The 144,179-nt window shown below is 45.1% G+C and overlaps 5 protein-coding genes across 9 annotated transcripts; 3 read left to right on the top strand and 2 right to left on the bottom strand.

Annotated features, from left to right (window-relative positions):
- Positions 1-6,244: 6,244 nt before the first annotated feature.
- On the bottom strand, positions 6,245-8,897 carry LOC115197924 (arg8-vasotocin receptor-like). 2 transcript variants are annotated; one of them, XM_029759604.1, is made up of 2 exons: positions 8,005-8,897; positions 6,245-6,996 (listed from the first exon to the last, which is right to left on the bottom strand). In XM_029759604.1, the coding sequence occupies exons 1-2, from the start codon at positions 8,882-8,884 to the stop codon at positions 6,692-6,694; spliced, it is 1,185 nt and encodes a 394-aa protein (XP_029615464.1). In that variant the 5' UTR covers positions 8,885-8,897; the 3' UTR covers positions 6,245-6,691. The 2 variants fall into 2 exon arrangements, with proteins under 2 accessions (XP_029615464.1, XP_029615465.1); XM_029759605.1 differs by having other exon boundaries at positions 6,850-6,996; positions 8,009-8,897.
- A 71,210-nt stretch (positions 8,898-80,107) lies between these two features.
- LOC115198692 (SLIT-ROBO Rho GTPase-activating protein 1-like) lies at positions 80,108-110,022 on the top strand. Its single transcript, XM_029760850.1, has 23 exons — positions 80,108-80,723; positions 98,281-98,476; positions 98,634-98,688; positions 98,817-98,924; positions 100,266-100,328; positions 101,021-101,212; positions 101,372-101,500; positions 101,631-101,852; positions 101,986-102,087; positions 102,666-102,863; positions 102,976-103,060; positions 103,379-103,406; positions 103,537-103,570; positions 103,660-103,720; positions 103,867-103,944; positions 104,028-104,162; positions 104,748-104,853; positions 105,458-105,682; positions 105,909-105,982; positions 106,367-106,547; positions 106,942-107,055; positions 107,428-107,749; positions 107,893-110,022. The coding sequence occupies exons 1-23, from the start codon at positions 80,657-80,659 to the stop codon at positions 108,313-108,315; spliced, it is 3,198 nt and encodes a 1,065-aa protein (XP_029616710.1). The 5' UTR covers positions 80,108-80,656; the 3' UTR covers positions 108,316-110,022.
- A 174-nt stretch (positions 110,023-110,196) lies between these two features.
- Positions 110,197-117,261, bottom strand: LOC115198693 (KICSTOR complex protein C12orf66 homolog). The gene is made up of 5 exons (XM_029760851.1): positions 117,193-117,261; positions 116,948-117,075; positions 116,468-116,720; positions 112,366-112,654; positions 110,197-111,699 (listed from the first exon to the last, which is right to left on the bottom strand). Exons 3-5 carry the CDS (start codon positions 116,706-116,708, stop codon positions 110,880-110,882), a joined length of 1,350 nt encoding a protein of 449 aa, XP_029616711.1. The 5' UTR covers positions 116,709-116,720; positions 116,948-117,075; positions 117,193-117,261; the 3' UTR covers positions 110,197-110,879.
- A 514-nt stretch (positions 117,262-117,775) lies between these two features.
- Positions 117,776-124,940, top strand: LOC115198694 (protein mono-ADP-ribosyltransferase PARP12). Its single transcript, XM_029760852.1, has 8 exons — positions 117,776-118,198; positions 118,557-118,692; positions 119,830-120,094; positions 120,221-120,316; positions 122,046-122,172; positions 123,405-123,573; positions 123,937-124,057; positions 124,280-124,940. Exons 1-8 carry the CDS (start codon positions 117,870-117,872, stop codon positions 124,378-124,380), a joined length of 1,344 nt encoding a protein of 447 aa, XP_029616712.1. The 5' UTR covers positions 117,776-117,869; the 3' UTR covers positions 124,381-124,940.
- Positions 124,941-125,267: 327 nt separating this feature from the next.
- On the top strand, positions 125,268-142,580 carry LOC115198691 (UPF0606 protein KIAA1549-like). 4 transcript variants are annotated; one of them, XM_029760847.1, is made up of 21 exons: positions 125,268-125,719; positions 129,805-131,172; positions 131,438-131,523; positions 131,762-131,930; positions 132,829-132,959; positions 133,105-133,291; positions 133,655-133,714; positions 133,863-134,017; positions 134,165-134,342; positions 134,571-134,755; positions 135,019-135,224; positions 135,309-135,439; positions 136,015-136,029; positions 136,194-136,390; positions 136,501-136,745; positions 137,040-137,187; positions 137,364-137,666; positions 137,900-137,952; positions 138,041-138,168; positions 138,306-138,460; positions 139,264-142,580. In XM_029760847.1, exons 1-21 carry the CDS (start codon positions 125,653-125,655, stop codon positions 139,489-139,491), a joined length of 4,395 nt encoding a protein of 1,464 aa, XP_029616707.1. In that variant the 5' UTR covers positions 125,268-125,652; the 3' UTR covers positions 139,492-142,580. The 4 variants fall into 4 exon arrangements, with proteins under 4 accessions (XP_029616707.1, XP_029616706.1, XP_029616709.1 ...); XM_029760846.1 differs by lacking the exon at positions 125,268-125,719 and adding an exon at positions 127,756-127,895 and having other exon boundaries at positions 135,025-135,224; XM_029760849.1 differs by lacking the exon at positions 125,268-125,719 and adding an exon at positions 127,756-127,895 and having other exon boundaries at positions 137,364-137,564.
- Positions 142,581-144,179: the final 1,599 nt, after the last annotated feature.

The following is a 144,179-nucleotide window of genomic DNA, read 5'->3' as shown; positions in this document are numbered from 1 at the left end:
GTGTGAATTGGAAATGTGTTGTTTGGATATCCCAACTCCCCCTGAGACACCGTCTGAGAGTGGGGTCACGGCCAGGGTCTGGCATTATCAACAGCAACCCTGGAGCAATTAGGGTTACGTGCCTTGGTCAAGGGCACATCGACAGATTTTTCACCTTGTCGATTCGGGAATTCAGAAAGCAACCTTTCGATTCCTGGCTCAATGCTCTAACTGCTAGGCTACCTGCCGCCCTGCGTTGTGTGTGTGTGTCTGTGTATTTCTTTTAGGAAACACAGACACAGCAGCACATTTTGGGAATGTGAACTTGACCGTAGAAAGAGAGTAGGCAGACACACACAGTCTTACACACACAAACACACACCTGAGGGCACAGGGCAACATAAGGACAGGGAGAACTCAGTGAACCTTAGTGAATCACTGGCCAAACTAATCAGATCACCCCAGGGGAAATGAGAGCCCCCTCTGCATCCTTGCCCCCAACCTACCATACCCCTGTGGGGCACACAAGGGGTCGGCAGAGGGTCCCTCCCAAAAAAAGATACCCATAGATTTTGTTGTAATGTTTGAGTCAATCAAATATCACATGAATACTGTAACGGTTGTCGTCGGATATAGACCGAAATGCAGCGGGTAAATGTGCACTCATCTTCTTTATTATATTCGGACAAGAAGGAGAACCAAAATAAACACGTACAAAAAGAAACCACAACGACTTATTCACATGCTGGTCAAGCACAAGGCTATACACAGAACAATCTCCCACAAAGCACTCAACAAACACATACCTATATATAGGACTCTCAATCAGAGGCAACTAGAAAACACCTGCTCCAATTGACAGTCCAACCCCAATTAACAAAACATAGAAATACAAAAGACTAGACCGAACATAGAAATACACTAACATAGAACAGTGCCCAAAAACCCCCGGAATACATAAATCAAATACCCTACTAAACAAACCACCACCCCGAACCACATAAAACAAATACCCTCTGCCACGTCCTGACCAAACTACAATAACAAATAACCCCTATTACTGGTCAGGACGTGACAAATACACAAGAAAATTTGCTTTAAAACCGCAAAATATTCTCTGCACCCCAAGACAAAACGTGTAGAGTTGCAGGAAATAGGCATTAAACCTGCATAACCTTAAATCAAACAAGAGGGGTGTCAACTGTTTGTGTAATGAACAGTGCTTGTGCTCATAGAAATACTGTAGACGTGGCTTGCACCAGGGCGGAATGTTCCCCCCGATGAAAAAGTTTGGGAACCCCTGCATAGAGTACTGTGTGTGTGTGTGTGTGTGTGTGTGTGTGTGTGTGTGTGTGTGTGTGTGTGTGTGTGTGTGTGTGTGTGTGTGTGTGTGTGTGTGTGTTTGTGGTCTTCACCTTGGCCTTTTAGAACTTTTAGAGCTCCACTCTCAGCACTGATAGGCTATGCTATATGCCTGTACCCCTAGTCCCGCCTCCCCTGCCTAGCTTATCCGTTATGTTAGGCTGTGATTACGGTTTGATCCAAACTCTCATTTCAGCCAGATCAGGATGAGCTTGTGGAAATCTTTCACTCCTCACCAGAAATGAGAGGGATGGCATCCCAAACCCAGCATACTGCATCCAGATGGGAGGGATCCTGTGGGGGAGCCTTGTGCCCACTGAGCCCCAGCTGACCTGTTTTCCATACCGCAAGAGAGAAGGGTACAGAGTACAGTGCACTCTGATTATAGTGATTACATCTGAGCAGGACAACTTCCTCTGTCACACCCTGATCTGTTTCACCTGTCTTTGTGCTTGTCTCCACCCGCCCCTCTAGGTGTCGCCCATCTTCTTCATTATCCCCAGTGTATTTATACTTGTGTTCTCTGTTTGTCTGTTGCCAGTTTGTCTTGTCAGGTCTTACCAGTGTGTTTTCCCATCTCCCTGATTTCTCAAGTTCTGTTTCCTAGTTTCCCCGGTTCTGACCATTCTGCCTGTCCTGACCCCGAGCCTGCCTGTTGTTCTGTACCTTATTTACTCTGCCCTGGATTACAGACCTCTGCCTGCCATTGACCTGTCTTTTCCCTGCCCCATGTTTGGGTCAATAAACATCTGTGACTCTAGCTGTCTGCATCTGGGTCTTATCCTGAGTTCTGATATGATAACTATCACTATAACTGATTTCACTATAAGCTGAGTGCACTGTATGTGATATCAATACATAGTCAGCCTGGTTCTGTAACATGGCTGTGTATGGTTTGTATCTGCTCTTCATGTCACACACGCATACACACACACGCACACACACACACACACTCTCTCTCTCGCTCCCTCTCTGTTGAATATGTACTTGATATGGTATATGTAAAGTCTAATAAAATAAACATCTGTTATGAATGAACTATGTCTGTGTATGTACATGTTTAGAATAACTGGTATAAGCCTAGGTTTAGGTGTGGAGCTCTTATGACATATGAAAACATACAGTCCCATGCCGGATCGCATTATATATTCCATATATTTTTTTTTAACTAGGCAAGTCAGTTAAGAACAAACTCTTATTTACAATGATGGCCTACCGGGCAACAGTGGGTTAACTGCCTTATTCAGGGGTAGAACGGCAGATTTTTACCTTGTCAGTTCGGGGATTCAATCTAGCAACCTTTTGGTTACGGGCCCAACACTCTAACCACTAGGCTACCTGCCATCCTTTAGAGCATAATGTCCTACAATCTCAAACACAATATGTACAGGTGAAAGCGGTCACATTGAGATGGAGCCATAAAATACCTAAAGTACAAAGGAAATAGTGATATTTGTTTGGTATACACTGTGCATTTCAAATAAGTCACATATGTTTACAACAACATCAAACATCAATGCATGGCTCTTATCTAAATTATTTTTGAATGGAATGTATTTCAAATGGAATGGAAACCAGGGCCCAGTATCACGCCTCGACACTCCCCACAGAATACTCAACAACGAACTGACCAATTTCAAGCTTATTAACTCTCACAGACTGAAAACCCCTGAGGGATGATGGAGAGTCAATGAAAGAAACAACACCATACTTCACAAAGATGGAGTGAAGGGCTTGATGGGGAGAGGGGAAAAGAGCGGTCCATTGGGGGAGATGAAGAGAGAGAGAGAGAGAGAGTGGTGTGTACCAGTATCTTATTGTTTTTTATTAAACCTTTTTATAAACATTTTATAACCATTTAATTGGACAATGTACTGTAAACCTAAACATAACCAAACAATCACAGTCAACCTGTCAAAAAGTGCAATTACCATACACTACCTTCAAAAGTTTGGGGTCACTTAGAAATGTCCTTGTTTTTGAAAGAAAAGCACATTTTTTGTCCATTAAAATAACATCAAATTGATTAGAAATACAGCGTTGTCACGTCCTGACCAGCAGGTGGAGTAGGTGTTAAGTGTTGGTCAGGGCGTGGCAGAAGAAGTTGGGTTTTCTTTGTTCTGTCTGGGTTGGGTGTTTCTATGTAGAGGTAATTGGGGTGGACTTCCAATTGGAGGCAGCTGTGTGGTGTTGCCTTTGATTGGAAGTCCTATATTAGTTGGGTGTGTTTGTCTGTGTGTTTGTGGGGAATTGTTGTGAGCACTGCTTTGTTTTGTTTAGCCTGCCACACGTCACATTGTTTGTTGTTTTGTTTTTTCTCTTCTCAAGTGGATACTTTACATGTTTTTATCAGTAATAAACATGAGTGTCCACAATCCCGCTGCGCCTTGGTCCTCCTTTGACGACAAGCGTGACAGAATTCCCCACCAACACAGGACCAAGCAGCGGAAGAAGGCTGGCAAGGACTGGGAGACCGAGAGGCACCCCCAATAATTTTTTAGGGGGTGGCACAAGTGCTGTGTGACGGAGCTGCCCGCCAGTCAACAGTCGTCGGAGCTGCCCGCCAGTCAACAGTCGTCGGAGCTGCCCGCCAGTCAACAGTCGTCAGAGCTGCCCGCCAGTCAACAGTCGTCAGAGCTGCCCGCCAGTCAACAGTCGTCAGAGCTGCCCGCCAGTCAACAGTCGTCAGAGCTGCCCGCCAGTCAACAGTCGTCAGAGCTGCCCGCCAGTCAACAGTCGTCAGAGCTGCCCGCCAGTCAACAGTCGCCAGAGAGGTCAGACTGCGCTGAACTGCCGGAGTGGCCAGACTGCGCTGAACTGCCGGAGTGGCCAGACTGCGCTGAACTGCCGGAGTGGCCAGACTGCGCTGAACTGCCGGAGTGGCCAGACTGCCCTGAACTGCCGGAGTGGCCAGACTGCCCTGAACTGCCGGAGTGGCCAGACTGCCCTGAACTGCCGGAGTGGCCAGACTGCCCAGACTGTCCCGAGTGGCCAGACTGCCCAGACTGTCCCGAGTGGCCAGACTGCCCAGACTGTCCCGAGTGGCCAGACTGCCCAGACTGTCCCGAGTGGCCAGACTGTCCCGAGTTGCCAGACTGTCCCGAGTTGCCAGACTGTCCCGAGTTGCCAGACTGCCCCGAGTTGCCAGACTGCCCAGACTGTCCCGAGCTGCCAGACTGTCCCGAGTTGCCGGACTGCCCCGAGCCGCCGGACTGCCCAGACTGCCTGGAACGGCCAGAACCTGAGCCGCCTCCAACATAGGTGGGTTGGGGAGGGGGGGTGTAGCACAGAGCCGTCGTTGACGGCAGCCACCCTCCCTTCCCTCCCTGTAGTTAGGGGGAAATTTTCGGGTTGTTTTGGGTGTTTTGTGTTTTTTCTTTTGAAGGTGCATTCGGGGTCTGCACCTTTAGGGGGGGGTAATGTCACGTCCTGACCAGCAGGTGGAGTAGGTGTTAAGTGTTGGTCAGGGCGTGGCAGAAGAAGTTGGGTTTTCTTTGTTCTGTCTAGGTTGGGTGTTTCTATGTAGAGGTAATTGGAGTGGACTTCCAATTGGAGGCAGCTGTGTGGTGTTGCCTTTGATTGGAAGTCCTATATTAGTTGGGTGTGTTTGTCTGTGTGTTTGTGGGGAATTGTTGTGAGCACTGCTTTGTTTTGTTTAGCCTGCCACACGTCACATTGTTTGTTGTTTTGTTTTTTCTCTTCTCAAGTGGATACTTTACATGTTTTTATCAGTAATAAACATGAGTGTCCACAATCCCGCTGCGCCTTGGTCCTCCTTTGACGACAAGCGTGACAAGCGTAGACATTGTTAATGTTGTAAATGACTATTGGAGCTGGAAATTGCTGATTTTTAATGGAATATCTACATAGGCGTACAGAGGTCCATTATCAGCAACCATCAATCCTGAGGACAAGTGCATTAGTGTCTAACTTGAGAAAGACACGTCATAAGTCCTCAAATGGCAGCTTCATTAAATAGTATGCGCAAAACATCAGTCTCAACATCAACAGTGAAGAAGCGACTCCGGGATGCTGGCCTTTTAGGCAGAGTAGCAAAGAAAAAGACCTATCTCAGACTGGCCAATAAAAATAGAAGATTAAGATGGGCAAAAAAACACAGACACTGGACAGAGATATGGCTTTTTGTTTGCAACTCTGCCTAGAAGGCCAGCATCCCGGAGTTGCCTCTTCACTGTTGACGTTGAGACTGGTGTTTTGCGCATACTATTTAATGAAGCTGCCAGTTGAGGACTTGTGACGCATCTGTTTCTCAAACTAGACACTCTAATGTACTTGTCCTCTTGCTCAGTTGTGCACCGGGGCCTCCCACTCCTCTTTTAATTCTGGTTAGAGACAGTTTGCGCTGTTCTGTGAAGGAAGTAGTACACAGCGTTATACGAGATCTTCAGTTTCTTGGCAATTTCTCGCATGGAATAGCATTCATTTCTCAGAACAAGAATAGACTGATGAGTTTCAGAAGAAAGTTCTTTGTTTCTGGCCATTATGATCCTGTAATCGAACCCACAAATGCTGATGCTCCAGATACTCAACTAGTCTAAAGAAGGACAGATTTCTTGCTTCTTTAATCAGGACAACAGTTTTCAGCTGTGCTAACATAATTGCAAAAGGGTTTTCTAATGATCAATTAGCCTTTTAAAATGATAAACTTGGATTAGTTAACACAACGTGCCATTGAAACACAGGAGTGATGGTTGCTGATAAAGGGTCTCTGTACGCCTACATAAATATTCCATAAACAATCTGCCGTTTCCAGCTACAATAGTCATTTACAACATTAACAATGTCTACACTGTAGTTCTGATCAATTTGATATTATTTTAATGAACAGAAAATGTGATTTTCTTTCAAAAACAAGGACATTTCTAAATGACCCCAAACCTTTTAACGGTTGTGTATATTAGGCATATGATGAGTTATTGAACAACGCATACTGACAGACCTCTCGGGTTCATTTGGAATGACCGGTTAACGGCAACGATTCTGATCGCTGCATGAGTGTGGGCCCATAAGAGCTTGTAAGAGCAGAAATATTAGCACTGTCTGGGTTTTAAAGATGCCTCCTGACAGTCAGTTCACATTTAGCAAGAAGGGACAGGATAACCTAGTTATAGCCTAGGTATTCCTATAGCCTACCACATTTCCACTTACGGATTGATGTGTGTTGAATACCTCTCTGAGCAGAAACACAAGCTCCGGGAGAGATGGATGCACTGACTCTGTTCACATTGTTTCCATTAAGCCTCCCCCTAAACTTATGATAGCCTTCATCACTGTGGTGTTGCGCAGGAACCACATGCACGATATGTATATAGACAGTGTGAGCACCCGGTCAACACTCCACCGGGATTGATTGACAGTTCCTGTGGGAGTTGTGGATGCAATCTTTGCAAGAGCTTTTCTCTGCGCTCCGATGGGGTAGGGCCGGGGGCGGTACCCGGGTCAGGAGTGTGGTGCGGCGGATGCTGCTGTTCGAGTCTTGATGGCCGAATTTGTGGAGCAGCCCCCGGCAGCACGGCAGACAGCGCACCATGTCAGAGAGGAGGTGGCCGCTGAAGATCATGTAGATCCACGGGTTACAGCAGCTATTCAGACTGGCCAGCAGAGCCGAGAGGGTGACCGCGGTGTTCTCGGAGTCTGGAGAGAGAGAAACGGGGAAGAGGGCGTGTCGGCCAGTCAGGGAAGAAGAAAAACATTCAAGCGTGTTCTGTTTTTCTACTAGCAGTGGCACACTCTATTTATGCCAGGGCTGTCCAACCCTGTTCCTGGAGAGCTACCCTCCTGTAGGTTTTCACTCCAACCCCTGTTGTAACCAACCTGATTCAGCTTTTCAAGCAGCTAATTATTAGAATCAGGTGCGCAAAATGAGGGTTGGAGTGAAAACCTACAGGATGGTATCTCTCCAGGAACAGGGCATGACAGCCCTGATTTATGCGTATTCTCGATGGAGTCTCGGCAAGCCACTGGGTCTGACGCGCCAGCAAAATATTTTATCAACTTTTGGAGACCGATGGTCGTTTTCATAACTATCTGTCACACCTGCACAACGGTTGCGTTATATGGCACGTGTTTAACACTTATGTATGCCCTTTAGGTGATTCTGCTGTTTTTCTATATTGCGCACTTTCCGATCATTCATGCTACAGCAGAAGGAATAACATCTGCTACATTCACACCTCATCAAGGCAATGAATTATGAGTTAACTCACATGCACAGAACAGATAATCAACTTACTTCCACTAAGATTTTGTTCGCGGTTATTCCATTGTGGTCACAATAATGTACACCGGGTCTCCAGTTTGCACAGCCTATAGCCTAAGTAATACGTCTTGACTGTCTGTATAGCCTATTTGTTTCAGTTTGGTCTCTGTATCTGAAGAGGAGTTATACAGTTGTTGTCTCACTATGTCCGTGGTAAACTGAAGAACATTTTGGAGAGCAGTGAATCAGCTTTTAGGGAAGCCCCTAGGGTAATGCATAAAATATGTGCTGAAGCTGTGCACTATTACCAACTTATTGAGTAAATAGGCCTAAGCAATAATGTAATGTTTTAAAACACTTAACGTGTCACACAATGAACGGAGACATGGCACCAGCGCGCGCTGCCAATGACTCACCGCTTAGAGGCCAAATATAACACTTACCTACCCACGAGAAGCTCTCATCCCACACCGACCACATCTGCACGGTGAAAAACGGAGCCCAGCACACCACGTACGCCAGCACGATCACGAAAGTCATTTTCACTGTGCGCAGCTTGGCGCGCGAGATGGTGGTGACGCTGCTGACTGAACTCGTCCCGATCAGCCCATTCCTGGTCGCAAGTGCCATCACGCTAGTACCCTTCTTGGTCTTGTGCTTTATGTTCCGCCAGATGGATCGGCAGATGAAGCCGTAGCAGAGCATGAGCACGGCCACCGGCACGAGGAAGATGCCCACAGTGATCCAGGTGATGTAGGCGCGCACGCCCCACGGCTGGATGAAGTGTCCCCAGCAGTCATACACGGCCGAGCCCGGGTGGACCTCGCTCAGGGAGAAAATAAAATACTGGGGCATGCTCAGGGCAAGACTACACACCCAGGTGGCCCCGATCATCATATAGGCGCGATGCGTGGGCTGGTGAAGGGTCTGCATCGGGTGACAGATGGCGATGTAGCGGTCCAGCGTCATCATCACCATCATGTAGGTGGACGCGAACATCCCTAGCACCTGCAGGTGCTTGACGATGCGGCACAGGAAGTCAGGTCCGTAGAAGCGGAAGGTGATCTCCCAACAGAGCTGCGGTAGCACCTGGAAAAAGGCCACTACCAAGTCCGCGAGGCTCAGATGCTTCATGAACAGGTGCATGCGCGAGGGCTTCCGTCGGCTCATGTACATGGCCAGCAGCACGCTCAGGTTCCCCACCACAGCCACAACGAATGTCACGCTAAGCACCGTGATCTCAATCTTGGCGACCTCCTCGTTCCGGCCAAACGGGTCGCTGGAGTTCCCAAGAGCGCCAGTGTCGTTCCCTTGATCCTCCATCAACACCGGCTTGCTCGTGGGGTCGAAGCCTATCTTCAAATTGTCATTCATGAGGTTGAGTGAGCTCTGTGAAGGGAAAAGTGCGCCTCCAGAGATGTTCCTGGCTGTTCTGAACACATCCGCGCGCACGATCACCCGCTGCCACCTGCCTGCATTGAGAACGTGTGGGTTTGTTTTAAATGTAAGCAGTTTCTTAGAGTCTATCGTCTACGTAAACTCGCTCATTGCTCACAGACCGACAGATGTGTTGGCTTGGCAAAGACGTGAAGCACATGGTGTGAAACTGTTTCTGTGCGCAGTCGCCACCAACCCTTTTTAAATCATTTTATACCAATGAGACCACCCCCACATCTCCAACCTCCGCTAAACAGCCTTGGACACAAAAACAACAGCAGAGAGAAACAGCATGTATGGAAAACAATAGTTTGCATGGGTGGAATTTCTCTGAAAGACTCGTTACCACTCACAAGTAAATAGGGAAAACACTGAGGTTTCCCCATGTAAATGTCTCCAGATGCTGTACTGCAATAACTAATGGTGCAATTAGTGCGTAAATATTCACAATGCGCGCTACTGGTCAGTATTCCATATCCATTTACTTATCATGTCTCTAGGAATCGTTTTTGAAAAGGTATCAAGAAAAATGTTTAAAACTTGTAAGGTGACCCATTTTTTGTCTTTCAAATCAAATCAAATTTATTTATATAGCCCTTCGTACATCAGCTGAAATCTCAAAGTGCTGTACAGAAACCCAGCCTAAAACCCCAAACAGCAAGCAATGCATGTGAAAGAAGCACGGTGGCTAGGAAAAACTCCCTAGGAAAAACTCCTTAGAAAGGCAAAAAACCTAGGAAGAAACCTAGAGAGGAACCAGGCTATGAGGGGTGGCCAGTCCTCTTCTGGCTGTGCCAGGTGGATATTATAACAGAACATGAGATGATCTTGATGATGAAGATGCTCAAATCAAATCAAATGTTATTTGTCACATACACATGGTTAGCAGATGTTAATGCGAGTGTAGCGAAAGTCATATAATGTTGTATATTACATTCTGACATATGACATCATTTTTTCATGTTCTATGCACAGTAGATTCAGAGCACTCTTTCTCTTTCTCTGCCTCCCTCTCTGTCTCTCTGTATGTGAGCATGCGTGTATGCAAAGCCTATGTTAGCATATTCTCCTGCATGGTGAACTCTATGGACTGTGTGAAGTTTATGGAATACCACACTACTGCTCTCATCTCCCCTGGGACCCTGGGGAATGTATGAGAAACCCAGGCTGATTGCCCGAGCACCAGGTGTCCACAACACAATGCAGGAATACCTTGTGTGTCACACATGTGAGTAGGCTAGTATGCATAGGTCAAATTGGGAGTATAGATAAATTCGCTAGCTACAGTAACATCGTTAGCTCCGATGTTCCCGGATCTAAATATTGCTGACCCCACGCAAATCTGCCCCCCCCCCTCCACCCAAGGGTCCTAATTTATACTTATTGTGATCTATTTCTGGAGATGACACACTGTGTGTGTGTGTTGGTGTGTGTATGTGTTTGCGCATGTGTGGGGGTCTGCAGATGTGGAGGGAAGCAGGCTGTGTTTGTGAGGGGATTTGTTGGAGGTGGTGTTTCTGAAGGGTTGATGGTGAGGAAGATGTTCTCTGATGATAACCTGTAGCTCTGTTATTGCTCAGATCTCATCACTGTGACCCGCCGATAGAGATTACTTACAACTGTAATAGAGGGCTTAGAAATGTGTAAAAACGGACTAGCTCAGGGTTTTAGACCTCTCCTCCAGTACCCCATTCAGTTCAACGTATTTGTTCTATTCTAGTAAGCACACCTGATTCAACAGATCTACTAATCACCAAGTTCATGATTAGTTGAAAAGGTTGTGAGAATACTGGAATAGATCCAGTATTTGAGAAGTTTGGAAAGACTGTTCAAATCATTTTGTGAACTAACACTCGCACTTGACTCTTTCCCCCCTTACTAGCTCAGACTTTGCTGATACCTACTTTATTGAGGAAAAATGGACTTACTAGGACTGTGATATGACGTTGTCCCACCTAGCTATCTTAAAGCAGCAATCAGGAGTTGAAACAATAACAAAGCATATTCCCCACCAATGTTTCGGTAAAAAGCTGGGGGGAAGGGGCTGGAGAAATGTAACAAATGTCAAATTCAAAGACAGAGCTATGGATGCAAGGACATGATATCAAACCTATACAGTGCCTTCGGAAAATATTCAGACCCCTTGACTTTATCCACATTTTGTTACGTTACATACAGCCTTATTCTAAAATAGATTGTTCCCCCCCCATCAATCTACACACGATACCCCATAATGACAAAGCAAAAACAGGTTTTTAGAAATATTTGTTAATTTATGAAAAATAAAAACTGAAATATCCCATTTACATAAGTATTCAGACCCTTAAGCTAGTACTTTGTTGAAGCACCTTTAGCATCAAGTCTTCTTGGGTATGATGCTACAAGCTTGGCACACCTGTATTTGGGGAGTTTCTCCATTATTCTCTGCAGATCTTCTCAAGCTCTGTCAGGTTGGATGGGGAGTGTTACTGCACAGCTATTTTCAAGTCTCTCCAGAAATGTTTGATCAGGTTCAAGTCCAGGCTCTGGCTGCGCCGCTCAAGGACATTCAGAGACTTGCCCCGAAGCCACTCCTGCGTTGTCTTGGCTGTGTGCTTAGGGTTGTTGTCCTGTTTGAAGGGGAACCTTCACCCCAGTCTGAGGTCCTGAGCGCTCTGGAGTGGGTTTTCATCAAAGATCTCTCTGTACTTTGCCCTGTTCATCTTTCCCTCAATCCTGACTAGTCTCCTAGTCCCTGCTGCTGAAAAACATCCCCACAGCATGATGCTGCCACCACCATGCTTCACCGTAGGGATGGTGCCAGGTTTCCTCCAGACGTGACGCTTGGCATTCAGGCCAAAGAGTCCAATCTTGGTTTCATCAGACCAGAGAATCTTGTTTCTCATAGTCTGAGAGTCTTTAGGTGCTTTTTGGCAGACTCCAAGTGGGCTGTCATGTGGCTTTTACCGAGGAGTGGCTTCCATCTGGCCACTCTACCATAAAAGCCTGATTGGTGGAGTGCTGCAGATTTGGTTGTCCTTCTGGAAGGTTCTCCCATCTCCACAGAGGAACTCTAGAGCTTTGTCAGAGTGACCATCGAGTTTTTGGTCTATTTGGCCGGGCGGCCAGCTCTAGGAAGAGTCTTGGTGGTTCCAAACTTATTCAATTTAAGAATGATGGAGGCCACTGTGTTCTTGGGGACATTCAATGCTGCAGACATTTTTTGGTACCCTTCCCCAGAACTGTGCCTCGACACAATCCTGTCTCGGAGCTCTATGGACAATTCCTTCGACCTGATGGCTTGGTTTTTTCTCTGACATGCACTGTCAACTGTGGGACCTTATATAGACAGGTGTGTGCCTTTCCAAATCATTTCCAATCAATTGAATTTACCACATTTGGACTCCAATAAAGATGTAGAAACATCTCAAGGATGAGCATTGGAAACAGCATGCACCTGAGCTAAACATCGAGTCTCATAGCAAAGGGTCTAAATACTTACGTAAATAAGGTATTTCAGTTTTTCGTTTTTAATACATTTGCAAAGATTTCTAAAAACCTGTTTCCTCTTTGCCGTTATGGGGTATTGTTTGTAGATTGCTGAGGAAAAACATTTATTTAATCAATTTTAGAATAGCGTGACAAAATGTGGAAAAAGTCAAGTTCTGAATACTTTCTAAACACACTGTAGTTTTAACCATGTTTTTAGGCTATAAAGTGTTTACATTTACTGTGTTTACCAACATTGGGGAAAAAAACCCTATATTTTGGGTGCTGAAGTGGAACGGCAGTTGAGTTATGTTTTTCAAGAATCAATGGGTACACCTTCTTCATTAGGGTTAGGTTAGTCCAAAAATGGGTTTAGCAATTGCTGATTGCCTTTTTTAGATGAATGCACTAAACTGTAAGTTGCTCTGGATAAGAGCGTCTGCTAAATGACTAAAATGTAAATCTAATTCATCCAATTTTGTGGAGCAAAAGAAGAGCATTGTTTCCACATTACAGTAGAGACACACAAGGCAAGGAGATTGTGTCATCTTATCTCCTCTCAAATATTTTTGTATTTATTTTATTTCACCTTTATTTAACCAGGTAGGCTAGTTGAGAACAAGTTCTCATTTGCAACTGCGACCTGGCCAAGATAAAGCATAGCAATTCGACACATATAACAACACAAAGTTACATATGGAATAAACAAAAACATAAAGTCAATAATACAGTAGAACAAAGAAAACAAAAAGTCTATATATAGTGAGTGCAAATTAGGTAAGTTAAGGCAATAAATAGGCCATGGTGGCGAAGTAATTACAATATAGCAATTAAACACTGGAATGGTAGATGCGCAGAAGATGAATGTGCAAGTAGAGATACTGGGGTGCAAAGGAGCAAGATAAATAAATAAATACAGTATGGGGATGAGGTAGATAGATGGGCTGTTTACAGATGGGCTATGTACAGGTGCAGTGATCTGTGAGCTGCTCTGACAGCTGGTGCTTAAAGCTAGTGAGGGATATATGAGTCTCCAGCTTCAGAGATTTTTGCAGTTCGTTCCAGTCATTGGCAGCAGAGAACTGGAAGGAAAGACGACCAAAGGAGGAATTGGCTTTGGGGGTGACCAGTGAGATATACCTGCTGGAGCGCGTGCTACGAGTGGGTGCTGCTATGGTGACCAGTGAGCTGAGATAAGGCGGGGCTTTACCTAGCAGAGACTTGTAGATAGCCTGTAGACAGTGGGTTTGGCGACGAGTATGAAGCGAGAGCCAACCAAAGAGTGCGTACAGGTCGCAATGGTGGGTAGTGTATGGGGATTTGGTGACAAAATGGATGGTACTGTGATAGACTGCATCCAGTTTGTTGAGTAGAGTGTTGGAGGCTATTTTATAGATGACATCACCGAAGTCGAGGATTGGTAGGATGGTCAGTTTTACGAGGGTATGTTTGGCAGCATGAGTGAAAGATGCTTTGTTGCGATATAGGAAGCCGATTCTAGATTTAATTTTGGATTGGAGATGCTTAATGTGAGTCTGGAAGGAGAGTTTACAGTCTAACCAGACACCTAGGTATTTGTAGTTGTCCACGTATTCTAAGTCAGAGCCGTCCAGAGTAGTGATGCTGGACGGGCGAGCAGGTGCGGGCAGTATTGAATAGCATGCATTTAGTTTTACTTGCGTTTAAGAGCAGTTGGAGGCCACGGGAAGAGAGTTGTATGGCATTGAAGCTCGTCTGGAGGTTAGTTAACACAGTGTCCAAAGAGGGGCCAGAAGTATACAGAATGGTGTCGTCTGCGTAGAGGCGGATCAGAGAATCACCAGCAGCAAGAGCGACATCGTTGATGTCTATCTTTCTACCTTCCCACCCCCATGGTACTGCCTCCCTCTGACTGCTGAAAATGATCCCTGGTCAGGTCGTCCACCTCTCTTGTCTTCTAACGTAAGATACAACATGTGCGGATTGTGTGAAATAATCTTTTCTTTACATAGCTCTTCTCATCTGAATTACAACACTGTCCCTGTAGCCTTACAAGGTCCTTCCAACAATTCTAATGTTTAATCTATATGCAGAGAGTGAAAACCAGCAGAGAGGGATGCGATGCGGCTCTCGCGGAAGAACATGTTTCTCATGTCAAAGCGTCGGAGCCTGAGAGAGCAGGCCAGATTGCAGATGGTGAGTTACGTAACGTGTTGTTAGATTACAAACAATGGAGAGTAATGGGAATGTCAGAGTATATGGATTTATGAAGCTGGCCATTCATTAGGCGTGTCAGACTCTCACCGCAAGCAGTGAATAAATCATTAAAATCAAATCAAATGTTATTTTCGCATACACATATTAAGCAGATGTTATTGTGAATGTAGTGAAATGCTTGTGTTCCTAGCTCCAACAGTGCAGTAATATCTAACAATGCACACATCTAAAAGTAAAAGAATGGAATTAAGAAATATAGAAATATTAGGACAAGCAATGTCAGAGTCCAGAGTATAAATATTTACCGAACAAAAATATAAATGCAACATGAAACAACTTCAACGATTTTACTGAGTTCAAATCAGATCAAATCCATATCTATTTGTCACATAAGCCGATATAACAGGTGTAGTGAAATGCTTACTTACAAGCCCTTAACCAAAAAAGTAAGAAATAAGAATAACAAATAATTAAAGAGCAGCAGTGAATAACAATAGCGGGGCTAAATACAGGGGTTACCTGTACAGAGACAATGTCAATGTGCGGGGCCCCGTTGTTGAGGTAATTGAGGTAATATGTACATGTAGGTAAAGTTATTAAAGTGACTATGAATAGATAATAACAGAGTAGCAGCAGCGTTCGGGGGGGGGGGGAGTCAATGCAAATAGTCTGGACGCGCCATTTAATTAGCTGTTCAAGAGTCTTATGGCTTGGGGGTAGAAGCTATTTAGGAGCCTCTTGTACCGAGACTTGGCGCTCCGGTACCACTTGCCATGCGGTAGCATAGAGAACAGTCTATGACTAGGGTGGCTGGAGTCTTTGACAATTTCTAGGGCCTTCCTCTGACACCGACTGGTATAGAGGTCCTGGATGGCAGGATCTTGGCCCCAGTAATGTACTGGGCCGTACGCACTGCCCTCTGTAGTGCCTTGCAGTCGGAGGCCGAGTAGTTGCCATACCAGGCAGTGATGCAACCCATCAGGATGCTCTCGATGGTGCAGCTGTATAACCTTTTGAGGATCTGAGGACCAATGCCAAATCTTTTCAGTCTCCTGAGGAGAATAGGTTTTGTCGTGCCCTTTCACGACTGTCTTGGTGCGCTTGGACCATGTTAGTTTGTTGGTGATGTGGACAGCAAGGAACTTGAAACTCTCAACCTGCTCCACTACAGCCCCATCGATAAGAATAGGGGTGTGCTCGTTCCTCCTTTTCCCGTAGTCCACAATCATCTCCTTTGTCTTGATCACGTTGAGGGAGAGGTTGTTGTCCTTGCACCACACGGTCAGGTCTCTGACCACCTCCCTATAGGCTGTCTCATCGTTGTCGGTGATCAGGCCTACCACTGTTGTGTCATCAGCAAACTTAATGATGGTGTTGCAGTCGTGCTTGGCCGTGCAGTCATGAGTCAACAGGGAGTACAGGAGGGGGCTGAGCACGCACCCGAGGGTCCCCGTGTTAAGGATCAGCATGGCAGATGTGTTGTTACCTACCCTTACCACCTGGGGGTGGCCCATCAAGAAGTCCAGGATCCAGTTGCAGAGGGAGGTGTTTAGTCCCAGGGTCCATAGCTTATTGATGAGCTTTGAGGGTACGCTGGTGTTGAACGCTGAGCTGTAGTCAATTAATAGCATTTTCACATAGGTGTTCTTTATGTCCAGGTGTGTAAGGGCAGTGTGGAGTGTAATAGAGATTGCATCATCTGTGGATCTGTTGGTGTGGTATGCAAATTGGACTGGGTCTAAGGTTTCTGGGACAATGGTGTAGATGTGAGCCATGACCAGCCTTTCAAAGCACTTCATGGCTACAGATGTGAGTACTACGAGTCAGTAGTCATTTAGGCAGGTTACCTTAGTGTTCTTGGGCACAGGGACTATAGTGGTCTGCTTGATAACATGTTGGTATTACAGACTCAGACAGGAAAAGGTTGAAAATGTCAGTGAAGACACTTGCTAGTTGGTCGGCGCATGCACGGAGTACACGTCCTGGTAATCCGTCTGGCCCTGCGGCCTTGTGAATGTTGACCTGTTTGAAAGTCTTACTCACATCGGCTGCGGAGAGTGTGAACACACAGTGTTCCGGAACAGCTGATGCTGTCATGCATGTTTCAGTGTTACTTGCCTCGAAGCTAGCATAGAAGTTATTTAGCTTGTCTGGTTGGCTCGTGCCACTGGGCAGCTCTCGGCTGTGCTTCCCTTATGTTGTCTGTAATAGTCTGCAAGCCTTGCCACATCCAACGAGCATCTGAGCCGGTGTAGTACGATTAGATCTCAGTCCTATATTGACGCTTTGCCTGTTTGATGGTTCGTCGGAGTGCATAGCGGGATTTCTTATAAGCTTCAGTGTTAGAGTCCTGCACCTTGAAAGCGGCAGTGCTACCCTTTAGCTTAGAGCGAATGTTGCCTGTAAGCCATGGCTTCTGGTTGGGGTATTTACGTACAGTCACTGTGAGGACTACATCCTCAATACACTTGTTGATAAAGCCAGTGACTGATGTGATGTACTCCTCAATGCCATCGGAAGAATCCCGGAACATATTCCAGTTTGTGCTAGCAAAGTAGTCCTGTAGTTTAGCCCTGCTTCATCTGACCACTTTTTTTATAGACTGAGTCACTGGTGCTTCCTGATTTAATTTTTGCTTGTACACAGGAATCAGGAGGATATCATTATGGTCAGATTTGCCAAATGGGGGGTGAGGGAGAGCTTTGTGAGTTACAGTTCATATAACAAAATCCGTCAATTTAAATAAATAAATGAAGCCCTAATCTATCGATTTCACATGACTGTGCAGGGGCGCAGGCCCACCCACTTTGGAGCAAGGCCCACCAACTGGGGAGCCAATCAGAATGAGTCTTTCCCCACAAAAGGGCTTTATTACAGATAGAAATACTCCAGTTTCATCAGCTGTAAGGGTGGCTGGTCTCAGACGATCCTGCAGTTGAATAAGCTGGATGTGGAGGTCCTGGGCTGGCGTGGTTACACATGGTCTGCAGTTGTGAGGCTGGTTGGACGAACTGCCAAATTCTCTAAAACGGTTTTGGAGGCAGCTTATGGTAACAAAAAAAATGAATATTCAATTCTCTGGCGGACAATCCTGTACGCAGACCAATTGCATGCTCCCTCAACTTGAGATATGTGGCATTGTGTTGTGACAAATCTGCACAGTTCAGTTTAGAGTGGCCTTTTGTCTCCAGCACAAGGTGCACCTGTGTAATGATCATGCTGATTGATCAGTTTCTTGATATGCCACCCCTGTCAGGTGAATGGATTATCTTGGCAAAGCAGAAATGCTCACTGACATGGATGTAAACAAATTTGTGTGGAACAAATATGTTTGTGCGTATGGAACATTTCTGGGAGCTTTTATTTCACCTCATTAAACAAGCGAAGACATCAAAACTATGAAATAACACATATGGAATCATGTAGTAACCAAAAACAGTGTAAAAAAAAAATATATATATATATATATTTGATATTTTTCAAAGTAGCCACCCTTTGCCTTCATGACAGCTTTGTACACTCTTGGCATTCTCTCAACCAGCTCTTCCAACAGTCTTGAAGGAGTTCTCTGCACCTGTGTCCAAACTCACCATGTCAAACTTACTGGTATATTAACTAATTTACCACATGGTGTATCAGGTATCACGACCCAAGTGCAGACTGTGTGAAGTAAGAATGTTTATTGTAAGAGGGGCAGGAAAATGACAGGTCAAGTCAAGCAGGTGTCGATAATCCAGAGCAGGAGCAAAGGTACAGGACGGCAGGCAGACTCAGGGTCAGAGACAGTCAGAGTGGTCAGGCGGGCGGGTAGAGTGGTCAGGACAGGCAAGGGTCAAAAACCGGGAGGACAAGAAAAAGAGAGGTTGGGAAAAGACAGGAGCTGACAGGACAATCGCTGGTAAGCGGTTAGGGACGGTTAGGGACGCCACCTGCTGGCTGGCCATCAATGACATGGGGGGGAGGGATGGGCCTAGAAACAGAAGACAAGGGGCAGTCAGACATGGTTTGGACTCTAGACACATAAAAGGTAGATATATAAGGAGGGTACGGGGCAACAGAGGACAAACAGCAGAGGGGCAAATGATCTTGGAGCAGGCCTTCTTGGATACCGGTCGGTGCTGGCCCGAGCCTTACTGAACCCCTCCCGGAGGTCCTGGTACTCTGCGGAGTGGTCCGGGACAATTTCCAAGCCCCCAGGAAGATGTCCCGGGGCAGGCAGAGCTGACTTCAGGCAATGAGTGAGGAAGGATGGGCTCCCGCCCATGATGGCACCAGTCAATGGAGGGATTGTGTCGCTAGATCCAAGAGAATCCCAATACTATGGGAACCTGCGGAGTCTCAACCAGCAGGAATTGGATCATCTCGCTGTGGTTCCCCGACACTTTATTTTCCCCTTTTTTCTCCCCAATTTTGTGGTATCCAATTGGTAGTAGTTACAGTCTTGTCTCATCGCTGCAACTCCCGTACGGACTCGGGAGAGGCAAAGGTTGAGAGCCATGCGTCCTCCGAAACACAACCCAACCTAGCCGTACTGCTTCTTGACACAATGCACATCCAACCCGGAAGCCAGCCACGCCAATGTGTCGGAGAAAACATCGTACACCTGGCGACCTGGTCAGCGTGCACTGCGCCCGGCCCGCCACAGGAGTCACTAGTGTGCGATGAGACAAGGATATCCCTGCCGGCCAAACCCTCCCTAAGCCGGACAGCGCTGGGCCAATTGTGCGTCGCCCCATGGACCTCCCGGTCGCGGCCGGCTGCGACAGAGCCTGGGATCGAACCTAGAGTCTCTGGTGGCACACCTAGTGAGTCGAGATCCATCGGTAGTTCTCAGGCTGCCAGCTCATCCTTTACCTCCTCTGATAATCCGTGCAGGAACGTGTCGAACAGCGCTTCTGGGTTCCAGGTTCCCTCCGCTGCTAGCGTGCGGAACGCCACCACATAGTCTGCCACACTGAAGGTGTCCTGCCGAAGCTGGAGTAACTTCCGGACAGCCTGTCTCCCAGACACCGGAGCCTCAAACTTTTCACCTCCGCCACGAATACCTCCAGACTGAGGCAGATGGCAGATTGTTTCTCCCACACCACCGTGGCACAGGCGAATGCCCTCCCGGACATCAGCGTAATAATGTACGCTATCTTCGAGCGGTCCGAGGGGAATGAAGACGGTTGCAGTTCGAAAACGAGGGAGCACTGGGAGAGAAAGGCCCGGCCGGTTCTGGAATCTCCATCGTAGCGCTCCGGGGGAGGTACGAGGGGTTCCCGGGAAACCGGGGTGACGGCGAAGCTACCTGCCAGGTTACAGAGGGGCTGGGAGGTTACTGTCGTGGTAGGCTGCCTAGTAGGCAACCCACGGAACTGCTCCCATAATGCGTCCAAGACGAATGTCACGGCCTGGATCCCTTCCATCAGACTGCAAAGCAACTCCTCGTGCCTACCAATGGTGGCTCCTTGGGAGGAGATGGCGTTGGGGAGCTGGTCCAAGTCTGCTGGGTCAGTAATGGCCAGTTCGTACTATCAGGTATCAATGTAAGACCCAAGTGCAGACTGTGTGAAGTAACAATGTTTATTGTAACAACAGGGGCAGGCAAACGACAGGTCAAGGCAGGCAAGGGTCGATAATCCAGAGTAGGAGCAAAGGTACAGGATGGCAGGCAGGCTCAGGGACAGGCAGAGTTCAGTAATCCAGAGGTGGAGCAAAGGTACAGGATGGCAAGCAGGCTCAAGGTCAGGCAGAGTGGTCAGGCTGGCAGGTACAGGGTCAGGACAGGCAAGGGTCAAAAACCAGGAGGACGAGAAAAGAGAGGCTGGGGAAAGACAGGAGCTGACAGGACAACCGCTGGTAAACTTGACAAACAAGACGAACTGGCATAGACAGACAGAAAACACAGGTATAAATACCCAGAGGTTAAGTGGGGAAGATGGGCGACACCTGGAGGGGATGAATATTTTGGATTTGTTTATCACTTTCTTGGCTAATAATGATTCCATATGTGTTATTTCATATTTTTGATGTCTTCCCTATTGTTCTGCAATGTAGAAAATAGTAAAAAATAAAGAAAACACCTGGAATGAGTAGGTGTGTCCAAACTTTTGATTGGTACTGTATATTTACACACTATGAGGTTGTAATAAAACTGTGAAATTGTGAAAATACCCTTTATTGAAAGAGCTGTTCGAAAATACCGCCTGAAATGTTTTAGTGGGATGGAGTTTTGGCCTTCCATGGTGACATCACCATGTGGTAAATGAGTTAATAGACCAATAAGTGCGACATGGTGAGGTTGGATCCAGGTGCAGAGAAGAGGAATCCACGGTTAAGGATAATACTTTACTGAGAAATGGTAACGGAAGGATCACAGTAACACAAACACAAAATCTCAAAAACTCACTCAGGAGACAAACGCACACAGCACATAAATCAAGATTCAGCAAAGGATAACAGAAAACACACCTCTTTTAACAGGGATATCATAGTGAGTAAATAGGACACACCTGAGTGTCGTTAATGTCTCTAGGACGGTCTCTGTCGCCCTCTGGTGACAGGTGGAACCATGACAATAAGAAAGTTTTCCCCTCCCAACTCAGACCACTCCCAGACAGTCCTCACAAAGTTCTTGCTCAAGAAAAATTGCCCTTTGCTAAGAATCTATTTTTGTTTCTTTTTTACAATTTTAGTTGAAAACAAATCACAGTAAGGTACTTAATTGTTACGCAGAAATGATTTGATATTGAGATAAAAACGGCTCTTTTGGCCCTTTTTAAAATATCCCTCTGGTGGCCAGGGTTGACTTATTTTAAGAAATGCGATTGGTTGGTGGATATGAAGTTTAAGATCTTTGATAGGCAGATGTGGAACTTTGTTCCAGGGGTTAGTACAGCTACAATGTAGCATTCTATCACGTGCAAGTAAATCAAAGATTTTAATTGGCTGATTCACATTTTGAGACAGAGAAACTGTTTCAACGGTTTCTAATGTTTGCAAGTATGGCCCCAATTAAGTTTATCATCACTCCGTAATAATGTCACCGTCTGTGTGTGTGTGTGTGTGTGTGTGTGTGTGTGTGTGTGTGTGTGTGTGTGTGTGTGTGTGTGTGTGTGTGTGTGCGTGGGTGTGTGCGCCCGTGTGCGTGTATGTTTGTGTGTGTGCGTGTATGCGCTCTTGTGTGTGTGTGTGCTTTATTGCATGGTATTTCACAGTGACTTTTGAAATTAGATCGAGATTGCATTAGCTCATGGAAAGGAGCTGGTAGCTGTTAGTCAGTTGAGCTGTTAAGCACTAAATCTGTGCAAACAGATTGCCGCTGCTCTCAGCCAAAGCCAAATCATCTTTATGGACTGGCACGCACGCACACACACACAGACACACACACGCACACACACACAGTAGTAACCCTCTGTAATATTACAACATAATAAGTCATTACAATTTTAAATTGATACACAGTTAAGGGAATATAGGTCTGAGGTCAGCATTGAACTATTTCCTATTCCCCCTTGGTGTCTAACCCTTTGATCCTGTATCAGAGGTACTGTAGAAACAGAAGGGTCAAAGGGTTGAGCAGTGAAGAGCAAAACCTTCCACAGATGATAAACAAACCCTTCACCCTATCCCTCTCTCCTTCCATCCCTACTCCTCCCTCCCTTCATATTGTGAAGATGAGTCTTGTGCGGTAATATAATCCAGTAATATAACAGTCCCTAAGTGGGGTTGATTAAATGGAATCAAATTGGATTTATATAGCAAACACATATTCGTGGATTGCAGGTTGCATCACAATATTGTTTGGTTTTAGGTATTAGGTTTGATGCTCAACTGAGCATTCTACTCAATGCATCCTCACATTGGGCGCTGATGAAAATTTGGTCTAAAGTGCATTACGGTAGCTTGAAAACACGATGACATTTCTAAAGAATATAATTAGTAGGAAAACCTTTTGATGTTTCCAGATTGACTTTAGTTACAGTATAACGTTAGCTAGCTAGCTAAAATTGAGAGGATACCTCCAGATTTTAGCTAGCTGATGTTAGCATTTGGTTAGCTATTTGTGACGAACTTTGCTAGCTAATGACAATAATTATGACAATAAATACATTTGACAACATGATGATGATGGCAAAGTTGTTTCCTACTAAAAATGTGCTTGCTTTAACAATGTCATTGTATTCCCAAGCCCCTATAGTGTCATTTAGACAAAACAGTCATTAGCCCTGGTTTAAAGTCATTACTCCCCATCCTAGTTTTGAGCATCAATATGGTTACGGCGTCTGCAGAACGTTGATAACAATGGCAACAACGTGACCGAGTGACGGAAGTGCAACCCATGAATACTTATATAGATGTACAAAACATTTCACAAAGTTCTGAATAGCACCCCAGACCTAAACCCCACAAGAACCAGCTGAGAAAACTGCCTAGTTAGGAAAAAGTAAAAAAAAATATGAGTCAAGAGATGCTTGATTCCAACAGTGTGTTTCTATGATTCAGAGTCGTTGTTATAGTTCCCTCATCACACTGTCCTGGTCTGTGATATAACGTTATGACTTGTATGGAAAGTGTGATGGCTCTGCTAAGCGCGATACTTCTAGAATAAATAATTTATTCGTGTTCTGTTCCAGAGTGGAATGTAGATGATCAATCAACTCTCGTCTCAGGTAATGGTGGTACATCTGTGTGTGTCTGTGTGTGTGTGTGTGTGTGTGTGTGTGTGTGTTTGCTACCCCATCCTCATCCTTTCACCCTACTGTAGTTTGTCATTACCTCTTGGCCCTATGTACAGTATGTGTTTTAACGTTACAGGTGGTCAGAACTCTTATCTCTCCATCCTTTTATGATTCACACGTATTCATCCGTTTTCACCTTTCTCACTCTTCCACATGGTTTTAGGGGGGCTTTGAGACCTTTCCATAAATCTGCAGATTACTGCCAAGAGGCACTTAACCCTCCTGGATTTACCACTGCCCTTTTCTTCTGTTCTTCATCTCATCTGTCTCTACTGCTTCTCTTCTCATCTATCTCTTCTCATGTCTCCTCTGTTTTTCAATCTCTCCCTCTCTCCGCCCCCCGACACACTGACCAGCCCGGGCCCTCTTTATGTCATAAAGATATCAGACACGTTGTGATAAATGATACTAGAACAATGTTACAGCGTTAAGGGATCATTTCTCTAAGTCTAATACCTACATGTTTCAAGCAGACCACCATAGTCCCTGTGCTCAAGGAAGCGAAGGTAACCTGCCTAAATGATTACCGACCCGTGGCACTCACGTCGGTAGCCATGAAGTGCTTTGAAAGGCTGGTCATGGCTCACATCAACAGCATCTTCCCAGACACTCTAGACCCACTCCAATTCGCATACCGCCCCAACAGATCCACAGATGATGCAATCTCAATCGCACTCCACACTGCCCTTTCTCACCTGGACAAAAGAATCACCTATGTGAGAATGCTGTTCATTGACTACAGCTCAGTGTTCAATACCATAGTGCCCACGAAGCTCATCACCAAGCTAAGGACTCTGAGACTAAACACCTCCCTCTGCAACTGAATCCTGGACTTCCTGACGGCCCGCCTTCAGGTGTAAAAGTAGGCAACAACACGTCTGCCACGCTGATCCTTAATACTGGGGCCCCTCAGGGGTGTGTACTTAGTCCCCTCCTGTATTTCCTGTTCACCCACGACTGTGTGACCAAACATGACTCCAACACCATCATTAAGTTTGTTGACAACACAGCAGTGGTAGGCCTGATTTCCGACAATGATGAAACAGCCTATAGGGAGGAGGTCAGAGACCTGGCAGTGTGGTACCAGGACAACAACCTCTCCCTTAATGTGAGCAAGACTAAGGAGCTGATCGTGGACTACAGGAAAAGGCGGGCCGAACAGGCCCCCATTAACATCAACGGGGCTGTAGTGGAGCGGGTCGAGAGTGCCAAGTTCCTTGGTGTCCACATCACCAAGAAACCTTTATGGTCCAAACATACCAAGACAGTCGTGAAGAGGGCACGACAAAACCCTTTTCCCCTCAGGAGACTGAAAAGATTTGGCATGGGTCCCCAGATCCTCAAAAGGTTATACAGCTGCACCATCGAGAGCATCCTGACCGGTTGCATCACCGCCTGGTTTGGCAACTGCTCGGCATCTGACCGTAATGCGCTACAGAGGGTAGTGCGAACGGCCCAAAACATCACTGGGGCCAAGCTTCCTGCCATCCAGGACCTATATAATAGGCGGTGTCAGAGGAAAGCCCATAAAACTGTCAGAGACTCCAGTCATCCAAGTTATAGACTGTTTTCCCTGCTACCACACAGCAAGCGGTACCAGAGCGCCAAGTCTAGGACCAAACAGCTCCTCAACAGCTTCTACCCCCAAGCCATAAGACTGTTGAACAATTTCTAAAATCGCCACCAGACAATTTACATTAACCCCCCCCCTCTCTTTTGTACACTCGCTGTTTGTTTGTTACCTAATCATAGTCACTTCGCCCCCACCTACATGTACAGATTACCTCAACTAGCCTATAGCCCCGCACACTGACTCGGTACAGGTGCCCCCTGTATATAACCTCGTTATTGTTATTCTTATTGTGTTACTTTTATTATTACTTTTTATTTTAGTATACTTGGTCAATATTTTCTTCTTCTTGAACTGCACTGTTGGTTAAGGGCTTGTAAGTAAGCATTTCACAGTAAAGTCTCCACTTGTTGTATTCGGTGCATGTGACAAATAAAATTTCATCTGATTTGATTTGTTTTCTCTGGTTTAACCTTTATGACCAAGATAAGATGTGTGGGTCAATGTGTGCAAATGTGTCAGAGAGCCTGTGTAATTATGAACCCTTCAGGCCGTCTACTGTCTTATGCTCAATAGTCCACAGCTGCAAATACGTGATAGTCCGCAGGCTCATTATTACACATTTACTAACCTAATTTCATTGGGAGCACATGGACGTATGCCACATTTACCATGCAGCTCGGCGGCTTTGTGGCTTTGAACTCAGTAGCACACTCTGCTGTGCTCCTCTGAACCCAGTCCTCTGTGTTAATGACTGTCAAATCATTGCAAACTAATTTAGAGGTAAACTAATACATCTGGAAACATTTTATAAAATCAATACATTGGTGTTGGTGACTGATAACTCGCCCCAGGCTAATCACAACAGACTGATCACCATAGGAGAAAGAGAGAATGTGAAGAAGACTGAGGGAGGCAGAGAGAGATAGAGGGAGAGAAGAAGAGAAAGACAGAGACTTAGGAGGGAGAGAAGGAATCAATTGCCAACCATAGTTTGTCCTGTGTAATTAGGCCTTTACAAAAACTAAATTGTGTCTGTTACAGGCTTTGGTTTTCCATTTATGTTTCGAGGTTGGATATTAGCACGTGGAGTGCGCCGGTTGGTGTCACCTCGTTAGTTAGAATGTATTCCATCTGTGCTGGTTGGTCATCTCGTTAGTGGGAAGGCGTTTCTCTTGTGCTGGCCCAGGTGCTATTTTAGAGTTGTTTGCCCAGTGCTCCAGTTGTCTTGAGAAACTTGTCTTGAGAAACTTTGTCTAGCCTTTAGTTGGCTAGACAAACAATCCTTTATCTGATCTTCCCTGTTTTGCTCCACTTTTTGGTTTGCCTCCCGGCTTTAAGTTCGGTGTGTGTTTTTCTTTTTCGTTTGCCTCTTCTTGGGCAAATTTAGTGGGTGCTCATGGTGGATGTCTTTTAGGTCCCAATTGTTGTTGTTGGTCAACTTTCAGTTCCCCTTTCTGTCTGAGCGAAAATTGCCGGGGAACGTAACAGTGTTGTAGATAGTTTAACATGATTTTTGGGGAGAAGGATATCACACAACTCATCGTCAAGTGAGGTTGGAGGAACTAGACGAGAACATTTGTTTTAAATAGTTTACTCCCTCATACTTCTTTTGGTGAGATAAGGCTTTCGCCATCATTTGTAAATATTTTCTGTAGCTTCTTTTTGGTTGCGTTTCTATATTGAAGGTTTAGGGAAAAACTTCTCTATCCAATTTGCTCTGCGTTTTAGATAAGTGAAACCCAATCTTTCCTGAATAAGTTCCTCAATCTTTTTGTTTTGCATATAGATTATTCAGTGTGTAATGTTAGATTTTCTATTTATGTTGTAAGTCTTCTACGTTGATCGATATTATTGTATTGAATGTGTCACGTTGTATAATGAATGGTAGGAGATAGGCGCAAGAATACGAAGTGGGGGTTATAAAATTGTGTACGTCATGAACATGACAGGGACGAAGCCGAACGTGTGTGTGTGTGAGTATGTATATATATGACACAGGGCTGTAACCCAAACAAAGAGCGAGGTGTAAACCTCTAATAAATACACAGGGCGAGACCGGTAATAACAATAGACGGGACAAGACCACGGTAACGCGCAAGCCGATACAACAGAGCATAGGACCAACGGACATGGAACAATAATCAACAAGGACAATGGGGAACCGAGGGCACATATATACACATACTAATCAGGGGGAATGGGAACCAGGTGTGCGTAATGAGACAAGACAGTCCGGGGTTGGTGGTAATGATCCAGTTCAGTGACGCCTAGAAGGCCGGTGACGTAGACCTCCGGAGCTGGTGAACGGAATGAGCAGCAGTACTGGGGAATCCGTGACAGAATGGCCTTTAAAGGCACTTTTAAAGGCATCCCATATGATACGTGGGTCTGCTGAACATGTATTTAGCAAGAAAATGTATTTTTATGAATTCCTTCGTTTGTATTAAGAAAGTACTGTCAGTCAATAAACCTTGGTTCAATTTACAATATCCCCGTCTTCGTGGAAATTTTATCATAGTTGTATGGAGGGATATAAATTGATAGTCTGATTGAAGGACTGCTACTTAACTTGGCAGACTTCAGTAGCTGTGCTAATCTATACACACTCCTGTGAATCTCAAATGGCTGCTAATCAATCAGTGAGACGACATTGTGCAAACTGTCCCTGTGGCCTACAGGGCCAAACGTGGGTCTCTGTCTCTCAATGCAATCAAATTCAAACAAGCTTTAATATATTGGAAATTATGAATTATAAAAATAATACATATTCAATGCAGAGGGCTGCAAATCCAATTAAAGGCCCAATGCAGTCATTTTGACAGAAAGGTTTGGAACGCTTTGTTATTGGTTTATTGGCATTGTGATGCCATTATGGAAAGTGGAAACTCCCACCCATGCAAACCTGCTGAATAGAAGGTCCTGTGTAGATTATATTTTCAACCAGCAACTATCAGGAAATACTCTTAGAAAAAAAGTGTTAAAAAAAGGTTATTCAGCTTTCCCCGTAGGAGAACCCTTTTTGGTTCCAGGCAGAACCCTTTTGGGTTTTGGGCTCTACATGGAACCAAAATAGTTCTACCCGGAACCAAAATGGTTTCTTCAAAGGGTTCCCCTATGGGGACAGCTGAATAACCCCTTTAGGTCTTAGATAGTACTTTTTTTTATTGTAGCTATGTTTCTATCCAATTGGATATAGATTTTCATGCAAATATTCTAAAATCCGCATTAAAAAAATATTTTCATTTTCCAGTGGTGTGTTTCCACCAAACGAATAAAAAACATTGCGTGATGACATGGTGCACACAAAAATGTACTTTTTTTTGCGTACATTTTTATGTACTGAATAAAAATCTAATGTTCAATGTGTTTATATCACATTTTCAACTCTACTGATTGATTTGTCACAGAAACTGTTGAGTTAATGTGCCTACTCTGGTCCAACAGCTCGCAGATACAGTGCGGGTAGGCTGTGCGGGTAGACTGTGCAGGTAGGCTAGTCTACATTAATTGATTATTATAGATAAGGGCGAGAATATTTGTCAAACGGCAGTCAAGCACCAGAATAAGACCCTCGATATTTATTGGAAAGCAGCATCGCGCTCATTACTATGCACTTTTACCACCCTGTGAAGTTCATCATAAATTATTTAATCTGTAGCCTAATAAACTGCATGGTTTTCTGAGTCGTAGTGGGAGGGCCACACACCATGTCATCGCATGACTCCAAGTTTATTTCAATATGATGGTTATTATCAATATTTATCAATATTTGTGAATAAAGGCATTTCAGTCACCATTTCTTGCGTAATTAATTTGAACTACACAAAAAGATCCCACCATGTCGAACGAACAATTATCTGTCGGCCATCTATAAAACTGTACCGAAACTTCTTGTTTCCATCCCAGCTGTCATGATTTGTTTTTATACAGTATGACTTCTCGCATAAAAACTGTAGATGGAAACGTGGTTACTGTTCACATTGTTTCACACTTTTACAGTGTTAGTTTCATCAGCTGTTGTACAATATGATACAAAACACAGGAAAAAAAATATTTTGACTTCACTGGGCCATAAAACTTTTCCTCTTCTGGGCCTCCCGAGTGGCGCAGCGGTCTAAGACACTGCATCGCAGTGCTAGAGGCGTCACTACAGACCCGGGTTCGATCCCATTCTAGTGACACCTTGTGGTGTTTCCTCTGACACATTGGTGCAGTTGGCTTCCGGGTTAAGGGGGCGGGTGTTAAGAAGTGCGGTTTGGCGGAGGACGTATGACTTGACCTTTGCCTCCGAGCCCATTGGGGAGTTGCAGCGATGAGATAAGATTGAAATTAGGGAGAAGCCTCATATCTCAACTCAGTGTTCTACCCCAACATTGGTTGACACAATAAGTAAGGGAGAAAGAGACAGGTATGAGGGATTATGAGAGAGGTAAAGAGCTAAAATAAATACAACAGGGTTACAGAGAGAAACTATCTAGTTGTAAAGAGACATGCAGTTAATTGTTGCTGTTTGTGATTGACAAACTGGGGAGACTGATGTATGTGGAGATTTAGGAGAGTAGTATTCCAGCTAACAACAAAAGTTACCACAACTTTAGAGAATGTTCCCTTAAGAGTCTCATTAGGTCATTACCTAATATTTTCATAGTTATGTTCCATTGCATGGACTCTTTCAAGAGACCATTCCCTTCGTGTCAAACAGAACTTACCCAGAATGTGGTTACCATGTTCTCAGAATATTCAATATTAATGTTGGAACATTGCAAGAATATTCCAGTGTCCAGTTTTCTGAGGGTTAGGAGAATATTTTATCCCTTGGAAATGTTTGTGTAGTTCCCCAGCTTGTTCCGGGGACGTCCCTAAAAACCTTTTTAAGACATCGCCTGATGGTCCCAAAGAAACACTCTCCATAAAAACAACAGGTTTTTTACACACCACCCTTTGTTACTATTGCAGAGCCCATCTAGACCCTGATTGGTGAACCACTGATGTACACTGAGTGTACAAAACATTAAGAATGCCTTCCCCCCCCTTTTTCTCTAAGAACAGCCTCAATTCATCGGGCATAGACTCAGTGGAGGCTACTCAGAGTAGGAAGGGAGAACCATCCTCCTCAGTGAATTTCATAAAAAATAAATATTTAAATAGTCATCTTTTTCAGATAAAACTATATAAAATATATTCACATCACCAAATAAGTGATGAAAACACACTGTTTTGTAATGAAGGTCTACAGTAACCTCAACAGCACTCTGTTGCGTAGCACCATAGTATAGCTGGAGAACAGCTAGCTTCCGTACTCCTCTGGGTACATGGACTTCAATACAAAGTCTAGAAGGCTCATGGTTCTCACACCCTTCCACCATAGACCTATGACAACTTCCAGATTACATTCTTCAACCTAGAGCTCATGCAGCATAAACTGACATGTTGTCCACCCAATCAAAGGATCAGAGAATGAATCTAGTACTGAAAGCAGACAGTGCATTCAGAAAGTATTCAGACCCCTTGACTTTTTCACATTTTGTTATCGTAGAGCCTTATTCTAAAATGGATTAAATAAATAAAAATCTCAATCTACACAAAATATTTACAAATGTATTAAAAATAAAACACAGAAATACCTTATTTGCATAAGTATTCAGACCCTTTGCTATGAGACTCGAAATTGAGCTCAGGTGCATCTTGTTTCAATTGATCATCCTTAAGATGTTTCTACAACTTGATTGGAGTCCACCTGTGGTAAATTCAATTGACTGGACATGATTTGGAAAGGCACACACCTGTCTATATAAGGTCTCACAGTTGACAGAGCATGTCAGAGCAAAAACCAAAACATGAGGTTGAAGGAATTGCCCGTAGAGCTCCGAGACAGGATTGTGTTGAGGCATAGATCTGGAAAAGGGTACCAAAACATCTCTGCAGCATTGAATGTCCCCAAGAACACAGTGGCCTTCATTATTCTTAAATTTAAGAAGTTCGGCCGCCCTGCCAAACATTTGGGGGAGAAGGGCCTTGGTCAGGGAGGTGAACAAGAACTTGATGGTCACTCTGACAGAGCTCCAGAGTTCATCTGTGGAGATGGGAGGACCTTCCAGAAGGACAACCATCTCTCCAGCACTCCACCAATCTGGCCTTTATGGCCAGACGGAAGCCACTCCTCAGTAAAAGGCACATGACAGACCACTTGGAGTTTGCCAAAAGGCACCTAAAGGACTTTCAGACCATGAGAAACAAGATTCTCTGATCTGATGAAACCAAGATTGAATTCTTTGGCCTGAATGCCAAGCGTCACATCTGGAGGTAACCTGGCACCATCCCTACTGTGAAGCGTGGTGGTGGCATCATGCTGAGGGGATGTTTTTCAGCGGCAGGGACTGGGAGACTGCATGGACTCTACAAGGTGTAGAAAGCATTCCACAGAGATGCTGGTCCATGTTAACTCAAATGCTTCCCAGAGTTGTGTCAAGTTGGCTGGATGTCCTTTGGGTGGTGGACCATTCTTGATAGACCGGTGGGCCTGGAATCTACTACCATACCCCATTCATTCTACTACCATACCCCATTTGCAGCTCAGTGGGTAGAGCATGGTACTTCTAGTGCCAGGGTAGTGGGTTTGATTCCCGGGACCACCCATACATAAAATGTATGACTGTAAGTTGCTATGGATAAAAGTGTCTGCTAAATGGCATACAGATGAAGTCGGAAGTTTACCCACACTTAGGTTGGAGTCATTACAACTTGTTCTTCAACCACTCCACAAATTTCTTGTTAACAAACTATAATTTTGGCAAGTCGGTTAGGACATCTACTTTGTGCATGACACAAGTCATTTTTCCAACAATTGCTTACAGACAGATTATTTCACTGTATCACAATTCCAGTGGGTCAGAAGTTTACATACACTAAGTTGACTGTGCCTTTAAACAGCTTGGAAAATTCCCGAAAATGATGTCATGGCTTTAGAAGCTTCTGATAGGCTAATTGACATCATTTTAGTCAATTGGAGGTGTACCTGTGGATGTATTTCAAGGCCTACCTTCAAACTTAGTGCCTCTGCTTGACATCATGGGAAAATCAAAAGAAAACAGCCAAGACCTCAGAAAAAAATTTGTAGACCTCCACAAGTCTGGTTCATCCTTGGGAGCAATTTCCAAACACCTGAAGGTACCACGTTCACCTGTACAAACAATAGTATGCAAGTATAAACACCATGAGACCCCGCAACCGTCATACCGCTCAGGAAGGAGACGTGTTCTGTCTCCTAGAGATGAACGTACTTTGGTGCGAAAAGTGCAAATCAATCCCAGAACAACAGCAAAGAACCCTGTGAAGATGCTGGAGGAAACAGGTACAAACGTATCTAAATCCACAGTAAACGAGTCCTATATGGACATAACCTGAAAGGCCGCTCAGCAAGGAAGAAGTCACTGCTCCAAAACCGCCATAAAAAAGCCAGACTACGGTTTGCAACTGCACATGGGGACAAAGATCGTACTTTTTGGAGAAATGTCCTCTGGTCTGATGAAACAAAAATAGAACTGTTTGGCCATAATGACCATCGTTATGTTTGGAGGAAAAAGGGGGATGCTTGCAAGCCGAAGAACACCATCCCAACCGTGAAGCACAGGGGTGGCAACATCATGTTGTGGGGGTGCTTTGCTGCAGGAGGGACTGGTGCACTTCACAAAATAGATGACATCATGAGAAAGGAAAATTATGTGGATATATTGAAGCAACATCTCAAGACATCAGTCAGGAAGTTAAAGCTTGGTCGCAAATGTGTCTTCCAAATGGACAATGACCCATGCATACGTCCAAAGTTGTGGCAAAATGGCTTAAGGACAACAAAGTCAAGGTATTGGAGTGGCCATCACAAAGCCCTGACCTCAATCCTATAGAAACATTTTGGGCAGAACTGAAAAAGCGTGTGCGAGCAAAGAGGCCTACAAACCTGAATCAGTTACACCAGCTCTGTCAGGAGGAATGGGCCAAAATTCACCCAACTTATTGTGGGAAGCTTGTGGAAGGCTACCCAAAACGTTTTACCCAAGTTAAACAATTTAAAGATAATGCTACCAAATACTAATTGAGTGTATGTAAACTTCTGACCCACTGGGAATGTGGTGAAAGAAATAAAAGCTGAAATAAATCATTCTCTCTACTATTATTCTGACATTTCACATTCTTAAAATAAAGTGGTGATCCTAACTGACCTAAGACAGAGAATTTGTACTCTGATTAAATGTCAGGAATTGTGAAAAACTGAATTTATATGTATTTGGATAAGGTGTATGTAAACTTCCGACTTCCACTGTATATATTTCCTCAATAAGGGATCATAGCTTTCACCTGGTCAGTCTATGTCATGGAAAGAGCAGGTGTTCAAAATGTTTTGTGCACTCTGTATATTTATAGCTCTTTGTGTGTTGGCACAGTTAGGGATACCCACACACACAAGCTTTTAACATACAATCTTGTCACCTCACATTGTGTATGTTCATTTGTACAGTAAATATTAGTCAACATTATTCAAACGTGATTTGAACTTCATGGCATTCCGATCTTCCTGCCTTCAGAAAGTATTTACACCCCTTTACTTTTTCACATTTTGTTGTGTTACAACCTGGATATAAAATGAATTAAATTGAGAATTTGTGTAACTGGCCTACCCACAATGCCCAATAATGTCAAAGTGGAAATATGTTTTTAGACATTTTTACAAATTATATAAAAATTAAGAGCTGAAATGTATTCAATCCCTTTGTTATGGCAAGCCTTAATAAGTTCAGGAGTAAATGATACAAAAATGAAACAAAATGTCTATAACATTAATATCTTATATTCTGAGAACATGGAATATTCTACTAACCACCAGAATACGTAATGTTTTTGGAAAGTCTCTTGAAACTTGTCTAGAACATTATATTTTATATTCTGAGGACCAGAGGAGGCTGGTGGGAGGAGCTATTCCATCCATTACAATGAGCCCGACCTTCTATAGCTCCTCTCACCAGCCTTCTCTTCTAAAAACATGGTAACCAGGTTCTGGGTAAGTTCTGTTTGGCATTAAGGGAATGTTCTCCTAACTCTAACGCCAAAACATGCTAAATAGGTTCTCATTATTTTTCTTACAACATACATATGTTCCCATAACTAACGGAAAACTGGACAGTCAAATATTAGGTGAACATTATGGGTAACATTACAAAAACGTTCTCTCTCCATAGAATTGTTAGCTGGGATGGGAGAGGGAGATTGTAATTGGGTAAAGAATAATTGATAGCTATATACTGTAGCTCAGGACTCTCTCTGGACCCCTAAAACTGGGCTTGTTTTGATGTTGTAAGTATTGCACGCACGCACACACACACACACACACACACACACACACACACACACACACACACACACACACACACACACACACACACACACACACACACACACACACACACACACACACACACACACACACTGGGTCCCATATGGTTAGTAAACATAGCACACAGCACACATACACACATGGTCAGGGGAGAAACTTATGAGTGTGAATTGAGTGGGATATTTGGAGCAACACTTTCGTTATCCAACATTACAGAAGCCATTGATGTTTAACAGTAGGGTTACAGTAGTGGCAGCCTGCTTAATCTCTGTATCTGAGCTTCAGAGAGAGGGGCCCAACTGACTTACACTAACAATATCATATGATGGGAACTGGGTTGGATGGAGCCATGGCGTTATGTGTGTGTGTGTCCCTGTGTGTGTCTATGTTTATGCGTGGTATGAAAGGGGTGTTGGGTGAGGGAGTGAGATGTTGGGATGTTAAGGACTGGGGTCAGCAGGGAGCGAGGACAGACTGTGGGACAGGAAGAGAGCGAGGGGATAGGAAAAGAGTGTGTGTGCACTGATTTCCTGTTCTACAAATGTCAAACAGCTCACCCATAAGTAACTACCCATTCCTACTGTAAAAACGGTCTTCCTGTTTATTAGTTGCAACATGCATGCGCATGGTGCTAGCAACCCAGCTCATCTGGAGGTGATATATTATACCCATTATCCACACCTGGCAACCCTGGTCCTGTGGATGTTGGATGTTGTGTAATTTGTCTCCGTTCCTCTCACACCCTTCAATCTTTCTTCTTTTATCTCCCTCTGTTTTTCTATGCCTCAGACCCGCTCTCTCTGTCTCGCACCCTCGTTCCCTCTCTGTCTCTCTCCCTCCCTCCTTCTCTCTCTCTCTGTCTCACTTCTTCATGCTCAGACAGACTTGAATTATCCTCCTCCATAAACACTTAAATACCTCTGCCTGTTAGTGAAAGAGCATCCGTGCCTGCTTGAGTGCTTGTGTATGTGTTCAGACTCTGCAGATTAGGTCAGTGTAGTTTTATTGTAGTGCTGTGGTGAAGCGTCAGTAACCGTCTGTTGTAGAAACCCAGAAAGAAAGTTTCTTGGTGCTCGGTGTTGATTGGGCCATATCAGATGACTAAGCTGAACGAGCCCCTCCCTCTCTGGGGATGTGCCTCCGTTGCTATGCCAACTCTGGGCAGGTTGAACCGCTCAGAACCAGAACCATGAGACAGGTTTACGGTCAATGATGACCATTCACCCAAGGGTTTATGTAGAGCAGATGGACTTTTTGGAGAGGAACATGTTTTTATCTCAGTGTGGCGTGCATTGAGAGCTGTGACCTAAAATACTACAGTCATGCCTCTTGGGGCTAATTCAGACCCGGCCTCGCTTCCTCTCTCTTTCTTTTCACCTCTCTGTCTCTCTCACTCTCTTGACCTCTGTCTGTTTCTATCTCCCTTTTTCCATGTCTCTTTCTCCATCTCTCCATCTCTGACACACACGTTCAAACAAATAGATTAAGTGCACTAAAGCTCTAGGTAAAACATTTGCCAAACGGCTCCCAGATGGCTTGAGCAGAGCAATGAACATAAACACAAACACACAGCCAACACTGACTTTGACTGTATCATTTCATCTTGACACAAATCAGCGGATAGACGAGAGAGAACACTAAGACCGACACCTACAGGCCGCACTCTGCTCTGATACACACACACACGCGTGCGTTCGTATTCATGCGCACACACACGTATACACACACACACACACGTACACTCAGTGACAACGATCTGGAAGGGATACATATCAACACCTGGCGTATCTGATCCTGTGTATCTAGTGTGTGATGTTGAGCTTTGGGGGACTACACAGAAGAGAACACTGATTATGTGTTGTGTCCATCGATCACAGGTGCAACCAAGCTGCTGTAGATCACCAGCTGTACATGGTCCCTGGCAAATAAATAAATACAATTATAAATGTAAAGTTGAGAAATGTTGCTTGCCTAGTTAAATAAAGGTTGAATAAATTAAATAAAAAAAACAGTAATCTATGACTGAATCTCTCTAAGCACTTGCTGTGCTGACCCAAGCACTAACTTCCTGTTCGTTGGGAGGAACAAGGTCAGGTCGCTCTATATGAGAAACGGTTATGGTCTTCTCTGATGTTCTCTGATGTGTCCTCCATTTGACCGTGTGTCTGTATTTTACATTTTGTGTTCTTAAGCCAATGTTTCCCCAAAGATGGGAACTCTGTCCCTCTGTTATTGGTGATACCAGGCAGAATTCCAATGTATTCCGGTCTTATGAAGTCAGGGCTCTAAATCTTTTTGGAGTCTTTAATTGTTGCACATCGTCTTCTTTGTTCCACGGCTGAGGGAGTAAATCAAAGCCTTAGAAATACAGTTCAGAGACAGTTATTCTGCTTTATCTGTGTGTTTGTGTATGTCTGCGTGTGCGTGCATGCATTTGTGTGTGTGTGTGTGTGTGTGTGTGTGTGTGTGTGCGTGTCTGACATGTCAGTGACGATGTGGCTGAGTGATTCTGTTTAACTGTGATTTTGATCACATCCATGATTCTTTCCAGATTGAATCAGTCAGTCAGTCTCTCCCTGGTCAGTGTACCGGAGGAGCAGCACTCAGGGAGAGGGAACACTCTGCACCTCCTAAGGTTTATTTGTTAGCAGCACGGACCACAGCAAAACACATCAAGTCATGTTTCAGTGCAATATAGTGTTATTGATAACTGGGTCTGAATCTGCATCTAGCAATTCAAGGGAAACTGGACACAAAGGAATGTATATAAGACATTAGCTCCCACACTCTGGACATGTTACACTCCCTCAATTATGGGAGTTTATGATTTGTATATGCGTAAGGTACACTATATATACAAAAGTATGTGGACACCCCTTCAAATTAGTGGATTTGGCTATTTCAGCCAAACCATTGCTGACAGGTGTATAAAATCGAGCACACAGCCATGTAATCTCCATAAACAAACATTGGCAGTAGAATGGCCTTACTGAAGAGCTCAGTGACTTTCAACTTGCCACCGTCATAGGATGCCACCTTTCCAACAAGTCAGTTTGTCAAATTTCTACCCTGCTAGAGCTGCCTCGGTCAACTGTAAGTGTTGTTCTTGTGAAGTGTAAATGTCTAGGAGCAACAACGTCTCAGCCGCGAAGTGGTAGGCCACACAAGCTCACAGAACGGGATTGCCGAGTGCTGAAGCGCGTAGCGTGTAAAAATCGTCTCTCCTCAGTTGCAACACTCACTACCGAGTTCCAAACTGCCTCATTGGGAGCAAAGTCAGCACAATAACTGTTCATTGGTAGCTTCATGAAATGGGTTTCCATAGCCGAGCAGCCGCACACAAGCCTAAAATCAGAATGCGCAATGCCAAGTGTCGGCTGGAATGGTGTAAAGCTCACCGCCATTGGACTCTGGAGCAGTGGAAACGCATTCTCTGGAGTGATGACAAGCTTCACCATCTGGCAGTCCGACAGAAGAATCTGGGTTTGGTGGATGCCAGGAGAACACTACCTGCCCCAATTCATAGTGCCAACTGTAAAGTTTGGTGGACGAGGAATAATGGTCTGGGGCTGTTTTTTATGGTTCGGGCTAGGCCCCTTAGTTCCAGTGAAGGGAAATCTTAATGCTATAGTATACAATTACATTCTAAATGATTCTTCTGCTTCCAACTTTGTGGCAACAGTTTGGGGAATGCCATTTCCTGTTTCAGCATGACAATAACCCCATGCATAAACTGAGGTCCATACAGAAATGGTTTGTCGAGATCGGTGTGGAAGAACTTGACTCTCCTACACAGAGCCCTGACCTCAACCCCGTCGAACACCTTTGGGATGAATTGGAACGCTGACTGCGAGCCAGGCCTAATCGGCCAACGTGTCCGACCTCACTAATGCTTGTTGCTGAATGGAAGCAAGTCCCGGCAGCAATGTTCCAACATCTATTGGAAAGTCTTCTCAGAAGAGTTGAGGCTGTTATAGCAGCAAAGGGGGACCAACTCCGTAATAATGCGGCATACAGTGTCCACATACTTTTGGTCATGTAGTGTTTGTGTACTGTGTGTGTGTTGTATCAGGTCACTGTTGCTCCTCTGTCTGTTCCACCATTCCTCTACCATAATATCTCTTATTACCAATAGACTTATGCCTTTACCCTGCTCCTGTCCCCCTCACTCTCCCTCTTTTTCCCCTCGCTCCTCTGGAGTCTTTCTTTACTTTTTAAAATCCATTATCCCCATGTTTGAGAACTGTCATTTCACTCTCTCGCTCTCTCTCACACACACACACACACACACACTCTGTGGATTCGTCCTGGGCTCTGATGTGTGATTTAAATCTCTAACGGCCACTCGAGGAATTCTGGGATTTTGGGCGGATAGATGTTAATTCCCACAATCCTTTTCCTCATGGTTCCTGATTCCCAGTTCTGACATGATCCATGCTTCATCTGTGTTTTATTACAGCGGCATTCATCACGGAGACAAAGGCAGTGGCTTGAGAGAGAGATAACAGAGCCCGGGCCTCACCAACCATGCTGCTCTGTGTGTGTACTGATTGTTCAGCCAGAAAAACCTCAACTCAGAAGTCAGAACGCTATGTACTCTATGGTTGTGACCATAATATAATATAACATACACACACATACATACATACATACATACATACACACACACACACACACACACACATACATACATATACACGCACGCACGCACGCACATGCACACACGCAATCCCTCAATCACATATCTTTGTATTCGTTGTTCTTTGAGAAGTGAAACCACTGAATTAAATAGAACAAATATCTCTGTAAATGACACAAAGATTCATCCATAAAGATAATGAACCCCTCTCGCTACAGTGCTCCCTCAGAACAGGAAGGCACATCCCCGTGCTTCGACTTTCTTTCAAGCCACCTCACAAGTCCAACTCCGCATTTCGATGGCCTCATGGCCGCCATCCCACTTCTGACACCAGTGTAGCAGGGAAGCGAACAAGGTTCACTGGTGTGAAAGGCAGACACCATTCGCATTGTGCCAATAGGGTTAACCCACTTGGTGAGAAGTGTAACGATTGCTACAATATAACTCGCACACTCTCTCATAGACACACGCTAATGCACACACACTCCCTCACTATCCTTTGAGAAGTGAAACCACAGAATGAAATAGAACACATCTCTATGGGTGACACACAGATTCATCCATAAAGATAATGAACCCCTCTCCTCTATATATTATTCATATACCGTCTTAGACATGTACAGTACATTAGGGTAGATGAGTCATTCTGATTGAACAGCTTCAGTTAATGTTTGATGCTCCTCTTAAATAAGTAATCTCATTGTCAAATGGTCTGTCATCTCCTAACTGGTCTCTTGGGGGTCGTGGCTCGTGGTGGTCATATGAAGTAATCATATCTGATCAAATACGGCTGGGTAAATCAGTCCTCCTCACCAGCCCAAGGTGAGGATGTGGTGGTTCTCTCCTTATCAGCAAAGAGAAACATTTTGATGGCTCAGAGAGTTCCATTTGGATAATGGCACAGTGTCATCAAAGTTCAGGATGTGTGTGTGTGTGTGTATTGTGTTTTTTTGTATGATGTTCTATGTGAGAGTTTAAGGGTTTGACTTTTCCAATCAAAATCAAATCAAATGTTATTTGTCACATGCGCCAAATACAACACCTTACAGTGAAATGCAGCGTAAAAATGGGTGGGGGAGGACAATGCAAATAGTCCGGGTAGCCATTTGATTAGCTGTTCGGGAGTCTTATTACTTGGGAGTAGAAGCTGTTAAGAAGCCTTTTGGATCGAGACTTGGCACTCCGGTACCGCTTACCATAAGATAGCAGAGAGAACAGTCTATGACTAGGGTGGCTGGAGTCTCAGGCAATTTTTAGGGCCTTCCTCTGACACCGCCTGGTATAGAGGTCCTGGATGTCAGGAAGCTTGGCCCCAGTGATGTACTGGGCCGTACGCACTACCCTCTGTAATGCATTGTGGTCAGAGGCCAAGCAGTTGCCATACCAGGGGGTGATGCAACCAGTCAGGATGCTCTCGATGGTGCTTTTTGAGGATCTGAGGACCCATGCCGAATTTTTTCAGTCTCCTGAGGGGGAATAAGCGTTGTCATGCCTTCTTCACGACTGTCTTGATGTGTTTGAACCGTGATAGTTCGTTGGTGATGTGGACACCAAGGAATCTGAAGCTCGTTATAGTTTGCAAGCCCTGCCACACCACTCAGTTCGCCAAACTGGATCGCTCCTACAGACAGTGAGTCAAGTGGCATTCAGTTACTGTTTGATTTAATGTTAGAATGGGCAAAACGAGGCGTAACGGATCCAGTATCTCAGAAACGGTCACCCTCCTGGGCTTTTCACGCACCACAGTGTCTAGGGTTTACCGAGAATGGTGCGACAAACAAAAAACATCCAGTCAGCAGCAGTCCCGTGGGCAAATATGACACAATATGACACTGTCAGCACTCCCACACTCGCAAGTGTGAAACCTGCATCTGCATAACGCTTCCTAATCTATACCAGAGCATTGTGAGTTCAGTGTGCGATGTGTGTTTGTGTGTATGTGCTACAGCGCCTAGTAAAAGTTGACACACACCTTCAAGAGTCTTTCCATTTTTCTGCATTAAAATGATATTAAATAAAGAGATTGCATTAGTTTCGTCTTCCTGCACACAACCGGCTCCACATCTTCAAAGTGAAACAAAGTTCTAGAAAATGTTCCTAAAATAATTGTGTATGTCTTCCCACCCCAGAGCTAATACTTAGTGGAAGCACCTTTGGCAGTCATTACAGCTGTGAATCATTTTTAATAATATTCTACCAACTTTGCACAACTATTAAGGTGGGAATGGAATGTGTTTTATTATGCACTAATGGAATTTTTTTAATATAAATCAACAGTAATGTGATGGCTGGGGATTAATCAGCTGATACATTTTACTGTTTGGAGACGGACTCATTCTCTTTCTCTAGCTCTGTCCATCCCTTCCACTCTCTCCCTCCCTTATATGGAACAGTTGGAGATGCGTGAGGTAAAGGAATGTATGGTAATCTAACTACATATAGAGGAGAGTGGGGTAAGTTTAGCAATTAAAAAAAATATAATTACATTCGGCATTACTCTGTCAAGGGAATATAGTATTTTTTCGAACAAAGATATCAACATATATTTCAGGATGTTGTGTATCCCTGGCAATAATCACAATTCATGTAAATATTACAGTTTTGAAAACATTGCTCGTCCAAAAAAGGTGGTGTCTTGGCAACTTACCTAACCTCGTACGAACCATCATGATGTTGCGTGCTCACATTCACTTTGTAGCAAAACAGAATGTGATCTTGTGAGATCAGGATGGTTCGTACGAGGCTACAACTTATCCCGGGTATGGGGTAAGTTGAGCCACGGTACAAGGTAAGTTAATTCGCCTACAAATGTCTGTACTGAATGAACTATTAGCACTACCTAAAACCATGTCTATCTTTATTTCCCAAACACAATTCAACACAACCACAATCTCTTTTTTGTCTTTTATAATTTTAAGCATCTTTTAAACACAGGCTTAACACATAACACTTTGTACTTTTTAAAACACTTTGAACATAGGACAGACCCTGTTGTTACCTCATTTCCCAGCGACAATGCCTTCAATTACACCTGGAAAGAAAACACTTCAATTTACTCAACTTGCCATTGGCTCAACTTACCACAAGGCAAACATTTTGACTATATTAGCCCACACAGCTACACGGATATACTTTCATGCTAGGTTTAATACCTCATATTGAAGCTTATAGAGACCCCAAATGATTTATAGAACAATCTTACAATGATTTAATTTGGTTAAGATACAAGCATCATGAAACCTCTAACATAATAAATTCATTTGACTTGGTGAAAATCAGTTTTTGGGGATGTGACTTGCTTACCACTTTTTGAATGTGGTTTCTTCCTTCACAGACTCCCTGAAATGATGACCTCTTCCTAAATATTTGGTATAATTATACATTTTGTGTATGGTTTCCTAGAAACAAGGGTGGCTCAACTTACCCCTTTGGCTCAACTTACCCAACTCCCCCTTAGGCAATATAGTAGCACTCACGTCAGTAGCCAGGAAGTGCTTTGAAAGGCTGGTAATGGTTCACATCAACACCACTATCCCAGAAACCTTAGACCCAGTCCAATCTGCATACCGTCCCAACAGATCTACAGATGACGCAATCTCTATTGCACTCCACACTGCCCTTTCACACCTGGACAAAAGGAACCCCTACGTGAGAATGCTAATCATTGACTACAGCTCAGCGTTCAACGCCATAGCTTAGTGATGAGCTTTGCGGGAACTAAGGACCATGGGACTAAACACCTCCTCTGCAACTGGACGCCCCCAGGTGGTAAGGGTAGGTAACAACAAATCTGCCACGCTGATCCTCAACACGGGGGCCCTTCAGGGTTGTGTGCTCAGTCCCCTCCTATACTCCCTGTTCACCCATGACTGCATGGTCGAGCACAACTCCAACACCATCATTAAGTTTGCCGATGACATAACAGTGATAGGCCTGATCACCGGCAACGATGAGACAACCTATAGGGAGGTCAGAGATCTGGCCGTGTGGTGCCAGGATAACAACCTCTCCCTCAACGTAATTAAGACAAAGGAGATTATCATGGACTACAGGAAAAAAAGGGCTGAGCACGCCCCCATTCTTATCGACAGGGCTGTAGTGGAGCAGGTTGAGAGCTTCAAGTTCCTTGGTGTCCACATCACCAATGAACTATCATGGCCCAAACACACCAAGAGAGTTGTGAAGAGGGCACGACAACACCTATTCCTTTATTTTTTACTTCAGTTTATTTTGGAAAATACTTTCTCACTTAATTTTCTTAAAACTGCATTGTTGGTTAAGGGCTTGTATGTCACGTCCTGACCATAGTAAGTTGTTATTTTCTATGGTAGAGTGGTCAGGGTGTGACGGGGGTGTTTTTGTGTTTGTTCTATGTTTTCTATTTCTATGTTGTAGTTCTAGTTTGTCTATTTCTAGGTTGGGGTTTATTGGGTTGACCTTCAATTGGAGGCAGCTGGTCCTCGTTGCCTCTAATTGGAGGTCATATTTAGTAGGGATGTTTCTGCATGTTGTTTGTGGGTGATTATATATTTCTTGAGTAGTGTGTTGTCTCGCTGCGTCACGGTTTGTTGTTTTGTGTGTTCTAGTAATTAAGTGTATCGCATTCAGTTTCACGCTTTAATAAATATGTGGGACGACGTTGCATTTTGGTCCAATCCTTATAACAGTCGTGACATTGTAAGTATTTTACTGTAACGTCTACACCTGTTGTATTTGGCGCATGTGACAAATAAAATTTGATTTGGTATAGGCACCCTTGTGAAAAGGGTCAGACGAGACAAAGTGGACAAGATAAAGCTCTGGTGTGACGCTGATATACGAGTTTGTTCGAAATGTGTATGTGTGTGTGTGTGTGTGTGTGTGTGTGTGTGTGTGTGTGTGTGTGTGTGTGAATGGAATGTGGTTATGGAGATGTGCAGTAATGGAATGTTTTTTAAATAAATCAACGATAATGTGATGGCTGGGGATTAATCAGCCATTACATTTCATTGTTTTGAGACGGACTCATTCGCTCTCTCTCTCTCACTCTCTCTATCCCTTCCTCGCTCTCCCTTCCTCATATGGAACAGTTTGGGAGTGGCGTGAGGTAAAGAAATGTATGGTAATCTAACTACATATAGGCGGACGAGAGACAAAATGTGTGTGTGTTTGCATATGTCTGTGTGGTCCAGCCTCCCTCTCAACCTTGTGAAAAAGGTCTGGTGGGACTCTGATACACAAGTGTTTACAGAAAATCCCTCAATGCCCCTGGTGATCTGAGAGCCAGTGATGACCCATGACCATGACTGGTGAGGGGGTTCAAAGGCTGAGCCCTCCATATCTGACCTCATATCAGAGTTTACTAAGACAGGACTGGGAGAGTGTGAGTTAGTGGACATGGGAAAGGCCTCTTATTGGGTCATCCACCTCAAAGAGAGTCTAAACATTGTCAATGGGGAACTCCCTATGAAGACAGACAGATTGCTCACCTCTTTCCCTCTCTGAACTCCCTGCATCCATCCATCCATCCATCCATCCATCCATCTCTCACTGATCTCCCTCCATCTTTCATTCTTTTCCTCTTTAGTTTCCTGTGGGCTTGTCTCCTGTAATGGGCTGTACTCGTTTATGTTTCCTTAATCTGATGTTGATGTACTCACTGTACTCATTTATTTTCTCACCTCTGTAAGGCTTGGGCATCAGCTTCTGTTTGTGTGTTGTGTGTGTGTAGTGTGTGTGTGTGCATGTGTATGTGTGTATCTGTGTACTGTATGTTTTAAGGCTCTCTGCCATAGAACAACCGGTTTTCCAAGGCACGCAAGAGTGCAATCTATAGTCTGTATGGACTCAGGAGAGCGGAAAGGAGTGAATGAAAGAAAGAGAATGAGAGGGAGGTTGACACACTGATAAAAGGAGAGACAAAGGTGTAATAGAGCGATAGTGAATGTCAAACAGAGAGAGGAACGGACACCAGGCGTGAGAGAAAGAGAGAGAGAGAGTGAGAGGGAGCGAGAGAGTGTAGAAAGAGAATGATGGATAGAGTGAGAGATTTGGTGAAGCAGCTTGGGAACATAAACAGAAGACTGAGGCTTGGAATGGAAGGAGGGGGAAAGTTAATGAGGTTACACACTGGAAACAGGAAATGAGCAGAATGGGTGAATGAGGGGTAGATAGGCCGTCTGTGATGAGACCGACTCCCTTTAATTCTGTTAGGACTGCTGTTAGCTCCAGGTGAAGAAAATGGTTCCAGACAATGGCTCTTCACTGAACTTTTTAAAGACAGAATGGACTCTCATTTCCCTTTTGTATTTCCCTTTCGGAATCGAACACTGGAATCCAGTGGGGACATGTTCTGTTTATGTGTTTGGTGTGTGTGCAAAATGTGTGTTGTGTTTGTGTGTGTGAATAGAATGTGGTCATGTAGATGTGCAGTAATGGAATGTTTTAGATATACAGTGCCTTTGGAAAGTATTCAAATCAAATCAAATGTATTTATATAGCCCTTCGTATATCAGCTGAAATCTCAAAGTGCTGTACAGAAACCCAGCCTCAAACCCCAAACAGCAAGCAATGCATGTGAAAGAAGCACGGTGGCTAGGAAAAACTCCCTAGGAAAAACTCCCTAGAAAGGCCAAAAACCTAGGAAGAAACCTAGAGGAACCAGGCTATGAGGGGTGGCCAGTCCTCTTCTGGTTGTGCCGGGTGGATATTATAACAGAACATGGTCAAGATGTTCAAATGTTCATAGATGACCAGCATGGTCAAATAATTATAATCATAGTAGTTGTCGAGGGTGCAACAAGCACGTCCGGTGAACAGGTCAGGGTTCCGTAGCCGCAGGCAGAACAGTTGAAACTGGAGCAGCAGCATGGCCAGGTGGACTGGGGACAGCAAGGAGTCATCATGCCAGGTAGTCCAGAGGCATGGTCCTAGGGCTCAGGTCCTCCGAGAGAAAGAAAGAAAGAGAGAAAGAGAGAATTAGAGAGAGCATATTTAAATTCACACAGGACACCAGATAAGACAAGAGAATACTCCAGATGTAACAGACTGACCCTAGCCCCCCGACACATAAACTACTGCAACATAAATACTGGAGGCTGAGACAGGAGGGATCAGAAGACACTGTGGCCCCATCCGATGATACCCCCGGACAGGGCCAAACAGGCAGGATATAACCCCACCCACTTTGCCAAAGCACAGCCCCCACACCACTAGAGGGATGTCTACAACCACCAACTTACCGTCCGAAGACAAGGCCGAGTATAGCCCAAAAAAATCCAGACAGGAAGATCACGTCAGTGACTCAACCCACTCAAGTGACGCACCCCTCCCATGGACGGCATGGAAGAACACCAGTAAGTCAGTGACTCAGCCCCTGTAATAGGGTTAGAGGCAGAGAATCCCAGTGGAAAGAGGGGAACCGGCAAGGCAGAGACAGCAAGGGCGGTTCGTTGCTCCAGCCTTTCCGTTCACCTTCACACTCCTGGGCCAGACTATACTTAATCATAGGACCTACTGAAGAGATAAGTCTTCAGTAAAGACTTAAAGGTTGAGACTGAGTCTGCGTCTCTCACATGGGTAGGCAGACCATTCCATAAAAATGGAGCTCTATAGGAGAAAGCCCTACCTCCAGCTGTTTGCTTAGAAATTCTAGGGACAATTATGAGGCCTGCGTCTTGTGACCGTAGCGTATGTGTAGGTATGTACGGCAGGACCAAATCGGAAAGATAGGTAGGAGCAAGCCCATGTAATGCTTTGTAGGTTAGCAGTAAAACCTTGAAATCAGCCCTTGCCTTAACAGGAAGCCAGTGTAGGGAGGCTAGCACTGGAGTAATATGATCACATTTTTTGGTTCTAGTCAGGATTCTAGCAGCCGTATTTAGCACTAACTGAAGTTTGTTTAGTGCTTTATCCGGGTAGCCGGAAAGTAGAGCATTGCAGTAGTCCAGCCTAGAAGTAACAAAAGCATGGATTAATTTTTCTGCGTCATTTTTGGACAGAAAGTTTCAGATTTTTGCAATGTTACGTAGATGGAAAAAAGCTGTTCTTGAAACAGTCTTGATATGTTCTTCAAAAGAGAGATCAGGGTCCAGAGTAATGCCGAGGTCCTTCACAGTTTTATTTGAGATGACTGTACAACCATCCAGATTAATTGTCAGATTGAACAGAAGATCTCTTTGTTTCTTGGGACCTAGAACAAGCATCTCTGTTTTGTCCGAGTTTAAAAGTAGAAAGTTTGCAGCCATCCACTTCCTTATGTCTGAAACACAGGCTTCTAGCGGGGGCAATTTTGGGGCTTCACCATGTTTCATTGAAATGTACAGCTGTGTGTCGTCCGCATAGCAGTGAAATTTAACATTATGTTTTCGAATGACATCCCCAAGAGGTAAAATATATAGTGAAAACAATAGTGGTCCTAAAACGGAACCTTGAGGAACACCGAAATTTACAATTGATTTGTCAGAGGACAAACCATTCACAGAGACAAACTGATATCTTTCCGACAGATAAGATCTGAACCAGGCCAGAACTTGTCCATGTAGACCAATTTGGGTTTCCAATCTCTCCAAAAGAATGTGGTGATCGATGGTATCAAAAGCGGCACTAAGATCTAGGAGCACGAGGACAGATGCAGAGCCTCGGTCTGACGTCATTAAAAGGTAATTTACCACCTTCACAAGTGCAGTCTCAGTGCTATGATGGGGTCTAAAACCAGACTGAAGCGTTTCGTATACATTGTTTGTCTTCAGGAAGGCAGTGAGTTGCTGTGCAACAGCTTTTTCAAAATTTTTTGAGAGGAATGGAAGATTCGATATAGGCCGATAGTTTTTTTTATAATTTCTGGGTCAAGATTCGGCTTTTTCAAGAGAGGCTTTATTACTGCCACTTTTAGTGAGCTTGGTACACATCCGGTGGATAGAGAGCCGTTTATTATGTTCAACATAGGAGGGCCAAGCACAGGAAGCAGCTCTTTCAGTAGTTTAGTTGGAATAGGGTCCAGTATGCAGCTTGAGGGTTTGGAGGCCATGATTATTTTCATCATTGTGTCAAGAGATATAGTACTAAAACACTTTAGTATCTCCCTTGATCCTAGGTCCTGGCAGAGTTGTGCAGACTCATGACAATGGAGCTTTGGAGGAATACCCAGATTTAAAGAGGAGTCCGTAATTTGCTTTCTAATGATCATGATCTTTTCCTCAAAGAAGTTCATAAATGTATTACTGCTGAAGTGAAGGCCATCCTCCATTTGCGAATGCTGCTTTTTAATTAGCTTTGCGACAGTTTCAAAAATAAATTTCGGATTGTTCTTATTTTCCTCAATTAAGTTTGAAAAATAGGATGATCCAGCAGCAGTGAGGGCTCTTCGATACTGCACGGTACTGTCTTTCCAAGCTAGTCGGAAGACTTCCAGTTTGGTGTGGCGCCATTTCCGTTCCAATTTTCTGGAAGCTTGCTTCAGAGCTCGTGTATTTTCTGTATACCAGGGAGTTAGTTTCTTATGATAGATGTTTTTAATTCAAGGAATCTTTGGGTTGTCTGAGAATTTATAGCACGACTTTTAATGCTCCTTGGTTGTGGTCTGAGCAGATTATTTGTTGCAATTGTAAACGCAATAAAATGGTGGTCCGATAATCCAGGATTATGAGGAAAAACATTAAGATCCACAACATTTATTCCATGGGACAAAACTAGGTCCAGAGTATGACTGTGGCAGTGAGTAGGTCCAGAGACATGTTGGACAAAACCCACTGAGTCGATGATGGCTCCGAAAGCCTTTTGGAGTGGGTCTGTGGACTTTTCCATGTGAATGTTAAAGTCACCAAAAATTAGAATATTATCTGCTATGACTACAAGATCCGATAGGAATTCAGGGAACTCAGTGAGGAACACTGCATATGGCCCAGGAGGCCTGTAAACAGTAGCTATAAAAAGTGATTGAGTAGGCTGCATAGATTTCATGACTAGAAGCTCAAAAGACGAAAACGTCATTGTTTTTTTTTTGCTATCATAAATGTTAGCAACACCTCCGCCTTTGCCGGATGCACGAGGGGTATGGTCACTAGTGTAACCAGGGGGTGAGGCCTCATTTAACACAGTAAATTCATCAGGCTTAAGCCATGTTTCAGTCAGGCCAATCACATCAAGATTATGATCAGTGATTAGTTCATTGACTATAACTGCCTTGGAAGTGAGGGATCTAACATTAAGTAACCCAATTTTGAGATGTGAAGTATCACAAGCTCTTTCAATAATGGCAGGAATGGAGGAGGTCTTTATACTAGTGAGATTACTAAAGCGAACACCGCCATTTTTAATTTTGCCCAACCTAGATCGAGGCACAGACACGGTCTCAATGGGGAAAGCTGAGCTGACTATGCTGACTGTGCTAATAGCAGACTCCACTAAGCTGGCAGGCTGGCTAACAGCCTGCTACCTGGCCTGCACCCTATTTCATTGTGGAGCTAGAGGAGTTTAGAGCCCTGTCTATGTTCGTAGATAAGATGAGAGCACCCCTCCAGCTAGGATGGAGTCCGTCACTCCTCAACAGGCCAGGCTTGGTCCTGTTTGTGGGTGAGTCCCAGAAAGAGGGCCAGTTATCTACAAATTCTATCTTTTGGGAGGGGCAGATGTAACGATTGTCGTCGGGAGACGAGGAAGCGGACCAAAACGCAGCTGGGAGCGAATACATGTTTATTTAACACACTAGAATTAAACATGTACACAAAATCAAGGAAAAACTGCCAATATGTTACGTGCTCAAATAACGAGACAACAACCCACAAACATCGTGGGGGAAAAGGAACTTAAATGTGATTCCCAATCAGACTTCACAAGCGACAGCTGTCTGATTGGGAAATCACCCCCGAGCCCAACATAGAAATAAAACACAAAGAAAGGCTATAACCAAAACATAGAAAATAAAGCATAGAAATGCCACACCCTGACCAAAATAGCAGAGTTCACCTGGTCAGGGCGTGACAGTACCCCCCCTCCAACGGTGCGTACTCCCGGCGCACCAAACTAAAGTCTATTAGGGGGGGGACCCGGGTGGGCGCCTCACCCTCGGTGGAGGCTCTGGCCCCGGGCGTGTTTCTCCCCCTGCCTCCACCCTAGCCCTACCCCTCTGGCCCGGACTGGACCACTGTGGAGCGGCATGCTCAGGCTCCGGAGCGGAGCCGTCGACCGGAACATGATTGGGCACCGGTGGACCAGACACGGGCCGTGCCGGACTGTGGACACGCACCGTGGGCTTGGTGCGGGGAACAGGAACGGGCCGGACAGGACTGTGGACACGCACCGTGGGCTTGGTGCGGGGAACAGGGACGGGCCGGACAGGACTGTGGACACGCACCGTGGGCTTGGTGCGGGGAACAGGGACGGGCCGGACAGGACTGTGGACACGCACCGTGGGCTTGGTGCGGGGAACAGGGATGGGCCGGACAGGACTGGGGACACGCACCACTAACCTGGTGCGGGGAGCAGGGACGGGCCGGACAGGACTGGGGACACGCACCACTAACCTGGTGCGGGGAGCAGGGACGGGCCGGACAGGACTGGGGACACGCACCACTAACCTGGTGCGGGGAGCAGGGACGGGCCGGGCCGGACTGGGGACACGCACCACTAACCTGGTGCGGGGAGCAGGGACGGGCCGGACAGGACTGGGGACACGCACCACTAACCTGGTGCGGGGAGCAGGGACGGGCCGGACAGGACTGGGGACACGCACCACTGACTTGGTGCGGGGAGCAGGGACGGGCCGGACCGGACTGGGGACACGCACCACTGACTTGGTGCGGGGAGCAGGGACGGGCCAGACAGGACTGGGGACACGCACCACTAACCTGGTGCGGGGAGCAGGGACGGGCCGGACAGGACTGGGGACACGCACCACTAACCTGGTGCGGGGAGCAGGGACGGGCCGGACAGGACTGGGGACACGCACCACTAACCTGGTGCGGGGAGCAGGGACGGGCCAGACAGGACTGTGAACACGTACTGGTGACCTGAAGCGTGGAGCCGGTTTAGCCACTCGTCCTGGCTGGATGCCCATCCTAGCACGGCATGTGCTGGGCATGTCCACCGGACGCACTGGGCTGTGCGGGCGCACTGGCGACACAGCGCGCAACTCTGCATACCATGGCTTGGTGCGGGGAGCAGGGACGGGCCGGACAGGACTGGGGACACGCACCGTGGGCTTGGTGCGGGGAACAGGAACGGGCCAGACAGGACTGTGAACACGCACTGGTGACCTGAAGCGTGGAGCCGGTTTAGCCACTCGTCCTGGCTGGATGCCCATCCTAGCACGGCATGTGCTGGGCATGTCCACCGGACGCACCGGGCTGTGCGGGCGCACTGGCGACACAGCGCGCAACTCAGCATACCATGGCTCCTCCTCCAGATCTTCCCTCTGCAGGTCCTCAATCAAACGCCTCATCTCCTTCTCTTCCTCCGCCGTCATCCCCCACGAGAGCAGTGGTCTGGGCTCTTCCTCTGCCCTTCCGGACCACCCCATTAGCCCCCCCAAAAAAAATTCTTGGGGCTGTTTTCCAGGCCTCCTCGACCGCCGCCTGCGACTCCGTCTACAGGCTGGCTTTTCCTCCTCGACCTGGGAGTCCGTCCGCCAGGGTCCTTTCCCCGACATGATCTCCTCCCAGGTCCAGAACTCCTTTCCCTCGCGAGCCCATCTCTCGCGCTCCTTTTCCTCCCGCTGCTTGGTCCTGGTTCGGTGGGTTGTTCTATAACGTTTGTCGTCGGGAGACGAGGAAGCGGACCAAAACGCAGCTGGGAGCGAATACATGTTTATTTAACACACTAGAATTAAACATGTACACAAAATCAAGGAAAAACTGCCAATACGTTACGTGCTCAAATAACGAGACAACAACCCACAAACATCGTGGGGGAAAAGGAACTTAAATGTGATTCCCAATCAGACTTCACAAGCGACAGCTGTCTGATTGGGAAATCACCCCCGAGCCCAACATAGAAATAAAACACAAAGAAAGGCTATAACCAAAACATAGAAAATAAAGCATAGAAATGCCACACCCTGACCAAAATAGCAGAGTTCACCTGGTCAGGGCGTGACAGCAGAACACAGTTTTCAACCAGCGATTGAGTTGTGAGACTCTGCTGTAGAGCTCATCACTCCCCCTAACTGGGAGGGGGCCAGAGACAATTAATCGATGCCGACACATCTTTCTAGCTGATTTACACGCTGAAGCTATGTTGCGCTTGGTGACCTCTGACTGTTTCATCCTAACATCGTTGGTGCCGACGTGGATAACAATATCTCTATACTCTCTACACTCGCCAGTTTTAGCTTTAGCCAGCACCATTTTCAGATTAGCCTTAACGTTGGTAGCCCTGCCCCCTGGTAAACAGTGTATGATCGCTGGATGATTCGTTTTAAGTCTAATACTGCGGGTAATGGAGTCGCCAATGACTAGGGTTTTCAATTTGTCAGAGCTAATGGTGGGAGCCGTCGGCGTCTCAGACCCCACAGCGGGAGGAGTAGAGACCAGAGAAGTCTCGGCCTCTGACTCCGACTCGCTTAATGGGGAGAACCGGTTGAAAGTTTCTGTCGGCTGAATAGGCGACACCGGTTGAGCATTCCTACAGCGTTTCCCTCCAGAAGCCATGAGAAAGTTGTCCGGCTGCGGGGACCTTGCGAGAGGGTTTATACTAACGTTACTATCTGTACTTGCTGGTGGCACATACGCTGTTTCATCCTTTCCTACACTGAAATTACCCTTGCCTAACGATTGCGTCTGAAGCTGGGCTTGCAGCACAGCTATCCTTGCCGTAAGGCGATCGTTCTCCTGTATATTATAAGTACAACGACTGCAATTAGAAGGCATCATGTTAATGTTACTTAGCTTCGGCTGTTTGAAGTCCTGACGAACCATGTCCAGATAAAACCTCCGGGGTAAGAAAGTTGAATGAAAAAAGTTGAGTGAGGGTAAAAATATACGGTAATGAAAAAGTAAAAACCGTCAGGTAGCAAAGTAAGATCGGCAACAAAAACGCACAGCAGCGTAAACAAGTCTGCAAGTTGTGACCGGAAACAGTTGTGACCCCTTGACTTTTTCCACATTTTGTTACGTTACAGCCTTATACTAAAATGGATTAAATAAATAACAAAATCCTCAGCAGTTTACACACAATACCCCATAATCACAAAGTGAAAACAGGTTTTAAGAAATGTTTGCACATGTATTAAAAAATAAAAAACAGAAATACCTTTACATAAGTATTCAGACCCTTTGCTACGAGACTCAAAATTAAGCTCAGGTTCATGCTGTTTCCATTGATCATCCTAGAGATGTTTCTACAACTTCATTGGAGTCCACCTGTGGTAAATTCAATTGATTGGACATAATTTGGAAAGGCACATACCTGTCTATATAAGGTCCCACAGTTGACAGTGCATGTCAGAGCAAAAACCAAGCCATGAGGTCGAAGGTATTGTCCGTAGAGCTCCGAGACAGGATTGTGTTGAGGCACAGATCTTGGGAAGGGTGCCAAAACATTTCTGCAGCATTGAAGGTCCGTAAGAACACAGTGGCCTCCATCATTCTTAAATGGAAGAAGTTTGGAACCACCAAGAGTCTTCCTAGAACCGTCCGTCCGGCTAAACTGAGCAATCGGGGGAGAAAGGCCTTGGTCAGGGAGGTGACCAAGAACCCGATGGTCACTCTGATAGAGCTCTAGGGTTCCTCTGTGGAGATGGGAGAACCTTGCAGAAGGACAACCATCTCTGCAACACTTCACCAATCAGGCCTTTATGATAGGGTTGCCAGACGGAAGCCACACCTCAGTAAAAGCCACATGACAGCCCGCTTGAAGTTTGCCAAAAGGCACCTAAAGACTCTCAGACCATGAGAAAGAAGATTCTCTGGTCTGATGAAACCAAGATTGAACTCTGGCCTGAATGCCAAGTGTCACATCTGGAGGAAACCAGCTACGGTGAAGCCTGGTGGTGGCAGCCTCATGCTGTGGGGATTTTTTCAGTGGCAGGGACTGGGAGACTAGTCAGGATCAAGACACAGATGAAGAGAGCAAAGCAGAGTGATCCTTGATGAAAACCTTCTCCAGAGTGCTCAGGACCTCAGACTGGGGCCAATGTTCAACTTCCAACAGGACAACAACCCTAAGCACACAGCCAAGACAACGCAGGAGTGACTTCGGCACAAGTCTCTGAATGTCCTTGAGTTGCCCAGCTAGAGCCTGGACTTGAACCCGACCGAACATCTCTGGAGAGGCCTGAAAATAGCTGTGCAGCCAAGCTCCCCATGTGTCTGTGTGATCCAGCTTCCCTCTCAACCTTGTGAAAAGGGTCTGGTGTGACTCTGATATACAAGTGTGTTTACAGAGAATCCCTCAAATGCCCCTGGTGACCTGAGAACCAGTGATGACCCATGACCGTGAATGGTGAGGGGTTCAAAGGCTGACCCCTTTGAATCTGATTTTTGGTACGCACCCTCTTTAAGGTGTCTAGTATTGATATATGCATTTGCAATGTGGTCAGTGTGGTCATAGAATGAGTAAACATGTTGACGGCAACAATAGTGACCGGCGGGATAACGCAGTGCATCTAGGTAGACACATACTTATACACACACACAGTTCTTGTTCTACCTAACTTTCTACTCTGTTCTTTCTTTTAGTTTGATTTTGAGTCAAGTTCTGGATATGTTGGATCTAGGTGACTGCCCAGACAAGGCATGCAACATTGCAGTTATCCCTCAAAATGAGAAAGATGCTTTCCTCAGTGATTGTGATAGCGCTGGGTCAGATATTTACATTTAAGTCATTTAGCAGACGCTCTTATCCAGAGCGACTTACAAATTGGTGCATTCACCTTATGATATCCAGTGGAACAACCACTTTACAATAGTGCATCTAAATCTTTTAAGGGGGAGGGGGGTTAGAAGGATTACTTTATCCTATCCTAGGTATTCCTTAAAGAGGTGGGGTTTCAGGTGTCTCCGGAAGGTGGTGATTGACTCCGCTGTCCTGGCGTCGTGAGGGAGTTTGTTCCACCATTGGGGTGCCAGAGCAGCGAACAGTTTTGACTGGGCTGAGCGGGAACTGTACTTCCTCAGAGGTAGGGAGGCGAGCAGGCCAGAGGTGGATGAATGCAGTGCCCTTGTTTGGGTGTAGGGCCTGATCAGAGCCTGAAGGTACGGAGGTGCTGTTCCCCTCACAGCTCCGTAGGCAAGCACCATGGTCTTGTAGCGGATGCGAGCTTCAACTGGAAGCCAGTGGAGAGAGCGGAGGAGCGGGGTGACGTGAGATATGGACTATGAGGGGGAGACAGGCCATTTGCCAGCCAGGCTGTTGAATGCATATGCTGAACCTATGCAAACAGATCATGACAGGGACAACATTTATCAGTGATAATGACCAAACCTTCACCACCCTCCCTCTCCCACCCACCTCCACTGTTGATAATGAAGAGCCAAGGGCCTCTACCCACTAGAGGGTCGAGTCAGAAGAGCCAAGGGAAAAGCTGCAGGTGGTCAAAAATAAAGACGGAGTGTTCAAACGATCAAAGAGACCTGCCACCGCTGTGATTCCAAAACACATAGTATACAGCCCAAATACTGCAGAATGTGTAAAACAAAGCTGCCCCAACCCAATGAATGTTTTCCTACTAATGTATCCACCCACCCTAAGAGAGATCACCATTGAAATGTCCAACCTTTACTCCACCCAAACCAAGGACAAGCAACTGTATTACAGTAGGTCTGACTGATCGTAGTTCAAAATAAGGATGCACAAACTAATCGTGCACTTGGTTCTGAAGCCCACGTCTATGATATGTTCAGTGTAGGCCTCTACTTGAATGCATATTCTACAGGCTACCTCTATCCTAAATGTTACCTTTCTGTTCAGTGTGAATGAATCACACGACTGCTATACAGTTGTTAGTGAACGTTGCACTAAAATGTCACAACGACAATGTTACAATGAATATTTGAATAAGTTCAAATATTACAATATTAAATGTTTGCAATAAAGTAACAATGTTACATTGTATGTTACAATAAAGTAACAATGTTACATTGTATGTTACAATAAAGTAACAATGTTACATTGTATGTTACAATAAAGTAACAATGTTGAAATACGTTGATGGTTGTTGTTTTTTTGTCTTTGCTCTCAGTATTCATATCGGTGTTGTATAAGGGTTTTTGATATGTAAAATAGTCACACTAGAACATGATGGGGCATTCTAGTAGCAATGCTGGGGACTGCCAGTGACAGAGTTTTAAATGTTTTAATAACTGGGCTGGAATATATAAGAATTTTCATGACTGCATAGGAGAAATATGTTAATTCAGTGTACATCACATTATCCCACCGGTCACAATTGTGACCGAACATAAAACATACTTTTTCACCTACTTTTCCATGAAAATGTAAAAAAAAATAATGATTGATTATTTCAAAGGGTTACTAATGACACATGATTTGGATATTTTCATGTCTGGGAAGAATTCGGGATTAAATGGGTTAATTTACTGTGGGGCATGTCTCCTGAAATTGACTGTACTCATTTATGTTTCCTTAATCTAATGTTGATGTACTCACTGGAGCTCAGACAGATTTATTTTCTCACCTCTGTAAGGCTTTGGGGATCAGCTTCTGTGTGTGTTGTGTTGTGTGCGTGTGCGTGTGTCTGTGTATTTTTTTTATGCTCTCTGCCACAGAACAACCTGTTTTCCAAGGTATGCAAAAGTGCATCTATAGTCTGTATGAACTCAGGAGAGCAGAAAGAAGTGAATGAAAGAGTGACAAAAGAAGGATAGGAAAAGATGAGGGAGAGATCAGGACTGCCGCTGTGGGGGACATTGACGGGAAGGAGGGGGACCAGTAATGAGGTTACACACTGGAAACAGGAAACGAACAGACCAACTCCTTTTAATTCTGTTAGGACTGCTGTTAGCGCCAGGTGAAAAATGAAAAAAAATGGTTCCCTGACAATAGCTCCTCACTGAACCATGTATTTTTAAAGGCAGAATGGAATCTCATTCCCCTTTTGTGTTCCCCTTTCGGAATCTAACCCCGGACTCCAGTGAGTGTGTTTCTCTAAGTTCATTTCAGGTAGCTCTATGCTTATCTCCTTTAATCAAATCATCCCCTTTGGCCCTCCTTATCTACATATTTCTTGGGTGGCCAACCCTTTTCTACCCTTGTGGATCCAGAGTAATGTCTGTCTAGTAGTTATACTGGAATGGGATTTCCTCAGAGGGAGAGAGAAAGAAGGCTGTTTATGTACTTTTCTTATGTACAAATGCACAGATAAGCTTCATGCACAGATAAGCTTGGACAGGAAACTATAGATCAAAAACAGACCATCAAAGCACAAAATGCCTCTAATCATCCACAACAGATCCACAACTCCATATGTTAGTCAAATACATACATCCACTAATATGCTGCTCTGTACTCATATCTACAGACAGTGACAGACACACTGCTTTAAGCTAAGCACACCAGAAACACAGGTTGTGATCCAAAAATGGTCACCCTATTCCCTATAAAGTGCACTACTTTTGGCCAGGGCCCAAGTGAACTATATAGGGAATAGGGTGCTATTTGGGACTGAACCACAGTCTATCTATCTTTCAGATCTGGTAAATGAGGGTTGTGTAACATGGACATGGTCCTCTCCTCTCTCTGTCCCTGGCTAACCTAATAGAGCTGGGCCTGTGGCTGGCTTAAGTGATGTGATGAGAGCACTTACTGCCTGGTTAGTCTGAACGGTCCCCAGGGGCTTCGACTAGCCTCATGGGGAGAGATACAGGGTGTTTCTAGGATTTGTTTAATGGGGTGGCCAAGGGAGGGACCAAGAACCAGTCATGGGTGGCCATGGGAAATCAGCAAATTATATAACAAATAGCATTGAAAATTGGCTTAAACAATGATGCAATGTTGAATAACTGTTTCAACTCTTTATTTGTGTCTGCCTCTTAACTGCTAGGCTACCTGTTAACCGTTTTATTGGATTTTCTACCTTGCAGAACCAATTACATTTTTTCTAAACCAACGTTTACAATTTTTATTTCCAAAAAATAAAGACAAATGGCATTGACAAAATGATTGGCACCCTGGAGCTAGTACTTGGTTGCACAGCCTTTGTCCAAGATAACTGCAGACAAATGCTTATTGTAGCCACCAATGAGCTTGCTGCACCTCTCTACTGACAATTTGGCCCACTTTTCACCAGCCAAGTGCTTTCATTCTTTACAATTTGCCCTATTCACCATAGGGTTTGGATGTGATTCAAATCTGGACTCTTCTTTGGCCAGTCCAGCATCTCTTAACCATTCGTGGGTTATTTTTTATATGTGTTTGGGGTTGTTCTCCTACTGGAAGACCCACAACCTTCAATAGAGACCCAGCTTTTGGACACTGAGTTGAACATTGGACTATACAAAACACCTGATAATCTCAAAGCCCCCAGTACCAGAAGCAGCAAAGCAACCCAACAGCATTATCAAACCTCCCGCATCTTTCATTTTAGGGAGGGTGTTCTTGTCATTGAATGCTTAATTTGGTTGTCAGTAAACATAGCACTGATCGGTATTGCCAAAGAGCTCTAATTTTGTTTAATTGGGCCACAGAACATTTCCCCCAGGATGCACAGTACAGTAGGCTTGTTTAGGTGTGTTTTTTAGAAGTTCAATCAGGCTTTCTTGTGTCTCCTTCAGCAGTAGGATTTTCTATGTTTACCAACCACCAAATGAAGCGTGCGGTTTCTAAAAGATAAAATAACGTTAAAGCATAAATGTAAAAATAGAACACCCTCCCTACAATCAATTATTGGCGAGGTTCGACAATGCTGTGGGCTTGCTTTGCTGCCTATGGTACCGGGGGCCTTGAATGTGTGCAAGACATCATGAAATCAGCAGAATACCGAAGTGTTTTGTAGTGCAATGTTCAATCCAGTGTCCAAAAACTGTCTCTATTGAAGATTGTGGGTCTTCTAGCAGGACAACAACCCTCAAACATTGAAGAATTAGAGCAGCTTGCTGCTCAATAGTAGGCCAATTGCCAGTAGAGAGGTGCAGCAAGCTCATTGATAGCTACAAGAAGCATTTGTTGGCAGTTATCTTGGCCAAAGACCCAAGTAGTAGTTTTGGGTTGGCAATAATTTTTTTGTCTTTATTTTCTAAATAACATTTAAAATAAGATTGGTTCTGTAATGTTGAAAATCCAAGAACAAGGTGTGAAGACCAAAAGTTTTCGTAATTTCAACATATTTTAGAAGAAATAGGGAATTATTTAAGAAAAGTGCAAGGATGCCAATATAACTGTACTTAACACACTAGCTCAGCACCGGGATTAAAAACTCTAGTTTAGTTTCCTGTTAAGTCAAACAGCAGTTACCTAGCCATCTTCCACCTTAGCTACAGAATTGTAAGGTGATATGTGAATGCTCCATACCCGTTAGGGGAGAGTTGGGTAAGTTGAGCCATTTTTTATTTTCAACATCACTACGTCAAGGGAAATATAGTATTCTTTCTAATAAAGATATCCACATACATTTCAGGATGTTGTGTATCCCTGGAAATAATCAGAATTAATGTACAAAACAGTTTTGAAAACATTGCTTGTCCAAAAAAAAGTGTTCTCTAAGCAAAACTTACCTAGCCTCGTACGAACAATCATATTTTACAGCTTTATTCTAAAACGTATTAAATAGTTTTTTTCCCCTCTTCAATCTACACACAATACCCCATAATGACAAAGACAAAACAGTTTTTTATACATTTTTGCAATAAAAAGTAAAAAATACAAAAATTGAAACACATTAACATAAAGTATTCAGACCCATTACGCAGTACTTTGTTGAAGCACCTTTGGCAGTGATTACAGCCTCAAGTCTTTTTGGGCATGACTCTATAAGCTTGGCACACCTGTATTTGGGGAGTTTAACCCACTCTTCTCTGCAGATCCTCTCAAGCTCTGTGAGGTTGGATGGGGAGCGTCGCTGCACAGCTATTTTCAGGTCTCTCCAGAGATGTTTGATCGGATTCAAGTCCGGGCTCTGGCTGGGCCACTCAAGGACATCTTGTTCCGAAGCCACTCCTACATTGTCTTGGCTGTGTGCTTAGGATCGTTGTCTGAGTCCTTTAGGTGCCTTTTGGCAAACTCCAAGCAGGCTGTTTTGCTCTGACATGCACTGTCAACTGTGAGACCTTATATAGACAGGTGTGTGCCTTTCCAAATCATGTCCAGTCAATTGAATTTACCACAGGTGGACTTCAATCAAGTTGTAGAAACATCTCAAGGATGATCAATGGAAACAGGATGCACCTGAACTCAATTTTGAGTCTCATAGCAAAGTGTCTGAATACTTATGTAAATAAGGTATTTCTGTTTTTTTGTAAACATTTCTAAAAACCTGTTTTCACTTTGTCATTATGGGGTATTGTGTGTAGATTGATTAGGAAAGAAAGTAATTTAATACATTTTAGAATAAGACTGTAACGTAACAAAATGTGGAAAAAGTCAAGGGGTCTGAATACTTTCCAAATGCACTGTATGCCTACATTCAGATCATTGGCGGTCGGTGACGTAACATAATCGCCAGAATGAATACAACCTTAATCACATGTAAACAGTTCACTTTCATAGCTACATACAAACAGCTTGTTGAATTCCTTCTTGCATCTATGGACTCTTTTCCTCTCACCTTTTCTCTTCTTTTGTGGACTTCAATGCATAACTGTAACCAGTGCCTGTAATCTGGTTCAGGTTATTAATCAACCGACCAGGGTGTTTACAAACACTTCTTTAATGGAAGCTTCTCTAATGTCAAACATGAAAGTGTAGTGTACCGCAGGGCAGCTCTCTAGGCCCTCTACTATTTTCTATTTTTACCATTGACTTGCCACTGGCATTAAACAAAGCATGTATGCTGATGAGTCAACCATATATGCATCAGCAACCACAGCTAAAGCAGTCACTGAAATTCTTAACAAAGAGTGGGTGGCCAATAATAAACTGGTCCTGAACATCTCTAAAACTAAGAGCATTGTCTTTGGTACAAATCATTCCTTAAGTTCTAGACCTCAGCTGAATCTGGTAATGAATGTTGTGGCTGTTGAACAAGTCGAGGAGACTAAATTACTTGGCTTTACCTTAGATTGTAAACTGTCATGGTCAAAACATGTAGATTCAATGGTTGTAAAGATGGGGAGAGGTCTGTCCGTAATAAAGAGATGTTCTGCTTTTTTGACACCACACTCCAAAAAGCACGTTCTGCAGGCTCTAGTTTTGTCTAATCTTGATTATTGTCCAGTCATGTGGTCCAGTGCTGCAAGGAAAGACCTAGTTAAGCTGCACCTGGCCCAGAACAGAGCGGCATGTCTTGCTCCTGAGTGGCGCAGTGGTCTAAGGCACTGCATCCCAGTGCTCGAGGTGTCACTACAGACCCTGGTTCGATTCCAGGCTGTATCACAACCAGCCGTGATTGGGAGTCCCATAGGGCGGCCCACAATTGGCCCAGTGACGTCTGGGTTAGGGTTTGGCCGGGGTAGGCCGTCATTGTAAATAAGAATTTGTTCTTAACTGACTTGCCTAGTTAAATAAAGGTTCAATAAAATAAAAAGTAATCAGATGGCTGATATATAAATACCACGCATGCCAGTCTCTCTTGGCTAAGAGTTGAGGTGAGACTGACTGCATCACTTCTTCTTTTTATAAGATACATTAATGTGTTGAAAATCCCAAATTGTTTGCATAATCAACTTACACACAGCTCTGACACACACACTTATCCCACCAGACATGCCACCAGGGGTGTTTTCACAGTCCCCAAATGCAGAACAAATTCAAGAATGCATACAGTATTATATGGAGCCATTATTGCATGGAACTCTGTTCCATCTCATATTGACAAATAAACAGCAAAGCTGGTTTCAAAAAACAGATAAAGTATCTCACAGCATAACGCCTCTCCCCTATATGACCTGGGGGAGAGGCGTTGTCCGAGCTGTTCTTGTCTATTAATGTTCTGTATTATGTCATGTTTTATGTTTTGTGTGGACCCAAGGAAGAGTAGCTGCTGCTTTTGCAACAGCTAATAGGGATCCTAATAAAATACCAAATACCAAACACATCAACTGTTTGTGACCAGGCGGGGGGAAAAAAATTCATATCATAACCGCTACACACAGCCTACATCATTGTCACCATATTAGCTAAAGTACCGTCATAGTCAACATAGCTAATAGAACTAACGCATTATTAAACCCGCTACAATCATGCAGTACAGTGTACAGTCAGTAAGCAGTTTAAATCGGCGGGCCCCGTTGGCAATACATTTGTAAAACCAAAAGCTTACCTTGACTTGGAAGAGTTCCAGTGTTGGATAGTCATAGCCAGCTAGCTAACATTGCATCCATCTGTTTGAGCAAGGCGTTTGAGTAAGCTAAACGAGCTAGCTGCATTTGCTAGCTATGTAAGTGAAAGTGAAAAGAAAATGATGAAATATAGCTAGCTATCGCTCTCTCGCTCCTCTGACTATTGTCTTTCTCCCTCTTTGCACTGCACTGCAGTGCTAGTTAGCTAGCTGTAGTTCAGTACTAGATACATTTTCTGATCCTTTGATTGGGTGGACAACATGTCAGTTCATGCTGGAAGTGCTCTGCAGGATGTCCTCTGGAAGTTGCCATAATTACTGTGTAAGTCTATGGAAAGGGGTGAGAGCCATGAGCCTCCTAGGTTTTGTATTCAAGTCAAAGTACCCAGAGGACGGAAGCTAGCTGTCCTCCGGCTACACCATGGCGCTACCCTACAGAGTGCTGTTGAGGCTACTGTAGACCTTCAATGCAAAACAGTGTGTTTTAATCAATTATTTAGTGACATGTTAATATATTTGGTATATTTTTATCTAAAAAGGATAACTTTGTAAAATGTTTCACTATTTTTATGAAATTCACTCAGTAGGATGGTCCTCTCCTTCCTCCTCTGAGGAGCCTCCACTAATTCAGATATAGATCTTTCTGTTCAATATCACTTACCCTTCCAATGCTTGACCAGTTGTCTGGGACTGGGATGTTGTTTAGAAGTGTCAGTTCGTAGGAAAGTTCTCCTTTCGAAAGGAAAGTTCTTTCGTAGGAAAGTTCATTTTGAAGCCCATGAAACACAACTCCATGTCTAGACTCCATGTCATCTGCTACTCTATCATAGCCTTTATTTTGCACAGATACATTTTATTTTTTTCAATGTACCTCTTCAGTGTCATTCAGTCTATTATTTAATCTCTTGCTGCTGCTCTAATGGATTTCCCTCATCTTACTTCCTTGGCTGCTCTCTCAAGAACGTCAAGTGTGGCCAGACCCCTGCTTGTTTTATATTTGTGTGACGCACACAAATGTATTGTGCTGCTTGAAAGTATGTGACCCCTTGTGCAATTACAGATTTTTTTTGTTTGTTTTTACTATGAAATCAGAACCAGTCTTTTTGATCTGACATAACAGGTTAATATTTAATAATACCATATCATGCGTGTAGAAAAAAAAAACTACATTAAAAAGGAATTTAGTGCAGGTGCAAAAATAAGTGAACCCCAAGTTGCATTGGTTAAATCAAGTAGGTAAGTGGAATCAGGTGGGTAAATAATTGGGTACCAAATGAACCAATCAAATGAGAGATCGTTAGGAAAGAGTTTGGGCGGGACTCTGATAAATAGAGATAAGAAACCTGGTCAGTTTGGTGTTACCCATCCAGGTGAATGCAAAGCATTCCATGCTGAGAGGAAAGGAGATGTCAGAGGACATCAGGACGAGGGTAGTGAGAGTACATCAGACTGTGGCTATAAAATCATCTAAAAAAAGATTTGAGCTCTATCAGTTCACTGTGAGGCAAATAATTGACCAATGGAGAGCATTTAACATGACAGAAACTTGGCCTAGAAGTGGACGCCCTTCCAAAATATCCCGAAGAGCCACAAAAACAATAATAAATCAGGTAAAATCCAACCCAAACATAACATCTAGAGATTTGCAGACTTCCCTTGCTGCATCTCAGGTAACTGTGCATGCTACAATAAGAACACTGAATCGAAATGCCATTCATGGGAGGGTTGCTAGGAAGAAGCCTCTGCTGTCAAAAAAAGAACCAAACTGCCCATCTTAACTTTGCCAGAGTCCACCTGGAGAAACCTGAAGGTTTCTGGAAGTCCATGCTCTTGACCGATGAGTCCAAAATTGATGTTTTTGATCACAATCAACACCGCTATGTTTTGATGAAAACCCAACACTGCCTACTCCCAAAATAACCTTATTCCAACAGTCAAGCATGGTGGTGGGAATGTCAAGATCTGGAGCTGCATTTCCTCCTCTGGACCTGGACGACTCCACATTAAGGGAACCATGAATTCTGAGGTATTACCAGGAGATTCTTGAACAGAACGTAAGGCCATCAGTCAAAGAGCTAAAGTTGGCTGAAAATGGGTCTTCCAACAAGACAGCGACCCAAAGCATTCAAGCACATCTACCAAAGAATGGCTCAGGAGAAAGAAGATTTGTGTTTTGGATTGGTCAAAGTCCTGACCTAAATCCAATCAAGATGCTGTGGGAGGACCTGAAGGGGGCAGTTCATGCCAGACACCCCTCAAACCTCACTCAATTGGCTGAGTTATATAAGGAGGAGTGGGCAAAAATCACTCAAAAGATGTCAGAGACCGATTACTGGATATAGGTGACATTTACTCCAAGTTATCGCTGCTAATGGAGGTGCCACAAGCTATTGACTGAAGAGGTTCACATATTTTGCACACATCAAATCTGAGTTTCTGTTAAATAAACAATTACATTTTTTTGTTTCTGTCATTTAATTGGAATGTCTTTATTACAAATTGGGGTTTAGGATTTTATATATTTATTTAAATTTATAGCAAAATAATGACTAGCCCTATAGGGTTCTGTCACGTCCTGACCAGTAAAAAGGGTCATTTGCCATAGTAGTATGGTCAGGGCATGGCAGGGGGGTTGTTTTGTGTGTTTTTTGGTGTTTTTTGGTTCAAGGGGAATTTGTTCTAGTTTTCATTTTCTATGCTTCGTTTTCCATGTTTGGCAGAGTATGGTTTCCAATCAGAGGCAGGTGTCTTTCGTTGTCTCTGATTGGAAGCCATACTAAGGCAGCCTGTTTTCCTTTGGGTTTTGTGGGTGGTTATTTTCCGTTTAGTTATTGTACCTGACGGAACTGTTGGTAGCATTTGTTATTTTGTTGTTTCAAGTGCATTCATTAAAATTCTAAAGATGAGCACTATACACACTGCGCCTTGGTCTAATCCTTTCGACGCTTGTGACAGGTTCATACTTTCAAGCAGCACTGTGTGTGTATATAATACCAAGAGTGTGCAAAGCTCAAATGTAAAATATATATTTTGATTTAACACTTTTTTGGTTACTACATGATTCCATATGTGTTATTTCATAGTTTTGATGTCTTCACTATATACAATGGAGAAAATAGTACAAATAAAACCCTTGAATGAGTAGCTGTGTCCAAACATTTGACTGGTACTGTATATGGTTAATTTTGTTTATTATTTTATGGAGCCATCCCTTTTATCATGTTCTAGGCCTCCCAGGTATTTGCATTAAAGTAACGTTTACTGCCGCAAGGGAGAGCTGTGACGTCAATGGGGAACGTTGGTGGGATGAGGTTTTGTATTTCTTCAATCTTGGGAACGCCTACTACTGAACACTATTAAAGTATCTCCGTCTCATAATTTCACCCTGTTAATTCAGGTATGTAAAGTGCAATATGAGACTTAAAATATTGCGATAACATGGTTAACTACATAGTCCATGAGTTTGAAGGCAATTGAAAGGAGTTTAAACCGAGTGAAAAACTACTAACGTTTCTCCATGATCTCTTCGTCATTTCACCCTGTTAATTCAGGTTTCTCATCTGCTGACCACGTCTCAGTCCAAGGCATGTTACATTTGTATACAGGGGGCATGAAGATATCTGCTTTGTAACAATAAAAAATTCACTATCTTGAGTTCATATGCATGATACATTGCAAAAATACTATGCATATGGAGGGAATTCCGACCCGAGTTATGCATGCGTAAATGGTACTTAATTCCCTTTTCATTCACTATGCGTGTTCTGGCCTTGACTTTAAGCATGAGAAAACCACGCTATTTACCAGCTATTCCTTTGGGGTGGAGATCAAATGAAGTTGTGGTGGAGGGGTGTCTATAGGTGCTGACTTAATTCCCTCACCTTTATGCGCGAGAAAACCATGAAAAAGGTTGAGCGAACCAGGTTCCAAGTGGAAAAACCATTTACTTAATTTTTTTTCTGATGGAGAATGCTGTTATTTCTATGCACTGTAATGTATAAATTGATATAGAGCTAGGTAAATGAGGAGTCCGTTTGGAGAACGGGATTGTAAATACAAAGAGCAATTGTTTTAGATTTTTTCCCTGGAGAATAATGTGAAACCAGTCATATGGAAGCAAACTGAAACCCATATCAACATGACATGTATTTCGGCTATAAATAGCTGTGCTATAATTACAATTTTTATTGTATGCCCTCAAAATTTGCAGGGATGAAAGTTGGAGACCCAAGGGAAGGGAAGGGAAAGAGGATACAGTCAGTTGTACAGCAAAATGCATTCAACCAAAATGTATCTCCTGCATTTAACCCAACCCCTCTGAATCAGATAGGTGTCGGGCTGCCTTCATCTGCGCCCTGGAAGCAGTTGTTGTTGGGGTTAACTGCCTTGCTCAGGGGCAGAACAGCAGATTTTTCCACCACCTCAGGGATTTAAACTAGCGACCTTTCAGCTATTGGCCCGAACGCTCTTAAACGCTAGGCAACCAGCTGCCACAAGCTATAGGCTTTTGTAGCACCGAACCTATCAAGTTGATTTATGCGCTTTATAATGTTTTAATTATATGCCCTGGGTTTTCTCCATTTTATTTGGCAATTTGTACCATGTTAAATATTAGCCACTATATGTAATACCCACATGCTTGTTAGTTTCCTTCAATTTGTAGCCTACATTTTGCATCATTCCATTCCACTCTGTTTACCTTTCCCTGTCATGTCCGTGTAGTTGTTCCTGAGGGTTGCTAGCAGTAGTAGATCACATTAGGCTAACGTTGTGCAATAATTTGGGATATGTAGCCTATTTGAATCATTATGGAACGCGGACCATACGTAGCCGTTTAAAACTGGAGCCCGGCGCACGATGACTGACCTTTGTCATTACAGTTCCATGATTAGTGAGGATTAGGATAGATTTATAGGACTAGCCTATTGTTCAACCCCTATTGTACACTTCTTTCACCTTCCAATATTTATTTCGATGTATTCTAGTGAGTCAGTAGACCAAATTAAAAAGGTACACCGTACAGTGAGGGAAAAAAGTATTTGATCCCCTGCTGATTTTGTACGTTTGCCCACTGACAAAGAAATGATCAGTCTATAATTTTAATGGTAGGTTTATTTGAACAGTGAGAGACAGAATAACAACATAAAAAAATCCAGAAAACGCATGTCAAAAATGTTATAAAATGATTTGCATTTTATTATTATAGAGACCCCAATAAATGATGAACCTCTTCCAAAATATATGGTCACATGATTCATTTTGTGTATTGTTTCATCGAAACAAGGGGTGGTTCAATGAACCCTTTGGCTCAACTTAACCCACTCTCCCCTACAGCTTAGCTAGCATAAAGCCTGGGCAGCAACTAACCTTTACCTGGCGATAACATTACTTCCTCTCAACCTGGAAGTTACCGGTGTCTTCATCTCCCATGGTAACAGCATACAGCAACATTACTCATAGCCTATATGACTGACTATGCACTGATTTCTGCAGATGAGCATATGCTCTTTACCTCTCAACCAGGCCCAACATGATTGATTGTTCTCTATCCGTAAAGGGCCTGTGTGGTTGCAAGCTTTTATTCCAGCCCGGTAGCATGACGAGTCTGAAGGGCTTTGAACCTGATCATGTAGACCCCTCCCACAGTATCATATTCTACATCCTCTCTATCCCTAATTTATCAAGCTAGAAATGGGAGACCACTAGGGCCAACACAACAGCATGCCTGCCAGTGGTCTTCTGATATTATTTAAAGGGTAGTTCTACCACTTTTCAACCTCATATTCATTATCTCCACCAAGAAACCATGTATTATTTTCTATATATAAAAAATAAAATATTCTATAAAGAGCTAGGCACAGAGGATGTATGAGTGGAGTGACTAGTAGGACTCTACTGCCATCTGGTGGCAGGGCCTTAGGCAAGACTGAATCCTGAAGAGGGTTCTGTAGATATGCATGGTGTCACTAGATGGCAGACCAGTCTGCATCAACACACAGCGTAATGAGCAGGTCCTGGGGGCAGTGGCGAAGTAAATCTTGGTGGGGCAAACTCCCCCCAAAAATGTTTGATGCATGCCAGCAAAGCCACTACACAACACTAAACAATACATTCATTGCACTATAATGGTGACAAACAGTGCCCACAAACTTGTAGGGTCTACATGAAGCTACCCAACAGCAGAGCTTTCTTTTCAGAACCATGAAGTGAATCCTTACCACCGCTACACCTGGCTATCAGCAGAGCCTTGTCTGGCAGCAAAACAGTTCATTCAGCCTAATTTCCTGCCTTTAAAAAAGCATAGCTGATATGGCTGACTTGCTTAAACAAATGTGGTTTCTACTGACAATTGAGATGTACAAACTATGGCATAAGGGAACGATGAGCGGATCAGAGGCAATCTGTCATTTCAATGAAGACATTAATGAGCGAGCTAAGACAGATGTAGGTAATATCACTATTTGTTCAGCACTTTTGAAATGAGCAGCGACAGAATTCAGAACATGGGCCGTTCTTACAGTATTCTCCCTGTACACCAAGTCAGAATCATAGGAAAAATAAAGGAGCATATACGCAGACAATGAAAGCTCTTACAATATTTGATAATTACATTTCTCTAAAACAGGCTACAGGCTATATGTGTACCACCAAGTCAAAACAGTAGGCTAAGTTATGAGGGGGAAAGGGACCAAATTATTAGGGTGAGGCACATACACTTAGTATTGCTTTCTTAGCTACAGCATAAAATACATTTTTGGACACACCTTGATGTGCTGTGCTCACTTGAACAGGAAGGTGGCACAGCAGTCGTTGTGGGCAAACTTTGTCATCAAATTCTGGCATTCTCTGGATTTATGGTGCTTTCAAGACAACTGGGAACTTGGAAAAACTTGTTTACGTGCTGCTGTGCGGTTTGTTGCTAATCTTACTTTGCTACCTGCCAACTGTTTTGACTTTTTAATTACGTTTGTATTTTTAGTTTTTCCCTCGCTCAACTTTTTTCATTCAACTTTTTCACCCCGGACGCTTTATCTGGACGTGGTTCGTCAGGACTTCCACCAGCCGAAGCTAAGTAGTAACATTAACATGATGCCTTCTAATTGCAGTCGCTGTACTCATAATATACAGGAGAACGATCTCCTGTATATAGGATATAGGATAGCTGTGATGCAAGCCCAGCTTCAGACGCAATCGTTAGGCAAGGGTAATTTAAGTGTAGGAAAGGATGAAACAGCATCTGTGCCACCAGTAAGTACAGATAGTAGTATAAATCCCCCCGCACAGTCCCCGCAGCTGGACAATTTTCTCATGGCTTCTGGAGGGAAATGCTGTAGGAATGCTCAACCGGTGTCGCTCATTCAGCCAACAGAATCTTTCAACCGGTTCTCCCCATTAAGCAACGGGTCGGAGTCAAAGGCAGAGCCTTCTCTGGTCTCTATTCCTCCCGTTACGGGGTCTGAGACGCCGAAGCCTCCCACCATTAGCTCTGACAGATTGAAAATCCTAGTCATTGGCGACTCCATTACCCGCAGTATAAGACTTAAAAGGAATGACCCAGCGATCATACACTGTTTACCAGGGGGCAGGGCTACCGACGTTAAGGCTAATCTGAAAATGGTGCTGGCTAAAGCTAAAACTGGCGAGTGTAGAGAGTATAGGGATATTGTTATCCACGTCGGCACCAACGATGTTAGGATGAAACACTCAGAGGTCACCAAGCGCAACATAGCTTCAGCGTGTAAATCAGCTAGGAAGATGTGTCGGCATCGAGTAATTGTCTCTGGCCCCCTCCCAGTTAGGGGGAGTGATGAGCTCTACAGCAGTCTCACAACTCAATCGCTGGTTGAAAACTGTTTTCTGTCCCTCCCAAAAGATAGAATTAGCAGATAATTGGCCCTCTTTCTGGGACTCACCCACAAGCAGGACCAAGCCTGGCCTGTTGAGGAGTGACGGACTCCATCCTAGCTGGAGGGGTGCTCTCATCTTGTCTACGAACATAGGCAGGGCTCTAAACTCCTCTAGCTCCACATATAAGGTGCAGGCCAGGCAGCAGGCTGTTAGCCAGCCTGCCAGCTTAGTGGAGCCTGCCACTAGCACAGTCAGTGTAGTTAGCTCAGCTATCCCCATTGAGACCGTGTCTGTGCCTCGATCTAGGTTGGGCAAAACTAAACATGGAGGTGTTCGCCTTAACAATCTCACTGGAATAAAGACCTCCTCCATTCCTGCCATGATTGAAAGAGATTGTGATATCTCACATCTCAAAATAGGGCTACTTAATGTTCGATCCCTCACTTCCAAGGCAGTTATAGTCAATGAACTAATCACTGATCATAATCTTGATGTGATTGGCCTGACTGAAACATGGCTTAAGCCTGATGAATTTACTGTGTTAAATGAGGCCTCACCTCCTGGTTACACTAGTGACCATATCCCCCGCGCATCCCGCAAAGGCGGAGGTGTTGCTAACATTTATGATAGCAAATTTCAATTTACAAAAAAAAATACTTTTTCGTCTTTTGAGCTTCTAGTCATGAAATCTATGCAGCCTACTCAATCAATTTTTATAGCTACTGTTTACATGCCTCCTTGGCCATATACAGCGTTCCTCACCGAGTTCCCTGAATTCCTATCGGACCTTGTAATCATGGTAGATAATATTCAAATTTTTGGTGACTTTAATATTCACATATTAGACCCACTCCAAAAGGCTTTCAGAGCCATCATCGACTCAGTGGGTTTTGCCCAACATGTCTCCGGACCTACTCACTGCCACAGTCATACTCTGGATCTAGTTTTGTCCCGTGGAATAAATGTTGTGGATCTTAATGTTTTTCCTCATAATCCTGGACTATCGGACCACGATTTTATTAAGTTTGCAATCGCAACAAATAAACTGCTCAGACCCCAACCAAGGATCATCAAAAGCCGTGCTATAAATTCTCGGACAACCCAAAGATTCCTAGATGCCCTTCCAGACTCCCTCCACCTACCCAAGGACGTCAGAGTACACAAATCAGTTAACCACCTAACTGAGGAACTCAATTTAACCTTGCGCAATACCCTAGATGCAGTCGTACCCCTAAAAACAAAAAACATTTGTCATATTAAACTAGCTCCCTGGTATACAGAAAATACCCGAGCTCTGAAGCAAGCTTCCAGAAAACGGAAATGGCTCTACACCAAACTGGAAGTCTTCCGACTAGCTTGGAAAGACAGTACCGTGCAGTATCGAAGAGCCCTCACTGCTGCTCGTTCATCCTATTTTTCCAACTTAATTGAGGAAAATAAGAACAATACAAAATGTATTTTTGACCTAGGATCAAGGGAGAGACTCAAGTTTTTTAATATTATATCTCTTGACACATTGATGAACATAATCATGGCCTCTAAACTTTCTAGCTTCATACTGGACCCTATTCCAACTAAACTACTGAAAGAGCTACTTCCTGTGCTTGGCCCTCCTATGTTGAACATAATAAACGGCTCTCTATCCACCGGATGTGTACCAAACTCACTAAAAGTGGCAGTAATAAAGCCTCTCTTGAAAAAGCCAAACCTTGACCCAGAAAATATAAAAAACAAAATCGACCTATATCGTATCTCCCTCTCAAAAATGTTAGAAAAAGCTGTTGCACAGCACTCACTGCCTTCCTGCAAACAAACAATGTATATGAAACGCTTCAGTCTGGTTTAAGACGCAATCATAGCACTGAGACTGCACTTGTGAAGGTGGTAAATGACCTTTTAATGGCATCAGACCGAGGCTCTGTATCTCCTTGTGCTCCTAGACCTTAGTGCTGCTTTTGATACCATCGATCACCACATTCTTTTGGAGAGATTGGAAACCCAAATTGGTCTACACGGACAAGTTCTGGCCTGGTTTAGATCTTATCTTTCGGAAAGATATCAGTTTGTCTCTGTGGATGGTTTGTCCTCTGACAAATCAACTGTAAATTTCGGTGTTCCTCAAGGCTCCGTTTTAGGACCACTGTTGTTTTCACTATATATTTTACCTCTTTGTGATGTCATTCGGAAACATAATGTTAACTTTCACTGCTCTGCAGACGACACACAGCTGTACATTTCAATGAAACATGGTGAAGCCCCAAAATTGCCCTCCCTGGAAGCCTGTGTTTCAGTCATAAGGAAATGGATTGTGGCAAATTTTCTACTTTTAAACTCGGACAAAACAGAGATGCTAGTTCTAGGTCCCAAGAAATAAAGAGATCTTCTGTTGAATCTGACAATTAATCTTGATGGTTGTGCAGTCGTCTCAAATAAAACTGTGAAGGACCTTTGCGTTACTCTGGACGCTGATCTCTCTTTTGACGAAGATATCCAGACTGTTTCAAGGACAGCTTTTTCCATCTACGTAACATTGCAAAAATCAGAAATTTTCCATCCAAAAATGATGCAGAAAAATGTATCCATGCTTTGTCATTTCTAGGTTAGACTACTGCAATGCTCTACTTTCTGGCTACCCAGATAAAGCACTAACTAAACTTCAGTTAGTACTAAACACGGCTGCTAGAATCTTGACTAGAACCAAAAATTTGTATCATATTTGTCCAGTGCTAGCCTCTCTAAACTGGCTTCCTGTTAAGGCAGGGCTGATTTCAAGGTTTTACTGCTAACCTACAAAACATTACATGGGCTTACTCCTACCTATCTTTCCGATTTGGTCCTGCCGTACATACCTACACGTACGCTACGGTCACAAGACGCAGGCCTCCTTACTGTCCCTAGAATTTCTAAGCAAACAGCTGGAGGCAGGGCTTTCTCCTATAGAGCTCCATTTTTATGGAATGTTCTGGCTATCCATGTGAGAGACGCAGACTCGGTCTCGACCTTTAAGTCTTTATTGAAGACTCATCTCTTCAGTAGGTCCTATGATTGAGTGTAGTCTGGGCCAGGAGTGTGAAGGTGAATGGAAAGGCACTGGAGCATCGAACCGCCCTTGCTCTCTCTGCCTGGCCGGTTCCCCTCTCTCCACTGGGATTCTCTGCCTCAAACCCTATTACAGGGGCTGAGTCACTGGCTTACAGGTGCTCTTCCATGCCATCCCTAGGAGGGGTGCCTCACTTGAGTGGGTTGAGTCACTGACGTGATTTTCCTGTCCTAGGACCATGCCTCAGGACTACCTGGCCTGATGACTCCTTGCTGTTCCCAGTCCACCTGGCCATGCTGCTGCTCCAGTTTCAACTGTTCTGCCTGCGGCTATGGAACCCTGACCTGTTCACCGGACATGCTACCTGTCCCAGACCTGCTGTTTTCAACTCTCTAGAGACAGCAGGAGCGGTAGAGATACTCTGAATGATCGGCTATGAAAAGCCAACTGACATTTACTCCTGAAGTGCTGACCTGTTGCACCCTCTACAACCACTGTGATTATTATTATTTGACCCTGCTGGTCATCTATGAACATTTGAACATCTTGGCCATGTTCTGTTATAATCTCCACCCAGCACTGACAGAAGAGGACTGGTCACCCCTCATAACCTGGTTCCTCTCTAGGTTTCTTCCTAGGTTCTGGCCTTTCTAGGGAGTTTTTCCTAGCCACCGTGCTTCTACACCTGCATTGCTTGCTGTTTGGGGTTTTAGGCTGGGTTTCTGTACAGCACTTTGTGACATCAGCTGATGTAAGAAGGGCTTTTATTTATACATTTCATTGATTGATTGATTGATGACGTCCGTGATCTTCAGGTCAAATCTCTAAAAAGAGGCCAGAGTTTCCGAGTTGAAATTCCGAGTTGGATGACCGTTCAAAATGTATTTTCCCAGTCAGAGCTCGTTTCCAGTTGTTTTGAACACGACAGAAGTCATGCTGGATTGACATCATGGCCAATGTACTCAACATTTTCTGGCCCATGGTGTTGCATGTGAATGTTTATCCTTTTAAGCTAGGAGAAGACCTTTAAAGCCAGACTTGGACCACACACCCTCTCCACTGTATAGCAGGCTAGTAATTGCTTTAAAACCGTTGCAGTTAGCCAGATTCTTTCCAAACCACTCATTGTTGAATTTTCAATTTCCAACATGTTGTGTAATATTTATGTCCAATGGCCGATGAGCACTGATATGTTTCATCTATAATTTCCTTCCATATGGCAAGGATTGAAAAGGATTTGCCAGTAGATTGTTGACTTGATTCTGCTTGTCTAGCTTGCTAGCTAAGATTTTGAAAGTATGATGTTGACATCAGTCCAATCAAAGCTACGGTATATATATAACAGGATTGTACGTAATTTTATCTGTGGCCATTGACCTTCAGCCTTCTTGGATGGGCACTTCTAATGTAAATCTATGACAGTACCCAAAGGGCTTGAATTTTCGAGCTCTCCTTGTAGATGTTGCAGTGACGTAGTATGCCCATAAGTGACAGAACACTGAGCCAATCACTTGAGAACATTACCAACCCCTACACTCTGTATTTTCCGCTGGCTGCCCCTCCACCACAGAAAGCACTGAGCTAGGGTGAAACACCTGCCTCTTGGAGCTGCCTTAGTCAATAAAGCAAAAAAGATACAATGTTTGTATGCAGCTTTATTAACTCAATGTTGTTGTATTTTTACATTGTTTGCAAACTGATATGTGACAAGTATTAATGTCAAAATAACATGCAAAAAAACAAAAAATAAATATATATATATATATATATATATATATATATAAATAAATGCTGTGTTTTTTGGGTCATTGTCCTGTTGAAAAACAAATGATAGTCCCACAAAGCGCAAACCAGATGGGATGGCGTATCGCTGCAGAATGCTGTGGTAGCCATGATAATTAAGTGTGCCTTGAATTCTAAATAAATCACTGACAGTGTCACCAGCAAATCACCTCCACACATCACACCTCCTCCTACATGCTTCACTGTGGGAACCACACATGTGGAGATCATCCGTTCACCTACTCTGCGTCTCACTAAGACATGGCAGTTGGAACCAGAAATCTCAATTTTGGACTCATCCGACCAAAGTACAGATTTCCACCCATCTAATGTTCATTGCTCATGTTTATTGGCCTAAGCAAGTCTCTTCTTCTTATTGGTGTCCTTTAGTAGTGGTTTCTTTGCAGCAATTCGACCATGAAGGCCTGATTCATGCAGTCTCCTCTGAACAGTTGATGTTGAGATGTGTACGTTACTTGAACTCTGTGAAGCATTTATTTGGGCTGCAATTTCTGAGGCTGGAAACTCTAATGATGTCACGACTTCCACCGAAGTCGTTTCCTCTCCTTGTTCGGGCGGCGTTCGGCGGTCGTCATCACCGGTCTGTAAGCCATCGTCGATCCACTTTTCATTTTCCATTTGTTTTGTCTTGTTTTCATACACACCTGGTTTCCATTTCCCTCATTATTTGTTGTGTATTTAACCCTCTGTTCCCCCCATGTCTTTGTGTGGGATTGTTTGTTGTAAGTGCTTGTGCACTTGTTTACTGGTGCGCGTCGGGGTTTTTGTACCCATATTCTGTTGTATTTTTATGCCGTTGGTTTTTGGATTAAACTGCTCCGGCTACTACCTAGTTCTGCTCTCCTGCGTCTGACTTCCCTGCCACCAGTTACGCACCCCTTTACAAATGAGCTTATCCTCTGCAGCAGAGGTAACTCTGGGTGTTCCTTTCCTTTGGCGGTCCTCATGAGAGCCAGTTTCATCATAGCGCTTCATGTTTTTTTGGGACTGCACTTGAAGAAACTTTCAAAGTTCTTGACATTTTCCATATTGACTGACTTCATGTCTTAAAGTAATGATGGACTGTCGGTTTTCTTTGCTTATTTCAGCTGTTCTTGCCATAATATGGACTTGGTCTTTCACCAGATAGGTCTTTCTTCTGTATATCACCCCTACCTTGTCACAACACAACTGTTAGCCTTCCCTGTAGCTCAGTTGGTAGAGCATGGTGTTTGCAATGCCAGGGTTGTGGGTTTGTTTCCCACGGGGGGCCAGTACGAAAAAATGAAAATGAAATGAAATGTATGCATTCACTACTGTAAGTCGCTCTGGATAAGAGCGTCTGCTAAATGACTAAAATGTAAAAAAAAAAATGTAATGTAAATGTAAATGCATTAAGAAGGAAAGAAATTCCACAAATTAACTTTTAACAAGGCACACCTGTTAATTGAAATGCATTCCAGTTAACTACCTCATGAAGCTGATTGAGAGAATGCCAAGAGTGTGCAAAGCTGTCATCGAGGAAAATGGTGGCTACTTTGAAGAATCTCAAATATAAATATATATTTTCATTTGTTTAACACTTTTTTGGTTACTACATGATTACATATGTTTTATTTAATAATTTTGGTGTCTTCACTATTATTCTACAATGTAAAAATAAAGAAAAACCCATGAATGAGTAAGTGTGTCCAAACTTTTGATTGTGGTACTGTGTATATATATATATTTAGCTAAACTGGTGGGGCTCAAATCAGGCGGTCTGCCCCACCTGCCCTAAATGACAGGTCACCACTGCCTGGGGGATCCACTCCGTATGCAGGTTTCAGCACAAATGACTCCCATTCCAAAACTAACCCTGCGTTCATAACCAAGTGAGAAGATGGTATTTACCACATACGACTGGGAAAAATCCACATGCTGACCTCTGACGTCAGCTCCGACTTCTCCTACATGCTAACCTCTAACTTCAGCAATTACCTCGATAACAGCATTTTTGGCAGTTAAATGCAATAACAAAACAGTATTTATAAAAAGCAATCTGTTAATATGGTTTTCTAACACTATAATTTGTTTACAAGCATGATAGCTGTACTTTTAGTTTATGGTTGACATGCTTGTTGCCATTAGACAATCAAATCAAATACAATTTTATTTGTAACATGCAACAGGTGTAGACAGGTGTATGCAACAGGTGTAGACTTTACCGTGAAATGCTTACGTATGAGCTCTTTCCCAACGATGCCGAGATCAAATTAATAAAATAAAAACACGAGGAATAAAATACACAAGAATGAATCTACAGTATATACAGGCAGTACCTGTGCCATATCAATTTGCAGGGGTATGACAGTTGTATGTACATATGTACAGTGCCTTCAAAGTATTCAAACCCCTTGACTTATTTCACGTTGTTGTGTTACAGCCTGAATTCAAAATATATATGTACACATTTTAAAACATGTGAAAACATGTTTTTAGTCATGTTTGCACATTTATTGAAAATGAAATACAGAAATATCTCATTTACATAAGTATTCAAACCCCTGAGTCAATACATGTTAGAATCACTTTTGGCAGTGAGTCTTTCTGGGTAAGTCTTTAATTTGCCCCAAACTTAACACTTTGTATTCAGGACATGAAGTTAATTTCTTTGCTACATCATTTGCAGTTTTACTTTAGGGCAAACAGGAAGCATGTTTTGGAATATTTTTATTCTGTATAGGCTTCCTTCTTTTCACTCTGTCGTTTAGGTTGCTATTGTGGAGTAACTACAATGTTGTTGATCCATCCTCAGTTCTCGTATCACAGCCATTAAACTCTGTTTTAAAGTCACCATTGACCTCATGGTGAAATTCCTAAGCGGTTTCCTTCCTCTCTGGGTTAGGGAGGACACCTGTATCTTTGTAGTGAGTGGTTGTATTGACACACCATCGAAAGTGTAATTAATATCTTCACCATGCTCAAAAACTTTACCGTGCCCTTCTTTGCTTGACATTGGGAAACCTCCTTGGTCTTTGTGATTGAATCTGTGTTTGAAATTCACTGTTCACCTGAGGTAACTTTCAGATAATTGTATGTGTTAGGTACAGAGATAAGGTAGTCATTAAAAATGAAAATCACTATTATTACACACAGAGTGAGTCCATACAACTTATGTGACTTGTTAAGCACATGTTTACTCTACTTATTTAGGCTTGTCATTGCAAAGGGGTTTAATTTTTGACTCAAGACATTTCAGCTTATCATTCTTCATTAATTCGTAAACATTTGTAAATACAGAATTCCACTTTGACATTATGGGGTATTGTGTGTAGGCCAGTGACACAAAATCTCAATTTAATACATTTGAAGTTCAGGCTGTAACACGACAATGTGGAAAAAGTCAAGGACTAGAAAAATACAGGGATGTAGTCTATGTTCCTAGGTCAAGGGGCGTGGATACTTTCTGAGGGCTCTGTACATGTAGGCAGGTGTAAATTGAAACAATCTGCTTTTCTCAACGAGTTCAAAGCACTTGAACGCATCCAACTGGTAAATACCACCTTCCCACTTGGTTATGAAGGCAGGGTAAGTTAAATGGCCAACTAGGCAACATTTGTTTTGGACTTGCCTGTTTTGCATGTTATTTTGGCTTTGGTACCTGTCACATATCAGTTTGCAAACACTGTAAAAAATATAATTGAATTAACAAAGCCGCATACAAACATGGTCTCTTTTTTGTTTTCTTGAGTAAGGCAGCTCCAAAATGCAGGTGTTTCAGCCAAGCTCTGTGCTTTCTGTGATGGTGGGGCAAGCCAGCATAAAATACGGAGTGTTGTGCAGTGATTGGCTCAGTGTTGTCACTCCTGGGGACTCCACAGTACGTCACCGCCAAGTCTAAGGGTAGAGCTCTAAAATTCTAGCCCCTTGGGTGCTGCCATTGAGTTACATTAGATGTTCCCATCCAAGAAGGCTCAAGGTGATTGGCCACAGATAAAATGACATCAAATCACGTTATGTCTACAGTAGCTTTGATTAGCCTCCCAAGTTCCCAGTTGTCTTGAAAGCACCATAAATCCAGAGAATGCCAGACTTTGATGACAAAATTTGCCCACTGTGACGCAGAGAGTCGAGAAGTAGGTGCAGGTGGTAAGTTTAATAAAAGAAGGAACATGGAACGATACAACATGTTTCTTGACATGAAACACAGAAACAATACTGCCTGGGGAATGAACCTAAAGGAGTGCCAGATAAAGAGGTAATGGAGTCCAGGTGTGCCTCATGATGAATGTCAGGTGCGTGTAATGATGGTTGCCAGGACCGGTGATTAGTAAACCAGCGACCTCGAACGCCGGAGGGAAGTAGCCACAGGACGACGCCGGCCAGAGTAACGGCCCCGAGGATCGGGCAGGTCGGCGAAAATGGAAATCACGGATGATGTTGGGATCCAGAATGTCATCCACCGGAACGCAACGCCGTTCCTCTGGCCCGTACCCCTCCCAGTCCACAAGGTATTGGAGCCGACCCCCACAACGTCGGGAGTCCAGTAGCGATCTCGAGCTGCAACAAACACTCAAAGTGGACAGTTTTATCTCAATCTCTTCGTTCAAAGAGTCAATCATGGACACACCTAGTGACAGTTGTGGCTGCTTTGCGTGATTTATTGTTGTCTCTACCTTCTTGCTGTTGTCTGTGATCAATAATATTTGTACCCTGTTTTGTGCTGCTGCCATGTTGTGTTGCTACCGTGCTGTGTTATGTGTTACTGCCATGCTATGTTGTATTAGGTCTCTTCATGTAGTGTTGTCTCTCTTGTCGTGATGTGTTTTTGTCCTATTTTAATTTCTTTTTAACGTCCCCTCAGGAGGCCTTTTGGTAGGCTCTCATTGTAAATAAGAATTTGTTCTTAATTGACTTGCCTGGTTAAATAAAACATCTGATTCCATGTGCTTCTTGTCTGTTCAGGCTGCAGAAAAAATAAGACTCGAATCGAAAAAAAACTAAAGATTTGAGTCACTTCAAACTGCCAATGTGAACAAGGCTTAAGTGGTCGCCGTAGGCTTAACTGTCAATCATCTCTGGGTACACGCCCCCGAGCCCCACCCTTTCTCATGGCATTGAGCAGCATGCAGTGTAGCGTAGCTCATAGTTTGTGTGAAAGGTTACTACAGGGTTAGGTCACAGACACATATTGTACATACACTCACGCAAACACCCCGGGAGAGACTTGTACAGGAGGAACTCCGGCGAACGAGAGAGACCAGGGGCGCGTCACAGTGTTCCGCTGGATTACCTAGTGGGCGTGCACCCCTCTCTTACCGCAGCCCAGTGTGTGTAGGCTTCTGCCGCGCTCATTGAGTTCGCTAATGGGAAATTGTTACTACCTGCTTCCCAGTTGACAGCTCACAGAGAACCCGTAGCATGGCTCAGGCGGTCACGGGTGGATCTATGGAAAGGGTGATTCTGGATGATTGAGCGTTTTATCTGCCATCCCTTGAAGAGGAATAATACATTCTGTTGTTGCGGCAGTGAGTGGATCTATTCTCTAGTATGTAACCTGTGGTTTGCGATAGTGCCTCGGGCATCGTGGACGCGCGGTGGAACGGAATAATCAATATTTGGACCGTTATCTGATTGACCATCGTTAGTGCGCCGACATGTCGAACCTGGTCAGGAGCAAGAAGGACAAGGAGATAATTGCAGAGTATGAGAGCCAGGTGAAAGGTATGCTTTTCCAAAAAAAAATTATCACTAACGCGAACCCGCGCACATGCACACCGATATGTACGCACACATATACACCCCTCATACACACCCTCGTGTTTATACACCCCCCTCTCTCATAGGCACATTCATTTACACACACAAACACACCTGTCCATTTACACTACACCTGCCTATTATGTCTGATCTACCGCCTCTCAAACATGGCTTGTTTGGAAAATGGATGTGTAGTGGGGATGACACCTCAGTATGAGACATCAGTATTTCTGGGTTCATCCTGAGTGCTGTAAGGTGCCTGAGGGGGAGAGGATGAGGAGAGAGGGGGGGGATTCTGCAGCGCCCTTGATCATTCTCAGCCATGTGGAAGTGAGGCTGTTTGCCAGTAGTAGGTTACACTAGTCAGTGGGTATAGAGTGGAGTAGTAGTGGGTATAGAGTGGAGGAGTAGTGGGTATAGAGTGGAGTGGTAGCTGGGTATAGAGTGGAGTAGTAGTGGGTTGAGTGGAGTGGTAGCTGGGTATAGAGTGGAGTAGTAGTGGGTTGAGTGGAGTGGTAGCTGGGTATAGAGTGGAGTAGTAGTGGGTATTTGTCATAGCTGGGAGCTCTGTCTGTCTTTCTCTGTCTGTGGTGTTGGTTCTGTTCCACTGTTGGTTTGCATGTATTGGTTTACTTCAGAGGCTGCGACTGCAGCGGGCTCCCCCCGGTGTGTCTGACAAACTGTATATAATGAGCACTGCACTCTGCGTATGGTGGGAGTGGGACACGGCGTAGGTTTCATTGTCTCGTCAACCCCACTGATGTCCCCAAGGAGAGAGGCTTGTTATGGTTACCGTGACAGTCGGACCTCCGCTCAGTGCTGTAACTATGTCCTGTGGCACGGTATGAAATGAGGGGGGCATCTGGGGAGAGCACTGACTGACTGTACAGGTGTTCCACGTGAGACTGATTCTGTTAAATGTCACGTCTTACAATAGCACTGAACTAAATACATCCTCAGTCATGGATGGATGTTGAATACAGACTTGTATCACGGGTGACCTGGCTGACTACTTTGTGTGGTGAGCGTTCTGGCCCCCAGAGTAGCCGAGGCATCAGCATCCTACACTGTGTTACACAGAGTGGAAGGGGAGAAGTGATGTGGCTATAATCAAATGAAATGTTATTTGTCACATACGCTGAGTACAACAGGTGTAGACCTTACCAACAATGCAGTTTTAAGAAAAATAAGTTTTAAGTAAAAATAACAGTTAAAGAGCAGCAGTAAAATAACCATAGCGAGGCTTTATACAGGGTGTACCGGTACAGAGTCAATGTGTGGGGGCACAGGTTAGTCGAGGTAATTGAGGTAATATGTACATGTAAGTAGAGTTGGTGTCCACATCACCATCAAACTATCATGGTCCAAACACACCAAGACAAGCTTCCTGCCATCCAGGACCTCTATACTTGGCAGTGTCAAAGGAAGGCCCCAAAAATTGTTAGACTCAGCCACCCGGCCCAAGTGATGTACTGGTCAGTACGCACTACCCTCTGTAGTACCTTGCGGTCGGAGGCCGAGCAGTTGCCATACCAGGCGGAGATGCAGTATGCTCTCGATGGTGCAGCTGTAGAACATTTTGAGGATCTGAGGACCCATGCCAAATCTTTTCAGTCTCCTGAGGAATAGGCTTTGTTGTGACCTCTTCACGACTGTCTTGGTGTGTTTGGACCATGATAGTTTGATGGTGATGTGGACACCAAGGAACTTGAAGCTCTTAACCTGCACCACTACAGTCCCGTAGATGAGAATGGGGGTGTGTTCGGTCCTCCTTTTCCTGTAGTCCGCAATCATCTTTGTCTTGATCACGTTGAGGGAGAGGTTGTTATCCTGGCACCACACGGCCAGTTCTCTGACCTCCTCTCTATAGGCTGTTTCATCGTTGTCAGTGATCAGGCCTACCACTGTTGTCGTCGGGAAAAACTTAATGATGGTGTTGGAGTCGTGCCTGGCAATGCAATCATGGGTGAATAGGGAGTAAATCAAATCACATTTTATTGGTCACATACACATGCTTAGTAGATGTTAATGCGAGTATAGCGAAATGCTTGTGCTTCTAGTTCTGACAGTGCAGTAATAACTAACAAGTAATCTAACAATTCCCCAACAATTACCGAATACACACAAATCTAAATAAGAATATGTACATATAAATATATGGATTAGCGATGGCCGAGCAGCATAGGCAAGGTGCAATAGATGGTATAAAATACAGTATATAAACTCAGCAAAAAAAGAAACGTCCCTTTTTCAGGACCCTGTCTTTCAAAGATAATTCGTAAAAATCAAAATAACTTCACAGATCTTCATTTTAAAGGGTTTAAACACTGTTTCCCATGCTTGTTCAATGAACCATAAACAATTAATGAACATGCACCTGTGGAACGGTCGTTAAGACACTAATAGCTTACAGACTGTAGGCAATTAAGGTCACAGTTATGAAAACTTAGGACACTAAAGAGGCCTTTCTACTAACTCTGGAAAACACCGAAAGAAATATGCCCAGGGTCCCTGCTCTTCTGCACGAACGTGCCATAGGCATGCTGCAAGGAGGCATGAGGACTGCAGATGTGGCCAGGACAATAAATTGCAATATCCGTACTGTGAGACGCCTAAGACAGCGCTACAGGGAGACAGGACGGACAGCTGATCTGCTTTGTGTCCCACCACCCACCACCCGCCAACCCCTCTTTACGCTACTGCTACTCTCTGTTCATCATATATGCATAGTCACTTTAACCATATCTACATGTACATACTACCTCAATCAGCCTGACTAACCGGTGTCTGTATGTAGCCTCGCTACTTTTATAGCCTTGCTACTGTTTTTCACTGTCTTTTTACTGTTTTTATTTCTTTACTTACCTACTGTTCACCTAATACCTTTTTTGCAGTATTGGTTAGAGCTTTTAAGTAAGCATTCACTGTAAGGTCTACACCTGTTGTATTTGGCGCACGTGACAAATAAACTTTGATTTGATTTGAGACCACGTGTAATAACACCTGCACAGGATCGGTACATCCGAACATCACACCAACACATGGAACATCACAGGTACAGGATGGCAACAACAACTGCCCGAGTTACACCAGGAACGCATAATCCCTCCATCAGTGCACAGACTGTCCGCAATAGGCTGAGAAAGGCTGGACTGAGGGCTTGTAGGCCTGTTGTAAGGCAGGTCCTCACCAGACATCACCGGCAACAACGTCGCCTATCGGCACAAACTCACCGTCACTGGGCCAGACAGGACTGGCAAAAAGTGCTCTTCACTGACGAGTCGCGGTTTTGTTTCACTAGGGGTGATGGTTGGATTCGCATTTATCGTCAAAGGAATAAGCATTACACCGATGCCTGTACTCTAGAGTGGGATCGATTTGGAGGTGGAGGGTCCATCATGGTCTGGGGTGGTGTGTCACAGCATCATCGAACTGAGCTTGATGTCATTGCAGGCAACCTCAACGCTGTGCGTTACAGGGAAGACATCCTCCTCCCTCATGTGGTACCCTTCCTGCAGGCTGATCCTGACATGACCCTCCAGCATAACAATGCCACCAGCTATACTGTTCGTTCTGTGCGTGATTTCCTGCAAGACAGGAATGTCAGTGTTCTGCCATGGCCAGCAAAGAGCCCGTGCTCAATGGGATTGAGATCCGTCTGGGACCTGTTGGATCGGAGGGTGAGATCTAGGGTCATTCCCCCCAGAAATGTCCTGGAACTTGCAGGTGCCTTGGTGGAAGTGTGGGGTAATATCTCAGGAGGAGATGAACTGCAGAACTTAATGCAGCTGGTGGCCACACCAGATACTGACTGTTACTTTTGATTTTGACCCTCCCCCCTTTGTTCAGGGACACATTCCATTTCTGTTAGTCACATGTCTGTGGAACTTGTTCAGTTTATGTCTTTGTTCAGTTATTTCTCAGTTGTTGAGTCTTGTTATGTTCATACAAATATTTACACGTTAAGTTTGCTAAAAATAAATGCATTTGACAGTGAGAGGACGTTTCTTTTTTTGCTGAGTTTACATATGATATGAGTAATGTTAAATATGAAAACATTATTAAAGTGGCATTATTTAAAGTGACTAGTGATCCATTTATTAAAGTGGCCAGTGATTTGGGTCTCAATGTAGGCAGCAGCCTCTCTGAGTTAGTGATTGCTGTTTAGCAGTCTGATGTCCTTGAGATAGAAGCTGTTTTTCTGTCTCGGTCCCAGCTTTGATGCACCTGTACTGACCTCTCCTTCTGGATGGTAGCGGGGTGCACAGGCAGTGGCTCGGGTGGTGGTTGTCCTTGATCTTTTTGGCCAGCCTGTGACATCGGGTGCTGTAGGTGTCATGGAGGGCAGGTAGTTTGCCCCCGGTGGTGCGTTGTGCAGACCACACCACCCTCTGGAGAGCCTTGCAGTTGAGGGCAGTGCAGTTCCCATACCAGGCTGTGATACAGCCCGACAGGATGCTCTCGATTGTGTATCTGTAAAGGTTTGTCAGGGTTTTGGGTGACGAGCCAAATTTCTTCAGCCTCCTGAGGTTTAAGAGGCGCTGTTGCGCCTTCTTCACCACACTGTCTGTGTGGGTGGACCATTTCAGTTTGTCTGTGATGTGTATGCCGTGGAACTTAACTTTCCACCTTCTCCACTGCTGTCCCTTCGATGTGGATAGGGGGTGCTCCCTCTGCTGTTTCCTGAAGTCCACAATCATCTCCTTTGTTTTGTTGACTTTGAGTGAGAGGTTGTTTTCCTGACACCACACTCCGAGTGCCATCACCTCTTTCCTGTAGGCTGTCTCATCGTTGTTGGTAATCAAGCCCACTACTGTTGTGTCATCTGCAAACTTGATGATTGAGTTGGAGGCGTGCATGGCCACGCTGTCGTGGGTGAACAGGGAGTACAGGAGGGGGCTGAGCACGCACCCTTGTGGGGCCCCAGTGTTGAGGGTCAGCGAAGTAGAGATGTTGTTTCCTACCTTCACAACCGGGGGCGGCCCATCACAGTCCAGGACCCAATTGCACAGGGCGGGGTTGAGACCCAGGGCCTCCAGCTTGGAGGGTACTATGGTGTTGAATGCTGAGCTCTAGTCAATGAACAGCATTCTTACAAAAGTATTCCTCTTGTCCAGATGGGATAGGGCAATGTGCAGTGTGATGGCGAATGCATCGTCTGTGGACCTGTTGGGGTGGTATGCAAACTGAAGTGGGTCTAGGGTGGCCGGTAAGGTGGTGATATGATCCTTGCCCAGCCTCTCAAAGCACTTCATGATGACAGAAGTGAGTGCTACAGGGCGGTAGACATTTAGTTCAGTTGTCTTTGCTTTCTTGGGTACAAGAAAAATGGTGGCCATCTTGAAGCATATGGAGACAGCAGACTAGGATAGGGAGCGATTGAATATGTCCGTAAACACACCAGCCAGCTGGTCTGCGCATGCGCTGAGGACGCGACTAGGGATACCATCTGGGCTAGCAGCCTTGCAAGGATTAACACGTTTTAAGTGTCTTACTCACATCGGCCATGGAGAAGGGGGTGGGGGGGTGGCACAGTCCTTGTAAGTGGGCCGCAACGGTGGCACTGTATTATCCTCAAAGCGGGAGGGAGGGGACTGAGCACGGACACCCCTGAGGGGTCCACGTGTTGAGGATCAGCGTCACAGATGTGTTGATACCTACCCTTACCACCTGGGGGCGTCCGTCAGGAAGTCCAGGATCCAGTTGCAGAGGGAGGTGTTTAGTCCCAGGGTCTTTAGCTTAGTGAAGAGCTTTGAAGGAACTATGGTGTTGAACGCTGAGCTGTAGTCAATGAATAGCATTCTCACGTAGGTGTTTCTTTTGTCCAGGTGGGAATGGGCAGTGTGGAGTGCAATAGAGATTGCATCATCTCTTGGGCCAGTATGCAAATTGGAGTGGGTCTAGGGTTTCTGGGATAAGGGATAAGGGTGTTGATGTGAGTCATGACCAGCCTTTCAAAGTACTGCATGGCTACAGACGTGAATGCTACGGGTCGGTCGTCATTTAGGCAGGTTACCTTAGTGTTCTTGAGCACAGGGACTATGGTGGTCTGCTTGAAACATGTTGGTATTACAGACTCAGTCAGGGACAGGTTGAAAATGTCAATGAAGACACTTGCCAGTTGGTCAGCGTATGCTCGGAGTACACATCCTGGTAATCCGTCTAGCCCTGCGGCCTTGTGAATGTTGACCTGTTTTTAAAGGTCTTGTTCACATCGGCTATGGAGAGCGTGATCACATTGTCATCCAGAACAGCTGATGCTCTCATGCATACTTCAGTGTTGCTTGCCTCGAAGCGAGCATAGAAGTAATTTAGCTTGTCTGGTTGGCATGTGTCACTGGGCAGCTTGCGGCTGCACTTCCCTTTGTAGTCTGTAATACAGTTGTTTGCAAGCCCTGCCACATCCGACGAGCGTTGGAGCCGATGTAGTATGATTCAATCTTAGTGCTGTATTGACGCTTTGCCTGTTTGATGGTTTGTCTCATGGCATAGCGGGATTTCTTATAAGCGATCGGGTTAGAGTCCTGCTCCTTGAAAGTGGCAGCTCTACCGTTAAACTCAGTGCGGATGTTGCCTGTAATCCATGGCTTCTGGTTGGGGTATGTACGTACGGTCACTGTGGGGACAACGTCATCGATACACTTATTGATGAAGCCAGTGACTGATGTGGTCATTGCCATCAGAAGAATCCCGGAACATATTCCAGTCTGTGCTAGCACAACAGTCCTGTAGCTTAGCATCTGCATCATCTGACCACTTCTTCTATTGACCGAGTCACTGGTGCTTCCTGCTTTAGTTTTTGCTTGTAAGCAGGAATTAGGAGGACAGAATTATGTTCAGATTTGCCAAATGGAGGGTGAGGGAGAGCTTTGTGCGTGTCTCTGTGGGTGGAGTAAAGGTGTCCTAGAGTTTTTTTTTTTCCTCTCTGGTTGCACATTTAACATGCTGGTAGAAATTAGGTAAAACTAATTTAATTTTCCCTGCGTTAAAGTCCCCGGCTACTAGGAGCACTGCCTCTGGATGAGCATTTTCCTGTTGTTTGCTTATGGCCTTATACAGCTCATTGAGGGCGGACTTTGTGCCAGTATCGGTTTGTGGTGGTAAATAGACAGCTATGAAAAATATACCTCTTGGTAAATAGTGTGGTCTACAGCTTATCATGAGATACTCTACCTCAGGCGAGCAAAACCTTGAGACTTCCTTAATATTAGATTTCGTGCACTAGCTGTTGTTTACAAATATACACAGACCCCCACCCCTTGTCTTACCGGAGGCAATAGTTCTATCTTGCCGATGCAGCGTAAACCCCGCCAGCTGTATTTTATCATTGTCGTTGTTCAGCCACGACTCGGTAAAACATAAGATATTACAGTTTTTAATGTCCCGTTGGTAGGATATTCATGATCGTAGCTGTCTATTTTGTTATCCAATAATTGTACGTTAGCTAATAGGACTGATGGTAGAGGCAGATCACCCACTTGCTATCAGATCCTTACAAGGCACCCCGACCTATGTCCCCGATGTCTCTTTCTCCTGCGAATGACGGGGATGTGGGCCTTGTCGGGTGTCTGAAGTAAATCCTTCACGTCCGAATCGTTAAAGAAAAAATCTTCGTCCAGTACAAGGTGAGTAATCGCTGTCCTGATATCCAGAAGCTCTTCTCGGTCATAAGAGATGGTGGCAGAAACATTATGTTCAAAATAAGTTACAAATAACGCGAACAAATGCACAATTGGTTAAGAGCCTGTAAAATCTCCTCCGGCGCCATTCAGGTCCAAGTGTAAGACGCACTCTACAAGATCATCAGCGGACTCCATAACAATCATCTACCACCCTCTGACCAGCTCTCTCCATTCACCCATGAACTGACACTCACCATCTTCGTAGGATGCAGCTTTCAAAGACTTGGCCTCTATCGGTTGACCTGAAATGATATATTGCTTGTTTGTTTTTTGCTTTTGAAGTGCTTTGAGATTCTATGAAAAACACTATACAAATGTAATTTATTATTATTATTATTATTATACTGAGGACTGCACACAGAACAGTAGGATATTCCAACCAAGATGGTTGCCAGGCCACATACACTGAGCATGGCTCTACACCCATCATAATTACATGGGCATGTTGTAGGGCTGTGTGGGATGAACTCTCTTACTCTCTCGCCCTCACATGCTCTCTCACAGCACCACAGAGCACATAAAACATATTCTGACTTTATCACCTGCAGTGCCTTCATGCCCACATGATCACTTATCTCAGAAAAGGAAATGGCTTTCACTTTTCACAGGAAAGAACTCCACATTGTTGTGAAAAAGCCTGATGTCCCTGCAGGTTGATATCAAAGAGAAAGGAGGAAATGGAGATGACGGTTAGAGAGTTTGGACTGAAATGGAATGACGTGTGTGTGTGTGTGTGTGTGTGTGTGTGTGTGTGTGTGTGTGTGTATTCTGATCAGGAAAGGTCACGAATACATCCTCAGCTCAGCCATGCACACATTGCTGAGTGGAACTCAAGAGTTCATAGAAGAGAATTTCCTCCTTGCGTCTTTACTCATCTCCCTCCTGCTGTGCTCTTTTTGTCACTGATGAACTCTGAATGCACAGGCTCTTCCCTGTGCACACAAATCAAATCAAAGTTTATTTGTCACGTGCGCCGAACAACAACAGGAATACAACCTTACAGTGAAATGCTTACTTACAGGCTCTAACCAACAGTGCAAAAAAGGTATTAGGTGAACAATAGGTAAGTAAAGAAATATAAACAACAGTGAAAAACAACAGTACCGGTTAGTCAGGCTGATTTGAGGTAGTATGTACATGTAGATATGGTTAAAGTGACTATGCATATATGATAAACAGAGAGTAGCAGTAGTGTAAAAGAGGCGTTGGTGGGTGGCGGGACACAATGCAGATAGCCCGGTTAGCCAATGTGCGGGGGCACTCGTTGGTCGGGCCAATTGAGGTAGTATGTACATGGATGTATAGTTAAAGTGACTATGCATATATGAGTGTATCCGGCGCCAACAGAGATGGCCGCTTCGCGTTCTTAGGAAACTATGCAGCATTTTGTTTTTTTATGTATCATTTCTTACACTGTTACCCCATGAAATCTTAAGTCTTATTACATACAGCCGGGAGGAACTATTAGATATAAGAGCAACGTCAACTTACCAACATTATGACCAGGAATACGACTTTCCCGAAGCGGATCCTCTGTTTGGTCCACCACCCAGGACAATGGATCGGATCCCAGCAGGCGACCCAAAACAACGGCGCCGCAGATGGAGCGGTCTTCTGGTCAGGCTCCGTTGACACATCGCCCACCACTCCCGAGTATACTACTCGCCAATGTCCAGTCTCTTGACAACAAGGTAGACGAAATCCGAGCAAGGGTTGCCTTCCAGAGAGACATCCGAGATTGTAACATTCTCTGTTTCACGGAAACATGGCTCACTCGGGATACGTTATCAGAGTCGGTACAGCCACCTGGTTTCTTCACGCATCGCGCCGACAGAAACTAACATCTCTCTAGTAAGAAGAAGGGCGGGGGTGTATGCCTTATGATTAACTAGTCGTGGTGTGATCATAACAACATACAGGAACTCAAGTCCTTTTGTTCACCTGACCTAGAATTCCTTACAATCAAATGCCGACCGCATTATCTACCAGGAGATTATAATCACAGTCGTGTATATCCCCCCCAAGCAGACACCTCGACTGCCCTGAAAGAACTTAATTGGACTCTATGTAAACTGGAAACCACATATCCTGAGGCTGCATTTATTGTAGCTGGGGATTTTAACAAGGCTAATCTGAAAACAAGGCTCCCTAAATTTTATCAGCGTATCGAATGCGCGACCCGGGCTGGCAAAATTCTGGATCATTGTTAATCTAACTTCCGCGACGCATACAAAGCCCCTCGCCCATTCCTTCGGCAAATCTGACCACGACTCCATTTTGTTGCTCCCAGCCTATAGACAGAAACTCAAACAGGAAACACCCGTGCTCAGGTCTGTTCAACGCTGGTCCGACCAATCTGATTCCACGCTTCAAGATTGCTTCGATCACGCAAGGTCTACAGTCAATCACGGACTACAAAAAGAAAACCAGCCCCGTCGCGGACCCCGATGTCTTGCTCCCAGACAAATGAAACAACTTCTTTGCTCGCTTTGAGGACAATACAGTGCCACCAACACGGCCCGCTACCAAAACCTGCGGGCTCTCCTTCACCGCAGCCAACCTGAGTAAAACATTTAAACGTGTTAACCCTCGAAAGGCTGCAGGCCCAGACGGCATCCTCAGCCGTATCCTCAGAGCATGCGCAGACCAGCTGGCTGGTGTGTTTACGGACATATTCAATCAATCCCTATCCCAGTCTGCTGTTCCCACATGTTTCAAGAGGGCCACCATTGTTCCTATTCTCAAGAAAGCTAAGGTATTTGAGCTAAACGACTATCGCCTCGTAGCACTCACTTCCATGATCATGAAGTGCTTTGAGAGACTAGTCAAGGATCATATCACCTCCACCCTACCTGACACCCTAGACCCACTCCAATTTGCTTACCGCCCCAATAGATCCACAGACGACGCAATCGCAATCACACTGCCCTAACCCATCTGGATAAGAGGAATATCTATGTAAGAATGCTGTTCATCGACTACAGCTCAGCATTTAACACCATAGTACCCTCCAAACTCGTCATTAAGCTCGAGACCCTGGATCTCGACCCCACCCTGTGCAACACGGTCCTGGACTTTCTGACGGGACGCCCCCAGGTGGTGAGGGTAGGAAACATCTCCACCCTGCTGATTCTCAGCCAACTCCTGTCCTTCCTGTTCACCCATGACTGCATGGCCACACACGCCTCCAACTCAATCATCAAGTTTGCAGACGACACTACAGTGGTAGGCTTGATTACCAACAACGACGAGACGGCCTACAGGGAGGAGGTGAGGGCCCTCGGAGTGTGGTGTCAGGAAAATAACCTCACACTCAACGTCAACAAAACAAAGAAGATGATCGTGGACTTCAGGAAACAGCAGAGGGAGCACCCCCTATCCACATCGACGGGACAGTAGTGGAGAAGGTGGGAAGTTTTAAGTTCCTGGGCGTACACATCACAGACAAACTGAAATGGTCCACCCACACAGACAGCGTGGTGAAGAAGGCGCAACAGTGCCTCTTCAACCTCAGGAGGCTGAAGAAATTTGGCTTGTCACCAAAAACACTCACAAACTTTTCCAGATGCACAATCGAGAGCATCCTGTCGGGCTGTATCACAGCCTGGTACGGCAACTGCTCCGCCCACAACCGAAAGGCTCTCCAGAGGGTGGTGCGGTCTGCACAACGCATCACCGGGGGCAAACTACCTGCCCTCCATGACACCTACACCACCTGATGTCACAGGAAGGTCAAAAAGATCATCAAGGACAACCACCACCCGAGCCACTGCCTGTTCACCATGCTATCATCCAGAAGGCGAGGTCAGTACAGGTGCATCAAAGCTGGGACCGAGAGACTGAAAAAGAGCTTCTCAAGGCCATCAGACTGCTAGCCACTTTAATAATAAAACATTTGATGTAATAAATGTATCACTAGTCACTTTAAACAATGCCACTTTATATAATGTTTACATACCCTACATTCCTCATCTCATATGTATATACTGTACTCTATACCATCTACTGCAGCTTGCCTATGCCGTTCGGCCATCGCTCATCCATATATTTATATGTACAGTGGGGGAAAAAAGTATTTGATCCCCTGCTGATTTTGTACGTTTGCCCACTTACAAAGAAATGATCAGTCTAATTTTAATAGTAGGTTTATTTGAACAGTGAGAGACAGAATAACAACAACAAAAATCCAGAAATAAACGCATGTCAAAAATGTTATAAAATGATTTGCATTTTAATGAGGGAAATAAGTATTTGACCCCTCTGCAAAACATGACTTAGTACTTGGTGGCAAAACCCTTGTTGGCAATCACAGCGGTCAGATGTTTCTTGGAGTTGGCCACCAGGTTTGCACACATCTCAGGAGGGATTTTGTCCTACTCCTCTTTGCAGATCTTCTCCAAGTCATTAAGGTTTCGAGGCTGACGTTCGGCAACTCAAACCTTCAGCTCTCTTCACAGATTTTCTATGGGATTAAGGTCTGGAGACTGGCTAGGCCACTCCAGGACCTTAATGTGCTTCTTCTTGAGCCACTCCTTTGTTGCCTTGGCCGTGTGTTTTGGGTCATTGTCATGCTGGAATACCCATCCACGATCCATTTTCAATGCCCTGGCTGAGGGAAGGAGGTTCTCACCCAAGATTTGACGGTACATGGCCTCGTCCATCGTCCCTTTGATGCGGTGAAGTTGTCCTATCCCCTTAGCAGGTAAACACCCCCAAAGCATAATGTTTCCACCTCCATGTTTGACGGTGGAGATGATGTTCTTGGGGTCATAGGCAGCATTCCTCCTCCTCCAAAAACGGCGAGTTGAGTTGATGTCAAAGAGCTCCATTTTGGTCTCATCTGACCACAACACTTTCACCAGTTGTCCTCTGAGTCATTCAGATGTTCATTGGCACACTTCAGATGGGCATGTATATGTATTCTTGAGCAGGGGGACCTTGCGGGCGCTGCAATGGTAGTGTGTTACCATTGTTTTCTTGGTGACTATGGTCCCAGCTGCCTTGAGATCATTGAGAAAATCCTCCCGTGTAGTTCTGGGCTGATTCCTCACCGTTCTCATGATCATTGCAACTCCACGAGGTGAGATCTTGCATGGAGCCCCAGGCCGAGGGATATTGACAGTTCTTTTGTGTTTCTTCCATTTGCAAGTAATCGCACCAAATGTTGTCACCTTCTCACCAAGCTGCTTGGCGATGGTCTTGTAGCCCATTCCAGCCTTGTGTAGGTCTACAATCTTGTCCCTGACATCCTTGGAGAGCTCTTTGGTCTTGGCCATGGTGGAGAGTTTGGAATCTGATTGATTGATTGCTTCTGTGGACAGGTGTATTTTTTACAGGTAACAAGCTGCAGTTAGGAGCACACTCTTAATCTCAGCTCGTTACCTGTATAAAAGACACCTGGGAGCCAGAAATCTTGCTGATTGAGAGGGAGTCAAATGGTTATTTCCCTCATTAAAATGCAAATCAATTTATAACATTTTTGAAATGCGTTTTTCTGGATATTTTTGTTGTTATTCTGTCTCTCACTGTTCAAATAAACCTACCATTAAAATTATAGACTGATCCTTTCTTTGTCAGTAGGCAAATGTACAAAATCAGCAGGGGATCAAATACTTTTTTCCCCCACTGTACATATTCTTATTCAATCCTTTACACTTGTGTGTAAAAGGTAGTTGTTGTGAAATTGTTAGATTACGTGTAAGATATTACTGCATGGTCGGAACTAGAAGCACAAGATTTCGCCACACTCGCACTAACATCTGCTAACCATGTGTATGTGACCAATAAAATTAGATTTGATGATAAACAGAGAACAGCAGCAGCGTAACAGAGGAGTTGGGGGGGGGAACACAATGCAAATAGTCCAGGTAGCCATTTGATTACCTGTTCAGGAGTCTTATGGCTTGGGGGCAAAACTGTTGAGAAGCCTTTTTGTCCTAGACTTGGCACTCCGGTACCGTCTATGACTGGGGTGGCTGGGGTCTTTGACAATTTTTAGGGCCTTCCTCTGACACCGCCTGGTGTAGAGAGAGACACACACACACTGAATTGACATCGACACAGTGAATTTGAGTGATTAGATTTAATGACAGCACCAGAGAGAGAGAGAGTGTGCGCGCCCATCCCAGTCTGGCAGCTGGCCAAAACACACTTGGGGATGCCCTGCATTACAATGACCACTTAAAGATACAGCACCGCTTTGCTGCTGCTCTCTCTCGTCTTAGCGGAGGTACATGTATGTATCTGAATTGTCGCTATGTGGATTTGCAGTCTGCCTTCCCTCCCCATCCTGTGATTGGTCAGGAGCAAGTGTGTTTATGAGGGGGGCTGTTCTACTCACGTGATGATGTCACAGTGAGTGTTGAGTGTTGATCTGAAGCCCAGGTATACCCAGGTATTCTGACCTCTATGTATTTCACAGTGCTAATGTCTGGCTGTCGGTCTCTGTGTGCAAAGATATGAGGCATTTTTTTATGTTTGGTAACATCAAGTGATGGCTTGGATCATATAAGCCTGAATGATAAGTGCAAAAGAGGGAAGGGGAGAGAGGAAGGGGAGTGGAAGAGAGAGAGAGAAGGAGGGGGGGCCCTATGAAAGTGAGCTCTTCTGCAAGCAGCTCTGCTTTTGCCTGTGTCTGCATGTGTGTGATTACTGACCCCACATCTGCATGCCTGGGAGGGAAGGAGGGAGAGAATGAAGGGAATGGAAGGAGAGAGGGAGGAGGGAAGAGATGGAGGAAGCAAAGAAGGAGAGATGGAGAGAGAGCACTCACAGCAGTGTGTGGTTGTGAGACTGAAGGAAGAAATTGGTGGCCAATGCCAACACTTACGTGTGTGTGTGTGTGTTCTGCCCTTGTGTCCTTGGACCTGTTTGTCATGGAAATGAGCCAGGATGAGCTTCCTCTTCCTGTTCAGCAAATTAGAATTTGTTCTTAACTGACTTTCCTAGTTAAATAAGGGTTAAATAAAATAAATACAAATCCCTCTCTCTCTCCCTCCCTCCATCTCTCTCATAGAGCGGCTGTCTCTAAGGAGTCATCTTGGACCGCATCCTTTGCCCACAATAACGTTAAAGAACACGCACACATTATACAAACACATTATACAAACACACACACATTAAATATACACACACACACACACACACACCAATCCCACAGTCAGCATGGCAGTGCACACTTCAGTGGTTGTGCTGTTTCAGAGCGAGGGATCTACAGTTGATGTCAGAAGTTTACATACAATGAGGTTGTAGTCATTAAAACTCGTTTTTCAACCACTCCACAAATGTCTTGTTAACAAACTATAGTTTTGGCAAGTCGGTTAGGACATCTACTTTGTGCATGACACAAGCAATTTTTCCAACAATAGTTTACAGACAAATTATTTCACTTATAATTCGCTGTATCACAATTCCAGTGGGTCAGAAGATTACATACACTAAGTTGACTGTGCCTTTAAACAGCTTGGACAATTCCAGAAAATGAGTCAATTGGAGGTGTACCTGTGGATGTACTTCAAAGCCTATCTTCAAACTCAGTGCCTCTTTGCTTGACATCATGGGAAAATCAAAAGAAATCAGCCAAGACCTCAGGAAAAAGAAATTGTAGACCTCCACAAGTCCAAACCCCTGAAGGTACCACGTTCATCTGTACAAACAATAGTATGCAAGTATAAACACCATGGGACCACACAGCCGTCATACCACTCAGGAAGGAGATGCATTCTGTCTCCTAGAGATGAACGTACTTTGGTGCGAAAAGTGCAAATCAATCCCAGAACAACAGCAAAGGACCTTGTGAAGATGCTGGAGGAAACGGGTACAAAAGTGTCTATATCCACAGTAAAATGAGTCCTATATCGACGTAACCTGAAAGGCTGCTCTGCAAAGAAGAAGCCACTGCTCCAAAACTGCCATAAAAAAGCCAGACTACGGTTTGCAACTGCACATGGGGACAAAGAAAGTACTTTTTGGAGAAATGTCCTTTGGTCTGATGAAACAAAATAGAACTGTTTGGCCATAGTGACCATCTTTATGTTTGGAGGAAAAAGGGAGAGGCTTGCAAGCCGAAGAACACCATCCCAACCGTGAAACACGGGGGTTGCAGCATCATGTTGTGGGGGTGCTTTGCTGCAGGAGGAACTGGTGCACTTCACAAAATAGATGGCATCATGAGCGAGTTAAATGTTGCTTCTATATATCCACATCATCTCAAGACCTCAGTCAGGAAGTTAAAGCTTGGTCACAAATGGGTCTTCCAAATGGACAATGACCCCAAGCATACTTCCAAAGTTGTGGCAAAATGGCTTAAGGACAACAAAGTCAAGGTATTGGAGTGGCCATCACAAAGCCCTGACCTCAATCCTATAGACATTTTTGGGCAGAACTGAAAAATCGTGTGTGAGCAAGGAGGCCTACAAACCTGACTCAGTTACACCAGCTCTGTCAAGAGGAATGGGCCAAAATTCACCCAACTTATTGTGGGAAGCTTGTGGAAGGCAACCCTAAACATTTGACCCAAGTTAAACAATTTAAGTGCTACCAAATACTAACTGAGTGTATGTAAACTTCTGACTCAGGGGAATGTGATGAAAGAAATAAAAGCTGAAAGAAATAATTCTCTCTACTATTTTTCTGACATTTCACATTCTTAAAATAAAGTGGTGATCCTAACTGACCTAAGACAGGGAATTTTTACTAGGATTAAATGTCAGGAATTGTGAAAAACTCAGTTTAAATGTATTTGGCTAAGGTGTATGTAAACTTCCGACTTCAACTGTATCTGACACAGGAAGGAGAGGACTGGCAGAGAATACACAACGATAACCCCCCCACCTCTTCCACTCCTCTCTCTCACACACACATACACACACATTCTATATTTCTCCCTTCCTCATTTTCTTCCTCTCTCCTTATCTTGGTCTCTCCCTTTCACACGGTCTCTCTCACACACACGGACACGCAGACACACCAATCTCCAGGGGACCCTCTCCACTCCACTACCTGTTGTCTTGGTAACCACACACTGTGTGTGAACCATGTGACGAAGAAGGTGAAGACAGAGCTCATATCTGCCGCATCGACATTGACACACACACACACACACACACACACACACACACACACACACACACACACACACACACACACACACACACACACACACACACACACACACACACACACTCGTGTGCATGCACAGATATGCTTCATAAAGATCCCAATAGAATAATGTCATGGCCTTTAGCCTGAAGAATCTGATTTCCAGTCACGCATGCTCTCGTGTGTGTGTGTGTGTGTGTGTGTGTGTGTGTGTGTGTTTGCACACGCATGCACGTAAGTGTGCAGAGACATGCACGTTCCCCACTGTGATAGTGGATTATCTAGTGAGCATGTGTTCTAACGCAAAATGGCTGCCATGTGCATCACCCAGGTGGGTGCCTAGCTACACATTAGTGGGTGATGAAGAGCGGTGTTCCCGTCATCTGTAAAGGGCTTTGAGACCTGGTGAAAAACACAATATGAAATCAATTCATTAGTATATGGGCCAGTACTCTGCAAAGGTGTTATGTCTGCATCTGTTAGTGAGTGTGTATTACTAGAGGTGTCTGTGTAACTAAATAATTGTGTTTGTCTGTGGAGGTCTGGTTTAGGGTGTGTGTATGTATTTCTGTGTCCATGTCAGTGCAGGGAAGTGTGTAAACATGTCTGATTGTGTTTACAGTATGTCTCTGAGTGTGTGTGGTGTGTATTTCCATAATCGTATGTGTATGTATCGCTGATTGTGTGTATCATGTGTGTGAATACAGTATATATCTGATTATAAGTGTATCTGTGTGTAGATGTGCGTGCCCAGCTGGTGGAGCAGCAGCGGTGTTTGGAACAGCAGACAGAGATGAGGGTGCAGCTGCTGCAGGACCTGCAGGACTTCTTCAGGAAGAAGGCTGAGATCGAGACGGAGTACTCCAGGAACCTGGAGAAACTAGCCGAGAGGTTCATGGCCAAGACACGCAGCACCAAGGACCATCAGCAGTACAAGTAAGAGGATGTGTGTGTGTGTGTGTGTGTGTGTGTGTGTGTGTGTGTAAAACTGCTTATTTGTGTGTGCATAGCTCATATGGGTTTATGTGTAAACAGTGGCTTTATGTTTGTGTTGATTTGAGTACAACCTCCCCGATCTTTCTCTCTCCTACAGAAAGGACCAGAACTTGCTGTCTCCAGTTAACTGCTGGTACCTGCTGCTGAACCAGGTAATGAATCTGTTTGTTTGCATGTGTGCTCCATCCTGAAGGCACATATTGCTGACATGTTGGTTCTCTTCATTAAAAAGTAGCCTGTGTTCAGGCAATGTAAGCACATGATCTATCTCGCTCTTCAGGTGAGAAGGGAGAGTAAGGACCACGCCACACTCAGTGACCTCTACCTGAACAACGTCATCACCCGCCTCACGCACATCAGCGACGACTCCGCCCGCCTGCTCAAAAGAGTGAGCCAATCACAGCCTCTTCTCATGCACGTGTCACAGATCATCAGGGGTCAGCGTTCAAAGATGACTTTCCCAAGGGAATAGAGGGTTTAATAGCTTCGATGACAAGTCTGTTAGTATGAGAGGGAGCAAGAAGAGGACCAGAAGAGTTAATGTTTTCTAAGGAAAAGTAAAGGCTCATATTTCCTCCTGTGTATTTTCCCAGAAGCCTCTTGGTTTGAGAGGGAGCTATTAAAGGAGCCACAAAGAATTAACCTGATGGGTTTTAATCAAAAGTACAGAAGGTCCACATTTCCCCCCGTGTATTTTTAGAGAAGCCTGCCTCCGAGTACTGTAGAACAAGTTAAACACACACACCCCTTCCGAGTTCAGCTCATCATGTTCATTATTCATATCTCTGTGGCTCCTGTTTTATTAATGAGAGCTAAAGTGCTGAGAGACCTGCTAGCTTGTAGATACATACAGTACACCTAGACAAAGAGGCTTCGTAACTGTGTTATAACAGCTTTGAAGCCAGGGGCGCAACTTTGATTTTAAAAGTGGGGGGACATAAAGTTATTTATTTTAATTATATATATATATATTTTTTGTTTACAGTCGGATAAACACTCAACTGCCTACCCAACCACTCGGAGGCATCCACATGGTCCTAAAGCACATCCTTGCCTCGTTTTGTATATCATTCCAATGATAAAACTGGTTGCTGCCCCCCCGTCCCCCATCCCTAGTGAAAGTTTCGCCCCTGTATGAAGCTCTAGCACACAGATGACACTTGTCAGTCACTGTGAGTGAGCCGAGGATGACACCGGCTGGTGACCATGACAACGCTGAGTTTCTGACAGCCTGGTGTCCATGGTGACCGGCTCAGCTGGTCCGCCTCACAGTGAGAAGGCTAGTGGAATGGGATTCATCCATTCTGGGATTTTAGAGTCATTTGGCTTAATGCAATATTAATGCTGTACAGAATGCTATAAGTCAAACTCCCAAACTGGAAGGAGCTGTTTAATACATGAGGACTCAGACACATACACACACACACACACACACACACACACACACACACACACACACACACACACACACACACACACACAGGAGCTAGGAGCTACAGCCCGGCTCCTGCCACTATATGTTTTATTTATGGATTCATCCGTTTGTGGATGTATTTATTTATTCATATGCCCTCTTTATCGGATTATGAAACGTTTCTCATTTGCAGTGATGACCTCCCTTCTCCACTGTGTTGATGAAATATCTCTCTCCTCCTCTCTCTCTTCCTCCATACCCCTCTCTCTCGTCTACCCACTCTGCTCCCCTCCTCCCCCCTCCCTCCTCTCTCAGAGTAAAGAGATCACCTTTCAGCTGCAGGAGGACTTGATGAAGCTCCTGAATGAACTCTACACCGTAAGTGACATCCTCTATAACTGCCACACACACACACACACACACGCGCACACACACACACACACACACACACACACGCACACACACACGCACACACAGTCTCCATTAAACATATAACTTTAGGGATTTGAAAGCTTTTTTTTACTTTCACTTTTCCTGTTCTTAAACAACACATCATCAAAAACGGACACACTTTCATTTTAAACATTGCAACGTGAACTTTGAGGAATGAGTAACTTTTTCTGTGCTCTACCAATTCTTGTAATTTCAGCAAAATGCTGTAAAGGAAAGTTGCTGAGCGTTAAGCTTAGATAAGTGAAGGCTTGGCAGCCTTAAAAGCTTCTGGTGTAAATAAATAAATAAACACATGAGCTAGCAAGAACTTAGAGGGGACAGGTCTGTTCCTAACCTCACAGGGTGAAGGGAGGTTTAGGGTGGGTGCAACTGTCAACGGTGGGGAACATTTGTCAGGTGACTGTGGTATGAGCAGTAAGGTCATGTTCAGTAGGCACGAAACAGGAGAAAACACTTTCAAACGGAGGAGGTACTACTGAACTCGTTCAATGAGGAGCATTCTTTCTGCTTTCCATGTCAAAACCTTTCCGTCCATTAGTGCCTTCTGAACACGACCCAAATGATTTGCCTGGGCAGAGTTGTTGACAGATGGATGCATTGTGGGCTGTGGTTGCTAGGTGATGAAGACATACCACATGTACCATGGGGAGACGCTGAACGCGGAAACCAAGCTGAGGGATGCCGAACGTCAGGTGGGGGTTGGCAAAGTGGGGCCTGGCGGGGGGGTGGAGCCGCTATTCGGCATGCGTATAGAGGAACGCCACCAGAGACGCAACGCCGCCCGCAAGATGGAGAAGATGAGGGAGAAGGTACAGAGACCCTTGAGGGACAAACTCTCCTTTCCTGCATTCATTTAGATTTTTTTTTTTTTTAAGTCTAACTTTTATTTTCTCCTCACCCTTCTCTCTCGCTCTCTCCTCCCTCTCTCTGCTCCCACTCTTTCCCTCTCTCTGTCGCTCTCTCTCCAGAGGAAGGCTAAGTACTCTGAGAACAAGCTGAAGTCTCTGAAGGCCAGGAACGAGTACCTTCTGACGATGGAGGCCACCAACTCCTCCGTGTTCAAATACTACATCCACGACCTGCCCGATATCATAGACGTGAGTACACACACACACACACACACACACACAAACAAGCCGATTCAGTAGATTTCATTATTACCTAAGCAGTGTTGACAAAAAGTGTTAGGTGTGTCGTTCTCTAACACATTACCATCCCCTCCCTCAGTGTTGTGACCTGGGGTACCATTCCAGTCTGAGTCGTGCGTTGAAGACCTACCTGTCTGCAGAGCTGAGTCTGGAGGCCTCCAGGCGGACAGGGTTGGAGGTACTGGAGGGGGCCGTAGAGGGCCTGGATCCTTCCCGAGACAGACAGCGCCTGCTGGGCCTCTACCCCACTGCCTTCTGCCCCCCGCCACGCTTCAGCTTCCAGCCCCACATGGGGGACCCCGTGAGTGCGCAGAAGTGCAAAAACACACAAGCACGGATTCACACACAGACGTACGCGCACACAGTGACACCCCCCCACCCCCTGCCCAGGTAGGCGCCCGGTCATGCTGTGTGTTGTTCCTGTTTCCTGTCAGGTGACCCAGATAGCCGCCCAGCCACAGGTGCAGGCAGAGCTCACATCTAGGCTGCAGCAGCTCCAGTCACGCCTCTCTACCCTGAAGATAGAGAACGAGGAGGTGAGACACACACACACACACACATTTATCACACAGTCATATGTAGTTTCCCAGTGTGCTTTGCTGGAGAGGTGAGACCAGACATATATAGTTTTTCAGTGTGCTGTGTTGTAGTTTGGTTGACTCTCAGACGACATGCTGTGGGACGAAGGAGAGGGAGGTCGGGTTGGATTGATTTTGTGACCGATGTAAACTTACAAATAAACCATTTTCGTTCCCTGAAGCTAGAGCTTTTTTGGGTTATTTATAGTGTGCTTTTGGAGTGTGTATTACGGTTGAGCAGTATGTATATGGATTGCTGTGGAATGGGAGGGCAGCTGTTATCTAACCCTGAAGGGCACAGAAGTGCTGATGAAGACTGGAGTAATGAGCTGCATCTGCATGTCTCAGCACACACACACACACACACACCGTAATTACCATACACAAATAAACACTCTCACACACCACCTGCACCATACAGATTTAAGATGTGCACACTCGCTCAAACCTCATATCCACAAGTACATGAACACACACATACACCACACAATCTGTGAGCGACTACTTTGGTCTAACTCTATTTCCCCTACCCGCAGGTGAAGAAGACATCGGGGGCCACTTTCACCACCCTTCAGGACATGACAGTGCTGGATGACTATGACGTTTCCCAGAGTTTCACCCACAGCCCCTCTTCAGAGTCGGTCAAGTCCAGCGTGTCGGACGGCTACCTAAACAAACCTAGCCTCGCCAAGCGCCGTGCCAACCAACAGGAGACTGAGCTCTTCTACTTCACGGTGAGACACACACTCAGAGACAGACACACACACACACAGGCTAGTTGATGTCGACAGTTAGGTAGATGTACAGTTAATAAACGCTGTATGTTCTTCTGTCTGTGGTCCACAGAAGTTCCGTGAGTATCTGGAGGGCAGTAATCTGATCTCCAAACTACAGGCCAAGCACGACCTGCTGAAGAAAGCCATGGCCGAGGGTAAGAGACCCCACGCTCTATCTTGCTTTCTCGATTCTTTCTTGCGGTCTACCCTCTTTCTTTCTCTCTCTCTCTCTCTCTTTGTTAGCCTGATCCACGCTGGGCTCTCGTTTTGTTTCACTTGAATCCGTGTAGTGAAACAGAATGTGAGCTTGCGATATCAGGATGATCAAACAAGGCTATCTTTTTGTAACTGCTATCTCTCTCACTGCCTCTTTTATGGCTGAGAAATATGCCTTGCGTGCTAATGCCCTCCCTGTCTGACAATAAAAAAACCTGCCCTCTCTCTGTCTGCCTGTGTCTTTCATGTCTCTCCAGGGTATATAGCAGACACGCTGACCACCAGGTATAGCTCTTAAGCATGTTATTGACTGAAGCTCTGTTTTATCCGTTTCTATATTTTAAATTGTCTCACCTCTCGCCTTTGAGCTCTGCAAATTAAAACTGAGTCACTGTTGCCTCTGTTTCTCTCCTAGCCGTGGACGAAAGAACTCCCATAGCAATCACCAGGTAATGTTTCCACTGTTCCTCCCGCTGCTTGTGTCTGTGTGTGGTTGGCCTCTGGTGGCTGCTTAATTGACCGGATGTGTTTTTTTTAGGACTCGACTAAAGCCATTCCTCTGCTGGTGGAGAGCTGCATCCGCTACATCAACCTCCATGGTGAGTCCTTCTGTTGAAAACAACATGGTGGATCCTCTCCTTAGCCTATTTGGGGGCTAGGGGTTAGGAGCCAAGTCCTTTTCAAGTTCCTCTGATGTGTACTGACACATGATTAGACTCTCATAACCGCCTCCCATCTCCTTCAGGTCTTCAGCACCAGGGCATATTCCGTGTGTCGGGGTCGCAGGTGGAGGTCAACGACATCAAGAACTCATTTGAGAGAGGTGAGAGGTCACTGTGAGGTCATCACACTTGTGCTCCCAGGTCAGGGGAAAGGAAACTAGCCATGTCTGTCTCTGTTGCCAAGGTAACGACCCCCTGATTGACGAGGAGAATAACCATGACATCAACTCGGTGGCCGGTGTGCTGAAGCTCTACTTCCGGGGGCTGGAGAACCCCCTCTTTCCCAAGGAAAGGTTCAACGACCTAATTTCCTGTGTCCGTGAGTAGCACTTCCTTCCTCTATGGTGTGGGAGGTGGCTGAACTAGAGGACAGGGGTCACTGTTTTAAAGGGGGGAGTGGTGTTTTTTTGTGTGTGTTTGAAAAAAGTATCAGCTGTGAAGGTTTTGTGGTTTACCATGACTGCGGGGGACATTTGGACAGCTCTAACACGCAACTTGTTGTTGTAAAAATGACCTCATCACCAGTCGATATGGCCCTTAATTTAAAACGTATTTAAAATGCAACAGATTCCAATTGCTTTGCATGCTTCACATAAATGCACTGTTAGTTTTAGGTCTCCATAAATGATCAGCGCCTGTTCATTGACAAAAAGAGCCGTTTTGAAATGCAGTAGTGTGTTTTCAATTTTGGCACTGTCAAAATGGGTCCCGCTACATCTCTCTCTCTGCATCTCTCTCTCTGCATCTCTCTCTCTGCATCTCTCTCTTCCTCCCACACACGTCTCCAATGCCTCTCTCTATGGGCTGCATATGTTTCAGGATTACACCTCATGAGTTCCTGGGAATATTACTGACTGTGTGTGTGTGTGTGTGTGTGTGTGTGTGTGTGTGTGTGTTCCCACAGGTATAGAGAGCCTGTATGACAGAGCTCAGTGTATTCGTAAGATTCTACTGGGTGTTCCACGGGCGACTCTGGTGGTGATGAGATACCTGTTCGCCTTCCTCAACCAGTGAGTGTCTGTATGCTAACACAGAACCACGTCTGGGCTAATCTAGAACCCACAGAATCACACAGAAGCAGTACTGGGTTTGACTAGAACACATATAACCACACAGAACCAGGTCTGGGTTAGTCTAGAACATATAGAACCAAGCTGAACCAGATCTGGGCTCGTCAAGAGCACACAGAACCAGGTCTGGGCTAGTCAAAACCACACAGAACCAGGTCTGGACTAGTGTTGAACACACAGAACCAGTACTGGGTTAGTCAAGAACATGTAGGTCTGCGGTAGTCTAGATCACACAGAACCACATACAACACGGTCTGTCTGTCTGTATTTGGCTGAACACGATGTCTCATCTCTGCAGCTCCAAATAGAGATGGAGGAGGAAGTGTGAACGGGAGGAGAGAGGGAGAAGTGTGAGGTGCAGGTGTGATCTACCACAGCAGAGTCTGAATGTTAGATTGCAGAGTGTTAGATTGCAGTATTCGGTATGAGTATGATGAACATTCCGCATACTTCTATTTGTATCCTGGAGTTAGTGTTTTACTTCCTGCCTGGTCATGTGATGTGGTGTTTAAGTAGTAACATTTGCCCTGTGCCCCCTGCCCAGCTTATCCCAGTACAGCGACGAGAACATGATGGATGCTGGGAATCTGGCCATCGTCTTCGGCCCCACCCTGCTGCCCACGCCCGACGCCCTGGACCAGGTGGCCTGCCAGGCGCATGTTAATGAGGTCATCAAGACGGTCATCCTGCACCACGACAACATCTTCCCCGACCCCCCGGAGGTGCCTGGGCCTGTCTATGAGAAGTGTATGACTGGAGACCAGTACTGGTGAGACAGATGGACTATACTGTATACTCCAGCCTTGCAACCAACCATCTGTGCTTTTATCCTTCTGTTCATCCATTTTGTGAAGTACCAAGAGGGCCCGGTTCTAGCAAGTCTGTCTAATATTGCTGACTGCTGCAGTTATGGTGCTTACACTCCCTTTTTCATCCTTTCCCTCCCTTCACACCCAAACTCTCTTTCGCTCCCTCTCTCCCTTTATCCTCTCCAGCGAGAGTCCGTTCAGCGAGCCGGGTGGGGAGGCGGAGCCTGACGGCGGCACAGAGACTCAGACCAGTGAGGAGGGTACGCTCTGACCTTTGACCTCTACACAATCACCCAGTGGGCTTCTCTCTTATCCACCAATGGATAGAGAGCTGTCTCCATGGCAACAGCTAGCATAGACTCCCCTCTCTCCCTCTGTCGTCTCTCGCTGTGTGCAGTGTGTGATTCCCATTGTAAGGGGGAGGCGGTGGGGTGATGGCTAGCTAAGACTCTTATGCTCCGATTTCTCTTTCGCGTTCCCCTCGTTCCTCATTGGCTGAGCTCGGAAGGTCAAGCCGGGGACATTAGTGATTGACAGGTCCCCCTCGATCATACGATTTGGCTCTTATCTCTCTGTCCTTCTGCTTCCCGACCCCTCTCTCTCCATTTCTCTATTTTTCTCTTCCGTCTCGCTCTGTCTCTCAGAGGGGGAAGCAGTAGAGGCAGTAGCCAGGTTTGACTATACGGGCCGGTCGGGGCGGGAGCTCTCCTTTAAGAAGGGAGTGACCCTGCAGCTGTTCCAGCGTGCATCACATGACTGGTGGGAGGGGCGACTCAACGGCACCCATGGACTGGTGCCTCACCAGTACATAACACTGAAGGACAGGCAAGTACACGGCTACAGCATAGCTAGCACATAGCATACACGCTAAGTGACAGAACCATGCCAAGAGAACATGTCTGTAAAATATGCCTACAGCGGCATCCCATTGTGGGTTGTTATCAAATTAACTATTGAATGAAAATTTACGTGCTCAACTCCTTTTTACTGTATCAAAGGAACTGCCCCTTTTTCATTCTTTAAACGTGTTTTTTGGGATTGATTGACTGACTGATTGATGACCTAAGTTATTAATTAAATTGATTGGAGTGAACAATTACTGGCCACTGGTATTGATTGACTAACTGATCATTTGTCCGATTAGAGTGCCCTGATTGGTTGGGTAACAGGTTCTGTTTAACACTGATTGGTTGGTAAGAGGTGCTGTGTGGTGTTTCAGGCCTGACTCTGCATCGACAGTGGACAGCGACAGTGGGAGCACTAGCAATGATGACAAGAGAGCCAGAAGTGAGCTGAGCTCTCCTACTGACAGACAGCCTGAGACCTACAACAGGTCAGTAGTTAGATCGCCAGAGACCTACAACAGGTCAGTAGTTAGATCGCCAGAGACCTACAACAGGTCAGTAGTTAGATCGCCAGAGACCTACAACAGGTCAGTAGTTAAATCGCCAGAGACCTACAACAGGTCAGTAGTTAGATCGCCAGAGACCTACAACAGGTCAGTAGTTAGATCGCCAGAGACCTACAACAGGTCAGTAGTTAGATCGCCAGAGACCTACAACAGTTCAGTAGTTAACGCACAACAGACCACCACAGACCTATAAATTGCACAAAGCTAACAAACTAAGCTAGCGGTTTGTGGAGTGTATTGATTTAGTCAAGCTCTAATCTTAGCTAACGGTCTATATTGTACGTCTCTCCACAGCAGCCACCGCAGGAAGCGGACCGACATTTTCCGTCGCCCCATCGGTCGCTCTAAAGACCATGGTAACGGGAGTGTGTTGGAGAGGAACTCGCCGCCCGTCACTGGTCACTTCAGCCCGCGGGAGCTCCTTCTGGGGCGGGGCACCGGCTTAACCCCGCCACTCGACAGCCCCGAGCGTCGTCGCCGTTCCACTGCCGCGGTAACGGTTACCGTGAGCCGCCACGATTTGCTGCGTCGGCCTGAAGACACGCCCATCCGGCGCTCCAGCAGCGGGCAGCACGGCTTCAGCTCCAGAACCCTGGACCCAGACACGCTGGCACAGGTACACTCTCTCACACGCACATACTTTCACACACACACAAGTACATACAGTAATTATACACACATCAAACTATACTTCATCTTATATTTTCTCTCTGCCACTCCCTCTTTCCTCCACCCCGCCTCGTTCCCCTCTCTCTGTAGGACATAGAGGAGAGTGTGAGTGTGGCTCTGGGGCAGCTGAGGCAGTTGGAGCGTGGGGGCTGCAGACCGGCTCCTGACGTGGTCCTGGACACTCTGGAGCAGGTTAAGAACAGCCCAATCAAAGCCTGCTCCTCCGAGTCTCCCAGCCCCCACAGCACCCCCTCCACCCCAGGGACTCCTGGTACCCCTAGTCCCCTCAGCCCTCTGAGCCCCCTCATTCCGCTCCCTGGCCCCCCTCCCGCACCCATCCGATCCACCAACCCCTCCCCCGACACCCTGGGCTCCTTCAAGCCCGTAGTGGGGGCTCCGCTCCGTATGGGAGCTCCGCTTCGCCCCCCAGCCCTGAGGCCCAAACCCCTGGTGCCGCCCAAGAGCAACACCCCTCCTCTGCCCCCACTGCTGGACAAGTCCTGCACCATGTGATGAGCCAAACCAGGCCAACCCGGGCCAAAATAAAGAGTAGGAGAACAGGGTACCTGCTTACTGTTTAGAAACCTGAACAAGGGTAGAACAGATCTGAAACTAAAAAGGTTTTATGTAGTAATACAAAATAATATATGATCTATGATATGCCATGATATTTATGTGTGTCGTCAGGTTGGTGTGTACTCTCTTCTTGGTGTGTAGGAGTTAACGTTCTCCATGTATCAAAGCATTTATCAAAGGGTAGCTATGTAAAATGAGACTGCTGAATGGGAGAAGTACAAGCTAAAGAAAGCAGAAACCCTATCCTGTAAACGAGATGTAGTCACAGATGTGTGGGAGGTGTAGTTCTCCTCCAGTGAAATGTAGTTTCAGTGATGTGAACGTCGACTATGTAATGACAAAAGGCTCCTCAGCTAATGAAGGTCTGTCACCAAAAGGCTGCTGTGTTCTTCGTGTATTTCGATTGGCTGCTGCATCGACGAGCGATTTTCGTTGGCGAAGCGAAAGAAAGGGACAATGCGGAGTGAAGATGTGCCTGATGGGTAAAGGGAGGCTCACAGAGTGGAAACATAAGGGCGGATGTCTGTGTGATCTTTTTTTTAAAAATTATTTTCTATTTCACTTGGTTCCGCTGCTAAGCTCACTAATGCCTCAACCGAAGCCTCTCGAGGCATCGGTGACAAAACTCACATTCTATTTAACCAATGTTCAGCTATTTAATGAATGTTCCAGTATTTAACGACTGTTCAGCTCTCTATTGAATGTTCAGTGGGCAATAATGTCACAGGGCCCGGCAGCGGCGTTAACCCTCACTACTAGAAAACAGCCTTCTCGTGTTCAACCGATACACACAGGCCAGGGGAAATAGTTTGGAGGTACAGTAGGTTAGGAGTTTGTAGTGTACGTTTCCCTCAGCCTGTGTGTGTGTGATTTCTTTCCCATTACCCTGTTTGTCTGTGTGTTTCTCCTCTGCCTGCCCTCGTTCTGTTCCTTTGTAAGTGCGATGGTGGATAAAATGATGGATTGTTCATGTCTGCCTTTAGTAACAGAACATGTGCAGGACAGGGGTGTTGGCGTGTGTGGGAATATGGTATATCTGGTTGTGTTACACTGAAGTCACTAAATAACCTTAAGTTCACAGTAAGCAAACAGGCTTGGGCTTTTTGAGTGTAAATGCCCAAAATACACTAGAACAGCAGCACACTGAATGTGTCCTCTTTACTGTGGGAACTGTTGTGTGTTTGAGTAGTACTGGGGATGTGTGTCTTGAAGAATGGGCTATGGGTGTGCATCGGTTAGTGTGTGTCAATGTGAAAGTGCCTTTTTTTTTTTTTTTACCCTTGTCTTTGTGGGGAGTTTAATCCACTCACACATGTCCTGAATGGAGAGCAGCAGCACTTAGAATGAAATAATCAGTGTTTAGTAGAAGACTGAATTATGAATCCTAGAGTTAATCTATTGTGACATTGCACTTTGATGTATAGGAAAAATCGTGTACTTGGCATGTAGCATTATAACATGTGAACAGGTGCATTTTAAGGGACGTTGGTTTCTCTCTGAATGTGTCTGATAATTAAAGGAAATGGTTTAGTCTGTTGCTGTATCTGAAACTCCTGAGCTTCCTAAAGACAAGCTCTTATACCCAAGTGGATAGTGTTGATGTTGTATTTATATTATAAATAAAAGGGAAGAAATTAACAAGTGCGTTTTGGTTAGTCGAGCCGTCATTATTGCCTCGTTTATCACCTGCGGAGTGTGAGTGGGGTGAGAAAAGGGGATGGGTCGTGCGACAGTTGGCTGTCTGAACACTCACTAATGTCCGTCTTCAGTAGCTTCCCGAAACATGTGAAAGCACCTCTTACACACAAGTCATGATGCTTTATTTCTACAGTCGTCTCAACTTTATTCGGGAATTAAACAGCAAAATAAGTACAACGACATACAGTGAAACCAAATTAAGCACTTCTGTTAAAAACAGTAAACAAACAAAATGTTAAAAGTAGACATAAATTAAGCAAAAGATTTTTCCGTACATAGCATCATTATATCCCTGACAGGGATAGGAAGTTGGCGATCCTGTGTTGGAATAGAAACGGGTCAAAGAAACAGGTCAAACGTCTCAATAGAGTAGTTCACTGTGAGAAGGCCACACTGCGTCTAATAGTCAGTGACGCACATCTTTGGTCTGGAACTGATTTGGCAAAACAAACTAAAGGATTCAAAGCACGATGCTCAACAGAACCAACAGTTGGACCTCGGATTCAAGCCATTCTCTGAATTAAAACAATACTGAGGTTCTAATTATATTTTAAATCTCAAGTAGTAAAGCAAAAGGTCCTGGCCACCCATTTGTAAGAAGCTAAAACCAATCAATATATAGCAACAATGTTACTCAAGAAGCTTTCGTAATGATTAGACAACTTTGTCCATCCTGTCTGTCTACGGAACTGGAACAATCCCTCGTCTCTCTGTTATAACAATACATACCACTCTGCCCCTTTATGGGGACAGTCAGTTTACGATGTGTGTGCGTGTAGTATATGAAGTAGGACATCTCTCTCTCAGCCCTTGGAGCCAGGTTTGAGGGTGCTGAATGGTTTGGAGTTCCTCAGCGAGCCAGAGATCTCCTGCAGGAAGGCGGTGATGTGCGAGTCCTTCTCGGACTTCCTGCCATCGAAGATGACCACCAGGGTGAAGTGTGATTCTGGTCGGGTCAGGTAGTAAGTGCTCTGGACTTTGTCGTCGTAAAAGTGTACCACCTTGTCTAGCGTGTTGAGCTCCGCTTCGCGGTCGCCCATCATCATGATGACGTTGGGCCAGTGAGTGAGTGGCCGCTCGCCCCCGGGAAGGGACACCACGGCGGGGAACTGCTCCACACCCTTGGGCGCCTCGCGGTACGAGTGCGGGTGGTGGTAGCCGTGGCCCTGGAAGCTGTCCAAGCCGCGGTTGTCGAACACCAGCGACACGTTGTTGGCATCGTGTTTGCGGATAAACGAACAGATCTTGCCGTGGTAATCGGGCGCCGTGCGTGCTGTCAGGGCCTTCATGTCTGCGGACACCGTCTGCCTGCTCAGCGCCTCATGGAAGTAGAAGCTGAATTTGGCCAGGAGCGCCCCCTGGAGGCGCTGCAGCCACACGTACAGGTGGGGTGGCTGCACGGCCTTCTGGGACTGGCCTCCAAACAGGTGCTTGCGGGTCTCCCTCTGGCGCTGGAAGAGCTGTCCCCAGGCAGTGAGCTTAGAGCTAGCCCCATGCAGGCTGAGCAGGGCGGGCAGGAAGTGCCACTCTGACACCTGGGCCTGGCAGCGCAGGAGCTGTGTCACCACATCCACCTCTGTCTGGAAGCCCCCCTCCAAGCGGCCCAGGATGGGGTGGTGGAACCTGGGAGGAGATGGAGGGGTCATTGGAGAGAAAGCTATATCTAATATAAGGGAGAAATGCTGGTGGTGTCAGATGGTAGCCTTAACTGATCACACTCCACTACGAATCAATCGTGTTCACTATTCTGTAAGACCAATTATCCTAATGATAAATAGCCTCATTAGCACTAATGCTGATTAATATACTGTAAGAGATGGACTGTGGCCGTAGAACAGCATTGGATGTCTCAGGTGTTCTGTGCTGCTAAGAGTGTGTGTGGGACTGGGTGTGGAGGTTCTGGCCCTGATTAGCAGTTAATATCCTGTGTATTCTCAGTGCTAATTACGTTTCCTGGCAGTGTCGACTGCTGTGCGAGAAAGTCACCTTCAACCCTGACTGCACAACCACCCATGTGTGCCAGATTGTGACTCGCTGCAGTGTGAACTGCGACTCCACCGCACAGTGGGCTTTTCTGTGTTGGGCTTGCTTTGGTTCCGGCTGAGCTAAATTTTACATCTGCTGATTTCAGCAGAAATCTCACCCCCCCCTCCCTCCCCTGTCGTGCTCGCCCACCACCCGCACCTCCCTCCCTCCCCATACTCTCGTTTCTGCAATTTCTCAGCCACTCACACACTATTACAGCCTGCACACACAGCTGATCTTACACACATGACACGTCCCACCCACCTGGAGCTGTATTTCTGCAGCACTGCCTCGAGGGTGGTGACCAGCTCCTCTGAGTTGATGTTCTTCTGGCTGCCCAGCGCGTGCATCTTCTCGTACAGGTCAGCCATCTCCATGCGGGCCTGGGTGAAGTGGCACAGCTGCTCCGACAGGTGAGACAGCAGGTCCTCAAGGTAGGGTGCGGAGCCTGGCTGGGCGTGGCGCCCCATGGTCACCACCTTCCTCAGCGCGTTGAACAGGGAGGTGTAGATGGTGCGGATGGAGTCCTTGCGGCTGAAGAACGACTGGCCGCCTGCAAGAGTGGGTTATGATCCTGATTAACATATTGGAGCAACGTAGAGAAAACAGTCCATGTTGGGGAGCTATAACCTAACGTAGCTGACGTTTTAAAGTCCCAACAACCGTATTTTCAGGGGAAATGGAAATTGGGTTCAATACTGTAAACATCCACTTCCAGCCGACCCCTCAGTGTGGGGCAGACGTGATGTGCTGTCTTCAGTGGGGTTTATCGCGGTTGGCATCTAACGTTATGGTGCATTACCGCCACCCTCATGCTAGATCTCATCCTCTCTCTTTCCTTCTGATTCTGCCCACACTGTAGCAATAGATGCTCAACTGTCTCTGTTTCCTGGCAATAATCACACTTTCCTATCACATTTAAATAATTTTTCAACCGGCTGTGTCCCACCCTTAATCTTGTAAAAAAATAGCACCCTCTCTTCTGTTCCTTCCTGCCATCCTCCCCTTCCAGACTTTCATCTCTACTTCAAATAAATGTCTGCCCTTGGTATCTCTATTCCACTGTTCCTGCCATCTCTGCACCATCACTGTCCATATCAGGCTTTTTGACTCTGCCTTGCTCATTGAAACTACAACATGCCCACGACTAAGTGCATGTTTAGCCAGTACATCAACTGCCTCGTTCCCCTCCACCCGCACATGGGCTGGGACCCAAGTAAATCTTACCTCTATAACCATCGGTCTAATCCTGCCATGGGTTTGCAGTACCTCAAAGCAGGTATTGCCTGCTACGTGAGCTAAAGGACTGAAAACTCAACACAATGAATCAAAGCAAATAACTATTCTGGCTGGCTTGACTTCCTCCACCCACTTCAAGGCCAACAGTATGCCCATCAGCTCCGCCGTATACACAGCCAGATGATCTGTAATACGTTTCCTGACTGCCACCCCACAGTCCTGCACTACAAATGCTGACCCAGCACATCCTGTCCTTGAATCTTTTGAACCATCTGTGTAAATGGCCACAAAATCCTGATACACAGTATCCAGATGTCTATTAAACAAATCAGATGGATCAACACCCTATCTTTCTGTTGTCTCGTCAACACTTCTAGATCAACTAGGCAGGAGTAGCCATGGTGGACTTACTGGAATAGCTACCATTGGACTAAACTCCCATACAGTCCCATCTCCTTCACCTGGGTATTACCCACCCACCCAAAGCTCATGTTCTGTCCTCACTCATGTTTCTAGCATGCATGTGGAATCCGTTTCGCAGGATGAGACACCCCATGTCCCTGTAGGTTGACCCAATAACTCCGTGCCAGCTACTGTCTCCTAATCTGCAATGGCATATCCCCCATCTCCACCTGTAGTGCAGCCACTGGGGAGGTCCGAAATGCCCTGCTACATATTCTGAGTCTTTGCCCCTGCATGACATCTAGCCTTTCCAATGAGGTCCTGGCTTCCAAACCATATGCTCTACTGCCACAGTCTACTACAGATCGTATCAATGCAACATAAAGTACCATTCAAAAGTTTGGATACACCTACTCATTTAAGGGTTTTTCTTTATTTTGACTTTTCTACATTGTAGAATAGCGAAGAGATCAAAACTATGAAATAACACATATGGAATCATGCAGTAACCAAAAACGTGAAAAAAAAAATCCAAATATATTTTATATTTGAGATCCTTCAAAGTAGCCACCCTTTGCCTTGACAGCTTTGCACACTTGGCATTCTCTCAACCAGCTTCATGAGGTAGTCACCTGGAATGCATTTCAATTAACAGGTGTACCTTGTTAATTTGTGGAATTTCTTTCCTTCTTAATGCATTTGAGCCAATCAGTTGTGTTGTGGAATTTCTTTCCTTCTTAATGCATTTGAGCCAATCAGTTGTGTTGTAACAAGATATGGGCGGTAGACAGAAGATAGCCCTATTTGGTAAAATACCAAGTCCATATTATGGCAAGAACAGCTCAAATAAGCAAAGAGAAATGACAGTCCATCATTACTTTAAGACATGAAGGTCAGTCAATTCCGAAAATTTCAAGAACTTTTAAAGTTTATTCAAGTGCAGTTGCAAAAACCATCAAGCACTATAATGAAACTGGCTCTCATGAGGACCGCCACAGGAAAGGAACACCCAGAGTTACCTCTGATGCAGAGGATAAGTTCATTACAGTTATCAGCCTCAGAAATTGCAGCCCAAATAAATGCTTCAGAGTTCAAGTAACAGACAACATCAACTTTTCAGAGGAGGCTACGTAAATCAGGCCTTCATGGTCGAATTGCTGCAAAGAAACCACTACTCAAGGACACCAATGAGAAGAGACTTGCTTGGGCCAAGAAACACGAGCAATGGACATTAGACTGGTGGAAATCTGTCCTTTGGTCTGATGAGTCCAAATTCGAGATTCTTGGTTCCACTCGCCGTGTCTTTGTTAGATGTAGACTAGTTCAACGGATGATCTCCCCATGTGTGTGTGGTTCCCACCGTGAAGCATGGAGGAGGTGTGATGGTGCTTTGCTGGTGACACTGTCAGTGATTTATTTAGAATTCAAGGCACACTTAACCAGCATGGCTACCACAGCATTCTGCAGCGATACGCCATCCCATCTGGTTTGGGCTTAGTGGGACCATCATTTATTTTTCAACAGGACAATGACCCAACACACCTCCAGGCTGTGTAAGGGCCATTTGACCAAGAAGGAGAGTGATGGAGTGCTGCATCAGATGACCTGGCCTCCACAATCACCCAACCTCAACCCAATTAAGATGGTTTGAGATAAGTTGGACCGCAGTGCTCAGCATATGTGAGAACTCCTTCAAGACTGTTGGAAAATCATTCCAGGTGAAGCTAGTTGAGAGAATGCCAAGAGTGTGCAAAGCTGTCATCAAGGCAAAGGATGGCTTCTTTGAAGAGTAAAATACATTTTGATTTGTTTAACTTTTTGTTACTACATGATTCCATGTGTTATTTCATAGTTGTGATGTCTTCACTATTATTCTACAATGTAGAAAATAGTAAAAATAAAGAAAAACCCTTGAATGAGTTTGACTGTTACTGTACATGGTCCTCAATGAGGAACACCCAGCCCCCCACTCCTTCCCCATCAGACAGCGCATCACATTTAGCACCTTCTTACACTTTCCCACCACTATCAATGAGTTCTGCCCAGGTCAGGCTAGTGTCAAAGTACACCCCAAGGAACTGAAAGGACCCCACCCTCTCCAAATTTCTTCCATATAACCTCAAGCATATATCATCTCCCACCTGGTAAAGAACACAGAGAACCTGAATCCCCACATTAATGCCCACTGCCCTACCTCATCAATTGCTTCCTGTACCTTCCTGACTATGTATGGCACATTTCTTCCCCTCTTCCATAAGGCCCCATAATCTGCAAATAATGACCTCCCTGGCCATACCTGCGAGTAAACATCAGTGACTATGATTGAGAACAACAGAGGTCTTAATCACGCTCCCCTGCGGTTATCCACCATTTAGCTGCCTGATAGACTTCCCTACCCAGATAGACCTTCCAAACAGGAAGTCCTTTATCCAGTTGTACGTTCTTCCTCCTACCCCCATAATATCAATGTGATGTGCTGCTGAATACATAAGTCATAAAAATGTGGGTTTGTATCGCCACCTGCTGTTAGAAACCTACACTTCAACTTTCTATTATGGAACGTGACTTTCTCGTCTGGATAATAACATCATGGTGATACTAGTCCCACTTGTGATAGGTTACATTAATTGCCCTGAGGGGTGTCATTTTGCCACACCAATGAGTTTCGAGGTGCAACAAAAATGGCATTTTCTGTCAGTGCGTGATTACATGGGGTGCTTCTTACCCAGTTTTTGTCCCAGGAACGTCATGTTATGATAGGTCTTCTCCGCTGCGGCAAGGTGTGCGAAGGCGGCGAGGAGAGCGGCCCAGATGGCCCCTGCGCTCTTGCTGCTGTCCTTCTCTTTCTCCACATAATCCTTCGCCCGGTCGAACGAGAACATTCCGAGCTGCGTGAAGAAACTCTCCAGAATCGCCCGCTCACGAGGCACCGGCCGCAGTTCCTCCTCACGCGGAGCCTCCATCATGCTTTAGGACAGCTAATACAGCAAGTTAACTTGTGAATAGAACATTTATTGCCGTACTAAACTGGTCGCATACTAGCTCGATACTACTGCTATCATGCTAGCTACAGATCTAGGTAAAACAATTTAGCAACACCTCTCTCGGCCCAAACTGAATTTGTCAGAATGTATTGTTCATCTAGCACTGGCATAGAACAAACGAGATGTATAAAACATTATGCGTTAAATAAAATATTTTATACCAATTTAACTAGCTATTCCGTAGACGCCATCTTGGTTTCAATGCGCATCACAACACTACGGCAAAGCAGAAGTGTCTGGTGGGACCGTGGGAAGCGTTGCAATCTGAACGTCTAGCGTCCTCTTCTGACTTGGAGTGGTTAAAAAAACACAGATACAGAAATACACTTGAATGGAAATATGAAAATAAATAGTTTAATTCCATCATTTTCGTTGGATAGAGCTGTGTTAATATTTAAGTACTTACCAAGTTGTAGTGCGTGTCATGCCACTCCTTTGCCATGAGAACGAAAAACCATATTTATTTACCTTAGAAGACCTGCAAACGAACACTCAATGTGACTTAATTTGTCTGTTAAAGTATCCTTGAACACCCTTCAGATTTTCTGGGGTGAGTGTTAGCAGAATTTGACGTCAAACATCAACGACTGTTTTCAATACTCTAGAAAAATATTCCTCTGCTAAAACTTGACACCGCACATTTTTGCCACACAGCAAGAAGAAGAAGGTTAGGGTTAGGTAAGGGTTATTGTTAAGGTTAACAAGGGTACTGGATAGCACTAAGCACATCATCTCTCACACTGTTAATCATTCACAGATGGATGAAATAATCCGTGACCACAGACCCAAAGAGAGAGGGAAAAATTACACCACAAGGACCAATATTTTTTATCAATAGTATAATATCGGGGGAAAATCTAATTCATGTGTGGCTTATTGGTAACACATTATTGAAAATAGAATGCTTGATATTTAGAACACTTTCCACTTTTATCCACAACGGGGCGACAATCGCCATTGCATTTCTGTGAGGCTCTGAGTTGAACGCGATCGCCCCTGCGTTGAGAAAGTAGAGCTAGCACTGCCAATCTGTTGCTGGTTTTCTGCTTCCGCCTTCTCATCCGCAAGTGAGAGACACCAACAATGTCTAGTTACTCCAGAGTAATTAATCATGCCACCAGTATATTATGCAGCAACAAAGGTTCCCTGGCCTTCCAGCAATTGCACAGGAAAGTATTCCAGCGTGTTGAAATAACTGAGGACGACTTTTGGTACATTGTAAAGAAGTGTTCTCGGTTTGTTGTGGTGCGGAACCGAGAGAGAACGGACGAATGGGGAACTGACTGTGTGATTGTCGCCAAAACGTCGCTGCGACTATGCAAAAATTACACTAAACAAGATTGCAGAGATTGCCAGGACCTTCACCTTTGCAAATATTTTGTTTATGGAAACTGTAGATTTGGGAAAGGCAGGTAAGAGAAACCTCGACCGCGGTGAGTAATTTTAAAAGGTAGAGTGGCTAGCTAGCAGCAGCATAGATGAGATAGCTATCACGCCCCTTTTATTCTGTATTGATCAATTTGGACAAATAACACCTGCATCCTCTAGTCTAGTACACTAATGTGTGTAAAGTAGTGGTAGCACATTTATTATTATCATCAGAATTGCCTATGGTTCCTTAAATTCCTTGATTTGGAACAAGGCATATCATGATACTAAGTTTTCAGTAGCCTACACAAAAGCAAAATTATGCTTGTTGTCTTTATGGTACATTCCTGTCTGTTTACCTACTCCACTCCGGTCTGTCTGTGTGTGCTGTTCTCTCTGTAGGAAGCAGTGCAAGTTCTCGCATGACGTGCGTTCGGAGCATAACTACACCCTCCTGAGGGAGTGCACTCTGCATGAGCTGCACGAGGATGACTTGTTCCTTTTACTGCTGCAGAATGATCCCGCCCTGCTGCCAGAGGTAACACACAGACACAGAAACAAACACACACAGAGAATATACAGCACAGGCAGCTCCACTACTGACTAGAGCCCCACTACACACCTGGATGGAGCCTTACCAAGGCCTGGCGGTCTCCATTAAGAAATGAGCCAGTTCCAATCCCTAGCATCTCTCCCTACGCCCCTGTAGACTTTCATATACACTTTCTCCCATAGATTAATACAGTGGAAACGCAATGCTGTGTCTCATGCTCTCTTTGTATGTGAATTTGTCTCTCTTGATCCATGAAGTCTTTCTCCCTTAAGTAAAATGTGGGATGTTTCTGCATTACAGGTTTCTGCCCTAAGGGAGTATAGCAGTGTTCTGAGTGCTCTTTGTGTACGAGCTCATGGGTAGAAGGCGTAGACCTCCTCAATCTTTCTCTCTTTTTCTTTCATTCTTTTTCTCTCTTACTCATTCTATCTCCCCAAAGAGGGAAGGACAGGAGTAGCTTACATCCTGGCATTCCAGGGAAGGGAATTCTGGATGAGTTTATAGGCAGGTTCAGTGAGAAGTGAATCCTGCACACTGATTGGACGATACCTCGCCGAACCAGATGCACCTGTAATCTGATTGGACAACTATATGGAGGCCTCGGAGCCACAAACAAGTTTCTCAACCAAAAAAAAGGGAAAAAACGTGTTCAGTTTTCCAAGAGTAATGTTGGCTCATCCAGTCTAAACAAATATCACAGTAAATTGATGAAAATGTTTAAAAGACCAAAAAAAAACAAAAAAACACTACAAATACCACCACGTCCAGCCTAAAGCCCAATGTCGGAGAAGAGTGATCTGAGATGAAGACACCTTGGACCTGTGGGACTTCTTGTGTGCAAAAAAAAAAAAAAAAGAGCAAATAAAGATTTTTATATTTTTTTTAAGAATACAAAAAAAGGAAATATAAAAACTTACGCTGTTGATGTGGGTTTGTCCCCGGGAAGTATTCGTTACCCAAAGAGGTAAAGTAGAACTTCTTGGTGTGCGAGGTTAGATCATTTTGACGATGACCATGTATTCTAAAGGCAACTGCTTGGCCCAGCCCCTCTGGTTGGCTATGTGTGACTGCCTTGCCACAATGATTGTCTCTGACATTGTTGCTGTGTGTTCCTGACATCAGGTGTGCTCTCACTACAACAAGGCCTCCGGGCCCCACGGCGCATGTACCTTCAGGGATGGCTGCACCAAGGTGCACATGTGCATGCACTTTGTGCAGGACGACTGCATGTTCGGGCCTAAGTGCAAGAGGCAGCACGTCATCGACCAGCATGGCCGTCGCATGCTGGAGGAGAGGGGCCTCAGCGGTGACATCATCAACGACCTGCCTTTCGTTTACCAGAACCTCCACCGCCTCAACACACCCACTACTCCCTACAATGCTAAAGGTATGGAATCCCTCACCTGGAGTGTGTGTGTTATTTTGGCTTGATCTGCAGTATTTATGCAACTGAGCTGTTCTCTTGGCCTGATCTGCAGTATGTGTATAATCTCTCTGTATATGTGGGTATCAGAGCGTGTAGGTGAGCTGGTCTCCAGGCCTGTGATCAAGAAAGAGGACAGGAAGGAGATTTGTCTGCATTTCATACGCAGGAACTGTAGATTCCAGGGTGAGCTCTCTTCTACTTGATGTTATGTTTTTATGTATTTTTGCCTGTTCAAATCAAGTTTTATTTGTCACATGTGCAGAATGCAACAGGTGTAGACCTTACCCTGAAATGCTTACTTTACAAGCCGTTAACCAACAATGCAGTTCATGAAATGCAGTTAAGAAAACATTTACTAAATAAACTAAAGTCAAAAATGAAATAAAAAGTAACACAGAATTACATAATAATAATAATAATAAAAATAAGGAGGAGGCTATATACAGATGGTACCGAGTCAATGTGCGTGGGTACAGGTTAGTCGAGGTTAGTTGTACATGTACAGTACCAGTCAAAAGTTTGGACACCTACTCATTCCAGGGTTTTTCTTTATTTTGACTATTTTCTACATTGTAGAATAATAGTGAAGACATAAAAACTATGAAATAACACATATAGAATCATGTAGTAACCAAAAAGTGTTAAACAAATCAAAATATATTTTATATTTGAGATTGTTCAAAGTAGCCACCGTTTGCCTTGATGACAACTTTGCACACTCTTGGCATTCCTTCAACCGCCTTCATGAGGTAGTCACCTGGAATGCATTTCAATTAACAGGTGTGCCTTGTTAATTTGTGGAATTTCTTTCCTTCTTAATGTGTTTGAGCCAATCAGATGTGTTGTGACAAGGTAGGGGTGGTATACAGAAGATAGCCCTATTTGGTAAAACACCAAGTCCATATTATGGCAAGAACAGCTCAAATAAGCAAAGAGAAACGACAGTCCATCATTACTTTGACATGAAGGTCAGTTAATCCGGAAACTGTCAAGAACTTTGAAAGTTTCAAGGCGGTCGCAAAACCCATCAAGCGCTATGATGAAACTGGCTCTCATGAGGGCCGCCACAGGAAAGAAACACCCAGAGTTACTTCTGCTGCAGAGGTTAAGTTCATTAGAGTTAACTGCACCTCAGATTGCAGCCCAAATAAATGCTTCACAGAGTTCAAGTAGCAGACACATCTCAACATCAACTGTTCAGAGGAGACTGCGTGAATCAGTCCTTCATGGTTGAATTGCTGCAAAGAAACCACTACTAAAGGACACCAATGAGAAGAGGAGACTTGCTTGGTCCAATAAACACGAGCAATGGACATTAGACCGGTGGAAAGCTGTCCTTTGGTCTGATGAGTCCAAATTCAAGATTTTTTGTTCCAACCGCAATGTCTTAGTGAGACGCAGAGTAGGTGAATGGATGATCTCTGCGTGTGTGGTTCCCACCGTGAAGCATGGAGTAGGAGGTGTGGGGGTGCTTTGCTGGTGACACTTCAAAACTGTTGGAAAAGCATTCCTCGTGAAGCTGGTTGAGAGAATGCAAAGTGTGCAAAGCTGTCAAGGCAAAGGGTGGCTACTTTGAAGAATCTAAAATATATTTTGATTTTATTTAACACTTTTTTTTTTGGTTACTACATGATTCCATATGTGTTATTTCATAGTTTTGATGTCTTCACTATTATTCTAATAAACACCGAGTAGCAGCAGTGTAAAAACAAAGGGTGGGGGGAGGTCAATGTAAATAGTCCGGGTGGGCATTTGATTAATTGTTCAGCAGTCTTATAGCTTGGGTGTGGAAGCTGTTAAGGAGCCTTTTGGACCTAGACTTGATGCTCCGCTGTTGGTATATTTCTATGGTTTTGGTATGTTTGGATGTGGTTCTCGCATGCTTGTTTGTGTAATGCATTTGTGTGCCCAGACCAGTGTCTCTGTGTGCATTTTAACCTGCCCTATAAGTGGGAGGTGTTTGATGGGAACGACTGGATACACCTGCATCACACTGAGGACATCGAGAGAGCCTTCTGTGATCCCCGGAACACACACAGGTCAGGGTTCACCACTGTCCACTAAAGTTGAAAGTGGACTCTTATGCTCCTTTTCAAACCAATATGTTTTCCCGCCAACTTTAGCATCCCGCTAACTTTTATTTCCGCGAACCGACCTAGTCATGATTGCGGTAAAGTTCTGCCTATGGCTTAGTATGAAATGTAGCTGTAATGCTGAGGCGGCATTGGCACGCACTATGCTCTTAAAGGAAAATTCCACTCAAAATACTGTCTGTATTTTTGTATTTTGAAAGTTATATATCTTGAAAACTTGATTTCTGACATGCAAAACATTTTGGGACTATATCAACAATGGACCAATGATGGTTGCTAGGCAGCGCCCTTACTACTTTCTTCCTGGCAGTTCTAAACTTTGCGAGGCATGTCACTTCACCCATCTCTTCGCATAACCCACTACATTAACTGTTTTCTTAACCACAACTGCATGGATCTATAAATAATTACTTTGGGAGTAAATATCACTGAATGATGAACATATTGGAATAAAGTAGGCTAATGCAATTGAAGGCATCAAATTGTTGCTTACTGAAACTCCGAAAGTCATCAAATTGTTATACTACATTTGAAGCATAGCCTACCCGTGTGTAGTGAACTATTTCAGCACCGTTTTGCGCAGCTTTGAGACAAGCGTGGGGACTCTTGATAAATCAATCAATGTCAGATTTTTATTTTCACTGAATCTCCGTTTAAATATTGGTTACGCTACAATTAGGCTGTGGAAATGTTAGCTAAATTGAGGTGAGTGCTGCTCGTGATCATCTTGTCTAGTTGGCTCATTTATTAGCACAGATCAGAACATTTTGCCAGTATGTGAAGTAGCTAAACAAGTGGATTATTTTGCTCTTGCAGTCATTTAGTATCCTTGTCCTACCTGACCAAAATATTGTGACTTGTCTTAATCGGTGTGATTTTCTGTAGGCTATATTTGGCTAATGCTCATAAAATAAAAAATCGTCCTCCCTCATCTTAAACGGCATCGACCGCCACCGACGTCCACCCACATCGGCCCACATGTACTCTCTCTTAAACTTGCAGGCATGTGCACAGGATATATAAAAGGCTTATCCAAGCAAGAATGTGGTAAAAATTGGACTGTATGAATTGGGTTCTAAAAAACATTTGCAGATATTTTTTTTTTTACAGGCAACATACCGTAAAGTCTGACTGTAAAATGAAAATAATCCATGAACATCTCTCTCTCGCTCTCTCAGTCCAGGATCTCGGCCAGTAGACTTCCTAACGATGACACAGGAGTCGGACCCCGTGCGGCGCCTCTCCACGGTTTCCTCGGTAACAAAGCCGGCTCACTACATCCTGACCACTGAGTGGCTGTGGTACTACAAGGGCGACCACGAGAACTGGATTGAGTTTGGAAGACCTGTGAGTCTGGAGGGAAAATGGGAGGCAATGAGTTTTGCCGTTGACATTTGAGATATGGTTGTGAGGATTCTGTGATGTTAAGTAGTGGTGCTGTTGTGGTTGAGTTACGGTTTAAGAGCATTCGGTATTGATAAGAGCTTGGATTCAATGCCAGGCGCTCTATAGAGCAGCTCATTACTCTTGAGTTTTAATTTAGCATGAGCCGACATGCGCAGCGTTTCCCGTTAATTCTATCTCCGGCGAACGTCGGGAAATTAGCATTAAAAGTTGCATTGTCGGCTGTCCAGTGTGCTACTCTATAAAATGCCTTGGATTGAATCCCGGCCTAAGTATGTGGTGGTGTTGCGGTTGTCTTGCGGTCAGGACGATAAACAGCGTATGACATCCCTCTCGTCCCGGGAGCTGGAGGAAGCGTACCTGGCAGACGGATCTGCTGAGGTCACCATTATGAAAGGTCACCGCAGCTACTACCTCAGTTTTCAAGGTAAAGCTCTTAGTACATCCCCAACATACACCTGCACTGAAATAGTTGAAATAAACCCGATCAATATGTTTATATCAAAACATACAGTGACCAGGACGAGGTGTCATTCATCTTTGGTCTCTCCTCCTCTTTTTTTTTGTACCCTTCCTTTCTCTTCCCTACCCTCATCGCCTCTGCCCCTCTCCTCATCAACTTGTCCTCCACTTTCAAACCTTCCTGCAGACATGTACCAGCGGAACCCCAAACACAACACCAAGAGGAGGGTGCGCCGCCGACCACGCTTCATCTCTATCATGGAAGTGGAGAACAAGACTGCACTGTAGAGAGAGAGAAGGGTGAGAGAGAGAGAAAATAAAGAGGAGAAATAAATGGGCAGATCTGTTCCTCTCTGAATGAATGGAGTACCTTTACTCTGGATCTGGTGAGTGGGGATAAATTGGACTGGCTGACAGTCACCCTAATACAACACGGTATGTAAGTCACTCAATACCACAGGGATGACTACCTGGCACAGCCATGAAGAGCCAGCAACAGGAAATCACAATGTGTTGCTAATTTCAAATAATGTTACTGATATAATATGCATTTTGTTTGCAATTACTTTTTATTTTGCTCATTGGAAAACCGGGTGCCCTCAGATGGTGTCTGTTTTTACGTTTCCTGTAATCAAGTATCAATACCTAAATACAACTCGTCTTTTATGTACAAACTGTCTGACTGTAGACAAATGAGGAAGTATTTGAATTTTTCTGTACATTTTAGCATTTTGAATACCTATCACGTTTTGAGTTAATCGAAGTCTAGTATATAACTATTTCCTAGCATGCATCTCTATATTTATGTAAAGATAAAGATGTGATAATAAAACTATAGACTGGTCTGGCATGTTTATTTGTGGAATAGTTTTTCTACATGTCTATTTTCTGTTATTCAAGACCATACTCAGACTCATTTTCATGTCTCCCCATATTTAACATAATTATTTACACAGAAGCCTTATTATGAACATCATTTGGCCCAAATATTCTACATGAAAACCATATAGATCAGCGTTTCTTAAAGTATGGGTCGCGAAGTAAATGTATAAATATTTCATTAATTGAATTAATTTGGCCAAGTGCAACTGTGCTCTCTGCTTATCAGCAGTCTCGGCTCTCTGCTTATCAGCAGTCTCTGCTCAGTTTGGGGAGAGGTTGTAGAGGGAGATGCCCATGTGCTTCGCTGTTTACCGGATCTTTTTTTTCTGCAGTTTTCTTGAAGATCACTCCGCGACCCACACCCTGCAGCGCTGTCGTTCAAGCCATTGACTTGTTATTCCCGCTCGCCATCACTCACGCTGTAGTGAAATGGACTCGTGCTAGCCACCAGTTCCGACTGAGCTCAATTGTCATGAAAGGCAAATACAGTGATGACTTTTTGTCTCTTTCATACAAACTTTGAGAAATAACGAGGAGCACCCACAATGTGTTTTGTGTGGTGAAGTGCTTAGTAATGTGTTTCTCGAAACGAACAAATTATTGAAACGACACGTCCTGACCAAACATCCAGGCACAACATGACAGTAAACCCAAGGAGTTCTTTCAGAACAAGGCAGAATGCTTCAGGAAACCGTGCTTCGAAAGTGGAAAAGTCAACTAGCAAGGCATTGTCATGTTATAACAGGTGATGATAAGCAGAAATAAGGGAGTACTATCTCTCATAGTAGAAGGGAGTTTCTCTTTAAAAAAAGTCCCATCCCTTGTAACGTTACACAGCTAATACCTCTCATTAGGACTGTGTGTGTGTTTTCTGGTCTACATCTGTGTTAGGTGATACATCAGTTTATTCCAGTTCAGAATAAAAAAATATATATTTTAAGAGCTTACAGTTCCAACCTAGACTTTCTATCAACAATCATTTATACAGTAAGATGTACAGTAGGACACATTTTTAAAAATCTGTACTGTTACTTAGGGTTGCACGATCAAAAAGCCTAGGTGTGTGTGTGTTATACATCTGTGTGATGTGATCAATCCGTTTATTCCAGTTCAGAATGAAATGATTTATTGTATTTTAACAGCAACAGTTCCAACCTAGACAGGTATGTAAGAGAGTGTTTTTAATGGGGGGGGAAAAAACATGAAAATATATTTATGGGTATTTCTTTATTTGTTTTTGTCTATATTGCTTTTTTTTTAGTCATAAGGGCAATTAAATGTTCCGATATTTACGTATAGTTGCATATTGTCCAATGCTTGGGTCCCAGGAAAACACAGAATTTCTCATTTGGGTCCCAGGCTGAAAAAGTTTAAGAACCCCTGATATAGATCCATGATTCACAAGGGCCTATGCCTTGTATTAAATAAGGACAAGTTAACCGGTATTTTGAGTGGCATTCTCCCAGCCAATGACCAGGTATGTTGGCACACGCATTTGAGGAATGCCAGGGGTGTTGCAGCGAACGCTCTGCTGCAAAATCATCCAACCGATGCGCGCCTCCCAAGAATAAACCCAATTATAGCGTGCTCATGATTTGTGTGTAGAATCGAATGTCATGTTTGGGTATAATGGACTGAATTACAGGCGCAATGACAAATTCCTATTCGATGCGGACAGTATGATACTCAGACGTGTCTAGAATCTCAGGTTCTCCAGTGATGGGCGCTCGAGTGTGTGACGTTTCACCGCGAGATGATCAAAATGTATGAACACGGCGCGGCTTACGTTCAAGCGGTCGGCCGCGAACAGATTCAATAATTACTGGCGACATTGGGAGTTATTTTTCAAACGGAAAAAAAATGTTTTTTAGTTTCTGCATTTTGAAACAGTACATTTGTTCGTTCTCTCTCCTTGCCGGTGAGCGCGCGGCCGCATGGGCCAGGGAGATGCGTGACGCGCCTGTACCGCATCTCCTGGATGGCAGGTAGGCTCCATCACATCTCTGTGAAAAAATAGGCTATGGAAAGAAAGAAATGCGGCGACTGCTGTAGGCTAACAGTTTGTGTGTTCGAGAGATTTGGATTAGGCTTTTTCCTATTCTTTCAGTTTTCACGTAGGTTAGTTCAATATTATCAGCCGATTGACAGCGTTCAGTCTTAAAAAGGCTTCACAATTTGTGCTATTAACAGCTCGCGCTTGCCGCCCTTTTTTATCACTAAAATGTATAAATTTGTATATTTCTGCGAAAGTGTAGGCATACTGTGGGAAAATGTAAAAATGTCCACTAGACGAGGTGTCCTAATGATAAAGATGGGATAATAAGCTGGGAATTGTGTCATGACCGACAGTATTATAGGTTAATTAGGGTACAGCAACTAAATCCGTTGTAGCCTACCGTTTCATGGGCTATTTTAAATAGGCTTTATAAAAAATAAATAAATGAATTAACCGCACCATGGCTGTCAGATTTGTGAGATGCATGATGTTTGTTGGCAGACGTGGCCTAGTTTAAGTTCCCCAATAATGGGGTCAGCCAACCAGCTATCAAATGTGACAGGACACTGGTAAGGCAGCCTGTCTACTGCTTTAATAGCCTAGTTAAAAATAGGCACCCATTAATTGGTTCTATAAGATGAAGATATTTTTATTACAAGCCTTTATCTAAATAGATTTGTATTATTAGATATTTGCATATAGGGCCTCCTGGTCGCCAGAAAGCATGCAGTGATGATGCTATAGAGGAGAGATGGCATCGCACGTGTGTGATGTGACTACTTGCGTGCAATGGAAAGTGTGATCCTGATGAGCACGGGTTCGAGGATGTGCCCCGGAGCCTCTCAGGGCCTGCGCATTTATTGCGCGCATCTGCTGGTAGCTTCCTTGCTGGTGTCCATGACGATGTCAAGCTCACCTGTTGCAGGTAACTGGCATTTCAATTTCTTACCTTCATAGGCATGGATGGCTGGTGGCTTTGACTCTGAATGATAAGAATTACTGTTCACACCTGGTTTCATCAAGGTACACTGAGAGATGGGGCCAGTATTTGACTTGTCCTTGACTTTTGGAGCTGTCCTTGGTGCTGAATGCACCAACTTCCATATTCACCCCCATCTCCTCGCCTCCTGTCTTTCCATCCTTTTACCTCTGTCCATTCATCCTCCTCCATCTCTCAGTGACTTGGTTATGTCGTCAGGGACAGCTGGACAGTGGATGCCTACACACACAGTCATCCCTCAGTCAGTCCCACTCACTGGCCTTGGGTCATCACACCCACTGATACAATCACACACACATACGGCGCATACAAGCACCCACTCCAAGTCAAATATATCCTGACTTAAAATAAAGAAATCTGTGGGCGGCTGTGTGGCAGGGGCAGACGGACTACTTCCTGGTGATGAAGGATGTTTAGCACTGCTGATTGGATCACTGTCATCAAAGCCATGTGGATCGACTTAAGGGTGCTGCATGATATTCTTAGAAACACAAGTCTTTACTCTCATCTATCTTCATTCCTGCACTCTCGCTCTTTCTTTCTCTTCTCTCTCGATTACTCTTCCCCTCTAATTCTATTTCTTTGTCTTTTTTCTGCTCCCTTGCTCTCTCCGTCACTATCTCCCTCTCTGAATCAATGTAATGTGTGCGTGCGTGCACACGCGTGTGTGTGATTTGATCCTGCTGTTGGCTGGGATGCCTCTGAGCTGTGTGCTGTGTCTGCAGCATACCAATGAGCTCTCCACCACACAGCACGTGACACTGCCGCAAAGCACGGCAGCGCCTAGTCAAGGCTAGGAGGAGGAGGAGGTGGCAGGGTGCTTGCTGTAATGTAACTTACTGTACTGCCGAGTGTGTGTGTGTGTGTGTGTGTGTGTGTGTGTGTGTGTGTGTGTGTGTGTGTGTGTGTGAGCGAGAGGGGATGGATGAGGAGCAGGGAGAGCAAGGAGATTGTTCATTTATTCTGTTTTAGTTAAGGTAACAATCAGAGTGACCTGGTTATGGTTATCATACATCTGTACTATAGCGCTTTGTGATACAGTATATTGTGCTTAAAATTATGATAAATTAACTGGGTGTTTCTCTATGCCTTTGTGTGCGTGTAAGACTCTTCAGTGTCATGTTGAGTGAGGATTGTGTGTGCAGGGCCGACCCTACAAATAAGCAACAGTCGGGGTCTCAATTTACTGTTGAGAGTTAGAATAATAATACACAAGGTGCCATTTTGAAATTTGGTAGTGCATCAGCAGTTTTCTTCTTATGTCAGTCACTCAGTTAGCCCATGTCAGCTAACATTTTATAAATTGCTAGGTAAGTTAGTTAGCCAGCTGTCTAAACATTGTAGTAATCATGGCCGAATTACCGACCGAAATGCAGGGCATGTGCCCAGGGGCCCTGACCTCCAGGGGGCCCCCATTGACTTTGTTAGTCACCCAGAAATAGTATTAACCTGTCATAATTCATGGCAAAATGTGTAGAATTGCTGGAAATGGGCTTTAAATATGTATAAATGGCAGGAAAAATATTTGGTTTAAAACTGCACAATTTCTCTCTGCCCCATGACAAAATGTGTAAAATTGCAGAACGATGTATTTAGAACTGTCTCTACTCATGTCAAAATGTTTAAAATGACATAACTTTTATTTGTTTTGCCACCTAGAGGGGCAGACGCATGTTTTGCTTATGAGATGGTCACACAAACAAATCTCGCTTAGGGCCCCTAAAAGTCTAGGGTCGGCTCTCTCTCTCTCTCTCTCTCTCTCTCTCTCTCTCTCTCTGTGTGTGTGTGTGTGTGTGTTGGACATGTGTTGTGACTGTAGTTTATCTCTCCACAGGTGGTGTAGACTCCAACAGAATGACAGCAGCACGGTCGTCATCACGGTCGTCATCGTTACCCTCTTCCAGATGGCCAGGCGCCAGCCCACCCAAAGACACTGGTCACCCTGGTAACGCTGACGCTGCCTCAGTGGACGATGAAGCTCAGGGCATACACCTCCTCCTGAGACCCCCGGACCTGCTGTCCCCCAGTCACCCCCCTCCTCTGCCCCCCCACAGCCAGCCCACCCTCACCCCTCCCCCGCCCTGGGAGCACGCCCCCTCCCTAGAGGAGGCCTGGGGGTCCGGAGACTACCTGGAGACGCTCTCCTTCATGGGCCCAGAGGGGGAGGAACTGGCCCTAGCCACAACCTTGCCCAGCCACACCTACGACCCTGACGACGGGGCCTCCTACGACACCTCCTTCCCCTCCCGCCCAACCCTCCCCCTGTCCTCCAGCCTCCTCCGACCCTCTACGTCCCCCACCTCCCCCCTCCGGGAGGGCCTCCCCTTCACCCACCCTGCTGAACCTGAGGGATACCCTCCCTGGGATGAAGAAGACTATGACCTGGGGGACATGTTTCCTCTAGAACCCACGGAGCTGCTGCTGCCAGATATGAACAGTCTGGAGTACTACACCAATCTGCTGGCCAGAGAGAGAGATGAGGAGAGGAACAGGGAGAGGGAACGGGAGAGAGAGAGGGAAAGAGAGCTAGAACGGGAGAGAGAGAGGGAAAGGGAGCAAGAACTGGAGAGAGAGAGGGAAAGGGAGAGAGAGAGGGAAAGGGAGAGGGATAAAGATGGGGAAAGAGACAGAGATGGAGAAATGGTCATCCCACTCCCAAAGACCACCCCCAAACTCTTCATCACACCCACCGCTACCACAAAAACACACACCCACACACACACTCAGTCCCCATCCCCCTCCCTTAGCACAGGGCCCCCTCCAGCCCGGGATCACAAGCACCCCCTTGTCCCCTCAGTGGGTCCCACCCCTCCCCTGACCCTCTCACCCACTCTCTGGGATGGTCAGGGTACCCTCACCCCTGGAGTTAGACCCACCTCCAGAGTACCCCCTCAGCCTCCTGTTCCACGGCCCAGAGTCCCCCCAGCTACCCCTGGCAGACACCCTCCACTGCCCCCCTCTAACACCACCAGCCTGGCTCGCCCCCCTATGCTGCGACCTCCAGGGAGGGACCCCATAAAACCACCACCCGTGATCGAGGTCCCCGGCAATCGACCTACGACCACTACCAAGGCAACCACCGTTACCACGACAACCACTGGCACCCTGGCGAGCGTCACCTGGACTCCCCCAGTCCAGGCCCCTCCAGGACGCCAGTACCTGTGTAACGTCACCAAGCCTGAGATGTACCTGGTCAGAGTGGGTAAGACAACACCAGTAGAACTCATAGTAGACTAGAGATGGAGGCACATATGAGAGGCAATCGTATGCCAATATTGTAGATGGGGATGCATTGCACTGTGCTCTACTGCTCTGGCCTGTCAATGTGTTGTGCTTGGGATCTCATGGTCACCTGTTTAAAGGGAGCACATCCCTTAGTTAGCCAATAGCTTAGGAGTGTGTTTTCAGGGAATGCGTTGGCAATGGTTGAATGCAGGTTGTTTGAGGTTAACCCTGTCTCTTCCTAGTCCTGCCTAAGTCTGCCTCCACTGTGGGCTTTGGCCAGGTCAGGGACATCTTGAAGAGGGAGTTCAACTGCTCAGTGGAGCTGCAGGTAGGTCTGCTATCAATACTCACTGGGGAAGCTTTGGGGAAAGAGCATGTTTGTAGCCATGAGATGCATTGCAGGAATGTGCAAATTTGCCCTTCACAAATGTCTTGAATGCCAATCATGCCTGCCTTCCCTATCCCCCTCTCATCCTCTCTCCCTCTGCTCTCTTCTCCCTCCCAATCCTCTCTCACTCCCTCTGCTCTCTTTTCCTTCCCAAACCCCCTCTCTCTCTCTCCGCCAGGTCCTGAGAACTTCGTCTAGCTTTGCGTTCCGTGCTGTGGCGGGACCTCTGATCTTCACCGCCATGTCTGTCATCAACGCTCTGCGCCAAGCAACACCAGGCTCCTCTTCGTTTCCCACTGTCTCACCCCTCTATGGCATACCTGATCGCAAGTACCAGATACACTCTGGTAGGAACCTCTCTCTCTCTCTCTCTCAGTGATGTGCAGTTCTAATGTTTTTTTTCTCATTTTGAACGCCTCTTTTTACTGACTTGAGTGTCATGATTTGTTTTTCTGAGTAACTCGTTCGTTTCAGTCGTTCGTTTGACTTGCTGGTCGCAATGAGTCCTATAGCAGGATTAATACACACTCCTCCTGCTCAGAGGTTCCAGAGACGTGGTCCGACCAACAAGAGTCATTTATGCGCGCATGGAAATAGATCATGTGTTGCAGGCAGCATAGAGAAGAAAAATACACGTTTAGAACTGATAATTGATCTCGTGAATGAATTGATTATTGAATGTTGCGACGACACAGCTTTGTAGAACCATAACTTACACAGCCTCAACAAATTTGAATCGTTTGGGGAGGCTGCAGTTGGAACGATATTGTGTTTATCGCCCTCATGGCAGTCAACCAATGCATTCCGCCAAGAGTCGTTCCCAATCCAGCCCGGTTGCGGCCACAGCTAGACCTCGCTTCAATATATCAAGAAATAATCGTATTTGTATGCTTAGCAATCTACAAATGTACGGTGTTTAAATCCAACTTTTACAAGTCTGTCACAAATGGAAACAAATGTTCACCCCTATGGTGAACAATGTGAAATAGAGGCTTGTAGAATCATGACTTGAGTTTTCAGTTCATCGTTAGCCGGTAGGGGGTCATGCGTGCTCTGGGCATTACTGACTGAAATTAACTAAATGAGTCGAAAGATTTCTTCTTTTGACTGAACCAGTCGAAAAGTTCTGAGCCAAACTTCCCATCACTAGTGTGTGTGTGCATGCGCGTGCGCACGTTTTAGTGCTGCATTAGACAATGTGTGTGTACTGTCAGTGTGATAATCTATAATGTGTGTGTTTTTCAGTGCTGCAGTTTGTGCCCAGTCACGTGGATGTGCGTGTGTGTAACTTCAGTGAGCGAGTGGAGAGAGGATTGCTGATGGCCTACACAGAGACACGCAGACGCGCACATGAATTTGGCAACGTTACTGTACAGGTAAGAGTCGTAGCCGTGAAGGTGTGTGCATTAGCCGTTCACTTGGGCAGGTTCAGCGGAGCTGAGGAAAGGGATTCAGATCAATCAAAAAGTGAGTCAATCTGTAACACGTGTGTGTGTGTGTGTGTGTGTGTGTTACCTCCAGCTCCTGAACATCACCATGGGTCAGGCCAAGCCACAGGGTGACCAGAAGGTTCCGGTGGACATCACGTTTGCGTTGCGTGATGGGCGGGGCTACCTGTTAGGGTCAGAGGTCAGCGGTCACCTGAGACACCTAAACACGGTGGAGTTCAGCTTCTACCTGGGCTTCCCCGTGCTGCAGATCGCCGAACGTAAGTCACACACACACACACACACACACACACACACACACACACACACACACACACACACACACACACACATACATCTCATCTACCCCTCACTGACACCCCACACACCCCCCCCATCTATACACCAGTTACTATCCCACACACACACGGACGCCAGGACACACAGACACATGCGCGCACACACAGACACACACACACACACACACACACACACTTATACACTCTCACACCTGGGTGCCGTTTGTAGCATCCTGACCATATGCATATATTGTACTCCCACACACACCCATTCTAAAGGAGTTACTCACCCCACAGACAACAGTGACTAACCTGATCTTCTCTATCCTGTGTGTGTCTCCCCAGCCTTCCACTACCCCGAGCTGAACGTTTCTCACCATCTACGCTCCTCCTGGGTCCGCACAGGTACGAATTTCAGCTTCGGGACTTTCAGCCTTAAGCTCAATATTGAGAGAATGACCGTGCTAGAGCAGCATGAATGTGTTTATGTGTTGCAGTCATGACGGCCGTTTTTGAGAAGTGCATTAGTGTTGCGCGTGTGTGTGTATCGCAGTGTTACTGGGTGTCCAGGAGCAGACTGTGACTGAGCGGAGCTTCAAGGCTCGTCTGGAGCGCCGTCTGGCCCTGCTGCTGGAGGAAGGGCTGGGGGAGGGGAGTCAACGACCCCGCTGGAAGAGATCCACGGCCGTGGGTAACAACAGCTTACAGGTAAACGACACACTTATACACTCTAGCACCCACTATGGGTGCTGTTTGTAGCATCCTTACCACATGCACATGCTGTACTCACCCACACACTACACACACACACACAACACACAGACATACACACTGACTCCATGGTGTTATCTCCAGGTGGTGCGTGTGTCGAGACTGGCAGGTTCAGGGCGTTCTCTGGAAGTGGTGTATTTCGTGGAGGGACCAGGGGGGGAGAGAGTTCCTGCTGATGCCACCGCTGCCACCCTCAACCGCCTGGAGCTGCAACGGGCTGCCATCGTACTGGGGCACCGCGTCCAGAGACCCCTTGCCCAGCGTGAGTCTATGCATGCGACCGCGCAAGTGTGTGTTCGCGCACCAGCGCGTGGCCGCATGCACACTTGTGTATGTGTGGATTTCGATAAGTAGTACTTATGTTATTCAGTGATTCACAATGTAAGCCTATGTAGGTTGGCTGCACTCATTTCCTAATGTACAGTAGCATATTGCTTAGATAAAAGTGTAAGCTGATTGTATATGCAGATAATGTATTTGTCTTCTGTAGCTGTGGAGACACTGACAGCGCCCCCGTCTGAGACTCAGAACAGCAGTGTCTGGCTGATTGTGGGGGTGGTGGTGCCTGTCCTGCTGGCTATCTTCATCATCATCATCCTCTACTGGAAACTGTGCGGCTCGGAGAAGCTGGAGTTCCAGCCTGACGCCATCAACACCATTCAGCAGAGACAGAAGGTCAGGGGCAGGGGTGAAGGGTTAGCGGGTCGACCTCCATGGGTGACTGTGGATTTGTGATCTGACTGGAATTGCATCAAAATGAGAATGGCATAAGGCTGTAGTCATGCATACATACATGTCTTGATGTGCTTGGATCTCTCCTTGTTCCACCCTTACCTCTTTCCTCCCCATCTCTTTCTCCCCTCTTTCTCTCTCTTTCTGTCTCCCCTCTCTCTTTCTTTCTATATCTTCCCCTCTCTTTCTCTCCACCCTCTCTCCAGCTGCAGGCTCCCACTGTGAAGGGGTTTGACTTCGCCAAGCTCCACCTGGGGCAGCACAGTAAGGATGACATCATGGTGATCCAGGAGCCTGGTGCCCTCCCTGTGCCCATCAAAGAGGCCACCCCCTCTAAGGGAGGGGATGTCAACACTCCCAAATCCAAGGGCTCCTCCACCAAGGCTGCCCGCACTAACCGCCGTAGGGGGAGGTTGGTAACACATCCACAAGCATGGATACATCCACACTAATCCACAAACCCACACTAACCTCAGTTTTTTCTCTGATTGGCCAGACTGTCTCCGTCAGATGGTGACTCGTTAGGTAGCGACCAATCGAGTGGCAGAGAGTCTGCAGAGGAGACCACCAGACATGTGGCCATGCCCCACGAGGGGAAACAGCACCGAAACAAAACGCCCAAGAATGGCAAGAGACACGCCCCTTTCTCTTTACCTTAAGCCTTATTCATAACATTCTGATAGAAATGTACCATGATGGAACAAACTGGATTCTTTGTCATGTAGATTAGAACGAGGAATCAGGTCATCTCTACATGTATACTGTTCTATCTACAACGGTCGTGCTGAAACACAGAGGAGAATAAGTGGTAGAGGGAGAGATTGTGAGAGTGTGTATATGTTCATGTGTGTTGTGCGTGTGTCCTAAAGAGCTATGCACTGACTCAGCGGGAGAGAAACTGATTAAAGGAGTTGCATCAAAGAGAAAAACTGAGCGAGAAAGAGAGAGCGAGAGAAACCACAGGAGAGAAAGAGGTAGTGAGAGGGAACAGGGAAAGAGGAGTGCTGGAAAGAATGCAGGATGGAGAGAGAGTGGAGGAGGAGTAGGGCGCAGAAGAGGAGGGGAGAAAAAGCTTGCAATGTGAACATGAATCTCTGACCACCAAGTGATAATGCTTCTCGCCCCTTCCCCTCTCTGTCTGCCTCTCTCTATCTACCTCTCTCTCTCACCCTCCTTTCTTTTTGTTCTGGCCTGGATCATAGGGAGGAATAAGATGGGTAAGTCCTCCCTTCGTGTTGAGTGGTTCAGTAAAGCTGCAGCTTGTCAGAAATAACCCATTTACTGCTACAGTATTACTACAGTTTACCTTACTCTCTCTTTCTCCCTCTCCCTTTCTCCTCTCTCCTCTCTCCTCTCCCCTCTCTCCTCTCCCTCTCCCCAGTCCCTCCCACAGGCAGTGGTCCAGATGAGCTGCTTTCCTCTTCCTCCATCTTTGACCACGTGGACCGTCTGTCCCGAGGCTCGTCTGACGCCAGGGGTCGCCAGGCCAACAAGGTCCAGTTGATTGCCATGCAGCCCCGGCCCAGTCCACCACAACGCTCACACAGCCCCACCCTCACAGAGAGGGTCAGTGCAGAGGTGAGAATACACACACACACACACACACACCTTAAAACTCCTTAAAATCTTGGTATGTGTGTGTGTGTGTGTGTGTGTGTGTGTGTGTGTGTGTGTGTGTGTGTATCTAGGTGGCTCTGAGACATAAGTCGGAGATCGAGCACCACAGGAACAAGCTGCGTCAGCGGGCTAAGAGGCGGGGCCAGTGTGAGTTCCCCTCTATGGATGACATCCTGGATGCCTTCGGGCAGGCGCAGGAGGAGGCGGGGCAGGGAGAGTGTCCCCAGCGCCTCTACAGCTCAGCCCATGACCACATGGACAGCATCCTGCACACCGACCCCCCCTCACCCCCCACCCCAGGGGAATCCAGGAGGAGGTGATGGTCAATACATCCTCAGACTCTTAGTCTTACCTCATGGTTATGATCAACTTGTTTAATAAGTATCTTCTACTAGCATCAGGTTGTTTCCGTTCTTTGTATCAAGATTCTCCTTTTCGTTCTTCCACATAGAACTCTAGATAGAAGATATTTGCATCCCTTGAATAGTCATGGTCAATATGTGTGACTGATCTGTATTAGTGTCTGTGACGTGAATTAGATGAGTGTGTGTGACTGTGTAGGAATGTGTCTGAGACTAATCTTTGCCGATGTGTTTCCCTGCCCTGCCAGGGGGAGGCGCTCTCCTCGGGGTCGGCGGAAGCAGCAGGGGAACGGCAGTCTGCCAGACACAGACAGACTGACGGACAGAGACTGCCTGCTCACAGACCACAGCGCCACCTACAGGAAATACCCTGGACTCAACAATGTGGCCTACATGGTGAGACACACATACTATGCGCATACTGTGTGTGTGTGCTGGTGTGAATAGTGTGTGTGTGTTTGTGTGTGTGTGTGTGTAGGTGCGCATAGTATGTGTGTCTCACCATGTAGGCCACACACACCCCATATACATGCTCACTCACACTTATTCCTCCTCTTCTCTTATTCCTCCAGTCGGACCCGGATCTACCTCCAGACCACGGCAGCCCCTCCCCTAACAATGAGATGTTTGACCACGCCCCTCCCCCGCCGCCCTACGTGCCCCCCCAGCCGTCCATCGAGGAGGCGCGGCAACAGATGCACTCCCTACTGGACGATGCCTTCGCCCTGGTGTCACCCTCCTCCCAGGGCAGCGTCAGTGTCGGGGTCACGCAGGTCAGCCCCGCCCTGCCGAGTCCCTCTCCCTCCCCACAGACACGCCCATCACGCCAATGGGGCTCCTACCCCGCAGCCCCCACACACAGCCCCTTCTCTGCGGTAAGAGTGTGTGTGTGTGTGTGTGTGTGTGTGTGTGTGTGTGTGTGTGTGTGTGTGTGTGTGTGTGTTTGCGTTTGCGTGTACTCCCAGGGTCTCTTCTATGAAGTATGAATCATACTGTCTCTCTCAACCTCTCACCTTCCCTCTCTCCCCTTATTGCTATTTTGCATCCACATGTTTCTCCTCTCGATATCTCACCTTCTCTCTATGTTCTCTCCCCTCTTCCTGTCCAGAGGTATGCAGAGTTGGGGATGTCTCCCTCGTCAGTACAAGGCCTGTTGCAGAGGTGAGACAGATGTTACTATACTACCCAAGCTGAAGTACATTCAGTGAATGGCAGCATTTCTAAAGTCTGGTGTATGTGTGTGTTTCAGGCAGGGCCTGGGTTCGGGGGCCTATGTTACTGCAGAGGAGCAGCTGCAAGATTCTGTCTACTCCAACAGGGGGCAGTATGAAGAGCCTCCCTCCTCCTCCAGACCCCGGCCTGTTGGGGGGAGCACAGGTAAAGATGGCGTATGTGCGTGTGTGTGATTCGGGTGTGTGTGTGTGTGTGTTAATTGGGATTGGTGTGTGTATGGTAAGTGTATACTGTGTGTATGTAATGATTACTTACACATGGTGTGTTGTTTGTGTTCTCAGGTGCTCAGCTGCATCACCTGACTCAGGTGGGCTTGTCGAGCCGGATCAGTGCGTACCCTGGGGTGGGCCGCAGTGTCTCTGGGCCAACAGGCTCCAGCTGGAACCAGCAGCCTTTAGACCAGGACCTCTCCAGACCTGGAGCCAGCAGAGAGAGTGTGAGTCAGACCACATGATGACCAACAGGGACAGCATGACATGCTGACCACACCGCTCACGTAGCAAATGAAACATACACATACATGTTATTCAATCATTGCACCCACACTGCTGGCGCGCGTCAACCAGTCTCAGGGTAGCCATAAGCTGAAATAGAACTTAGTTCAATTTGTGACGCTTAATGCGCTGCAAATCCCGCCTCTCCCTCTCCTCATTGGTTTTTAGGAGCATATACCCACGTGGGTAATTGAAAGATGAACTAAGGTCTACACTCCAGTTCAGTTGGTAGTGGTAATGCACCTTAAAGTTGTTTGCCAACCGCCATATAAAGTCCAAAGAAGAAGAAGCCTAAAGGAGGAGAGATTACTGGAAATTAACTCGGTTTACCCTTTTATCTGTAGATTAATTGTTGGAGTAGAGGACCTTGTGCATTTTCCCAGGACAAATTAGCTAGCAACAGCAAGCTAGCTAGCTATTGCCATTAATGTTTAATGCTTTTCGACCTGTCCCCAAATTAATATAGTTGGTTCAGTTTGTTTTGATATTTCAAGCTGTGTGTCCTGATCGCGTCTGGTGTGGGTGGACAGACAAAATCAACATGTGCGCGATGGCACACGCAGACGCACGCACGCGTGCTGTCTGGTCAGCATGTGAGACTGTTTGGGCAGGCCACATGTCAGAGATTGAGAGAAGCATTTGTTTTCTAGAGGAGTAATCTAGTTTACAGAGGAGTAATTTGATCTCTTTCTCTTGCCTTCTCTCTCATCCTATCTCTCTACCCTATCTCTATCTCTCTCTCTAGGTGCTGTCGTTCCCTGAGTTCTCCTCCCCCGCTGTGTTTCAGATGCCCAGCTCCTCTCTGGGAGACCATTCTGTCCCCCCGATGCTCCTGGCCCCTCCCACTCCAGAGTTCCCCCTAGACGAGTCCTCCCCCTCAGCCCAAAGCTCCGCCTCCCTCATCAAGGCCATTAGGGAGGAGCTACGACGACTTGCCCAGAAACAGGTTGCTGTGGCCGGCACCTACTCCTAGACCAGTGTGAGCCCCTACCCCATAACTGGTCCGAACCAGTTTGAACTACTCATCCTAAACAAGTATGGCCCAATCGGAACCACTACCCCAAACTAGTTTGAAACAGTCAGAACCACTTGCCCTAAACTGGTCTAAAGAGGCTTACACTGCTTTTTATAAGCTGGTCTGAACAAGACTCAGCCAGTCTGCAACAGATACGATTTCCTTAAAGGAATAGCATCACTGTTCTTTAAAGGGTTCTTCTCTCTGTAAAGGTTCCTCATTCTACACCACAGTGTTTCCACTGGACGGGAGGATCGAGTTTGTTTTCTTCAGAGTTCCATAGAAGTGCTTCCGTGAGAGGGGCCATCTCTGCCCTTCCTGACCTCCTGTATGTGGTGCTAAACCTCAGCGTAATGTCTCCTGTCATTAAGTTAACCACGCATTGCCTTCAACATACATTCATCATCAGCCATGTTGGTGAGGCCTTCTCCATTCATCAGCCATGTTGGTGAGGTCTTCTCCTTTCATTAGCCATATTGGTGAGGTCTTCTCCATTCATCAGCCATATTGGTGAGGTCTTCTCCATTCATCAGCCATATTGGTGAGGTCTTGCACTGTAGAGAGAGTTGGAGACTTGGAGTATAGTGTACTTTGGGCATGGGGGAATTGAATATATAGATGAAAAAAGTATATAAAAATGAAAATATTATATGTAAAGAGATGTAAAAATCCCAAATGAGCACAATATGAATTTATAAGAGTGACCAATGGAGTATTGAAATTGTATTTATTTTTTATTGCTCTGAAAGTATACTTTTAAATCCTTTATTTTGACCAAAGACCAATACTGTTTGGATGTTCTATGGCTGTATTCTCCCTGTGTTTGCGCTCACTGTTGCCGTGGAGCTGATCATAACGTTGTTTATCGCAGTGGAGACGTCGCTTAGCATAGTCGCTCACTGCTCGTGTGTTCATGTGTTGCTGGTACAAAAATGGAGAGAGAAAAAATGGATTATGCATTGCAGATATATAACGTGTGTGTATATATAGCGCTTTTCAGTAGGTGTCAAAAGACTTGACATGGGGCTAACCTATCCCATCCACCAGCAATGTGACTTTCTGCGGCAGAACTCTCACAGGACACAGGCATTTCTGTGGTGACGATTGACTGTGTCGAATTGTGATAGTGTTTTTCTTGGTAGGAAGAGCTGGAAAACCACTCATGCTTGACAACCACAGAAAATAGGCTACCTGTGAAATTTAAGATTGAAATAGGAATGATTTTACACAACATCGACATAAGGTAATGAAAAGGTGATTTTGGGAATATTGATGGTATGCTTTATAGCGAGTGAAAAACACCTACATGTCCAATTTCCCCCAAATAGCTTCCTCTCCTTATCTCCTTTCCTTAGTCAACTATTATCCAAATGGATGTGAAGGTGAACCTCTCGAAGAGGTGGATTTTGGAAACAAAGCCATTTAGGACAAATGGACATAATATACTTTAGCGGTTGGTGGATTTGGTGGTGGTTAAGTGCTCTTTGTCTCCATCTGCTGGTGGTATGGCTGCATGGCTGGCTTCCATTTCTGCTTCAGGCTGTTTTCTCTAAGGTCTTATTGTATTGGGTTTGGTCAATGGTCAGTAATGTGTGGGTCTGTGGAGTCAAGAGAAGGCTTGCCCATCCAGCTCTGTGCTCTAGCTATCTACAGCATGTTGACTATGTTTGAGGCTTGGCTAGCTAGCTATTAGTGATGTGACAGTTGTTGTTGTCTTCTCTCAGGCATTCTGCTAAAATAAGTACAAAAAAATGTTTAAAACAAAAGTTAAACTGAAGAGTTGGAACTCACAAGTAAAGAGTGAGGAGTGTTATACAGTGCCATCCAAACCTGATCCATCCAAGCACATAATACATCATGATAATCAAGCAGTAGAAAAGATGCACTATGTAAGTGTCATTCTGTTATACTCTTGTTTTGCCTTTTCTAATAACATTTTTTTAACCTAAATGAAAATTGATATAACAATAAATACAGTATGTAAAATAAATATAAGCGTAAAATATGTCAAACTATTTTATCTGTGATTGCTCAATTATATGGACAACCTTTCAACAGAAGGACTAACACACCTTCCCTGTGGACCAATCCTGATTCATAACTCTTCATCTGCTGGGACTTATGAACTTTCCTGATTGGACCTGGCACCTGTCAAGGCTGTGGGACTATACACAGAGTGGAGTCACAGAGATGTGTGTGCGGACGACAAACCGATTCACCTGGTGCTACTAAGTAACTTACAGTAACAGACCCTTCACTCCCTCCGTACAGGGGGTTGGAGTGTGTTGATGTCTCCTCAGTCTAACAGCATCTCACACACAGCCTATACCGACATGGGGAGCACAGACACACACTGCCAACATAGAAAACACACACACACTCAGAATTTGATATTCCTGTCTAAAAAGATAGGATTCACTTCAAACTCTGGACTTTGAGTAGCTGCAGCACCTCCTGAATGTTTCATAGTTCTGTGTTTTATAGATCTGTGATTCTCTGAGACACCAGAGTGTCGGAGCAGGTATGTTGTTGGCCCTAACGCCCTGAGATCATACCCCTATACTCTGTCCCCAGAGGGTATGTGTTTTGTCTACTCTTGAGACTGGGGCGGGCCCAGCTATAGGCCACACCCTGGGGCGTATCTTCGACAGTGTAGTAGACGCTCGGGTGTGTTAAATGTCAGACAAGGATGGGTTTCCTGCCCGACTAGATTCACAGACATTGCATTGCGTCAACGACTGCTCAGTCGGGCATCAAATTTCTATATCACATGTTGTGGTTAACTGATATGTTAAACACCTATCCAGCTGTTGTGAGGTCTGGCATGTGTCTGCAATGTTGTCGGGCAGGAACACCATCAATGCCTGTTTTACAGCTCACTCTCGCCCTCCCACTCTTCATACCCCTCGCTCTCTCCTCTCCTTCCCTTTCTCCCTCTCTATCCCTCTCTTTCTCCTCTCTCCCCCCTCTGAGCTACATCCCTGTGGTGTATAGAGTCTGAATGATGTGTAAATCAAACATTAAAGAAATTATGTGTTTTAAAGTCAGTCTTTGCTGTCTTTGTTTTTTTTCTCTCTAAAAGTTTAAAAATCATTCTATTTTAGTTGCTGGTACCTTTTTTTTTGTAAAGATTGGCTAGGGCGTACAGGTGAGTGTAGCTGTGGGACAGAAGTCCCCCTGTTTAGTTTTGCACCTCCTTCCCCATTCTGATAACTGATACCTAACCCTTCAGTCCCTTCATCTTCCAACAAACACAGAGACGGAGAGATACAACAGGATAAACTTGACTGAATAATGCCTCAACTATTGTCTACCCATAATCCGCAACCCAACCTCTCACCCATACACACCGATATCCTTCCGCTCAATCTATCTCCTCAACAATACCAGGTAGGCTAACATATATTTATGTCCAATGCAAGTAGTAATTCTCATTGGGTAGTCCTGTTTGAATATAATATATCGTGGACAGAAAAGGGAGTGACAAACTTTCGCGATCATTTTACTTCTGGGTAACCGATATTAGTTTGAGTAGGGTTGTTTATTTCCTTTTACAATATTTGAATACTGATTAGCATATGTAGGTTACAGACGTTAGGCGGGATCTAAAAACCTGTCGTCTGACCTTTCTTAGCGGTGTTGTCAACTTGTCATCAACTTCATGAGTCACCTGTCCCAAGGTGGGCAGAACTGGCCGAGTTACTGCATTTGAAATTGATTCTCAAGATGGCCAATATATGAAAAGTTCTTCATGACAAAGATAGCCTTATTCAAAAAAAGTTGTGAATTCATCACAAAAAGCAGGTAACAGTGATTCCCCGCAGTGGGGTCATTTGCTGTTTACTTTGTACATTATTATTGATGTGCGGTTAACTTCGCATAATAAATCAATGCGCTGCTCAATGTATGATAACGTTCTGTAGATTTTGTTTAGCATTTAAAACCTTGCCGAATATTTGTAGTTGTGGGTTTATTTGAACGTTTCTAAACGTTATAACACAGTGTCGGGATTGTATTTAACATGGAGTCAGCTGTGGTCCTTATGTTCAGCTGAGAATCCAAGAGAGGAAAGCTGTAAACCCACTTGGGCCCCCTTGGGTTCTTGAGAGCTAGTTGACAGGTAGACATAATGTTGTTGGTGGTGATACAGTATGGGCAGGTGACGATGTTATGTTGTGGTAGGTTTTTAGCAGGATAATATAATATTAAAAGGCCAATTTGCGATTTCTACTTCTATTTTTGCACTTTAAAGCTCATTGATTCTTTAAAGAGCATAACTTGGACATGCTTCATGAGCTTAGTTCAACTGACCCCCTCAGAATTCAAAATTAGCTTGTTTAACTCCATTGTTTGTGAACAATGTAATTGTGAAACAACTGTATAGCCTCAAAACATGATTAAAACTATAATTTTGATCTCATGGGCAGTAAGTCCTTGCATCCATAACTCTGTCTATGAATTTAAGTGGTTACATTTTTCTAGCCCCATCCCGCAACTGTTTACCAAAACAGTGGTGGGGTGACAAGTTTGTTGATTGTTGAGGTAATGTTACAGTATGGGCATAAGATATTATATTAATAGTATGGTAATGGTGTAGACTGCAGTGTCAATGGGCAGTGTAGGGAGACCGAGGAGGTCCTCCATGT

Source organism: Salmo trutta, chromosome 8 (genome assembly GCF_901001165.1).
Source record: "Salmo trutta chromosome 8, fSalTru1.1, whole genome shotgun sequence".
NCBI classification, from domain to species: Eukaryota; Metazoa; Chordata; class Actinopteri; order Salmoniformes; family Salmonidae; genus Salmo; species Salmo trutta.
This window is presented reverse-complemented; position numbering and strand designations above follow the sequence as displayed.

Bases quoted from the DNA above. Each gene is read 5' to 3' on its own strand.
- LOC115198693 (XM_029760851.1), bottom strand. From the start codon at position 116,708: ATGATGGAGGCTCCGCGTGAGGAGGAACTGCGGCCGGTGCCTCGTGAG. The intron at 112,655-116,467 runs GTAAGAAGCACC...CCACTCTTGCAG, and splicing joins GTTCCTGGGACAAAAACTGG to GCGGCCAGTCGTTCTTCAGC. The intron at 111,700-112,365 runs GTGGGTGGGACG...ATCTCCTCCCAG, and splicing joins CTGCAGAAATACAGCTCCAG to GTTCCACCACCCCATCCTGG.
- LOC115198691 (XM_029760845.1), top strand. From the start codon at position 127,760: ATGGAAAGTGTGATCCTGATGAGCACGGGTTCGAGGATGTGCCCCGGA. The intron at 133,292-133,654 runs GTAAGTCACACA...GTGTCTCCCCAG, and splicing joins CGTGCTGCAGATCGCCGAAC to CCTTCCACTACCCCGAGCTG. The intron at 136,391-136,500 runs GTGAGAATACAC...GTGTGTATCTAG, and splicing joins CAGAGAGGGTCAGTGCAGAG to GTGGCTCTGAGACATAAGTC.
- LOC115198692 (XM_029760850.1), top strand. From the start codon at position 80,657: ATGTCGAACCTGGTCAGGAGCAAGAAGGACAAGGAGATAATTGCAGAG. The intron at 101,501-101,630 runs GTGAGTACACAC...CCCCTCCCTCAG, and splicing joins ACCTGCCCGATATCATAGAC to TGTTGTGACCTGGGGTACCA. The intron at 101,853-101,985 runs GTGAGTGCGCAG...GTTTCCTGTCAG, and splicing joins AGCCCCACATGGGGGACCCC to GTGACCCAGATAGCCGCCCA.
- LOC115198694 (XM_029760852.1), top strand. From the start codon at position 117,870: ATGTCTAGTTACTCCAGAGTAATTAATCATGCCACCAGTATATTATGC. The intron at 122,173-123,404 runs GTCAGGGTTCAC...TCGCTCTCTCAG, and splicing joins GATCCCCGGAACACACACAG to TCCAGGATCTCGGCCAGTAG. The intron at 123,574-123,936 runs GTGAGTCTGGAG...TCTTGCGGTCAG, and splicing joins GGATTGAGTTTGGAAGACCT to GACGATAAACAGCGTATGAC.
- LOC115197924 (XM_029759604.1), bottom strand. From the start codon at position 8,884: ATGGAGGATCAAGGGAACGACACTGGCGCTCTTGGGAACTCCAGCGAC. The intron at 6,997-8,004 runs GTAAGTGTTATA...CTCTCTCTCCAG, and splicing joins TGAGAGCTTCTCGTGGGTAG to ACTCCGAGAACACCGCGGTC.